The sequence below is a fragment of the Antechinus flavipes genome, chromosome 2 (assembly GCF_016432865.1).
Source record: "Antechinus flavipes isolate AdamAnt ecotype Samford, QLD, Australia chromosome 2, AdamAnt_v2, whole genome shotgun sequence".
Taxonomy (NCBI): Eukaryota; Metazoa; Chordata; class Mammalia; order Dasyuromorphia; family Dasyuridae; genus Antechinus; species Antechinus flavipes.
In genome coordinates this window covers 140,870,366-141,014,544 of record NC_067399.1, presented here as the reverse complement: position 1 = coordinate 141,014,544, position 144,179 = coordinate 140,870,366, and the positions used below count along the sequence as shown (strand labels likewise).

The following is a 144,179-nucleotide window of genomic DNA, read 5'->3' as shown; positions in this document are numbered from 1 at the left end:
CCTGCTTGGACCTGGAGAGCTGTATCACCCAGGGTATACCCTAGCTGAGCGTTTGTATTTAGTAAAAAGGTTTGAAACAATTGCCTCATCAATTCAATCTCTTCAAGATCTGAACTTGCATTTGGGTCAGTATGTATCTGACCTAAGACAGCATAAAAGCATCCCTAAATGGAACACTCTATTATCAAATGCCAATACATGGAATACAGAAGTTTCCTTCCCTCATGGGCTTGTTGTAAGGAAAAGTACTTTGTAAACCTCAATACACTGTATAAATGTGAGCTCTTTTTATTATTATGGCTGTCATAGCTGTTACGGTTGTTATAATAGACAATAAAAACACATTGGAAAAAGACTGATGGTCATTAGAGTTAGAGCACAAAGGCCTCATGATGAGAGTTGGATTAATGAAAGGCCTTGTAGTAGTACAGTTAAAACATGAACAGATGAGGGACGGGAGGAAGAAGGAAGGGAATTTAGGATGGGCAAGAGGAACAATATGAATGAAAATGCAGAAGCAGGGATTGTTCTGGTATATACAGGGGGTGATGTAGGCACCTGTATCTGGGGACCATATGAAGAAGACCATGAGATAAGATTGTGGAAAGCCTTGAATGACAGGCTGAAGAATTTTGGCTTGAACCAATAAACTTGGGGTTCATAACATTTTTTGTTTATATTAGGGATATTGTGTATATTAGTGAACTTTATGGGCAACTTCTCAGAATCATATTTTTAAATGCACAAAATAAAATACACGGGATTAGAAAGAAAGCTAATATAAAACTGAAATGTTCAAAATAGTTTTTAAAAAGTCTCCAAATTTTAGGTTTAAAAGGAAGGAAGTTTGGGAAGCGTTGGGAAACATTGGAAACTCTTGAGTAGAAGGAGATTCTAAAGAGTAATTGTGGGAAAAAAATTGTAAAACTGCCCTTTGATAAGGGATACAGTGGCAAGTATGGGGTTGTGAATTTTCTCATTCTTTTCAAATGTTCGTTGTATCATTTTCATTCCTAGTTCAGACCCATTTTGTACCCTTACCCCTCCCTCATTTCTAAAGATATAGTTTAAAATATTAGAGAGAATAGAGAAGGTGTTAGACAGCAAGGAGGGAATGGCAGCAGAAAATGACTCTTATCTTAGAAAGGGAGATTGGTATTATCCTTTCCATATGTGATTTAGAATCCTGGGCTTCTATTCATCATAGTTATCATCTTTCCCCATTGAGTGTGTAGGCAAGCCTCACATGGAAAACTTCTTCCATTTGTAGATCTGCAATTTATAATCTTACAGAGTTGCCTGGAGCATTAAGATGTTAAATAACTCTCCCAGTGTTACACAATTAGTATGAGTGAGAGAGACCTTGAATTTAGGTCCTCTTGCCTCCAAAGACTGATGTCTTTCTATTGTTGTATACTGCCTAACCTGTAAGTTGTTACAGGATTACAAAGACCTCTATGGATATTCTGTCAGAGTCCTTACTCCCATCTTCCATATCCCATAATCCATGGGACTAGAAGGAGGGGACATAGGTAAATAAGACTTTTACTTGACTTAGAACTAATGGAATTACTAATTGATTAAATGTGGGAGATCAGAAAAAGGGGAAATCAGAGATGATTCTTGGGACTTATACCAAGAAACTTGCTATGAATACAGTCTTTTGGGGAAAATGGTTATTATAATTCTGTGGAAATTTTTCCAGAATATTTGGATGTAAGAATCACATATAGTGTATGTTCTACTCCCACATTTATCCAGATGAAATCTAATTAAAATAGGAAAGATTAAAGGCAGCTTTAGAGTGGAAAAGAGGACAACAAATCGGAGCCTGGGAAAAAAGAATAAAATGGAAATTAATTGTTTTACCCCATTTGCTTTTTGGAATGGGGGATGGGAATTTAAAGGATTGTTCATTTAATGACAAAATTTTTGAAGTTGGAAGTGACTTCAGAGGTCATCTAGGCAGTTAGATGGTCCAGTGGATCGAGGATGGGCTTGGAATGAGGACTATTCATCTACATGAGTTCAAATCTGCCTTCAGACAGTAGATTTCTAACCTTGGCCCAATCACTTTAATTCCATTTGCTTCAGTTCTTCAACTGTAAAATGAGCTGGAAAAGGGATTCACAAACCACTTTAGCAAATGGAAAGTCATGCCATGAAGAGTCAGTCATGATTGAGAGGCCATCTAGACCAACCTATACTAGGTAAGAATGACCCCTATATAAATCTGACAAGTTAACTAGCTTTTGACAACTTCCCATGAGTGGCCATCTGAGACCCTTCTTGTGGACATATAAAAAGAAGTGGGCAAGGGAAGGGACAGACTAGACAATTTTTTTAGCATTCTAGTGTAGAGGGCTAAGATAATAGGGGAACTCTGGGTAAGGTATAAGATCCTTCAGCCCAGAGGGAACCTGCTGACAATCTCCTCTAAGGGCTCTCAGCTTTCCTGAGAAGTCAGGGGGTGATGACAACTTGTGTTGTGATTGAAGCAGAGTTATACCAGGTGGAAGTGTGATACCAAATGGCAATCTACATACAACAGCAAGTTATTTATGTGGTCTCATGTGTGCAGTGTATACTTAGCACGCAGTGTTGCTTTGGTTATATAATGGTATGAGGATATATAAGAGTGAGAGAATTTGCAATAAATGAACTCCATATTTTAACCATCCTTGGGAGTCTCGCCTCATCATTCCTCCACTAAGATGGTATGTTTTTTCATCCCGGTGTGGTGGCTCTAGAAAGCACAGTACATTTTGTCACCCCAACTTGGGAGGCTTTAGAAAGCAGGACACAATATTATAGAATTTCGTATTTGAAAGGGATCTCAGAAATGATCTAATCTAACTCATCCTCCCCAAAGGAATGCCCCTTTGAATATATCTAACATATGGTCATCCAATCTTTTCTTGAAATCATTCAATGAAGCCATTACATTTTGGGAAATTCCATTACACTGTTGAGTATCTCTTTTTATTAGGACTTTTCCCCCCTCTTGATATCAAGCTTCAGTGAGCTGCTCTGTAATTTTCACTGATTGCTCCTACTTTTGTCTTCTCTAACCAAATAAAACCTAACTTCCATTTTACTTTCCTCTATGTAGATTTACTCATTTGCAAAATGTTTGACTCATACAATAGTGTTTAAATTTTTAGAACCATTTCTCTGCCACCATTCTCCCTTGATTCCATTTAAATCAACTGTCTCAGAGATGGAATAGAGAGAAGATACAGGCTATGGAAGTATTAAAGGGGCTTATTTCTTTATATTAGGCCACAAGCAAAATCCCTTCTCTTCCAGAACACAGACTGGAGAATAGTTGTCTGACAGATTCTCTTATGTTTTATACTTTCATAATGGAGGCAGCAGCATGTCACAGCCCAGCAGGAATAATCAAACCAGGGATCATAAACACAGACTTCCTAGTAGTCTGTCCACAGCTGGGAAACCAAGTAAGCAAGCCAGGTCAGTGATACAGAGACCTGGTAAGACAATTCAAAGTAATTAAGTCCTTAAACAGAGCACTGTGATTCTTAAAGAAAAAGGTAGTGAAGGAAGATCAGGACCCATGGGCCTTTGGTTAGATGCCACAAATCTTATATAACTGTCAGGGAATAAGTTAACTGAAGGTTCTGATGCCTTGTACAAACTTCAATTTTTTAAAATGGTATCTTATTTGGGTTTATTTTCCCAGTCTCATTTATGTTGGCATGTTTAGTCACCAGAAGGCAGCTAATGACCACTACTCTGCTCTGGGACCTCTAGAGGCACCTCTGGGATGCTGGGGTTTCTAACATTGTAGCAACCAAATCCCCATCAGTGTGTTCTCAACCAAGCAGTTTAATTCCATTAGCTTTTATAAATAGCATTTACTGAAAAGATATAGAAAGAATTGTTGGCACAAAAAAGACCCCCAAACTAGGACACACTCTTCCCCTTGAACATATATATATATATAGTCTTGGAAAAGTAGAATCAAATTAAAGTACAAAGTCAGTCAGACAAATTTGTAGAGAGCCTTTAGATCCATGGTGGAGTAATATCTCAAGATTTGGGGCTCTAGGAGTCCTTTTTTCTCTCTGTTGAGCCCTCATGAAATTTTCCTTTTATGTAGCCCTCTGCTATGCTCTGAGAATTGGTGTCTTTCTATATTCTGTAGCTGGTGCTTCTGCCTGAAATTGTACCAATTCTCAGGTCCATCTCTTCATATCCAGCTACAATACTTTTTCTCTTTGTCCACTACCATTCTGATGTAAAGTAGAGCGGCCTGGTGATAAATGAAGAGATGTCTAACATGAACTCTTTTCCTAAAAGGGTCATTTGGTCCAACTCCCCGATTTTATACATAAGACATCTGAGGTTCAGACTGAAGAAGTGGCTTGTCTGTCGCACACACAGAGGCCATGTGCTCATTTTCTTAGAACAGTGCCTGACACGTCGTAGGAATTTAATGAATATTTATTGATTGGTCAATTGATGGACAAATGGCCATATCAGTGATGGTTAGGGTAGCCACCTTTTCTCCATCTTGAAAGCTCACAGAAATTCTTGCCTTATTGACTCCCAGGAAGGGAAAGAGATTGAGAACTTAGAGATCAGTAATTTATCTCTTTTGTAGGAGAATTCAGATCTAGTTAAGTTAATTAGAAGACTTTTCTTCATTACACAGTGACATGTCCTCAGTGATACATGGCTGAAAATAAGTTTCCAAAGATCCACTTGGTTGGAGTAGAATCAGTTGGGAATATCTGTGCAAGGTTCATATAAACTACCAGGAAAGGTAAATCTAAATTGTGGAGGGCAGAACTCTGAAAAGGTATACTTAAATCTAAGTCATCAAGGTATTTATAGTTAAGTAGCTATTCAATATGAAATAATGGTTCTCTATGGTGATGTAATGGTTGCCCAGGCTCAGTGTGTTATAGTGATGTAATCATACTGAGGTATTTAAGGGAGCCTAGAAACAGAATTCTCTCTCAGCCAGAGCTCTCAGCCACAGGCATTAGAGAAGATGCCAGATTCCAGACTCCATCTTTGACCAGCCATGTGGCCCTCCTGCCTACTTTACTCCTCCACTAAGATTAAGGACTTGGGCTAATCCCGAGGTCCTCCAGAGAGCTAGTCTGGACATTACACTAAGCCTTTTCTAAGGACCCAGAACCTCATTTCCCATTCCTCTCTTTATATTATATTTTTAATTTCCTTAATTTCTGAATATAAACCTATATTCTTTACTAACTGACAGGTCATCTATTGTAATGAAGTTTTTTTTTTTTTTTATTTTTTAAGAGGTCCATAGGTTTGTCTGTATGTAATAGTCTATATCCATGATGCTTGTCCTACTCCTGTTAAAAAGGATGGGAGGTACATTTTCTGATCTCTTCTTGCACACATTGTTTCTTTTTGTGGTTGTTCTTTCCTTTAGCATTATTATATTAATTGTGTGTATTATCTTCTAGGTTCTGCTTAATCTACTCTGTATCAGTTCATATGTCTTCCAAATTCTTTATAGTAATCAACTTTTATAGCTCAGTAATATCCCCTAGCATTTATGTACCCAAATTTGTTTATCCATGTCAATGGGAATCTACTTGGTTTCTATCTTTTTACTAACATAAAAAGTATTACTATTAATATTTTGATATGTTTGGGCCTCTTCTTTCTGTCTCTTACTTCTGGTTTATATGACTAACAGTGAGATTCTTTGATCAAGGATATGGGCATTTTAGTTTAAAAAATTCCATATTGTTTTCCAGAATGTTCAATCAGACTAATTCATAGCTCCATCAACTGTACATGAGTGTTCTGATATTTTTTGCATCATTTTCAACAATGACCATTTCTAGCTTTTGTTATGTTTGCCAATTTGCTGAGTGTTAAACACACTAACTATTCATCTTAGCTTTTGTTATATAGTGCTTGGACTGAGTGGAAAATTACCTACATTGTGGCCTCTTGGAAAGAGCACTGAACTATGAGTTAGGAGACTTTTGGACTATTGGAGCTAAGAGGAACCTTAAATCAATCAATCAATTAATCTATTAATAAGTATTCATTAATTGTGTGCTTTATACCAGGCACTATACTGAGTCTTGGGGGTACAAATATAGAGAAAAAAAGCTGGGGAAAGAGAGAGGGAGGGTATCTGATGTAAAGTAGAGCTTCCTGGTGATAAGTGAAGAGATGTCTAACATGAACTCTTTTCCTAAAAGGGTCATTTGGTCCAACTTCCCGATTTTATACATAAGACATCTGAGGTTCAGACTGAAGAAGTGGCTTGTCTGTCGCACACACAGAGTTATTGACTGAAAACTCAGTCTTCTGCCTCCTGATAGCATCCTCTGTCAACTCCAACACCCTGAATCTAAGGTTTTTTTCCTGGTTCTGTTGCTAGTCAGGTATTGACCTCTGTGAACCTCTATTTTCTCTCCTGTTGTAACAGGATTATTGTGAACATAAAGTGAGGGGAAAAAAGATGTGAAGGTTTTGTGAAACATTAATGGTACTACAGATACAAAGTATTACTATAAGAGGAGAGCCCAGAATCTTTCTTTAAGTGTGCTCTGGATACAAGTATCATATTTAAGGCTGATGGAAAGTTTGCCGCTGACTTTATCAAGGGCAAGTCAGGAAACATTTCTGAGAGTGGTTCAACCCACCCACATGATGCAGGGAGGAAACTGTCCACATAGCTAAGGAACCATGTTCCCCCAAGAACCTCCTGCTCTTCTCTCTTCCTATTTCCCCCAGTAAAACAATGTACCTTGTTGAGTCAGCTGGTTCCTGGGTTGCAGGAAGTTTTGGCTTCCAAGTTGAAGCCCAAGAAAGAAGGTCTTGCTTAGATGGGAAGCCTCTGTGGTTTCTAGTTCCAAAGTACAATGGTTCCCATTCTTTCTCCGATGGAGGGGTGAGGGGCTCCATCCAGCAGAAAGATAACTAGTATAGTGTTCCAGCTCTGAATGCTCTCATCCCCTGGGGCTCTCTATGCTCTTTCTCCTTGACCTTATGAAATTATCCATAGAGGCTTATATACGGGAGAGAAATGATGATTGGAAGAAGAACTGCCAGTAATTTTTCCCTTTGTGAAGACTCCATTTTACCAGGGATTAATTCATACTTCCCTAATCCTCAGCAATCTCTGTGGCTACCTGGCTTTAGATATGCCTTTTCTTGCCTCCTTTTTTAGTATCATATAATCAGTATCAGATATCAGGGTCAGTATCATGTGCCCAATATCTTGCATTTCTCCACCATTCCCTCTAATAGAAAGGACAGGGAAAGAATATAATCAGTTGGAATCACTTCTGAATGGCATAGCCCTTTTTGGAACTTCTCAAACTGCACTTCCTATTTCACCACCTTTATATAGGTGTTGCAATGAACTGATGTTTTTTCTGCATCTGGGGAATAAATGAAGAGAATGAGCTCTGTATTTACAGGTAAGGGTCAGAATAGATGGTGGATGCCAAGGAATATCCCTCTAGAATTCACATATGGTGTCTTTCTTCTCCCATATGTTTATCCCAATGAAATCACATTAAAATAATAAAGATTAAAGACACCCTGAGAGAGGGAAGGAAGATACCAAATGGAAGCCTAGCAAAAAGAAGGTGTAAAATGGAAATGGATTCTTTTAATCTTTTGCTTTTTGGGATGGGGAAGTGGAATTTTTTTCCTCAATAGTATTTTATTTTTCCAAATACATGTAAAGACAGTTTTCAACATCCATTTTAATAAGATTTTGTGTTTCAATTTTCTTTTCTTCTGCCTTCCCTTATCTCACTTCTCCCCAGGAAACAAACAATCTGATATAGGTTAAATATGTGCAATCATTTAAAACATATTTCCACATTTGTCATGGTGTACAGGAAAAATCAGACCAAAAGGGAAAAAGAACCACAAGAATAAAAAGTAAAAACCAACAAAAAAGGTTAAAATACAATAATTCAATGCATATTCAGTTTCCATAGTTCTCTGTCTGGAAATGTATGGCATTTTGCATCTTTTGGAATTGTCTTGAATCACAACATTGCTGAGAAAAACTATCATAATTAATCTTAACTTCTTGTTACTTATACAGTGTTCTCTAGGTTCTGCTAATTTTACTTAGCATCAGTTCATGTAAGTTTCCCCAGGCTTTTTTGAAATTAGCCTGCTTACCATTTCTTCATATACCATAACTTATTCATCCATTCCCTAAGTGATGGATATGTGAGTGGGAATTTTTAAAGATTGTTCATTTAATCACAAATTGTTTTGAGTTGGAAGTGCCTTTAGAAGTCATCTAGGCAACTGGGTGGTACAATGGATAGAGCACTGGGCTTGGAATAAAGAAGACTCATCTTCATGAGCTCAAATCTGGTTTCAGTCAGTAGATTTGTGAACCTGGGTAAATCACTTTAACCCTATTTGCCTCAGTTCCTCAACTACAAAATGAGCTGAAAAAGGAAATGGTAAACTACTTTGTGCCAAGAGAGACTTCAAATGGGGTCATAAAGAATCAGACTTGACTGAAATGACTTGATAACAATGGTCAGAGGACATCTAGCTCCCAAGGGCTACTCTGTGAGTAGAAATTGTTTCATTCATTGTATTTAATCCCCAAATGCCTGTTGCTATCATTGTTTAGTTGCTTTTTCAACTGTGTCTGACTCTATTTCATGTTTTTTTTTTTTAATATATAAAGATACTAAAGTGGCTTTCCATTTATTTTTCTAGTTCATGTTATTTATGAGGAAACTGAGGCAAACAGCATTAAGGGATTTACTCAGGGTCACATAGTAAGTGCCTGAAGCCAGATTTGAACTCAAAGTGATGAGATATATATGAGGAAACTGAGGGAAACAGCATTATGTAATTTGCTCAGGATCACATAGTAAGTGCCTGAGGCCAGATTTGAACTCAAGATAATGAGTCTTCTTGACTCCATCTATTCCATCTACATTAGATAGTCCTGACATGTACATTAACCATTGATTGATTGATTTAAAGTCTTTTCTTACTCTAAATATATAATTTTTGTGAGGGCTTTTAATAATGCACAGGGCAGTTTGGACTTTGTTAATTTGGCCAGGGGAAAACATTGAAGGGATCTGAACCAAAAAGTGGTGTGCTCTGTAGGATGGATTGGAAGGCAGAAAAGGTGTAGAGAATATGTAGAAAGAGTTTATTATATTAGCTTAGAATTCAGGGATCCTTAAACTATGGCCGCAGGCCAGATGCAGCAGCTGAGGATGTTTATCCCCCTCACCCAAGGCTATGAAGTTTCTTTATTAAAAGACCCACAAAACAAAGTTTTTGATTTTACTATAGTCTGGCCCTCCAACAGTCTGAGGGACAGTGAACTGGCCCCCTATTTTAAAAGTTTGAGGACCCCTGTAAGATGAATAGGTTCTTTATTCTTCTTAATACTTTCTTCTTTAGGTTGGTGGCAGTGGGAACAGGAAGAGTGATGTGAATGTGAAAGGTATTTCAAAGGGAAAATCAAAAGGATGTTACAAATATTGGATATGGAAAGTGACATAGAAGTAAGAGTCATATTTGGTTGTTAGGGGAATAGACGCTCATAGAAATGGGGAAATAAGAGGAAGAATTAGTTTTGAAGGTAAGTTCATTGATCTGGTTTTGGACATAATGAATTTGAAGTGCATATGATAAAATTAGGTGGAGATATGGATCTGGAACCTAGAAGAGGAATAAGGGCAGGAAATATAGAGTTGGGAATTGGTCACATGGAGGTAATAATTGAAACTATGGAGATGAGGGGAAGAATATAGAGAAGAAGAGCATCAAGGATAACTATAAGAAACCTGAAGGTATTAGAAAGAAGCAGAGAAGCTACTGAAGGAGATAGAAACAGAACAGTTAGAGAAATAAGAGGATAAGCAGGAGAGTTTTTTGTCTCTGAAGCCAGGGGAAGGAGAAGTGTCAAGGAGGTCATTTGATCAACAATATCATAAGAAGTTAAGGAGAATGAAAGCCAAAAGACTACCACTAAGGAAGTAGCTTCAGTTTCAGTCAGGTAGTAATAGTCAATAGATTTAAAGGATCAAGAAGTGAGTGAGTAATGAACAAGTGGAGATATTGTGATTTGCCTAAGATGACATGTAGAATTAATGACAGAGTTCCAACAAGACCCCAGTTATCCTGGCTCTTGATCCACTGGTCTTTCCATTTCAAGGAAGTCTTCATGCAGGAGGTAGGAAATCATGAGAATTGTTCTTCCCACCCATTTATAAATGTTAATGGATGAGTTCAAATAACCTCTGTGATTCTGGCCAGGCAAAATGGTAAGTCATTTTCTATTTTTTTGGGGGTGTCTCCCTCTTTCTCTCTTTCTATTCTCAATCTGGCAACTGAGCTATACTCATTATTTCTTTTTGCTTTTCAATATTTTGTGGGATAAAAGGGGTCCTTGCTACTTCCTTTGTCTTAAGTGCTTGCCCAGAAAGTCATAAGAAGGAATTCTGGCATCTGGGGTAAATTCACTTGGGGGAGAGAGCAGACTTAGAGAGACATCTTAGAATTTGGGACACAAGACTTGATGAGGGTGAAGAAGAAATTTGAGGAGGTGCTTTTTGGGCCAGAAAAAAGCCTGAAGAGAATGAAAGAGTTGAGTCAGAAAAAAATATTGCTTAGAGTGTGGGGAAGGGTCAGAATTCCACTTCAACCTACATATTTTAACATAATTGTTGATCTCTCATGTGCCTTATGAAAGGTATGGAGGGGTCAGAGGAAAATCCTCATTGGTTTAGTGCTGGGAGAAGGCAGCCCATTCATCAACTCTGGATAGGAGCTAAGGGATATGAGAGGTAGGTAGGTCATGCAATCATGGTAGAAAACAGAACTAGTAATAGGATATCAGAGGAATAGAAGCAGAATAGTCCCATTTGGGAGGAATGACTAGGCAACAAGAAGTGTGCAGTTCCCCATCAGTGTCCTAGAATAGAATTCTGTTTGACTCACACTCATTAGTGTGATTAGTCTATTCAAAATTTGTTCGCCCAACAGACCACTAGGCCAAATCCTAAGTGACATTAGGAACTGGTTCTTCTCCTTTGACTCTTAAATTATAAATGTCACATATAGTATGATTTATTATTGCAAAACTAGCTTAATTTTAAGGTGAAGTCAGTCAATCAACATTTTTAAGCTCTTAATAAGTACTAGACACTCTGCTAAGCACTATGAAGGGAAGTGATAAAAACATTGCTTTTCTGTTTGTACTTTACTTTTGACAATTCAAAGGTAACACTAGGCTGTCAGTTTCTAAACACAGGGTTGGAGTCCTTCAACTCGGGATTTTTTCATTTTTACATCCATTGGTTTAGGCTGACATTCTTTGCCACCCTGGTACTCTGTCTGTTTGTTGATTCCCTAGATTTTCCCAGAATTCCCAAATTTACTCACTCTTTTCTTTTGCTGAGGGTCAATATCTAAACCACTGCTATTTAATTTCAAGCAAAGGGAGCTCTCAAGGAGATGCAGTCTGACCTTTTCTGTATATGTATATATAGATAGAGATATATGTACATTGGAATATATTTCCCTGGGGAGATTGAGCAGGGCTTCTTGCTGCCAGCTGGCTGAGGCTGCATGTAGAGCTATGTTTGTATACACTGATATGGGTAATGTATTTCCCTGGGGAAGATCAGCTAAGATGCTGCATCCCATTTCTTACAAAGTTTCTCTTTCATTTTATTTACTAAATAATAAACAAGCAAAAAACAAAACAAAAAATACCTACACTGATGATTACTCCCACGAACCCCCAAGCAACTCAGCAGTTTAATTCCCCCTCACCTTGCCTCATTTGGTGGTCACCCAGTAAGTCAGTGGAGGAATTAGAATCTAGGATCCTGTTTGAATTTATCCTTCCTCCACCTTTCATTTAGCCTTGTCCTTTTCTCACCTGAAATCTGGGAAGGGTTGCAGATAGAGTTACAGTATAATACAGTATATTTTTGGTGACTCTGACTCCCACTGTCTTCCAACCTGAGGGGAGAAATGAAATGGCTTCTCTGGGACTTGCCTGTTCCACATCTAGAACTGACATTGGCCCAGTGTGGTCAAAGCATGCTACCTCTGTCTCCACTCTGAGAGTGGGTTAATGATCCAGCTCTTCAGACAAACTAAACAAGCAAGTGAATACATACACAGAAACACAGATAGACAAACAGATAAGTAAATGTATGAATAAACAAGGGCTCTAGCTGCTCACAGGAAACCAGGATGAGTGATGGCTAAGAGATCAGACATATTTGGAAGGCATTATTAATTAGTTAGTCAACATGAAGAAAGCTTTCTTTAATTGTGTAAGTTCAAGAAGCAGGAGAGCCCACCCACACAATTCCAGTTGCCATAACAACTTTAATTCATTTGTAATCTCTGCTGAAGGCGTGTGTGTGTGTGTGTGTGTGTGTGTGCGCACACTCGTGTTTTGTTTAATGTCTCCCTCCTGCCATCCTTTCTTCTGGACATCTCTTTCCCCTGTTGCCTCTGCCTCTCTTTTATTTTTCTTCTTCTTCTTCTCTGGAAAGTTTCCTTCTTTCTCTTCTCCTCTCTTTTTATTATGGATTGACAGTTGGTTTGAACTTCCTCTCTCCTTTCTGTCCTGGCTTTGAGCATGTTACATAGACTCTCTCATCTGCTCTTAGCCATAGGAGGTACAGATTTGTAGCAGCTGGAACACCTGTATCACACATGCTTGCCCAGAAAAGCTACCCCCAGCTTTGAGGCACACAGTAAGTAGGCTAGCATCTACTTTAAACCACATCTCACTATCCCCTATAGATATGTTTACTTTACCAGGTAGACCAGGTAGATGAGCTCTTTTCTAGAGGTAGTTCAAAAAATAAAAAGACATTTAATCAAAATGCACAGGACATAAAGGGTAAAAAGATCCCCTTATGTACTCATGGAGAACATTCTCCATATACCACAAACAAGTAATGAGAGGGAGAGATATAAGTGAGGATACCCATATGGAGATACACATGTTGACAACAAATTCCTATCTTTATTATGTTCTATCTGCCAGTAACAAAAAAAAATTGACTTTTGTCATGTATTCTGATTAGTGCAAAACTTAAATTTTTTCCCTAGGGGCCTGAGATATGATTTGAGGTCATCAATGAACTTTTTTTCTCATTCAACAATGTCCTTCATCCTTATTCCTTTCATAGAGTTTGAACCTCCCTTTATAAGTCATTCTTTTAGTCCCTTTCCTTTAAAATCCTCCTTTAAAGTGGAAATACTTTTGGAAAAACCAACATATTCAACTAATTCAGAGACAGATAATCAGATCAACTTTTTTCCTAATAAGGGGGAGATGAGGAGGTGAGTAGGAAACAGAGCACTTTGGAGTATGGTAAGACGCTAGAATGGAGTAGTTAGGTGGCATAATATAAAATAGAATAATATAGATAAAATGCTGGGCTGAAGTCAAGAAGTCAAGAGCTCATCCTTCTGAATTCAAAGCCATCTTCAGACTCTTAACTTAGCTGGACAAGTCACTTAACCCTATTTGCCTTAGTTTCATCTATAAAATTAGATGAAGAGAAATAAGCAAACTATTCAAGTATCTTTGCCCCAAAAAATACCCCAAATGGGGTCATCTGCAAAATGAGCCAGAAAAAGAAGTGGGAATCCACTCCAATATCTTTGCCAAGAAAATTCCAAATGTAGTCATGAAGAGTCAGACATGATTTAAAAATGACTCAACAACAAAGGAGATGATAATAGGAAAGAACACTGACAGAAAGATGGGAAACACACAGCTAAAACTTTATGGTTTTGCCAAGGTTCTTTAAGTCATTTCTTCTGTTCTTCAGAAGGTGAGTGAGAGATTTGAGCATTGTTACTGGAATTTCAGTAGGTTCAGGGTCTATATGTAATTCTGTTTCATTATTTCTCATCTGGCATTAGAGCAATGATTTATCCTGTTGGTGAAAGGTCTTTCTGCCAAGGCAGGAGAGACCATCTGTCTATATATTCTATGCTCTAGCCAAAATGGACTACTTACCATCCTCTATTCATGTCCTGTCTGTCTTGTCTTTGTTATTCATTTCTGGAATGTTCTCTCATCTTTCACTACTCATAAAAAGGGGTTGGAGAACAACTAGGAATTTACTGCAGAAATCTTACAAAAAACTTAGCTTAAATACTGCCTCCTCAAGGAAGTCTTTCCTAATTCTCATATCATTAATGATCCTCCTTACGTCCAACCTTTTTTTTTTTTTTTAATTATAACTTTTTATTGACAGAGCCCATGCCTGGGTAATTTTTTACAACATTATCCCTTGCATTCACTTCTGTTCGGACTTTCCCCCCCCCCTTTCCCTTCACCCCCTCCCCCAGATGGCAAGCAGTCCTATACAAGTTAAATATGTCATAGTGTATCCTAGACACAATATATGTGTGCAGAACTGAACAGTTCTCTTGTTGCACAGGAAGAGTTGGATTCAGAAGATAAAAATAACCTGGGAAGAAAAACAAAAATGCAAGCAGTTTACATTCATTTCCCAGTGTTCTTTCTTTGGGTGTAGCTGCTTCTGTCTATCCTTGATCAACTGAAACTGAGTTGATCTCTTTGTCGAAGAAATATACTTCCATCAGAATACATCCTCATACAGTATCATTGTTGAGGTATATAATGATTTCCTGGTTCTGCTCATTTCATTTAGCATCAGTTCATGTAAGTCTCGCCAATCCTCTCTGTATTCATTCTGCTGCTTACCTCCAATCTTGAAAAATATTTGGTTTGTATCTCTTTGTCCATTTTCTTTTCTTTTTCTATACTATTTTACTTGATGATCTCAGAAGTTGTCATGGATTCAAATTTCATTTCTTGTAACAATTCTCAAATCTGTTTATTTGGTTTTAATCTCTTTCCTGACTTCCAGTTTTACATCTTAAATTGCATATTGGACAAACAAAACTAGATGTCCTATGGACATCTTAAACTCAACATACCCCAAACAGAATCCCTTTTTTCCCCCACTAAACCTTCCCTCTTTATAATTTCCCTATCACTATTAAGGATACCAAAAGCCTCCCAGTAATGTAGACTTGCAATCTAGATATGAACCTTAACTCTTCTTTTTCTCTTATTTCCCATATTCAATATGTTCCCAAAGTTTGTTGACTTTTACCTTTGACATTTCTATCATATATGTCTCATTCTTTCTTCTGACACTACCATCACTTGGATTCAGGCCCTTATTACCTCACATTTAGACTATTGCAATAGCTTGCAAATTAATCTGCTTGCCACAAATCTTTACTCATTCTAGTCCAAAGTGATTTTTCTAGAGCATAGATCTTACCGAATCATACCCATCTCCCATTTGATTAACTCCATTGTCTCCCGTGACCTTTAGGGTCAAATATAAAACATTCTGTTTGGTTTTTAATGCTTTCATAGCCACCTTATCCCAACACACACTAGAGTGTATTGTCTTTTACTCCTTTTTTTTTGTGTTCCTAAAGTTTAGCACAGTACTTGGCATATAGTAGGTGTTAAAATATTTATTAGTTGAATTATCTATGTAACATAACATTTTATATTGGAAGTATTTGTATATATGTCTATCTCTTTACTATGTTATGAATTTCATGAGATTAAGAAACCATGTCTTGTCTGAATTTTGTATTTCCTCCTAGGAACAAACAGAGTTCTCTACACACAGCAGGTTCTTAATCAAGATTTGTTGAAGCTGAGGTCAGGTAAGTGATATCTAGTCTTAAGTATTCTCCAGTAGGAGCTCTTTGAGTAACTCAGACAGCTGCTAAGGTAAATATCTGCTAAGCTCCTGGAAGTGGATGGCCTTTTTTTCCTGATAAAAGAAGTCCTCCTTTTTATCATATATGACCTTAGGCCTCCCTTTTTTACTGTAGTGATTCAAAAAGGTGGGAACATTTATGTCTAGTCATCACCCAACTCTCACAATAGTTTTTTGCTCCCATTTGAAATCAGTTTAACCCTGGAAGGATCATATCTATCTGTTTTTAGCAAATATGCCAATTTATCTCAAAGTCAGAGAGTTTTCACTATTCCCTCCTCCTCTCCAATTCCCAGTTCCAGCCCCCAATTTTTTTCTTCTACCCAACTTCTAAATTAAAAGGCAGAAAATGACAAGCCATATTAAACCCAGCAGTTTTTTCTTTCTCTCTTTACCTAGTACCTTGGACAGGGACATAGGCAATTTTTATCCTAGTCTATAATCTCCTTTGGGAAAATACTTTATTCTTTCCTTTGAATGCATTGGCAAGGGTTTTAGATAGACAGGGCAGCTGAATGAAATCAGATGTAGATAATTTGTGTCTTCAAACAGGTTTTGTAAAAACATTCAGGCAACTCCTTCTCTCCACCCTCCCTGCCCACTCTCCTTTCCTTTCCATTCCCAGGGAACATTAGAAGCAAAAGATTAGATTACAGTCTGTTTTGTTTTTTTGCTGATGTGAAGCAAGAGGTATATTCAATTCCAGCAAGTCTCTAATTTGTAGACCCCTCAGGTAAAGTGATAGCACACCTAGAGAACTAGGGCCTCTGAGTCAAGAATCCAACACAGTATACTTCCTAGGCTATTTCTAATCCAAAGGTCCCAATCCCAGTTAATATTAGTAATAAGTGGTTATATACTTTTATAATTTGAAAGGAAATTTATGGAAAGGTCCCTTTTCTCAAAACATCTCTGACTGCCACTGATGTAAAAAATTCAACTTAGACCTTACGTAATCTTAGGTCCCAGTTCTGATACATTTTAATCTGTGAACTTAGAAGAGCCACATAATAATTTATAATAAAGATTAACGGAGAGGCAAAGTTTATGCTCACAAGGAACTTATACTTCCATGAAAATATAACTCTATCAATATGATTAATGCTTCTATCAGTGCTAATCCCAACCCATCAATGCAGATGGCATGTCTGTCCATGGTAACCCTAACCCATCCAAACCTTCTCAATTTGTACAATTCTTGTCCACATTTTATCACAAATTACCTATGAAAGATCTAAACAATATGCTGAAAGTCTCTTCTAAATCTAAAAGATAAGTAGAGTGCAGCATTAAGTGTTTGCACCTGGCTTCCCTCATTCCCAAAACCAGTTCCCTTTCTTTTTTGGTCAGACATTTTCTCAATCGTATTCCTCACTCCACTTTTCAGCATATGCCACAGTCTATTCATATCTATCCTAGGCCTCTTTTTTTTCCTCATACTTTGTGGTAAGACCTATGGATTCATCAAAGAGGCAATAAATGTGTAAGGGAAAAAATACTAGGATTGGAGTCTCTCCTCTTCTCTCTTAAGCTTCAGTTCTACCTCTAACGCTAGCTATGTGACCTCAAAATCACCTTGAGTTTCAATATCTTCATATGTAAAGCGCTACTCACATCACAGGATTGTTATGAAGGCCAGAGAATTCTTGCAAGTTTTGAAAACTTTAAAGCATTATGTAAATGTTAGTTGTAATTGTTATCAGTTGCTTTGACAATTTCTGTAGATGGGCCCCTCCTCTTATCTAAAGAACAGGGATTTTTAATCTGATGGATTTTAGGGTGGTGGTGGGGAAACTGAATTTGTAAAAGAAAAAAAAATTAAAATTTACTATTTTCTAACTGAAATTTAGCATTTTCTCCAACTACTAAAAAACAGAAGGGATTCTTAATTTTTGTCCAAATGCCAAAAGGGTTCATGATATCCTGTCCTCTCTTCCCCCCAAAAAGGTGGAGAACTTCTATGCTAGGGAAAGGTGATTAGTCTTGACATACTGCATCATCAAATTTCTCAGATTCTCGGTTATCTCATCTGTAAAATATTATTTCCACTCCCTATTTCACAAGATTGTGAGAGAGAATGTGTTTTTTAAGACTTAAAATTATAAAAAAGTGAAATATTATTATTTATTCTTATTATGGAATAATAGAGGTGGTAGAATAATACATTATGACTATGATTTCTAAGTGTAAATAAGTTTCAAATAGTTCTTCCAGAATGAATCAGGAAAGTGTTTGAGGAAGTGGGAAGATTGGAGAAGAGAGAAGATAAGTGAATGTGAACAAACTGAAGGCTCCTACTTTGCCATTTTGTCCAGTATTCACTTTGTAAATATTAGCAGTAAATCAGTTGAGATCCCTGAAGAAGGAAATGGTCACCTTCCTCCTTTTCCTTGAATGGATTGAGTCAAAATGAAGCTGAGCAATGGATGTTCCTTCAAACTATTAAGAAGTATTTCCTCAGCTTCAGGCATAGAATTCCTTGTGACTAATTTCCCAGGAGGGATATATTCCATCATGCCCCAGTGTTGCTGTAACTGTGGCAATTGGGGGTGTCTTCCATATTTATTCTGTCTGCTTGCTATCTGGCTTACAGTGGATGTAGTCTAGTGGCAGAATCATCTACCCAGATGTCGCCAAGTGCTAAAGATAATGTCACCAGGCTTGGAAATGACAATTTTGAGACTTTCATTGGAGTCATGAATCATAACCAAAAAACTATTGCATTTGATGTTAGATAAAGTAGATTTGGATGTCAGGTATGTAACTTATGAAATCTTGGTTAAGTTTCTTAATTTATCTGAGAGTCAGGGTAGCTTTTTTTTTCCATATGAAAAAAATGAGATGCTAATTCAAAAGGAACAGGGAAAAAAAGCAGATTATCATTGTATGTCAACAACATACACAGCTGTGCAGAAATATATGACTTAGAATGAGGAAGTATGATGGAGAACATTTGGTTAAGGAACAATATGTGTGAGGGGGACGGGAGAAATGAAGTGATATTGAGATGACTACATAGAAGCATCAGTTGGAAGGTGAGTTCTGGAAATGAATCATAAAGCTATTCCTGGTAATATAATAATGATGAGGAGGGGACTTCTAATTCTTTAGATATCTGACTGGATTTCTCTCTCTCTATGAAAAGTAGAGCAGCTGATAAATTCTTCACAAGACCATAGTTCTGCATACAAAAGGGACTTAGAAGATCATGAAGTCCAATGATCTCAAAAACTGAGGCAAAGAAAAATGAAGTGATTTGTTCAAGTTCACACCAGTAGTAAATATGTGAATCTAATTCAGGTTTTGGACATTAAAATTGCTCATTCTTCCCACTATATATGCTGTCTTTTTTGGTCAGACATTTTCTCAATCGTATTCCTCACTCCACTTTTCAGCATATGCCACAATCTATTCATATCTATCCTAGGCCTCTTTTTTTTCTCATACTTTGTGGTAAGACCTATGGATTCATCAAAGAGGCAATAAATGTGTAAGGGAAAAAAATACTAGGATTGGAGTCTCTCCTCTTCTCTCTTAAGCTTCAGTTCTACCTCTAACGCTAGCCATGTGACCTCAAAATCACCTTGAGTTTCAATATCTTCATATGTAAAGCACTACTCACATCACACTTTCTTTGATGATAACTTAATATACCCCCAAAGCACTTATTAAATGCTTTCTATGTGCAAGGTATTACACTATAGACCGAGAAAACAAAAACAAAATGGAAAACACTCCAAGAACCTTCCTGTTCTCAAATAGCTTATGTTCTATAGTGAGAATACCAAACTTTAGTAACAGCTACATTAATATATGATGATTTGAGGAGGGAGAATACACTCAACAAAGGGATAAGAGGAATTGCATCAATTCAGATTGATAAAAGAATGACTGACTGCCAAAATAAAAATGATGAGAATCTTGGGAGAAGAAAGTATTCTGGGAAGATGGTGGATCAGGTCAGAAAAGTTTGGACTCTTCAAATTTACTCCACAAAAATAGACAGAACATTATCTCAAAGTATCAAAAATAAATATGGAGTAAAACTATTGTCCTCCTAAGACAATTTGAGAAGACCCCAAGAAAGATCAGTCCTCCAGAGGTGGAGGTTTGTTCTGAGCGCTGTGTAAATACTTTCAAGCCAATTCTGAAGAATCAACAAACAGCAAGCCCTGGGGGCAGCTGGATGGAAAGATAGTTTTAGCCTTAGAAACTTTCATCTTACTTTTAGTGTAAGGGTTTGATAGCAAAGAGGAGAAGATTGAAATGCCTTCTACTATTGAAGGTTGCCAAGCATATTTGTATTCACCAGACTCATCCTGTGTTGGAATTATGAGGAAAAGGAGCTAGCACATGACTGTAGTAGTAGAAAGGCACAGAATCCTGTTGACTGTGGGCACTTGCAAGAGAGCAGGATTTTTATTTTCAGTTCCAGGGAAGAAAGAATAGCTGAAATTTGCATTCACTGGAAGGACTGAAGGAAGCAGTATCATTTGTGGGACAGTGTAGTTGGGGGCCATAGCTGTGGGTTAGGAGTTGAGAGGAGAGGCCAAGATTGGGCCCTAAGACATATTTTAGAAAATAATAATAAGAAGCTTGTCTTGGGGCATCATTTCCTATACCTCCCAACTACAACTTAATTGCACTGAATATGTGCTAAAAACAAAACAAACAACAAAGAATAAATAAAAGAAGTAAGCAAAGGAGAAAAATCCCAACCAAGTTACTACAGGGATAGAGAAGTTCTGGGTTTATATTTAGAGGAAGATAATAGAGTTAAAATAGCTATTCTCTTTTCAATGAGCATTGTCAAATGGTCCCAGGCATAAAAAGAGTTCCTGGAAGAAATTTAAAAAGGATTTAAAATATCAAATAAGAGAGATTGAGGCAAAATTTGAAAAAAAATAAGAGCTATTCAAGAAAATCAAGAAAATTGTGAAAAGAAAGTCAATCAAATAGAAATAGAGAATCAAATACTTAAGAAAATGATTTCTTGAAAACTAGAATTGGGCAAGGGAAAGCTAATGATGTTCAAGAAGTTATAAGACAAAAATCAAAAGAATGGAAAATTAGAGGAGAAAATAAAATATCTCATCAGAAAAAAACAACTGATCCAGAGAACAGATTGAGGAGAAATAATATAAGGTTAGACTACTGGAAAATTGTGATAAAAAAAGAATCTTGATACAAGATTACAAGAAATTATAAAGAAAAATTGTCCTAGAGTTCTAGAACAAGAAAGAAAAGTAGAAATAGAAAAAAAAATCCACCATTTACCACTTGAAAGTGATCCCAGGAGGAAAACTTATAAGGCTATCATAGCCAGGTTTCAGAGATCCCAGGTTAAGGAGAAAATATTGGAATCAACAAGAAAAAAAGCAATTCAAATATCATGAAGCTACAATAACTGTTATACAAGGACTACTAGCTAATATATTATAGAAGTGTAGGTCTTGGAAATCAGAGCTGAGTAAAGGTAACTTACCTAACAAAGTTAAGATAATCCTGAATGGAAAAAAAGGGAATATTAACAAACTCAAAGACTTTCAGGTTTTTGTAATAAAATCCCAAGAACTAAAGGAAAATTCAACATATAACATCCAGGAGAAATATAAGGTAAGCATTAAACACCAATTATAGTAATTACACAATAAGGTCAAATTATTTCCTTTGTATATGTGAAAATATTAGAGTACTATTATGATTTTCATCATTATTTGGGTAGTTTGAAAGAATTGCTTAGATTGATCTGAGTATGATGGGATGATTCTTTAAAAAATAAAACTGTGTAGGGGGAGATAAAAAGGAACAATTTTCTCATATAAATGAGTCATAAAAAAGAAAAATTGATATAGAAGAAGCTAGTTGGGGGGAGGGTAGATAATGCTCTCTCATCAGGAATGGGTTAAAAAAGGAAGAGTACACATTTAAATACACACACACACAGACATACATATTCCTGAATTTGGAAAGAAATAAGAGGGCAAGGCAATAGGGTGATGGGAGAAGATAAGGGAGGAACTCTTAGAGGGATGAGTAGATTAATGAAAAGGAGGGCAAAGTAATGGGTAGAAGTAAAGTAGAGGAGTAAAGAGGAATAGGGAAACAGGGTGAGACACAGTGAAGAAAAATAGGAAGGAGGAAAATAAACAACAAATAATTATAGCTTAGATGGAATGGGACAAATTTATCAATAAAACAGAAATGGATAGCAGAGGAAAAATTTGAATTCAACAATATGTTGTTTTCAGGAAACATTATAAAAATGAGAGATATACACAAAGATAAAATAAAGGACAGGAGTAGAATTTAGTATGTTAAAAAAAGCGGGGATAGTAATCATGATCTCAGACAAAATTACAGTTAAAGTAGATTTAATCAAAAGTGAAAAATAGAGAAAGTATATCATGTGGTAGCTATATTATTCAATATTCTTTTAGACCACTTAAAATACCTAGACAGTAAAACACCTGAGCATATATCTGCCAAAAGAGATGCAGGAACTATATGAACATAAACATAAAACACTTTTTATATAAACTCAGATCTAAATAACTGAAGTAATATTTATTTTTTGTGGGTAGGTAAAGCCAATATAATTTTTAAAATGACAATTTTATCTAACTAATCTATTTATTCAATGTCATCTCAATTAAATTATTAAAAATTATTTTACTGAATTAGAAAAAATAATAACAAAGTTCATTTGGAAGAAAAACAAGTCAGGAACTTCAAAGAAACCAGGGGAAAAGATAAAAGGAAAGCAGATTTCAGTAGGATCAAACTTTAAACTATATTATAAGGTAAGAGCATTGTTAAAGTGCAAAAAGGATAATTTCAATTATTTTACATTAACATTTTCTTTTATAAATAAAGCATATGTGGCTAAGAACAGAAGAAATTCAGAAAATTGTGGGTCAGGGACTTTCAAAGAGTCTCTCAGATGGGATGTGATTGAATTGGAATACTGCTATGATATAATGAAATAATGAGCTGGTTAATTTGGAAAAATATGGAAAGACTTGAACTTATGAAGGAAGATGCTATCTATACACCATAAGAGAAATAGATGTTAGGAGGAAATAAGCATCACACAATGTTATGTATACATATACATTTACGTGTTTATAGATGTCTGCATGTGTCTGTGTATGTATGTATACACATATCCATATTTAACTGTAGCCTTCTTTAGGATGGTGGTGGGAAGGAGGAGAAAAAACAAAGTATAAAAAGTCCATATCAGAGAACAAAAGAAAACCAACAAGGAAGCAAAGAAAAGCTAGGCAGTTTAGAAAACGATGTGTAGTATTTATTATATAGGTTTTCTTGAAATGGAAATTTATTGTTTTATATTGAATCCTTTCTTATGGTCTTTTGTGCACATGGCATTTTTTTTTCTTTTTGCATTTTGCATCTAAGTTTAAAATAAAAATAATTACCCAAAATAAAATAAAATAAAACTAAGAGTCTTTGGAAAAAGTGACAGTAACATCTTAGATCTTGTGATAGCTAAGGAAAGGCATATCAAGTTTAGTCTCATGATACTCTGAGCACAGATTTCTATAGGTTCAGAGATGATTGGTAGAAGCCCATGGTATAATATTCTACCGAGGAAATAAGCCCTAGAGAATTTTCAGAAATGAAATTGCAATGACACAAATACAGATGATTATGATGAGGAAGAAAAAATAAATCAAAAGAAAATGATATAGTTGCACAAAGAACTCATTAACAAGCTCAATTTAAAAAAAATGCAGGTAGCAAAGATAGACAATGGATCAGGGGACTAAGGAATCAGTCTTGTAAAAACAGAGAATATTATATTCTAGAAAAAAATGAAAACTTGCAATGCATTATTAAAAAAATGTTAAATGGAAGATTAGAAGGGAAACAGAACTATTGATTTGGGGCAGATGGGACAATTAAATTGTTCCTTAAACTAATTGAGCTTCTGTTTTCTATTTTAAGGAAAATCTTCAGATGTGAAACTATCTGTATAGAACTGAACTCCAAGATAAATGAAGTCATGGTAGGAGAACAGCTAAGTTCACTTTATGATTTCAAATAACAAGGATCAAACAAAATATATCCCAAATATGAAAAGAGCTTGTACAAGAGATTGATGGGATGCCACCAGTGTTCTTTGAAAAATCATTTGGAGGGAAGAGGTGTAGCAGGATTGTACACATGGAAATGTCCTAATTTTCAAAATGGAGAAGACAATTGTCAAAATTTAGGCTTTCAAATTGGAATTCAATTTCTAGTAAAATTCCGAAATGTAGTATTAAGGGATGTCAGAACTAGAGAATGATGAATGTGTCAATCAGTGTGAACTAAAAGAGCAACAGAAGTTTTCTCTTATCTTTGGCCTGATATTCATTATTTTTTAATAAATGATTTGGATAAAGGTAGGAAGAACATATTTATCACATTTATTGATTTGTGGGGCAGCTAGGTAGTGTAGTGAATAGAGCACTAGCCCTGAAGTCAGGAGAACCTGAGTTCAGATCTAGTCTCAAACACTTAACACTTCCTAGCTGTGTGACCCTGGGCAAGTCACAACCCCAATTGCCTCAGCAAAAAAAAAAAAAATTAAAAAAATTTATTGATTTGTTATATGAAGCTAGGAGAAATAGCTATCATGTTAGATGAAAGAATCAATTCTAATGTTTCTAACAGGTTAAAACCACAGATTAATTCACTAAGATAAATGTAATAGGTTGTAAATGTGAAGGCTTCCAGAAGGTCCAAAAAATCAACATCAAAAAGATACAATATGTGGGACCTATGGCGATAGGATGTGAAAAACATTTGGAGATTTTTATGTATTTTAATATAAACTCAGTTCCAGTAAACAATGAAACATAGCAGCCCAAGAGGCCTACATGAATGGTTACATTAATAATAACAACACATGTCCAGAGCACTTTAACGTCTATCAAAAGCTTTATCATGACAACTTTATAAAATTGGAAAGAGATTATAATCTCCATTTTGCAGGGGAGGAAACTAAACCTTAGAGATATATACCTTGGATCATATAGCTAGTATATATCAGGGACAAGATTTGAATTCAGGTCTTTTTTGACAACAAATACAAGATTCTTCCCATAACATCAGCCTTCTCTTTCAGGAAATATTGTGTCCTTTTCTAGCAAAGTAACATTGTTGTGCATTGTATCATGCAAATTACATCTGATGATTGTCTTCAATTTTAGACATTGTTTTTGGAAAAAAATTGACAAGTTGGAGAATGTCCATAGAAGAATAACTGGAAAGAGTATTGGAAATCATGCCTTATGACAATTTCTTCAACTTGTAGTTGAAATAATTGGAAATATTTAGCCTGATAAAGAAAAGACAGTGGGAGAAAAAAAAAGACAAGACAGTGGGGGTATGAGTCTCATCTTCAGACACTTAAAGGGCTCCTACATTGCAGAGGGATATGACTTTTTCTACTGATTCTAGAACCAGTAGATTCAATAGTAGAACAGTAGAATCAATATTCGAGGAATATTGAGTGGAAATTAAAGTAAAGCACATTTTAGCTCAGTGTAAGGAAAACTTTGCTCATAATTATAACTGTCCCAGATGTGGAATGGAAGTGCATTCCTCATCACAGAAGATCCAAGTGAAGACTGGATAACTTGGTATTTGGGATGGTGTTCTTCTGCCTACTCAAAGATGGGTTGGAGTCGAAGATTTGAGTAGACTAGTCCCTTCCACCCCTGTGTTTCTGCATTTCTTCTGCTTGAATAGTCAAAAGCAGTCATCTTAAGGCAGTGAAATTTCTCTTTTGCAGCAAAACCTCTGGTCTGTGTTTTTTAGTTCAAAGACAAATGTTTGCCTCTAAGTTTCTCCTTGGAACTAGACTATTTTTTAGATGAACTCTAAGAGTACTCACCTCTTTGATTTTCTAACTCTATTATTCCATGACTCCTTCCTTTATCTTTTGCTACATGTGACTTCTGCTGTACAAGATTTAAGAGGAAGGGTTAATCGATGAGAACTAGAGTAGTTAGAAAAGACTTTGTGGAGGTACATAGTACAGTGGATAGAGTGCTAGAATAACTATAATAAGACCTGGTTTCAGGTCCTGTCACATAATTAATGTTTCTAAGTTTCAATGGTCTCATCTATAAAGTGGGAGTACCAGGCTCAAAGATCTCTGTGTTCTCATTTAGCTTTAAATCTATGATCCTAAGACATTTTAGCTATTTGGTGGTGAGGGACTACAATGAACTGGAAGTGAGAAATGAACTGGGAATGCAAAGTTGATTCATTTAGTGGAGTCAAGAGTATACTGGGGAATAGTGAGGACACAACTAAATTATGAATAACTGAGTTGATGAATTTGGATTTAGCCAAAGGAAAATGGGAATCATGGTAAAAGTTGCATTTCGGTGAACTTTAAAGGTACACTAGCATTTTTCTTATAATAGTCATGTGAGCCAGGACGTGCATGTATAATTGCCCTCTGTTTTAAAGATGAGAAAACTGAAGTTTAGGAGGGATCTTCAGTGCCTCAGAGTCACAATACTTTTAAATGTTAAATCTGGACCTCAATCTCCCAGTCTCCCAGTGTTAGATGCAAGGGTCAATCCTTCCATCACTAAGCCCTCTTTCATAAGGTCAGCAGCGTTTTGGAAGGTCAGGCTGTGTGTGTGTGTGTGTGTGTGTGTGTGTGTGTGTGTGTGTTCAGTAGACAGAGTTCTTTGAGGTTTCTCTTTTCTGAGAAATGTTTGGAAAATTGTTCCTTCCTCAGAGTACTGACTGGTTTGAGAATGGATAGACTTGTGTCTGTGAGGTCCAATTAGATCACTATATGAAAGTAAAGTACAATATAACTTCCCTTGTGTGGGCATGAATGGATATAAATAACTATCTTTTCTCTCTATATATGTTTGAATGGAACAATGTGTATCATAGCAGAGTTATGCAAAGTAGCATTCTAAGTCTATTTGACACCAGCCAGCATCTGCCTCACAGATCCATCAACCTGTACAGCTCTCACAACAGAAAGAACATTGCATGTTGTGGATGTTCAACATGCTTTATGTTGAAACAGAGAAATCAATAGGAGGAAAATGTGGAGTTGTCCTTTGGGGAAGGTGTGAGTAGGCTGGAGAGAGTGGTGCAAAGGAAAGGAGAAGAAGGCAGTGATGAGGAGAACGGGAAGAAAAAAAGTGGAGGCAGCAAGGAAACAGACAGATTCTTTTATTGCCTATTACTCCAAGTCATGCAATTTTGTATATATTTCTCTGGACTGAAAACTTTGGAGCAGGATTAAATACTCAGGAAAATTTAGGGCTTTTCTTTCTTTGTAGAGATCCCTGTCTTATTTTCCCCTCCCCTCCCTCTGCTTTTCTAGCCCTCTTTTTTTGTAGAAGGCCAGAACTCTGAAGGAGTATACTTGAAACAAGGATACTTACAACAAGGTGTTAACTCAGTGGAATTGATGAAATGATGATTCTCTAGTTTGCATATACTTAGTACTTAGTATGGTGATGTAATAGTTCTCTAGTTCACATATATTCAGTATGCTGTAATGATGTAATTGTAATAGGGTACTTAAGGGCTGAGAGGACTGGAAATGAGCCATTCCATCTTTGACCATCCTCCTGGTGGCTCTCCTGCCTCTTGCACACCTCCACTAAGACAAGACTGGGTCAGAATGTGACAGACACAGACTGTGAAGGAGACAATAAAAGACTTTAGACTCTCTTCCTGACTATCCTCGTGGTGTCTATCCTGCTGAGACAAAGACCTTTCTGAAGGTCCCCCAGAAAGCTAGCTTGGACATTACACTTTCTATCCCCCCAAGGTTGTCAGAACAGGTACCACTTTCATAAACCAAATTCTCTAGCAGGGCACAGTCATCAGTTCACTTGCCAACTGATACATGTGTAGATTAATCCTGTAGGGAGAAGCAGTAACTGGGGGACATGGATGACACATGTATCTAAATCTTTAAGTGCCTAGCCTATAGAGTCTAGTGGAAAGGAGTTAGGGTGATGGAGACATATTGAGGAGAGCCCTAAAAAGGGCCAGAACAGGAAAAATCTCGAATATGTCTGAATACCTGAATATGTGATTGCAGAATTAATCAGGAGGAACATATTGAAAAATCATAGAAATCAGGGCATTATGACCAATAAGAAAGTGAGTTTGTCATTAGGAATCATGGGGATGTATGTACTGGCATGGGAACTAGATCTTTGTATTCTAATTCTATTCCTGAGTTTCTGTTTTTCCCCTGTGTGGAACAAAAAGAAAACCTTACTTGGATAGAGGCAATGAAATGAAGTGAGATTTTTTGAGGTCCTTGAAAGGGAATAAGTAAATCCCTTATAGAGATCTAGTTTGGCTCAGTACTGGGCTGATGATTTGCCACCAACTTCAAGAAGCTGATGGATTTATCTTTTATTTAAGCAAGACCTTGCTCTGAGGAGCTTAGCACAGTTTCCCAAAGAGTTGGAAAATTTCTGGTATTCTTAATCTTCATCACACACAAGTAAGGAGAAAGAAAGAGTAAACATAGGTCCAGATGAGGAATAGGGCAATGGACGTAAATAGGTTGAACTGATTTGGGAACAGATGGCTCTCCCAATTTATCCCAGACAGGGATAATAAGCATTTATTAAGTACCTACTACATGCTGGGCACTATGCTTAGAACTTCACAGATATCTCACTTGATCTTTACAATAATCCTGTGAGATAGGTGCATTTTACATTTGCAGAAACTGAGGCAGAAAGAGGTTTAGTGACATACACATAGCTAGGAGGTATCTGAGGCTGAAATTGAACTCAGTTCTTGATTTCAGGCTCAGAGATCTATTCACTCTACCGTTTAGATGCTAAATCCACAGGAGAGTGGATTTAAAAAACCTGGGACTGGGAATCAAGAAGCTTGGGTTTCAGTCCCTGCTGTTACTAACTACCTGTGAAACCCTAGTTATGTAATCCTTGTACCTCAGTTTGTTTATCTCTTAAATAGGTATTAAAAATACTTATTTTGCTCCTCTCACAGGCTTGTTGCAAGAGTAAAATTAAGTAATAAAGTACTCTGACATGTTAAAAAATGTATAAATATGAGGTATTATTTCTTTTTATCTTGGTAAATGAATCACTGGAATTGCAGCCTAACAGAAGGCAACCCTTTCATATACTTTAATTCTTTAAAATTAAAATGCCTTTTTCTAATATATAACTCTGATAATATCAATCTTCTGCTCAAATAACCTCCATTGGCCCCTACTTCTTACTAAAGAAAGTATAACTTCCATTTCCTATCATTCAAGTCCATCACTATATGGACCTAGCAGTGAACTTTCCTCATCAGTCACCTCATTCTCTTATTCACCTTTCTTCTAAGATTACCTTTCATTTATATATTTTGCATATATATAGTTGTTTACTCATCTCCTCCATTAGAATATAAACTTTCTGAGGGCAGGGAGCAGTCATGACTTGTCTCTCTTGTATTCTCAGTGCTTTAAATAGTTCCTGACACATAATAAGTGCTTAATAAGTGCTTTCTGACTGAATCAGTCTTGTTTTTAAGGACTTTTAAATAAAGATTTTTTTATTTTGCTGTTTTGCTCAAGGCATAGCATAGGAAGATGGGAACTAGCTTAGTCCCTATCCAACCCCAACATCATCTCCTAATCTAGTCTGGCTCATTTCTAAGCTCTGCAATTTAGCTACTCTGCATTTACCCAAATATCCTCAGTCTGACTCTGTCCTCAGGGACCCTGGCTTGTGTTTTTCAATTTTTTTGTTTGTGTATCTCTTCTTTCTGCTATTGGAAACCAAATATCAATTATTATATCATGATTATATTTGTCTTCCATTAAATAATTCATGTCATAGTGAAGAAACAAAGAGGTACTAAGGGTGCCTCTTTTGTGGAGTAGTGGGGGATGGTTAGAGGGGATGCTGGGAGAGAGGAGATAGGCTGTCTGGAGAAGAGAGGAAGACTTTGGGCAACAGAACAGAGATAGGAAGACTTTTCAGCTGTCTAGAATGCTGCATGAAAACTGCATGATCTATTTGTAGATGATCTGGGTAGAGCCTTCTGTTTGTATTGGTTTGATCACCCATAGTTGGACACACTGTATCTCAACCCAGACATAATGATGTAATTTTGGTTCTCTTGGAGCATGAAGCACAACAACTAATCAACCAAATGGGAGTGGAAACTGTATCCAGCCCCAAGACCATCTACTACCATGATTAGGAGATATTCTTCTCTCTCATTTTCCTTCTCTACTTTCTTTTTTCTCTTTTCTTACTCTCTTCTTTTCTCATTGTTTTCTTTTTATTGTCTATATTACCATTATTATTGTGCTTATCTCTTTCTCTGTTCCTTTTTTCTTTCTCTCCTCCTGACCTCTTACTCCTTTCCCATTCAGTCCCCAAGAACTAATAATAGAGAAAGGAATGGGATTAGTCTTCTGAATATAGAGAATTCCCAAGTGAGGAAATTACATCTACTAATACAGGTTATATCAGTGACTCTGCAAATAATTTTGAGAATAGTGATTGTTAAGTTTTTTGTGTCTTAGACTCTTTTTTTTTAATAGCTTTTTTTTTTTACAAGATACATGCATAGATAATTTTTCAGCATTGACAGTTGCAAATCCTTTTGTTCCAACTTTTTCCCTCCTTCCCCCCACCCCTTCCCCCAGATGGCAGGTTGACCAATACATGTTAAATATGTTAAAAGTATAAGTTAAAAACTATATATATATATATGTTTATATATATATATATATATATATATATATATATATATATATATATATATATCCAAACAGTTAATTTGCTGCATAAAAAGAGTAGAACTTTGAAATAGTGTATAATTAGCCTGCAAAGGAAATCAAAAATGCAGGTGGACAAAAATAGAAGGATTGGGAATTCTATGTAGTGGTTCATAGTCATCTCCCAGAGTTCTTTCCCAGAGTAGCTGGTTCAGTTCATTACTGCTCTATTGGAGCTGATTTGGTTCATCTTATTGTTGAAGAAGGCCACGTCCATCAGAATTGATCATCATATAGTATTGTTGTTGAAGTACATAATGATCTCCTGGTCCTGCTCATTTCACTCAACAGACTCTTTAGGCAGGCTAAAAAAACCTGTGGATCCCTTCTCAGAACAATGTTTCTTAAATATATTAAATACATTGGATTACAAAAGAAACCAATTTTATTGAAATGTAGTTATCATTTTTTTAAAAGGTCACAAACAGTAGGTTAAGAATCCTTGAAGATTCTATTAGATGAGAGGTGTCAAACACAGGGACTATTGTGGCCACATTCCTAAGTGCTGTCCCAATAAGATTAAAATGTAATTGGGAAATATTTAACAAAACAAATAAAAATAATAGGACATAGATAAATAACATAGAAAGATAAAAATAATAGAACATAGATGTAATAAAAATAGATCATGGATGTTTACTATGTGCTTTCTAAATCAATATACTTCTAGCGATCCTTACGTATATTGTTTTTTTGGTTGTTGAATTATTTTCAGTCATGTCCAACTCTTTGTGACTCCATTTGGGGTTTTCTTTTCTTCTTCTTCTTCTTCTTCTTCTTCTTCTTCTTCTTCTTCTTCTTCTTCTTCTTCTTCTTCTTCTTCTTCTTCTTCTTCTTCCTTCTTCTTCTTCCTTCTTCTTCTTCCTGAGGCAATCGGGGTTAAGTGACTTGCCCAGGGTCACACAGCTAGGAAGTGCTAAGTGTCTGAGGCAAGATTTGAATTCAGGTCCTCCTGACTTCAGGGCTGGTGCTTTATCTACTGCACCATGAGGCTGTCCCCATTTGGGGTTTTCTTGACAAAGATGCTAAAATATTTGTTGTTTCCTTCTCCAGCTCCTTTTACAGATGAGGAAGCTGAGGCAAAAAGAATTAAACAACTTGCCTAGGATTACACAGCTAGTAAATATCTAAAGTCAGATTTTAACTTAGAGCTTTCTGACTGAGTCTGGTGGTCTGTCCATTGGGTCACTAAGCTCCCTTTTCCTACATTAACTATTTCCAAAATCATGTCTCATTCTGCATCCCAAGCCAAAAAGATTTCAGCTCAGGAAGATGAATGTTCCTGATTCCAAGCCTGGCTCTCTATCCACTATGCCACTTAGCTGTCTCTATGTATAGTTTAGTGATTTCCATTTCCATTTGATTTTCTTGGTTTAGGACATTGAAAGGTTGTGACTTTCCCAGACTCACAGCCATTATATATCAGATAGAGGACTTGGGCACAGTTTTTCCTAGAGTAGAGGCTAGCCCTTATCATCCCATATTAGAGAAACCAAGAAATTCCTAAAAAGGCCAGGGAAGGAGAATGAACATAAGGTATTCTTCAAAAGCTGATTTTCCCTCTCTGCCTCTTAGTTTAACTTTGTCCCCTAACATATACCATCCTCCTTATGTCCCTCCCCCACAAAAAGCTACCAACAAGCTGGTCCTGATTGTTGTTTTTCTCTACCAGGGTCTTGAAAAGCTTCCACTTAGAGTTTTCAGTTTCTTTTAGGGAAAATTGTTATTCAGTGAAGAAAGCTTTTGTATAGCCTCCTCAAGCACACACTCAGGGGAATCTAAATCGTACTAATTCAGCAAAATATTTTGAAATCTTTTAAGACCAGCCCTGGTGAATGATTCTATCCTCATGTAGCCTATGGGATTTCAAGCAGGTCAGATTGAATTTTGGTTTATATGGTTTATATAACCATATAGGTTACTGGTACTATGGGCAATTAGGTAGTACAGTGGATCAAGTACAAGACCTGGAGTCAGGAAGCCCTGAGTTCAAATCCAGCATCAGACACTGGGTGACTTTGGGAAAGTCACGTAACCCTGTTTGTCCCAGTTTCTTCAACTATAAAATGAGTTGGAAAAGGAAAAGGCAAATCATTCCAGTATCTTTGCCAAGAAAAGCCCAAATGGGATCATGGATATTTGGACATGACTGAAACAAATGAACAACACTACTACTGTATTAGATGGTGACCAGCCTTTATTCCATGTGTAGCAGTTTGTTTTTTGTCCAAACCACTGAATCCATTATTCAAAACCCTCCTCAGTAGTTTGATTATAACTGGTCTATTCAATTTGAGCTTTTACTTTTCTTTGATCAGATCCTGATTAACATAGAATGAATGCAATTAGTAATTGTTTCTGTTTTGGTCAGAAACCCTGAGGATTATCTCCCAGACTGATTTTTTTTTGACTAGGTAAAAAAGATCATTATTAGCCTTATTTTTTACCTACCCTTAATCACTGATTAGGCATTGGCTCAGTCAAACTGAGATCTGTTAGCTTAAAAAGGCCAACGGCCATCTCCAGGCATCCCGATCTTTATCTGGCCACTGGACACAGATATCTCTGGAGGGGAAAGTGAGGCAGGTGATCTTACTCTGCCCTCCCTCACTTAAATCTAATTCACTTGCATGTCAGAGCATTACTCCCTGATGTCATGGTATTCTTTGAGAACTAAGGACAAACATCAACCATATAATATCTCTGTTCCAATCAAACCAGCTTCTTCTCTGCAAGATCTACTTTTGATTGGCTTTTGCCTCTGTAACTAGAATATCATCCTACCATACAAAACATACTTAACTTCCTAGACAAAATCAGAGCTTTGTCTTTTCCAACTACATGGGCCACAATTCTCAGATGAAGAAATTGAAACTATATCTAGCCATATGAAAAGATGCTCCAAGTCATTATTAATCAGAGAAATGCAAATTAAGACATCTCTGAGATACCACTACACACCTCTCAGACTGGCTAGAATGACAGGGAAAAATAATGTGGAATGTTAGAGGGGATATGGGAAAACAGGGACACTAATATATTGTTGGTGGAATTGTGAATACATCCAGCCATTCTGGAGAGCGATTTGGCACTATGCTCAAAAAGTTATCAAACTGTGCATAACCTTTGACCCAGCAGTGTTTCTACTGGGCTTATACCCCAAAGAGATCTTAAAAAAGGGAAAGGGACCTGTATGTGTCAAAATGTTTGTGGCAGCCCTCTTTTTTCTTTTCCAGAAACTGGAAACTGAGTTGGTGCCCCTCAATTGGAGAATGGCTGAATAAATTGTGGTATATGAATAATATGGAATATTATTGTTCAGTAAGAAATGACCAACAGGATGATTTCAGAAAGGCCTGGAGAGACTTACACGAACTGATGCTGAGTGAAATGAGCAGGACCAGGAGATCATGATATACTTCAACAACAATACTAAGATGATAATCAATTCTGGTGGACCTGGCCATCTTCAACAATGAGATGAACCAAATCAGTTCCAGTGGAGCAATAATGAACTGAATCAGCTACACCCAGCGAAAGAACTCTGGGAGATGACTAAGAACCATTACATCGAATTCCAATCCCTATATTTTTGCCCATCTGTATTTTTGATTTCCTTCACAGGCTAACTGTATAATATTTCAGAGTCCGATTCTTTTTGTACAGCAAAATAATGGTTTGGACATGTATACTTATTTTGTATTTAATTTATACTTATATATTTAACATGTATTGGTTATATTTATGTTATATTTATGTTATATTTAACATGTATTGGTCATCCTGCCATCTAGGGGAGGGGGTGGGGGGAAGGAGGGGAAAAATTGGAACAAAAGGTTTTGCAATTGTCAATGCTGTAAAATTACCCAGGCATATAAATTGTAAATAAAAAAGCTATTAAAATTAAAAAAAAGAGTGGATGTAGAAAACTATCTTTGTATATATTTCAAAAAATAAAAAGGTACTATTATGAAAAATGAAAAATGTAAAGCACAGTGGGTAATTTTTTGGGAAGGATTTTCCAGAATCTCATTAAAATGCAAATAGCATATTAAAAACAATTAATACCCTAATGATCAGTTAACACTTTACTTGACAATGAGAGAAACAAAAATACTAAGATATCTGAAGAGAAAATCCTTTGGTAAAGGAAAGGGGTGTCAAAAGGGGTCAATGATTCAATGTTAAAGACATTTTGCTGCCTTCATAATCCTATGCAAGATTAGCCAAGTGGCTTGATAGATTGAGTACTTGTGCAATGGGCTCTGGGGTGCAGTTCATTTTAAGAACTGCTGGGGTTGCCTTATTTCTGCCAAAATCCAGAGTTGACCAGCATCCCAGAGGTCTTGTGGTTGGCAGGACCAGGGGGAGATGGGCTTGATCATCTCTAGTTGGATCTTCCCAGATGTCAGTTTCCATCTCTCATTGACTATAAATGTATAAATAGTCAATGAATACACACTTCTCCCCTGTGAACTGCACCCCCTCCCTAGTAACACTAGCAAAAAAACCAATGAACCTTATAGTGTTCAAATTGATTGTTTTAAGTTTCTAACTAAAAAGACCTTTTAGACTTTGATCATTTTCTGCAAGGTTATAAGGCTGCCTATAAACTTTCCTCTAGTCATTAGTCACTTCGGTAGGTTAATTATTAGCCATTAATTTTTGTGAGCATTTTTTGAAAATGATGCTTTCAAAGAATCTGTTTTTGCTACATTACATCTGAAGCCCTAACTCCTTTTGCATGTACCTAGTATTAAATATGCCATGTTCTTTTTTCTTTTCTTAAAGCAAACATGACCTGTAAAAGACCCCCTTCCTCCAGTTTCAAAACAACTCTTGTGTTCTGGAAGTTATGGAAATGGGCTTCCTTTCATGCTAGAGTCCTCCTTTAGAAAGGCTTCTGGGCCCATGCACTAGGGTATTAATTGCCACAACCCAGGCTGTTAAGCTGTCACATAATGGATATATTTAGCAAGAATGACAAGGCTGGTAATTATGCACAAGGAGGCCTAAGAAAAGGAATTGTTTACTTTGATGTTTAATTTCAGCAGACTTCTTCAGTTTGTTAAACTTAATCAAAAGCAATCAAAATAATGCTGGTGTGAATTAGAGCAAATTAATTTCAAACCAATGGAAAACATTACAGTTTCTAACCGTGAAAGTTGGATGAGGAGTTTGGAATGAAATGCTTGAAAGAAGGAACCCACGATTAAAAAATAGTACAAGTACACCTAAAATCTACTATGTAGTAATATTAAGGGGCTGTTGGAATATTAGACTGGGAGCCTTTTCTAATCTATTACTTCATTACTTCAAACCATTTGACTCTCTGAGTGTTAATTTGTCAAATAAGAAAATGCCTGTCCTATTTGGTCACTGGATTGTTGTAACATTCTCAAGGAGGGAGAAAGGAAGAGATGGAAGGAGAGAATTTGGGATTCAAAATTTTTAAAAGATGAATGTTAAAAAAATTTTTAGAGGTAATTGGAAAAAATAAAATAAAATATAAGAAAAAAAAAGATCAAATGCAAGAATGGGAATGAAAACCCTTTAAAAAACACTCCAAAAATGTAAGGGATTGAATGTGAGAGAGTTGTCTAGTATCCTACACATTAATAAACATTCAAACAAAAAGTATATACATAATTCTTCTTTCTTATAAATCTTATTTTGTGATCTTCATAATACAGTGGAAACTCTTTATAGTCTCAATGTCTTAGGGACAGCTAGAATCCAATTTTTATGGAAATTTTACAGAAATTACGGAAGTCATAATCTGATCCAGAACATATCTAAATCAGGGATAGTGATGGTATAATGGATAGAGTACTGGGTTTGGAATCAAAGAGACCTGAGTTCAAAGCTCATTTCTGATACTTACAAGTCTAGTGACACTGTATAAGTCAGTGAACTTCTATGTTCAATAAATGTTTCATTCAGGTGTGAACTATATGGACACAGCCAAATATCCTTCACATATTTTTTATAGCCTGATCCATGGAATAATGTCACCTCTTACTATTTACCTTCTTCATATTCAAGTGGCTTTGAGATCTCTCTGTCTTTATGCTTCTCTTTGTCTCTGTCTCTGTCACCATCTCTCTCTCTCTCTCTCTCTCTCTCTCTCTCTCTCTCTCTCTCTCTCTCTCTCTCTCTCTCTCTCTCTCTCTCTCTCTCTCTCCTTTGCTATTATTAGCGTAACAGAGAGTTTTCCTTTCTTCATGTTCAGATTACCTAATATGAACACACCTTGTGGAAAATGACTAGTACCACCTTCTGGGAGAAGCATTCTGAATTCCCCTGATAAGTAGGTGGCCCTTCCCACTCCTCCTTGCTCTTCCTTCTTCTCCTCCTTTTCCCTCCCCTCTTCTCTCTGTAAGCCTATTGGAGAATCCTAGAAGAGAGATGAAATGTGACTTAGATAACTTCCTAGGCAATGGGGACCACAAAAGTCACTGTTATACTAATGTAGATTTTAGATACAGAGATATATCTAAGTGGAACAGAAATGTTTCTCATTTCATCAGTGTCATTTCCCAATTTAGGCTTCCCTGTTTTTGTCATTGTTGCCATCATTCTTCTAGTTATCCACACTCAAATTCCTGCAATGAAAGTCCCATTCTAGTGTAATGGGGGGGGGGGAATTGTTGTAGAATCTGGTTTCGAAATATGGCTCTGACATTTCCAGGTTTGGTGAGGTTGAGCAAATCCCTTAATACCTTCGAAAGGTAGGTATCTTTCTGAATAAAAATCTGAATCATGAAGACCTTGTTGCTATGGAATCCATTCCTTTGCCATGCCTATGACTCACTCCACGTCAGTCCCTCCTTTACCCCCTGCTTTGTTGTTCAGAAAGTCCAACTCTTTGTTAACCCATTTGGGGTTTTCTTGGCAAAGATATTGATGTAGTTTACCATTTCCTTCTCCAGCTCATTTGACAGATGAAGAAACTGAGGCACACAGAGTTAAATGATGTGCCCAAGGTCACACAGCCAGTACATGTCCAAGTCTGGATTTATACTCAGAAAGATAAGTCTTCCTGATTCCCAATCCACCTAACTGCCTGAGGTACCTCTTACTTGGACTATTATAAAACCCTCTTAATCTCTTTGACTTCTCTCTCCCCCTCCAACCCATTGCTTAAATGCTACCAAATTAATTTTATCCAAATGTTTGTCCTTTATTCTTGAAGAGTACCATGGAATCAGTGAGATGATGCCATTATATGCAAATGAATGAAATACTATTTTGGATAGCACCCTATTTCTTATAGGATAAAGTCTAAACTCTTTAGCTTGGCTTTTGCCTCCCACTATATCACTTACATGAACCAGCTAAGCTGGTTTACTCATGTTCTCTAAAAATAGCTTTCATATTTTTGTCTTGGTACCTCTTAAAAATTATTATAAGCTCAATGCCCTGAACAAATACTAACAAAAAATAATAAAATATGAAGTCAATCTTAAAATAAAATAAAGTCCCCAAATGTCAACTGTTTATATTTGATTTTAAATTTGCATAATAAAATTGTAATGAAATGAAAACCATGCTAATACATTTGCTCCATGTTCCCTTCTGAATCCATCTGTACACTTATAAAGTTCTATTGCCTTTGTTTTTAATGTCATTGTAGCTGATGTATATGTTGTACTTATTCTACTGACTTTGCTTTCTATTGCCCCACATAGCTCTTTGCATGGTCTCTGAATTCTTCCTATTTATCATTTTTATGGCACCATAACATCCCATGTTACTATACACAACTCCATATGTTGTTCAGTCATTCAGACATGTCTGACTTTTTGTGACCTCATGGGCCATAGCAGGAAAATACTGTCAAGTGGGGTTTTCTTGGCAAAGATACTGGAGTGTTTTGCTATTTCCTTCTCCAGTGGATTAAGGCAAACAGGGTTATGTGACTTTCCCAGGATCACACAGCTAATAAGTGTCTGAGACTATATTTGAACTCAGATCTTCCTGACTTCAGGCTTGATGCTTTATCCACTGAGCCATCTAGTGACTTCTGCACAACTATACATACTAATATTAAATTCACATTAAATATAAGACATTAGAGATGTCAAGACAAAAACCCAGACAATCCCTGCTTTCAGGGAGAATGTTATATTCTATTGGTTAATAGTAGTGGATATTCATATTAAATTTTGCAAAGTTCTTACATTATCTTATAGAGTCTCATAATAACTCTGCGAGATAGATACTTGAGAAGTATTTTCATTCTCATTTCACAAACTAAATGTACCAGCCTTGGAATCAGGAGGATCTGAATTCAAATCCAACCTCAGATACTTGACATTTACTAGTGGTGTGATGCTAGGCAAGTCAACTAAGTAACTCCAAATACTTTGTCAAAAAAGGAGGGGAGTGAAAATTGAGGTTTTAGATAAGTTAAGTGACTTGCTCACACAATCTTAAATAAGTATGGGATTTGAACCCAAGTTTCCATGATTTCAGGTCTAATACTTCTCTTAATACTTAGCCCACATTTGCTTCTCCAACTACTCCTTCTTGTCTTTTGTGACTACAAATAAAGAAGCTCTGAGTATTTTGTTACAGCTAGATTTGTGACTGGAATGCCCTTTCTTTTTTCTTTCTTCTTATTTAAGCCTGACCTTTTCTTCTAGACTTAGTTCAAATCCTACCCCCCCTGACTGAACCTTCTCTGACTATTGGAGCCCAGGATTAAATCTTTCCCCTCCAAACCATAGCAGCTCCTACAGTTTGTTCCTCTAATTGGCCCTCAGCACTCTTACCCTGTGCACTTAGTATTTTTTTTTTGTGAATGTGAATATGTACCATCTTCACAACTAGTCCCAAAAAGCATTGAGCTGTGCTTAATACCAGCTTTTCCACCCTGCATCAATCACTGTGCTCTGCTTAAGTAGCCAGTCATTAGTATGGTTGTTGCTGTATTTGGTGATGATGAAGAAAAAGGTATGGATACGTGCTATTGGTCAGCAATAATAATTTAAGTTTTTGTTATACCTTGCTTTGAAGGGAATCCAAACACAGTGATTTGGAAATCCACATATTTCTGGTGACTTAGATCATGGTTGGTAGAATTTTCTCTTTAGGGGAATACTAATTGCTAGCATTTTGTATAGCATTTTAATATTTGCTATAAATAAAATATTTGCAATAAATATGAATATAGTGTCCACCTATGAGTACTTGCTGACCTGTTTTCAGGGCTACTCATTCACTTTGGATATCCACTTTTCACCCAGTTCTCACCTGCGACTCCAAGAAGCTATAGTATGCACAGTGGCCACAACCCAATAAAACTATCTCAACAGATGGGTTAAACCAGGTGGAAAATAATAGGCCTCAGACCTGTCAGTGAGTTAAGGGGACATCTACCCCAAGCATGGGAAGACTTCCCCTGTGAGAATGGGCAGATGAGAACAATTTGGTTCAGAAGCTATGAAGGTAGCCAAAGTAGTTGTTGTGGAACACTTGGTCAGACATGGAAAACACCAATGTCATTCACTGCATCCTGAGCCATCAATAGTTGTCCTGATTGTGGAAAACACCAAGGTGATTCGTTGCATCCTGAGCCATCACTAGTGGTCCTGACTTCTGCTTGCTATTGGACTTTGGAAGAGAAAATAAGGTTGATAACCTTGTGTAACTCTGCCCCTCTTAAATCCAATTCACTCCCAAGTCAAGACATAAGCCATGATGTCATTGGCTTTTTGAAAATGAAGGATTAACAGCAATAATGTTTGCAAGGAATTTTACAAATATCATCTTAGTACTTATCATAGTCCTCTGAGCTAAGTGCTATTACATCTTATTTTATGGACAATGGAAGAGTTTAAATGATTTGAACACAAAGCTAGAAAATATCTCAGATGATAAGTTATGGTATATGAATATTATGGAATATTATTGTTCTATAAGAAATGATGAGCAGGATGATTTCAAAGAGGCCTGGCGAGACTTACATGAACTGACGCTAAATGAAATGATCAGAATCAGGAAACCATTATACATACACAGCAATAAAATTATGTGATGGTCAATTCCGATGGATGAGGCTCTTTTCAATGTGAGGTGATTCAGGCCAGTTCCAATGGTCTTGTGATAGAAAAAGCCCTCTTCACCGAGAGAGAGGACTGTGGGAACTGAGTATGGATCACAATATAGCATTTTCACTTTTTGATTGTTTGCTTGCATTTTGTTGTCTTTCTCATTTTTTCCTTTTTAATTTTATTTTTCTTGTGTAGCATGAAAAATGTGGAAATATGTATAAAAGAATTGAACATGTTTGGTTCTAGAGGAGAGGATAAGAGGAGGAGAGGGGAAAAATTTTGAAACACAGGCTTTTGAAAACTATATATGCACATATTTTGAAAATAAAAACTTCAAAATAAAAATGAAATGCATCCTAAAAAAGAAAGGAAGGAAGGAAAGAAAAGAAAGAAACAAAGGAAGGAAGGTAGCAAAGAAGGAAGGAAGGAAAGAAAAATGGATGGAAGGAAGGAAGGAAGGAAGGAAGAAAGAAGGCTATGATCCCAGTCTTTCCTACTCTAAGACCAATACAAAAGTGGAGGCAGAGAAAAATTAAATGATTGAGGTAAGAATGTGCAAAGAGCCAATGGAAGAACTGAGTGTTAAACCCAGCTAGATTCCTAATGGTCTTCATTTGCTGAGCCATATTGCTTTCATGAGAGGGAGATGAATAGCTTTAGACATAAATGCTGTTCCATCAGAGTACTTTCGATATTGCCAGAGAACCCAACTAGAGTGATGTTTGTAATTCACCTCATAAATATCCATTATTGTTATGCATATATCAGAAGACATGAAGTTGAGTTGGCAAGAAAAGGCTGGGGGGTTAAGGCCGGGACTAAAGGGAATTAGAAACTTTGGGCAGTGTGAGTCTTGGTATTATACTTTGTGAACCTGACATGCGGTCAGTCCATCTAGCTACAGTGACTCAGACTGAGATGTAACGGAAGGACTTCATGATTGCACAGGTGAATGAAGCAAGAGGTGGTCTAGATTGGTGGAATGGTGAAAAACGAACAGCCCTGTAATCACTCATTTCTTGTGAACAGATTAGGTTCTAGATTGTGCCACGAACAGAGCCTGATCAAAGATTCCGGGCTAGAAGCCAAGGCTGAGAAGTACAGGCAGGAGGTCACAAATGAACCTTAGCATCCTGACCAGCAGTTAGAAAGCAGGGAGGAGAGAAGCTGTAAAAGTCAGTGGTCAGAGGCAGAACATGTCAAGTTCCAATGAACTCTCAAGGACCAGCAGGAGAGCTGCCTTTTAAGAACTAAAGGGGACAGAATGGGGCTATCCCAAGGTGTCTATTCCGCCAACATTGGTCAGTTTGTAAGTCACTGCTATTTGACTGGTTTCTTTGCAACTTTGGTATCATGCGCAACTCCTCTCTCACATTCACCCCATATTTCTAATCAGTTGCCAAATCTTATTTTTCTCCACAGCATTTCTCACAAAAAATCCCTTTCCCTCCCCTCCCCTCCCTGTAGTTACCATTCCAGTTCAGCTGGACTCCTGAAATACCTTCCTATTTCATTCCCCTTTCTCAAGCCTCTCCCTTCTTCAATCCATTCTCCACATAGATATCAGACCAATTGTCCTAGTATGAGTCTGATTATGCCATCCTCTCTCCTCTACTCAATAAACTCCAATGGCTCCCTATTGTTTCAAGATCAAATGCAAATTCTGATTATCTTGACTTTCTTGCTACTGGGCCATCTGGAGGAGAGAGTGAGACTGATGGCTTTGCACAGCTCAGTCTCACTTAAATCCAATTCATTCGCAAGGCAAAATGTTCTCCTCTTGATCATTCAAGAAGGTGATTGATGATGATGAAGAACAACAATAAAAGCAACAATATCAATAACAGTGCAGCTTTTTACAACGGGCCAGCACTCCAGCACTAAGACGAACATCATATGGAGGTGGAGAAAAATGAAGTGATTGAGATAAGAACATGAAATGAGACAGTGGAAGAGCTGGATTTTGAATCCCATTGGATTCTTAAGTTTGTCAGGACATGTTCCTTCGAACAACTAGATAGCTCGGAGGGTAGAGTGATGGGTTTGAAACCACAAAGACTGTCTTCCTGAGTTCAAATCTGGACTCAGACATAGACTGTGTGACCCTGGGAAAGTCACTGAATCCTATTTGCCTCAGTTTCCTCATCTGTAAAATGAGCTGGAGAAGGAAATGGCAAAGCACTTCAGTATCTCTTCCAGAAAAACCCCAAATGGGATCACAAAAACAAGATTGAGCAACAACAGTAAGCTCCTTTCTTTGCAGTGTTCTCATGCCTGTCTTCCTTAACCTCTACAATTTTGCTGCCAAAATCTATTGATGGTTTTGCACATACATTGCGCCCTTCCCTGTCTCATCCTTTGTACTGGCTGTTCCCTCAGCCTGGAACGCACTAACTTCTTCCCTACATCTGTCTTTTGAAAGTTCTGGTTTTCTTCAAGGCTCACGTGCCAGATTCCACATGAGGATTTTCCTGATTCTGCCAGCTGCTAGTGCCCTCTTTCCCACACTGCTTAGTATTCATTTTGTATACGTCACAGTACACATAGAGCACCAGACTGTGTCTATTAGGATGTCAGCTTGTGCGAGTGGTAACTCCAACCCAGGGTTTGCTCCTCAGTCTTGCCCGATTGCCTCCTAAGAAAGTTCTCTTATTGTCTCTGGTCCCTGGTGCTAGGGAGGTTAGGTTAGAGAGAGTGATCCAGCCAACTGGGAGGAGAGGGACACACATAGTCTATATATATTTATATATACATTTTATATTTTATCTACATACATACCTATACACATATTTAATATATATATATATAATATGCATATATATGATATATATTTATATATAAACATATTCATATTTTATAATATATACATAATATATATGTTTATATATTTATACATACATATATAATAATGTTTTATGTATACATACACATTTTATATTTTATCTATGTGCACACATACAAATTTTATATATAGCACACATATTTTATGTCACACATATATACATGTTTATATTTGTTACTTTATAATATTTAATACACATATACCTTTACATATATGTACACACACATGTAGCAGTACATGGTTTATCTATACATACATATACATTTTATATTTTATCTACATACATACCTATACACATATTTAATATATATAAAATATGCATATATATGATATATGCATATTTATATTTATTATTTTACTATATATATAATACATATATGCCTTTACATATATTTATACATATCTATATAACACATACAAATATAAGGATACATGTTTAATACATACATACACACATATGCATTTTGTATTTTATCTATATATACACATATTTTATATATAACACATACATATATTTTATGTATACACATATACATACCTATTTGTGTTTATTAGTTTTTGTATACACATATGTATATGCACATGTATTTGATAAATTTATACACAAATATTTGTATATACATACATATACACATTTATTCACAACACAGATTTTATATATACATACACCCACATATATAATATACATACAGATATATTCAATATATACATTTATGTATGTATATACACACATTTTAATATTTTACATACATATGTTTTATATACACACATATATTTGACATCTGTATTTACATATACACACACATATATATATATCTACATATGTATACATATATATTAACACATACGTGTATACACATTTTATATTATATATACTATATATACATATGCATGTATTTTACACACACATATATTTAGATATGTTTATATATATTTAGGATCAATACAGAATGTATTTGTGTTTTTTATATATCCATCCATCCATATATTTTTAATTTTTTATATATGTACATATATGTACAATCTCTCCAGTAATATGTTCAATGGGGAAAGGAGAGGAGAAATAAGGAGACCTTCTCTTTCCTTCAAGAGTGATTTCATTCCGGGATCCTGAAATTTTCAGCTCCCCGGATGTGGAAGTCTCTCTTGCTCACCTGATTTGTCCTGAATTAGCTTGCTCTTAAAAATATGTTACCAATGAGGAAAGATTTGATGTTCTTCAACCAATCACATTTTATGTTTGGTGTTACCTGCTTTATCCAGTTATCCAAAGCCCCTCTCATGCTTTCAAAGTGATGAAGGCCTTCTTCCTCTCTAGTTTTTTTTTTTTTTTTCATTGATTCAGTGAGAAATCTGACTTTTGGTGACTGATCAGAATGGGTAGGGGGGAGGGAAGTTGTCAGTCCTCCTTCCTTGCACCTGCATGTCACAGAGTTCTGGTTATGGGAAGTGTTCCAAAGTTAAAATGGAAGGGGTAGGTGTATGTGTGTGTGGACAGGTGGGGAAGTAAGGTGGAGTTACCTGATCATAGGATGGGGGAATCCAATCTATTCCTGCCATCAGGAGAGTAGGAACAGGTGCATATCTAAAGTAGGATTTGGTAACCATTTGTGCATTTGTTCTCATGCCATGGTTATGCAATGGACCCCTTTAGCAATGTGTGTGACCTAAACAAGTTTGTCTGGCTCAGTTTCCTCATCTGCTAAATGGGTATAATAATAGCATCTCCCTCCCATAGTTGTTGTGAGAGTCAAATGAGACAATATTTGTAAAAAAAAACATTTAGCACACTGTCTGGCACACAGCAGGCCCCTCTCACCCTTTCCCACTTCTTGTTGGAGCAGTAGCCATGACATGGCTCGGCACCCTTCGAGTCACCGACTGCAGCTGGCAATTGCTCAAGGCTGCTTTGCTCTTTGCTGAATGCGCAGGAGGCACTGGAGCAGCTGGTCTAAGGAGCACATCTCTGCTTATCCTTGTACTGTCTCTTTTTGCATCCCCATCGTCAGGTAAAGGATGCTCTGGGTCCAACACTGGATATCACGCCAGTCTGGTAGTTTCCTAGCTCTCTCCATCATTGTTGCGTCTTTAGGAAATCCTTCTGCTGAAAGGCTTAGGGAGCTGGAAGTAGCGACGGGGGGGGGGAGGCAAATGGCTCTAGCAATGTCCGCCCAGGAGAGAAAGGGCCTCCACGACCACAGGAGCCTGCGTTCTCATTGGGATTCCCTGTGCCTTTGATGCCTCTTCTGTGATTCCCTATGTTTACTCCTTACACCATTCCCAGTGGTAAATGGGACACTTACTTGCTATTTTTCTCCACAGCACTTTGAATGTTTAATAAATTCTTAATTAAAAGCTGGCCACCTAATCTGTTTCTATCAATTGGTTCTTGGTTGTGAAGAAGAGAGCGACTGGCAGAAGGAAAATGCCATTCTTGCACCCTGCCTCTCTCCCTTGCAGTCAGAACGGCACACACATACATGCACATGCGTGCACAGGGGTGCTCATGCACACACGCACATACACGGGCTCAGAGTATTAGAGTCTGGTGTTATATTTACATAATTCTATTGACATTTTGAGGTTAAAGTTATGTATGCTACTTTAATTCGATGTTAAATTAAATTATGAATGTTTGGAATGTAGTCATTTCTTTTGTTCTATGAACAGATTGTTTTATATATCTGCCTATATTACCAAGTTATTAATTTAATGATTTCATAATAGCAGCTTGTTCCTCTGGGTAATATAAAGACTGAAGCGCACACTCTGTACAGCTCAGGCAGACAGTACTTGCCCTACGTGGATTGAAGGTTTTAGGAATAAAGATATTAATTTTGGCAGAATGTTTAAATGCAGAAAGGGGGGGAAGGGAGGGATGTGTCAGGTCATTGACTGTTCTCCCACTTCCTTCTCTTATTTTTATTTTATAAAGCTAGGGCATAGTCTATTGCCCATGAGGATGAATGTAAAATGGTTCTGTTAAATAAAAGGCAAGGACCTACATGAATTTGGCATGCCTGGCCCGTTGCCCTCCATCTGCGCTGGGCATGGAATGGAGGTCTGGTCAGATTCTCTCAGCTGGCTGCTCTGTGAGGCTCTCAGCTCTTGGTCCACATCGGACATTTGCTATAGATGGGGCTGCCATGGCAACGTGGCACTTGGCTGCAGCCTTTCTTGTCTTTGCACACTTGCTAATGGCCATTGGCAAATTGGGGGTAAGAAATTCAACAAATTCAATCCAGTTTAACAAATATTTATTAAACACCTATTGTGTGTAGAGCTGTATGCTAGGGGAGATACAGAATTTAAATATGGAATTGGTTGATGCCCTCATGAATCTTACTGTCTCAAATAACCAGAGTATAAATCCACACATGATTACAGAGGTAAAATCAAGGGGCTGTGTGAGTTGGTAGTGATAGTGAGAAGGAGCAGAGAAAGAAAGAGAAGCAGTGACAGAGAGAGAGAGAGAGAAGAGAGAGAGAGAGAGAGAGAGAGAGAGAGAGAGAGAGAGAGAGAATCAGAAAGAAAGGCACAGAGAGACAGAGAGACAGAGACAGAGACAGAGGGGGGAAGGGACAGAGACAAAAAAAAGAGACACAGACACATAGACACACAGAAAGACACACACACACACACAGAGACAGAGATAGAGAGAGAGACAAAGGGGAGAAAAGGAGGAAGACAGAAAAGGAACAAGACAGAGAAACACATATATACAGAAAGATAGACATACCAGAGAGAGAAAGAGTGAGAGAGAGAGAAAGAGACAAAGAGAGATAGAGAGAGACAAAGAGACAGAGGGGAGAAGGGAGGGGGAAAGAGACAGATAAACATACACACAGAAAGAAAGAGAAAGAATATGTGTGTGTATGAGAGAGAGAGAGAGAGAGAGAGAGAGAGAGAGAGAGACAGAGATACAGAGACATGGAGAAAGAGAGAGACAGATAGGGAAAAGGAGGGAGACAGAGAAAGAAAGAGACAGAGAGACACATACACATAAAGACAGACACAGAGAGAGACAGAGAAAGGGAGAGAGACAGTGACAGAGAGAGAAACAGAGACAGAGAGACAGAGAAAGAGAGAGAAGAGAGACAGAGACAGAGATACAGAGACATGGAGAAAGAGAGAGACAGATAGGGAAAAGGAGGGAGACAGAGAAAGAAAGAGACAGAGAGACACATACACATAAAGACAGACACAGAGAGAGACAGAGAAAGGGAGAGAGACAGTGACAGAGAGAGAAACAGAGACAGAGAGGGATAGAGACAGAGAGAGAGAGAGAGAGAGAGAGAGAGAAGAAGGGAGGAAGGGTGGGAGGAAGGAGAGAATGAAGATATTACATTGCAAGAAGGTCCATTAGATTCCTTGTTAGACACTCAATTGAAGCTAGATGTCTTTACTGCTTGAGTTTTTGATCTTTGAGACAGACCTTGTTTCTCTGAAGCTATTGGCTGGATTCTTCTTTGTCCACTATTCTTTACCTAAGGAAGTGAGACATTAGGAAGCCTGAAAGTCAATTATTTGAGGAAAGAGGGTACAATTAGAAAATAGATTTAGAACTGGAAGGGAACTTTAGAAGCCAATTGGTACAACAACCTCATTTTTATAGATAAGGAGACTGAAGTCCCCAGATATTGTGATTTGTCAAGATTACTCAAGCAAGCTTGAATCCAGATCTTCTGACTCAAAAGTCCTTCACTGCTTCTCTTTCCTAATAGGTCCCTAGATTTAGACTCTAATTATGGATAGCCACAGTACAACTACCAGCCAGATGTGGCAACTGAGCCCCTAGAGATGGAAGGGACTGGTCCAATTTCATACAGAATTGAAACCCAGGTGTTCTAACTTCCAGCCCTGGACACCCTGGTTCTTTCCTAGAGGAAGAGAGCTTGGTCCTGGTTGGGCAAGGGGCAGAGAAATATAGAAATAAGGAGATTTCTAGGAACAGGACAAGAAAAATAAAAGAATTTTGGGTTAATAAAGGTCGAGATCTGGAAAAAATATATCAGGGTGTGGAACCTGACTTAAAAGAGCTGCTTAGGGATGAGTCTAATTCAAGATGTCTGGAACATGAGATTCAGGGAAGAGAGAGAGAGAGAGGTTAAGTTGAGGTTTCAGGGAGCTGTGTGGAAAGCAGCTCTAGTCTTACTTTGGGATTATCTTGGAAATGGATAAATGAGTGTGCTTTCTTCATGGGCCAGAGAAGCTGGCCAGATTTGTGAATTAAAATGGATAGTTTTCCTCTGTAACTGTGATGTGTACCTGTATTTAGATAATAATATGGGAAAATATATAGCTATATTTATCTATTTCTAATATTATTAATTACATTTTCAATAATATTTTATTTTTCCAAATACATGTAAAGATAGTTTTCCACATCCATTTTTGTAAGACTTTTGTGTTCCAGATTTTTTTCCTTCCCTACCTTCCCTCCCCCTCCCCGAGATAGCAAGTAATCTGATATAGATTAAATATGTGCAATTTCTTTGCACATATTTTAAACATATTTCCATATTAATAAATATATTAAGCATCTTTTAAATATATTTCCATATCTGTCATGTTGTGCAAGAAAAATCAGACTAAAAGGGAAAAATATGAAAAAGAAAAAAACAAACAAAGATGAAAATATTATGCTTTGAACTGCATTCAGGCTCCATGGTTCACTCTAGTTACAGATGGCATTTTCCATCCCAAGTTTATTGGCATTGGTTTGAATCACTGCATTTTTGTATATCTATTTTTATTTATCCATCTCTATTGTTTATCTGTATCTATTATTATGTATCCATCTATCTCTATGTGTTTATTGATCATCTATCAAATGAGATAATTGTAAGGTACTTAGCACAGTGGCTGGCACACAGTACATGCTTAATAAATGCTTCTTGTTTCCTTCCTCCATCTGTCCATCTTTCTGTTTCCCTATCTTAGTTTGTATCTCACAATCCCTCACTCTGCAGGAGAGTACTTGCACTTTAAAAATAGGACTGAGCATGGTGATTTGGGTATCTAACTATCAAGGAAAGTTTCCAACCAAGATTGAGGCCATAGCCCCAAGGTCTCTGAGGAAATAGTCTTCTATCACTTGGTGGGTGGCAGTGGAAATAACCAGTGGCAAATAGATGCAGGGAACATTTATTCTGTTTTAATAATACAAGGTCCTTTGTCCATCCTGCTCCTCATAGGAAGACCATGCTCATGGTGGAAGGGGCTGGGAGAGGGGGAGGAAACGGAGCTGAATGTGGGGAGGAGGAGTGGGGAGAAAGCCTTTCTTTCAAAACAGAAAAGGCTTGAAGGCTGTTGTGAGAGGCCATTTGGAGTAATTCAAAATCTGAAGCTCTGGGTTATTTAATGTTTTCCGCAGTGAACTACATGATGGAATAGAAACCACGCTCATTAATTTCATAGATGACACCAAACTGAGGTTGGAAGAGGCACCTTGGAGAATAGGATTAGAATTAAAAATGACCGTGATAGGCTGCAGAGGTTGTAAGAAACCCATCAAACAAGATTCAGGAGGGACAAACTCACCCTGCTGAGTCAACCAGGCAAACACAAGTTGGCAGCCTTGACTGGCCCGGCTCAAATCCCCTTTGAAGCCTTTGCTAACTGTTACCTCAGTTAGAAGATGGATGTTTCTAAAGAAAGATTTAAAAATACATATTTTGAAGGGATCTCCAAGGTCACAAATGTTGACCACTAGCTAAATTCCTACCAAGGCACTTTTGGGGGAAGGATCTTCCATATAAGTTACTATTCACAGGTTGCCTCTTTTATTAGAATATAAGCTTACTGAGGACAGGAAATGTATTTTGTCTTTCTTTTTTGTATTTTTTTGTGCTTTGCACAGTGCCTGGACCACCTAATAAATATATGGACTAACTGAGAATGAGGATTATCATAATGAGGTTTCCATTTGTCATAAAACCTTCATTCCTCTTCCATCTCTGCCTCTGCCTCTTTGGACTTTGCCATCATGTCTTTGTGGGAGTCCTTCCCCCACTTTCCCATCTTTTTAGCTCCCTCTTCTGTATTGTCAACCCCTTGAGAGCAGGCACTGTCATTTTTTGTTCTTATATTTGAAGCTTCACTTGGTTTTGAGTAAATCATTAATAAATTTGTTGATTTTTTGAGACAATTCTAAGACAAATTTGAGACAATTAGGGTTATCAAATGAGATAACATATGCAAAGTACTTTGCAAACCTTAAGATATAAAAGGAAACTTATTATTAAAACAATGTTTAAGTGGTACAGATTACATATGTAATTGCATAAGATATATAAATGAGAACTCACACAGGGCAAGCCTTCATAAGATGGTCAGAAAAAGTGATCAAGGGCACTCTCAAGGTATCTCAAGAACTCTGGAATTGATTGCCTGACATGGGAGACACTGGCTCAGTACCACTCAGCATGATGAGCCCTCATCAGAGAAGGTGCTATGCTCTATCAGCAAAGCAGAATTGAATTGGCCCAGAAAAAATGCAAGATGCACAAAGTTACAGAAGCCACCCCAAATTTTCTTATGGACTATTTGTGTCCAACTTGTGGCAGTTATTTGAGTTAGTATCGGTCTGACTAATCACAATCGGACCCACTGTAGTAACTCAGTTCTAACATAGTGATGCCATTTTTGTCTTCTTGAGAACAAAAAACAACAACCAACCCACCAACTAAAAAAATAGATAGTAACATAGACTGACATTACTTAGAGCCATAATAGCTCACATTTTCATAAAAAGTATCCACTAAAGTTGCAAGAGATCTTGCCTTATAACCCGAGACAGATAGGGTAAGAATTATTATCTCATTTGTCAGATAAGTAAACTGAGGCTCCAAGAGTTTTAGTGACTTGACTAAGGATTGTAGAATCATTGATTCCAGAAGCCAGTTAGTCCAACTCCATATTTCCACAGATGAGAAAATTAAGGACTAAGGAGATTAAATAATTTGCTCTCAATTTTCTAAGACAGGATTTGAACTCAAGTCCTATTGAGCTTATGCCATTTCCATTGTTACATGAAACAGCTAGTAAAGTGAGATTTGAACTCAGTTCTTTCCTGATTAAAAATACAGTTTGTGCTTGTTTGCACTAACCTGCTTCTTTGACCATTTGTTTTTTGGTTGTGTCCTACTCTTCCTAATTGCATTTGGTGCTTTCTTGGAAAAGATACTGGAGTGGTTTGCCATTTCCTCTTCCAGATCATTTTGTAGATGAAGAAACTGAACTAAACAGGGTTAAGTGACCTGCCCAGTGTCACACAGCTAGTAAGTATCTGAGGTCAAATTTGAACTCAGGAATATGAATCTTTCTGTCTTACACTCCATCACCATCATCAGCACTCCATCCACCAAACTTCCCCAAGTTGCTTCTAGGGAAAAGGCAGATACCTATGAATATGATTTAAGAGTCCTGGAAAAGGTCTCTCTAAACCTTAAGTATCTTCTCTCCACATCTAAACATCCTCAGTTTTCTTTTGTCATGGGCCAGATTCCTACCAATTAGGGATTCATTTAGTTTAGCTTGCTTTTAAAGTAAAGATTCCTCTGGGAAGACAATCAGTAATTCACACCTCATTGTGAATTAGTATAATCATTGCTTTTCTGCTAATAGCTGAGGGGAGAGAGGGCAGAACCTAGAGAGGACTTAAACAAATCTCTGGGGAGGATGAAAATTTTGGTGGGGATTGGGCAGAAAAGAAGAGAATCAGAGGAACAGGTAATTTTGAAGCATGTGTGACATCTAAGGAAGTGCTTCCTTGGAGGGCTTTGGGGGATGACATTTGAGGAGGTGGCAAGGAAGAAAAGGGGGCATCAGGAAGTAGAAAGACCATCAAAAGACCACCTTTTTCTACTCTGTCATTTTATTTAGGGTTTTTTGGTGCCAAAATGTATCAAAGAAGGGAGGGTACACTGTGGACTGGAGTAGTCAAGCCAGCTTCATGAAGGAGGGACTTGGAGGATGGAGTAGGTTGAAAGATGAGTTCTAGTTTCCCAAGAATGTGGAAAGAAATTTTTAAAAATGAGGAAAGCATCTTAAGGAGAAAAGTATTAATTGGTTTTATTACCCAGGGCAAGGACCTTCCCATTTCTGAGTCTTTGTTTGTTCATCTGTAAAGTGAGAGATTGGAATGGGTAATCCATTAAATTCTTTCCAGGGCTGACTTTCTGACATTGAGTCTCTCATTGGCAGTTCCAGGAAGGGGGGGTGAATACCCCACTGGGGGCAGATCTGTGACTGCCATCACCATCACCAACAATAAACTGTGACTGCCTGCTGTTAGGAAGCGTGGTATTGCCCAAGGCCACCAATAGCCCCCCATTACTTGGGTTTGAAACCATGCTATGCCAGGGCCTGGCAGATTTGTCATTTTCTATGTTAACCTGGTGGGAATGAAGACATTGAAGGAGTTAACTCCTCCTAACGACCTTCCACAGGGAACCCAAGTTAGCTTTCAAGGCTGCCATGTCCCTCACCCTTCTTGGTAATGATTCAGCTCCGTAGTTCTGAGAGCTGAACTGCCTCCACCTCCACCCCCTCCCTGATAGTGATGTTATGTTGAACAAGAATTTTGAAAGGAGGCTGATGAGTAATTGCTGGCAGAGAAGGCCCAGTCTTAGGGTGAACACGTGGTTGAAGAACAGCTCTTGTGTTTCTTTAATCACTTGGGAACGGTTCTTACCAGGGATGGGAGGGAGCTGGCTCCAAGAATACCCTCCAGAGACCATCAGACCCTGGAGGATAAACGCTGATGACATCCTGAAGACAGGACATTCTCCTGATCATTATTCCCCTAGGAGATAGCCCGGAGAAGTACCAATTATTTCATCCTTCTTAGAATCTGAGAGGGTCCTGGAGTTAACTCCTTCCTGGCTGTCTCCTGATCTGCTTGCTCAGTTGTAGGCCTTTTGCATCACAGAGAGGCCCATGGGTAGGGACCCTCTTGGACAGTTGGGTACTGGGTGTTTGGTCACTGTTCCCTCAGGGCCTCTGTGGGCATTGTTTTCTGCCTTCCAGTAGCACAAAGGCAACCTTGGATAATCAGGGGCTGATGAGAAGCCTGGTAAGGAGGTCTCAGAGGAGAAAACCTATTTTGAGTCAGTGACACTAATCAGAAATGCACAGCTCAGACACTCTCATGTCCTACTTACAGCCTGTTCCTTAGGTATCCTGGGCCCCCACGTGTTCAAGCTCCCTTTTTTTCTCTTATTCTCTCTCTATCTCTGTCTCTCTTTGTCCCTTTGCCTCTGGTTTTATTTCTTCCTCTCCTTTTGTCTTCTCTTATCTCTTTCTGTTCCTCCATTTTTCTTTTTCTCTTTCATGTCTATCTCTCTGTCTCTCTTTCTCTTTTTTTGTTCCTCTCCGTGTCTCTGTCTCCTTTTCTCTTTCATTCTTCCCATCCTCCATCTAGACTGACAAGCATTTATTTCTTGCAGGCTGTTCTTGGATTCTTAAGTGTTCTGTCTATCTCTGACTTTCTCTGTCTTTTGTATCTTTCTTTCACCTTTCCTAATCCCTAATGCCCCAGATCCAAGTTCCATTGATATTAAATCTTTTTAGGAAGCTCATAATTTTTACCTCTTCCTCAAAGTTCTGGATAGGCTTATACTTCAGGTATAATATTGTATAGAGAAGAGAGGGAACTCAAGTTGTTGTAGAGTTATTTTTGGGAGACATAATATCTCAATTATAGGATTTTGGGGAGGGTAGGGAAAGGTAATATGAATCATTAACACTACAATCTATGAACAGTCTATGGTGAACCAAAGAATTCGTAGTGTATAAAAAGTATAATTAATAATCTCATAAAACAAGGAGTGAATGGGTTTCCATCTACACTGCTTGAGGAGATGCCCATATAATTGAGAGTGCAGATCCTTGGGAATGTTCAATCACAGAAAAAAGACAAAGAAGTCCACGTGTCCTTGAGTTGGGGCCAAGTTGTCCCAGGGAGCAGATGGAGGTTCCCCTCGCATCTGAGGGTGCTTTGGTACGATTAGTGGGAGTGGAAGAGGAAAGAATAGCAGTCTGGTACCCCGGACCCTCTATCTGGTGGCCTGTCATCCTGGGAATTTGGCCAGTATGCTTAATGGGGGCTGCTCTCTCCTGGCTGCCTAAGATGCTGGCAGTCGGGGTATTCTAAAGGCCCAGAATGGCTGGTGAGGCTATTCCCAGGAAGGCATTTTCCAGATGGCCCTGAGTCATCTCTTCAGTTGGCACTTTGTTCTGTCTTGCTCAGCTTCATATCCTTGTTGCCCTCACACTTGACTTCCCCCACAGCCCCAGAAGGGATTTTGAATGGCTCTTTTATCTCCTCTGCATTCGCTTGTTTGCTGTGGAGATCTCCCTTTTGGGTCTGCTTGGACCTGGATGACCTAAATCAGAGCTAGAGTTCCATGTATCCCAGGAGGGTCTGGACTAATCCTCTGCCAGTGTGGACGAGTTGGCTCTTGAAGTTGTCCTTGCTTTTTCATTTGGATGGGAAGCTCAACAAAGGGCAGCCCATATGGACACAAGCATGTGTGTACACATACACACAGTATAATTGGCCACAAAAACAACCAAATCAATGACCTGGTGACAAATCTTAGTGAATTGCTGAGCCTTGAACAATTTCTAGCCTGACTGATGAAGATCCCAAATAATTTCCATTCTAATCTATGTTGCTTGACTTCTAAGAAGGTAATTGCTCCTGTGGTGACGGTCGTCCTTTCTGCATGCAATTTATGACTGTGGTGAGGCTTCCTAAAAAGTATGAAATAAAAAAAGCCCTTGAATTATTGCCCATCCATTCTTCCTTGAGGTCCCGTGCAACTGGCATCCAGCTCCAGAAAGAATATAGTGGCTTCTGTTGTGCTGGGGAGCTGGCTTGGGTGATGGGGGACGCAGAGAGAGCGAGGAGACTCTCAAGTCAGAGCCTCTTCTCCAGAAAGTAATCTCTGAACACTTTAGACCCCGCAAGCCAGAGCAAAGCCTACTCTACCCCTTCAAACAAGGGATACAGTCGGAGTGGGCTGGATCTGGAGTGGGAGGTCCCAGCCTCAAATTCTGGCCCCTCTGCCTATGACATAAGACTTAGAACAAATCACTTAACCTTCTTTCTTGGTGTCTGCATTGATGAAATGGGAAGATTGGACTAAATGACATTCGAAGGAGAAGCTTTAATGCTATGATCCTTAAGAGTGGCTTGTGACCTCAGTAGGTCTGAATTGAGGATTAAGGAGATGGCTTTGATGCTTAAAACAAAGCTCCGAGGTTAAGAAACTTTCCAGTCATAGCCTACATGCAGACCAGTGACCTAACTTTACAGTGCTCCAGTCCCATCGTGTTCTAGATCCACAGAATCACAAAACCTTTTTTTTTAAACCTATACTTGATCAAAATCTTTTTCATTTTATAATGGCACATTTTACACACACACACACACACACACACACACACACACACACAAACACACACACGTGCATATATATATATATTATACATTTGTATATATTACATAACATATTGAAGGTTTTCAAAAAGCATTATTTAACTTGATATGACAACCCCGTGGGGGTAGGAGCTATTATTTGTCTCCTCTTGCAAATGAAGGTGAAAACCAGGGCTGAGAGAGATCAAATAATTTGTCTAGGGCCACACACATGAGGAAGAATTCAAATACAGTTAGTTTTGTAAACAGGCATTTATTTAGTCCCACTATTTGTCTGGCACTGTTCTAAATTCTGGGAATATGAAAAAAGGTATTCTAAAGTTCTGCTCTCAAATTGCTCACAGTCAAATGGGGAGAAAACATGAAAACAAATACATACAAACAAGATATATACAAGACCAATTGAAGACAGTCAGCAGAGAAAGGCACTGGGAAAGAGCTGGGCGGGGGAAGATGAGGAAAAGCTTCTTGTAGAAGATGGGATTTTAGCTGGGACTTGAAGGAAGCCAAGGAAAACAGGAAATAGAGATGAGGAGGGAGGAAATTCCAGGCATGGGGAGCAGCTTGTGAAAAATGTCTAGAACCAAGGGAGCGGCTTATGGAAGGAACAGAAAGGAAGCCAGTGTCCTTGGATCACAGCGTATGTTTGAGGGTGGGAAGTGGAGTAAAGTGTAAGAAGCTCAAAAAGGTAGGAGGGGACCGGGTTCTGAGGGCCCTGGAATACCAAGCAGAGGGTTTGTATCTGATCTTGGAGGTTAAGGAGTCACTGGATTCTACTGAGTAAAGGTGGGATATATATATACCCTATAAAATAGTGTGTGTAATATGTATGTGATGGGGTCAGTCCTGTGCTTTAGGAAGATGTCTTTGACAGCTGAATAAAGAATGGACTGGAATAAGGGGAGGGTGGGGCAGAGACCCACCAGCAGGCTATTGTACTCTCCAGGTATGAGAGGACAACAGGGTGTAATGATAGATTAGATATGGGGGGGAATAGGGAGTTGATATGATCCCCTGGTTTAAAGTCTAGGTGACTGGGAGGTGGTACCTTAATTAATAGGGAAGTTAGGAAGAAGGGAAGGGAAGGAGTTCAGTTTTGGACAAGCTGAGTTTAAGCTGCTCTTGGATTTTCAGTTTCTGATGTCCAGTAGACAGAAATGCAAGTCTAGAGATTAAGAGAGAAATTATGGAAGGATAAATAGAAGCATCAACATAAGAGTTGATCCATGGGAATTAATGAGCAGGAGAAAAGGGGGCCTTATTAAAAAGCTCTGGGGAATACACATCATTATCAGGTATCACAGAAGGAAAGGAGACTTTGTAAGGTCTTATTCCATGTCCAATGGGAAAATCAACAAGAGATGATCTAGCTTTTACTTGAAGGCCTGTAGTGAGGAAGCAGCTATGTGGTGCTGTGGAGAGAGTGACAGCTCTGGAGTCAGCAAGACCTGGATTCAAAAGTGACCTCAGATACTTGGTCTCCTGTTCCTCATCTATAAAAATGAACTGGAGAATTAAGTGACAAATCACTCTGTTTCTGCCGAGAAAACCCAAAATTGGGAGATGAAAAGTCAGACACAACTATAACAACTGAGCAGGAATCTGTATATCTAAAGATGGCTCATTCCACTGGGGTGACACTAATTGTTACTAGGAAGCTTTTCTTTACAAACAGCCTGAGTTTTCCTTGGTAATTTCTACCTATTGCTTCTGGTTCTGTCCTCCAGGGATAGATCTGATCCCTCTACTACATAATAGTCCTTCAAATGCGTGGATACAGCTATCAGGTACCCATTAGTAGTTTTCTTCCTCAAGTGAGACAATTCCTTCAAACATTTCTCCATGCATTGGTCTCAAGGACTTTCACCATCTGAATTTCCTTGTCCTGGATTCTCAGGGTGGTCCTTGAAACATAATCCCCAGGATTGAGCACAATACTTCAGATGTGGATTAACTGTATACAGGCTAAGACTGGACAAGTATTTGGTGTTAAACTATCACACATTGGACTCAAACTGAGCTTGCTAACCATTCTTTCTCCCTCCCTCCTTTTTAATTAAGTATATTGCCTTTGACTTGTTTATTTTTTGATCTCTTATAAGATTTTGCATTTATCCCTTTAAAATTTTATCATATTAGATTTAGTCCGGTGTTCCATCCTATTAAGATACTTTTGGATTAGCACTGTTGTTGGATGAGAGTGTCATCCCTCCTAGTTTTGTGTTAGCCATAGAGTTGTAAGTAGCCTGGTCTTTGACCTGGAGTACTAATATGGGGAGTGGGATACAGCCTCCTTATGGAGACTGTCATACACATGCCTTGTAGTTTTCTGGAATGCCATTCTAAGGTTTCAAACACTGTAATTTCCTCCTTCCACAGTTTTTTCCTCCCTTCAGCCCCCCATGGTTATAAGCCCCAAGACTTTAGACTGAACGGCCTTCCTTCACAACTATAAAATTTGTTCTCTTCATGATAGCTATTTCTCCCCCAACTCCTCCTTTCATTAAATTTGCTCCAAAAGTAGTTTCAGCTCTGTCCCTCTCCAAATTTGGTATGGCTGACATTTATCTCTTTACAACCAAGTCATCAGTGAGCAGATTATGTAGCATGAGGATAAACACAGATCCCTGGGATACTCCACTAGAGACCTCTTGGCTAACTATCTCATAAATGTGATGTTATGGATGGGGAATTTAGATAAATTAGTGGGAACTTCTCCCCAGTGATTAATAGAGCACCAGCATATTCATATCATAAGGAGGGCTCATTATAGAATGCTGGGTCAGCTTAACCAAATCTTAAGATATTAGAAATATTCTCCATTCCTCAAACAAGCACACATACACATGTACATGTCCATCTTGGAAGCAGAGCAAATTTATAGAATTCAAGATTTCCAGAAAATATAAATGGCTTTAAAAACACTACAGAAAAACTTATGAAAAACCTATTTCTATTAGATTATTTTCAATGTGATTGTCTCATCCATATCTGGAGAAGTCTGAAGTAACCTATAAGGTGCTCTCAAAAATATGCTTTTTCCCTAATTCATGGCCATTCACAAGGGATTGTTGCTTCTAGTCAGGTTAGTGTAGATCACATGGCAGGACAGGCTCAGATTTTAGGACTATTCCTTGAGAAACCCCAGGGAAGTGCTAAACCACCACCATTTGTATTGAAAAAAAGAAAAATATTTATGCTCAGTAATGCAGCTTACAGAAGCTAATCTACTTTATTAATCATAATTAAACAAATCCAATAATACCCAAATCTCTTGACTACTGGGCTGGAACAAATAGTCCCTTTGAGTTGCTTCCAAAAGTGAGTCTCTTCTTTTGGGTCTTTCTTGGCCCATATTCTTTACAATTTCCATTCACACCGAAGCTGGTGAAAAACTTGAGAGTTGTCTTTCTAAAAACCTAACTTCATTTTTATATCAAACCAAAACATTTTTGTAACAAATGAGATATTTGTCAAACATGAGCAAAATAATTCTTCCCTCTAAAAGACTAAATAAAGGAAGGTATTTTATGGTTAAGGTCAGCAAGGACAAATATACTTTTGTGACTTAGTCATGAGAAGCAATAGTAGAGGGGGAGGACAAGAAGTGTCAAGAAATTGGGGCAGAGAGATATTTCTGTGAAATTTCACAGACAAAGGTTGATTGATATGGGGGATTTATGGGGACCTGATTCTAATGGGTAGGGTAATCCAGAGATTACAGTAATGTACAGCTTGAAGTAAGTGAATTGAGTTTGGTTTCCAGAAATCCAGAATGGTCAGTAGAACTTTGGCAGTACCAGAGAACAATCGAATAGGCAGGAGTAAAGTGCAAAGTTGAGAACTGGAAGAAGCAGCTTTGGGGATAGATCAGTGAGTTTTGGTTTCATGGATCCCTTTGGCAGTCTTCTTTCTCAGAAGAATGTTTTTAAATGTTTAAAATAAATTAAGTAAAATAATTACAAAGGAATACATATTGAATTATTTTAAAAATCAAGTTCAAGGACAAATATATCCATGAAACCCTTGGAGTCTCTAGACCCCAATTTTCATACCTTGATTTTATAAATGAGGGAACCAAGATTGAGAGAAATAAAGTAAAAAGCCCTTGGTTACACAGCTGATAAATAGCAGAGCTGAAATTTGAATTCAGATACTCTCAACTTCAAATTCAGCGTTCTTTTTAGAATGCTACACTGAACCACGCCTCAGTCACTATTCAGAGATCTAGAATCAAACTACAGGGGTCCTCAAACTAGGGCCCATGGGCCAGATGCGGCAGCTGAGGATGTTTATTCCCCTCATCCAGGGCTATGAAGTTACTTTATTTGAAGGCTCACAAAACAAAGTTTTTGTTTTTACTACAGTCCGGCCCTCCTACAGTCTGAGGGACAGTGAACTGGCCCCCTATTTAAAAAGTTTGAGGACCCTTGTAGTAGGTGGGGGTGTAGATTCAGTATTCAAATCAAATATAAGCACCTAGAAAGGGAGACAAAGGACAAAGGGATAAGGTGGTACAATGGGCAAGTCCACATGGCAGCACCAAGTAATCTGGGGACAGGAATAATTTTTCTCTGCTCTGGTTTTGAGCAGCTTTCTTACTGATCCACAGGTTCTGGTGGCTTCTTACAGGACAGGAAGAGGGTCAAGGTCCCCTGGAGAAGTCTCACAGTTCTAATCCAGGTCCTTCCACATCACCTTCCTTGATCCTGCTATCAGGAACAGAACACTGGGCTTGGGTCAGCCACAGTGTAGTGAAACTCAGGTTCTTATGTTCTTAGGAGAAAAGCTTGATTGTGAGAAGTGAAACTTTGGGGAAAACAATCAATCTGTCATCCTTAATTACATTCTTCAGGCATCACATCAAGTAACTGAGCTGCATCTGGAATGCTAAAGTTTTATCAACGGGCCAGGGGAGCAGCAAACTCTCTACTTATATATTTTAGTATCTTTCCTTGAAGACTAAGAGAGACATCTCTCTTCTTTCCAGGTGACTTGATTTCATATAGATTATATTGAAATCTATTATCATCATTTCTGTTCCCTTCTGTTTTCCTGTGGGAGTTTCAAGGGATGTTTCCAATAAGAATAGTCATTATTCTTTGCTGTTTACAGAAATGGATATGTCAGATGATGAAGTAGCTGGCCCAAGGTCATGCTGTTAAGCCAGTACTGGGACAGAGAACAGAACCCAAGAGTCTGTTTTCTATTTCTTGTTACACATCGAATCTCCCCATTTCCCTTTCTGTGAAAAGAATGTACTTACCTCTTCCAGATTTACCTATACATGGAATTGTTTATACTGTATATTTCAGAGGTATTGGAAATCTAGAAAAAAGCAGAACCTTAAATTTCCCAAACAACTCAATAATGTTAATTAACTCTGCCAATGGTACCACTCTTTTTGGTGTCTCTGAACATTGTCTGTAGCTAATGGAACATACTCCCTTCTCATTTCTGCCTCCTGGTCTCTTAGATTCCTTCAAATCTCAGCTAAAGGCTCACCTTCTATAAGAATTGTTTCCCAGTCTTCCTTAATCTTAGGGACACCCCGGCCAGTTGGCTTCCCAGTGGGGCAGCTATTATTACTCCCAGGTTGTTGTTTGTCCTCCATTTTTGAAGTAGGTGCTTATAAATGTTTTTTGGCTGACTGATTAATTATGAATGGGAACTGGAAGCAAACTCTCTGACACACCTAGATGATACAGTGGATAGAATGCCAGGATATTAGGAAGATCTTAATTCAAATTATACTTGACAAGTTATTTAACCTTCATTTGCCTCAGTTTTCTTATTTGTAAAATTTTAAAAATAATAATAATAATAATAGCATTTACCTCCTCAGATTGTTTGTGAAGCTCAAATGAGGTAAATTTGTAAAGCATTTTGTGAACCTTAAAGCATTATATAAATGTTTTCTATCTATATTTCTATCTATTTATCTATCTATCTATAAAGCATCATTCCAATTATTAAGGTCTTAATTTCCTGTCTAGGTCATATTCATTTCTATTTATTTTGTATCCCTCTATTTATATATGTACTTGCTTTCTCCCCGGTAGAATAGATGATCTTTAAGATTAGGGATTGTTCCTTTTTTTTTTTTTTTTTGTATTTTTAGTCCCAGTGCCTAAAACACAGTAGGCACTTAATAAATATTTGTTGATTGATCAATATGTGAAGCCTTTTGGACATTCTCTTGGGAGAATGTTTATTCTTTGATGACCTTTCCTTAAAGAATTCTGTAATGTCTGCTATACCCTGGGACCACTGATACCCCAGACCAAATTACCTGTGAATTTGCATTTGAAAAACAGGTCCTGTGTATGTGCCAAAATGTTTGTAGCAGCCCTATTTGTAGTGGCTAGAAACTGGAAAATGAATGGATGCCCATCAATTGAAGAATGGCTGGGTAAATTGTGGTATATGAATGTTATGGAATATTATTGTTCTGTAAGAAATGACCAGCAGGATGAATACTGGCGAGACTTACATGAACTGATGCTAAGTGAAATGAGCAGAACCAGGAGATCATTATACACTTCGACAACGATATTGTATGAAGACATATTTTGATGGAAGTGGATTTCTTTGACAAAGAGATCTGAGTTTCAATTGATAAATGACGGACATAAGCAGCTACACCCAAAGAAAGAACACTGGGAAACGAATGTGAACTATCTGCATTTTTGTTTTTCTTCCCGGGTTATTTTTACCTTCTGAATCCAATTCTCCCTACGCAACAAGAGAACTGTTCGGTTCTGCAAACATATATTGTATCTAGGATATACTGCAACATATCCAACATATAAAGGACTGCTTGCCATCTAGGGGAGGGGGTGGAGGAAGGGAGGGGAAAAATCGGAACAGAAACGAGTGCAAGGGATAATGTTGTAAAAAAAATTACCCTGGCATGGATTCTGTCAATATAAAGTAATTATTAAATAAAAATTAAAAAAAAAGAAAAACAGGTCCTGGAATTGTGGACATTGCAAACCCTGTGAAGCCTGTGGTTGTTAGCTGACCTTTAGCTTCTTAGTTCAGGATTTTCACAGCTTTCGGTTGACATGTTTCACTGACTTTGGTCCCAAGTTCACTGACATTTTTGGAGAGCTAGTGTTAAGCATGTCCATTAATTCTATTAACTTGTTGAAAAAGAAGGGAGGAGGTTGTACTAAGTGGTCTTAAAAGTCTTTAATTAAACATTGTTTCCTAACCCAATATGACTTTTAACCCGTGGAATTTATCCATATATTCAAATAGGATTTCACATTCCATCTAACATTTCATATTGATGCTGGCACATCTGTGGTTTATGTAGCTAACTAAATACTGAATGGGATTTTTCTTCAAAATTTTGGTAGGTTTCTAATAATAGATTTCTCCCCTAAATTAAAGGCACTGCCCAGGCAGGAAAATTTTTCCAACTTTTCAAAGGCTATTCATGTCTGATTGTTGAAAACACACCCTAAACACCAGCTGTCACTACTATAGAAGGAAGACATAGTCAGTGAAAAAAATTACTGGATTTTGGACTCCAAAGACCTGCATTCAAATCTTAACTCTATCATTGATTACCTGTTTGATCTTGATCAAATAATTTCATTTATATGATTCTTAATTTCTTTATCTATAAAATGAGAATGTGAGACTAAATGGCCTCAAGTTCTTTCTCACTCTAAATCTGTGACTGACTCTATGATCATTCCAGTGGTCCAGTGGTTAGAGAACTGGGCTTAGAATCAATGAGATCTAGGTTCAAATATAGCTTCAGCTATTTCCTAGCTATGTGATCCTAGGCAAGTCACTTAACCTCTGATTGCTTGACAGAATAGATCCATTAGAGAAGGAAATGGCAAACCACTCTAAGGAAGCTCCAAATATTGAAATGATCAAACATTCAATATCTCTGAAAAAAAAAACCCCACTTTGGAGCAACTAGTATGGGTCAGTCAATTAGTATCACTTCCATTGAGTCATCTTGCTGAACAATAATACTTACAGTGAGTGCTCATAGGAACTCTAACTAATCCTGTGGCATTTGTACCTCTTCCATCTCCCCATTCAAGGTGACAAAAAGTCAGAGAGCTTTTGCTTTGCTAATGTAACTGTTGGGTTGCTCAGTCAACCCACTGTAGAGATTTCCTTCTCAGTGCAAAGGAATTGGGGAGAAATTTAACAAATGCTGGGAAGTGTGGTGGAATGAGTGTTGTATTTGAACTCAAAGCACTTTGTTTGAATTTTGAAGGCCAGGGCTACTATGTATTATCTGTAGGTTCTCAGGCAAGTCACATCACAATTTTGGGACTTCAGATACCTGTTTCTAAAATGAAAGGGTTGAATTGGCAATTTCTAATGTCCTTGCCAGCTCTAAATCTATAATCCCTTGATATGATTCAGATAATAATATTGGATGCTGATTTAGTGTCATCATCTTCCCTGCAATGCATTCTTATATTTTTCTCTGAATGAGTGTACATGCATCTTCCTTCTGCTCTTCTTCCTCCTCCTTTTTCTTCTTTCTTTCCTCCTTTTCCCCTTCTCCTCCTCCTTTTCTTCATTCTTTTCAATCTCCTTCTCTTCCCCCTCCTCCTTTTTCCTACTTCCCCACCTCCTCCTATTTTTCATTCTCTTTCTCCTACAGTGGAGGAAAAAGGAAGGTCAAAGAAAGACTAGTACCACTGTTTGGAATGGGTGAGTCATTATAATATGACAGAGAGAAGACAGAAATACTCTATCTTTAATTTCCTTCTATTTTCTTTGTTGAGGAGAAATATTTTTGGACTGGGAAAAAAAAAGAATAAAAAAGAGTAAAAAAAAGGTGGCACCGTGGAGAGAGTGCTGGCTCTGGAGTCAGAAAGACCTGAATTAGGATCCTGTCTCACACAGAAACTAGTTGTGTGATCCTGGGTAAATCATTTAACCTCTGTCTGTTTCATTTTCCTTAGTTATAAAATGCCCCTATTAATGTGCCATCTAGCACTAATGGAAGAGCTAACTGCTCTTAAGAAGCTCAACTTGCCTGGTCAATATAAAATACATCTAGAGTGGAATACAATGGAAGAACTTTGACTTTAGAGTTACAGGATCTGAGTTTGAATCCTGGCTCTCAGATTTGCTACTTTATGATTCTGAACAAAGTATAATCTCCCTGGGCCCAGTTTTCCCCATCTATAAAATGAGGTGGGGGAGACTGCACTAGAAAACAAACCCCTTTCAGCTCTAAAGTCATCATTCTTTGTACCTCCTTTTTTGGACTGGCAGAATTAGCTTGCTTGAGCCCCGCTCAGTTGCCTTTGAAATGGAGTAGATCCTGCAGGGCTGGAGGAGGGCAAATGTTCCAGTTTTCAAAAGAAGGAAAAGAATGGGTTTTGTAGAGGAGAGATCAGTGCACTTGACTTCAAACCCTGTCAAAATCATGGAACATATTATTAAAATGATGGTTCGTGAACATCTAGAAGAGGAAGCAGTGATCATAATGCCAGCATGGCTTCATAGAAACAGGCAGTGTTATCCTCATCTTATTTCCTATTTTGACAGATTTACTTAAATGCGTAGACCTGGGTAATGCTGTAGACAGAGTGTTCCCAGATTTTTAACAAAGCATTTAGTCGCTTGCTCATTCTTTCTTGTGATGAGATGGAGAGATATGGTCTATATGGATTCAGGACTGGCTGATCGGACAGACCCAAAGAGAAATCATTTATGGCTCAAAGAAGCAGTGGATAGAATGCTGGATCTGGTATCAGGAAGTCCTGAGTTCAAATTCCAGCTCAGATAATAGCTGTGTAATCTTGGGCAAGGTCCTTAACATTTTTTTTTTTTGCCTCAATTTTCTTATCAGTAGGATGGAGATAAAATAGCACCTACTTCCTAAGTTTGATGTGAGGGAAAAATAAAAACATTTATAAAGCAGTTTGTAAATTTTAAAACACGACCTAAGTGTTAGCTATTAATTGTAAGGAGGTCTTCAGAAGATTGCCTTGGGGAATCTGTGCTGGCCCCTAATTCTACTGTGCAATCATTCAGATTAACCAGAATCCAAATAGAGAGACAGGAGCTTTAGTTAATTGGACATAAACTGGAACGGACTCCAGGGTATATCCAGTCTATCCTTTTGGATTATGAATGAGGAAATTGAAGCCCAGAGAAATAAAATGACCTTGTCTAACGTCACACAAGCTGTAAGCAGCAGAGCTAAACTTTGTACTCAGGTTCTCTCACTCTGAATCTAGTACTATTTCTTTTATATAATGTTTCTATTAACATGCCTCTTGCAAATGATGTGCTTGGAAAATACTCAGGTGATAGAAAGTTGGAAATAATTAACATATTGCACGGCACAGTCAAGATGCCCAAGGATCTTACCATGCTGGAATGTTGGAGTTTTGGGTCAGGCCTAACTCAGTCCATTCCAGTCACTCAGGCTCAGGATTCAAACACAATGAAAAACTTGGAGAACATAAAATGCAATTTAAAAAGTCAGCTTTCCATAAACTAAAACTAAAATTGATATAATTTCTCATTAATAATCAGAATAAAGTGACTTTTCTGTTTCTGCTCGACAAAAGCAATAGCAACAATATCAGAAGCATAGCTCAGAAAGTTTTAACTGCACAACAGTGTGAATTCTAAGAAGTCCCTGGAGCATCAATGTCTCATGGCCTAAACTTTTTTTGCCTCTAACAACAAGAAAATTGAAATAGTAATTAAAGTATTTAGTTCCCAAACCAGTCAAAACCCAAGGATGGCTTCTTTGCCACATTCAAGGAAAATCAACCCAATCTATACAAAATAGGTGCTGCTTTTATCACAACTAGGTTTCATCAAATAGGATGAAATAGTAATATACATAAAGGAAAAGTTTACATTTTTACATTTAAAAAAATGTAATATGTGAGATCCAAAGCTCAACATGAATCAACCATGCAATATGGTGAGCAAGAAAGCTAAGGTATTCTTGTGGTGTTCAGTCATTTAACTGTGTTTGACTCTTCATATCTCCTTGATATTTCTGTCTCTAGTAAGAATAAGGCAAACAGAGATCAAGTAATTTGTTTAGTCACCTAAAAGTACCTGAAATCTAGATTTGAACTCAGATCCAGTCCATCTAGCTGTCTCAGGGAATCCTCAGGCTGTGTTTAAAAAAGGGTGATTTAATGCAATGTTCTCCTATATTCTGCCTTGGTTCAACTATATATGGAGAATTTGTTCAGTGTTGGGCATCTGATCTTAGAAATGATCTTGAAAAGGCAGAGAAAACACAGAGAAGAAAGATAATGATGAAGAGCCTTGAGTCTGGGCCAGATGATGATCAGTAGAGATTTTTAACCTAGGGAAAAGCAGATTTGGGGAAATATAATTACTGTTTTCAAGTATTAGTGGGGCTTTCACAGGGATTCAATTTACATTCAATTTACAATAGGGATTCAACTCAATTTACATTTCTTAGCCCCCATAAGGCGGAATTAATAGCGTTGGTGTTGCTGAATAAAAGAGGAAGTTAAGTGGCTCAGCAGATAGAGCACCGGAACTGGGGTTAGGAAAACCTGGGTTCAAATAAGGGATTGATCAACTTTAGTCTTCTTGTCAGATGGGTTTGCAGGGATGTGCCCATCGCCATGTCTGGCAAGGTTTATGGGTAGGTTGTATTGGAGAGCTTCTGAGATCATCTAATTCAAACTATAGCAGAAGGTAATTTTCTAGACAACATCATTGACAAATCAACGTCCAAACTCTGTTTGAACATCTCCCCTTAGGGGGAAAGCACTACTTCCTAAGGGATTTTCTGAATGGCTCTCCTTCTTAGGAACTTTTTCCTTATAGTGAACTGAAATCTATTTCTTTCTAACTTCTATTTCTTCTCCAGACTAAAATTCCCTAATTCCTTATATCGGATCATTCTCAGCTCCTTTAAATGTGGCTCCTAGGACCAAGACTAGTGCCCTGGATGTGGTCTATTCAGCAAGTAAATGTCCAAAGTCAAACTTGCATTCAAGTGTTACTGACACCAGGCCAGCTGCTCTGACTACCGTGCCAACTAGCCTCCGTAGGAATGGGCAGCTCGTTCCAAGGTTCTGTATTCAGAGATAAAAGCCTAGAACTGATGAGAAAAGACACAGAGGGATGCCAAAGAGATGCAAGGAGCTTGGAGGGGGGATGGTTGGGATAGTCTCAGGCCTGGAGCCAAAGGTGTAAGTTTGGCAAACTTCTTTGCTGGGATTCCATGATTTCATTCATCCTTTTCTCACAATAAAAGTCTCTGGTGAGAACTAGATCAAGTAGTAGTTGAAAAAGCACTTTGAAAAATATAAATTGCCTCCTACATGCAAGGCAGTCTCTTGTTACATCATATTGTTTGTTGTTCTTATTTGTGACTTCACTTGGGATTTTCTTGGCAGAGATACTGAGTGGTTTGCCATTTCCTTCTTCAGATCATTTTGCAGATGAAGAAACTGAGGTACATAGGATGTAGTGACTTGCTCAGGGTCATATAGCTAATAAGTGTTTCTTGAGGCCAGATTTGAACTCAGGAAGAGGAGTGTTTCTGAAATAGTGAGATTTAGTGCAAGAACACAATATATATTTATAAATTTATGTGTATCTATGGGTATATATGTATATTTATGCCTATGCAAATCACTGAACTTCAGTGCCCCAGGCAGAAAATCTGCTTTACATTGTGGAAGAAATTTTCTCATATGGGAGTTCTCTGTGATATTGAAATCACAGATCCAGTTTCCCCATTTATACACGTTGTCTCCCTCATTGAAATGTAAGCTTCTTGAAGGTAGGTATTATTTTACCTTTGCCTTTTATCCCAAGCTCTTAGTACAGTATCTGGCCTGAGTTTAGCTCCTACTTTAGACACTTATTAGCTATGTGACCCTGGGAAAGTACCTTCTGATCGGGGTATTCCTCCTCTTTAAATAAAGTTAACCAAAAAACATCTACCTCCCAAGGCTATGCTGAAACGCAATGAGATAATTTGTAAAACTCTTTACAAAACTTAAAAGCAGCAGGCATATTCTCTTTCTTCTTCCCCTTCCCTTTCCTTTTCCCTTTCCCCTTTCCCTTCCCTTTCTCCTTCTCCTTATTCTTCTCCTTTTCCTCCTCCTCTTTCTCCTTCTCCCCCTCCTCCTTTTTTCCCTTCTCTTTCTTTTCCTCCTCATTTTTCTCCTCCTCCTTTTCCACACTGTGATTGTTTGATCATAGAAGCAAGCTCTTATCTCTTGTTTGTGGATTTCCAACAGCACATTCCCCAAATGTAATGCTAGATGCATGGATAACCCTAAGTCTAGGTCAAAAAGCCAAAAGTTTTGATGAAGGGATATATAAGTGGAGTTAGGTAATGTGAAATCCATCTAACATCAGCACACAGAGACTGAAAATGGAGGATTTCATTGTAAGCCCCTGTTAAAGGATTTAGCATAATGTTTATTATTAATAAAGACACTGAAGAGTTTCATTATCCATATTTGCTATTTTATACTTTGGTAGATCTTAATATAATAGAAAATAGGAACAAAGAAACAATTCATTGATCTTATAACTCACCTCATCCACTCCTCTGAGGCAGAAAATCAGCCTGAAGAGGGCCTGGTGGGATTATTCTACTAGAGCTGATTATAATTCCCCAAGGGAGACAAGGCCTAGGTGTAGAGGCAACCAGGGTTGTCATGGAGAAAGAGCTTCAGAATTCTCAAAGCACTATATTAACATGAACTGCTAATATTTTTGTGTCTTCTGGGAAACGGCTCACAACACAATATAACCATCATACTCTGGGGAGAGAGACATTGTTTTGTAGACTGGTTTTCTCTTCGGTGTCTTTTCCTCACCTTCCCTGCTCTTTTCACTCAGGGATTTGTGATTGTTTTTGCTTCCTTTGGTATGTTTTCATTCTCATATCTCAAATCTCTCCCAAAGAAAGTTGCATTGCTTTGATGGAGAGATGGGTAGGAGGCAGTTACCACTGGTTTCCTGATTAATTGCATGGTTCTTCTCATTCTACTTTTTAGCACTAATATAATTCCACAAGAATTTATCTATCATGGTGGTCCTTGGCTGGAGCTATGTTCCAGGCGGAAGGTATCAATCAGTCCTACAGTTTGGTCCATCAAAGCTACCTCATTCTATGTGATAACCTGACTGAGAACTGGGAAAATCTTGGCTCTTGTGTATCCCCCTCTCTGCCCCATTGTAGCACCTTTTGTTCTAAGGGAGGTGGTAAATACCTATAACGTTGTGTACTGGGGGAAAAAAAAGGTCTTAGATCAAAACTTAGAGGATCTAGATTTGAGTCTTAGTTCTCCTACTTTGTAGCTATGTGACTTTGGCTTATTTGATTTCCCTTGATCTCAGTTTTCTCATTTATAAAATGGGAGGCGGTTGGATTATATGGCCCTTAAGATCTCTTAAGATATTCAATCTATCTATCTATACATATGTCTACATGTTTATATGTGTGCATGTATGTATATATATGTGTGTGTGTAATTTTCAGCCAATTAACACACTTATTAAGAGCTTATTCTATGTTAGTTTTCAAGTTAAGTGCTAGGAATATAAGGAACTAAATAAAGTCTCTGTTTTCAAGGATCTTACATTCTACTCTCTTAAGTAGCAGGGAATTATTATATATCACCTGGGTCTACAAAGGCAATTAGGAGATAGGAAATCTACATTTTTACTTCCTTTTCAGTCATATTTAACTGTTGGTGACCCTTATTTGGTGTTTTCTTGGCAAAGGCACTGGAATGGTTTGTCATTTCCTTATCCAGTCCATTTTACAGATGGAGAAATAGGACAAACAGGATCAAGTGACTAGGCCAGAATCATACAGCAATTCAGCATCTCAGGCTGGATTTGAACTCAGAAAGATGAGTCTCCCTGACTCCAGGCCCAATATTCTGTGCACTGTGGTACCACCTAGCAGCCCTCTTACTTTCTTGCTTTTCTTCAATTGCTGTGTCTATGAAATTTGGGCAGCACTTGCACCACCCACCTCCCAAGTTCTCTGTGACCAAAGCATTTTGTAAACCGTGCAGGGGTCCTCAACCTTTTTAAATAGGGGGCCAGTTCACTGTCCCTCAGACTGTTGGAGGGCCAGACTAGAGTAAAAACAAAACCTTTGTTTTGTGGGCCTTTAAATAAAGAAACTTCATAGCCCTGGGTGAGGGGGATAAACATCCTAGCTGCTGCATCTGGCCCGCGGGCCGTAGTTTGAGGACCCCTGCATAATACAGTCCTGACTGATTATTATTCCTTCCTCACAGGACTCACATTCTCTAGCAGCAGTTCTGCTAGGCTTTGATTCTACTGAATAACATTTCACAGCCCAAGTTGGATAACTCCAGATGACCTTCTCTCCCTTTGAGCTTCCTCTTCCCTGTTAGATTGTAAGCTCCTTGAGGGCAGGGACTGTGTCTTTTTCTTATACTTCATCTCAGCCATAAAACCTGGCAATATTGTTGGCACTTAATAAATCTTTATTTGACTATTTCAGGGATCCACTGTATATGTGAATGCTTTGAAAATTATTGAAGAATAGTGTTATGCTGGGCTGATACCTGTAGTTTGTACATCCGTGCATTCTTTAAATGAGTCCCATTCTTTCCCTCTCTAGTTTGACCGCTGCTCTATCTAAGTGTGGTGTTCCCATGGATCTGTGTTGGAAGCCAGAGAAGAAGGGCATCTGGGTAGAATTGGAAAAGCTGAAAGAATGAGGAAGGCTGAATGAATCCAGCGATGTACTGGATAGAGGAACCTTCCCCAGAGTTTTCCACCCCCCCCCCTCCCTTAATGAGAATTGAACAACAAAAGAGCAGCTATAAAAATATCCTCAGGACCTCTTTACTGGGGTGATTTGCAACCCAATTCAGGAAACCCCATGTAGCCTAACATTTCTATCCATCTATACTGAACTCTTTTCTAACCTCAGCAAGCTGTACCCAGGGGAGGTTCCCGGCTGCACAACCACAAGATGCCTGATTTTTCCATAAGCCAACCTGCCCTCCAAATAAATCAATAAGTGGACAGATGAGCCAACTCTGGCATTAGAATATTTGCAAAGGGTGGGATCTCAAGACAATGGACACATGGAATAATCTGTTTCGGCACAGGGTGAAAGTGTTCCCACGAAAGGGCCATCACTAGTGTCAAAAACAGTTAGTATCATCCTGCTCAAGTATCTATTTCTCGTTAGCTTCCCAACATTGAACAGTAAACACATTTCACCATTTTGCAATGTTCTCTAAAAAATATTCTGACAGCTCCTTTAGCCCCCCCTTCTCTCTCCTCTCTCTTTCTTTCTCTCTTTCCTTCCCCCCTCTCTTTCTCTCTCTCCTTCCCCCCTCTCTTTCCTTCCCCCCACTCTTTCCTTCCCCCCTCTCCACTCTCTCTCTTTCTCTTTATCTGTCGCTCTCTTTCTCTCTCTTTCTCTCTCTCTCCCCCTTTCCTCTCCTTTCCTCTCCTCTTCTCTTTTCTTTTTTCTCTTCTCTTTTCTTTTTTCTCTTCTCTTCTCTTTTCTCTTCTCTCTCTCTCTTTCTCTGTCAGTCTGTTTCTTCCTCCATCTTCCTCTCTCTCCTTTCCCCATCTCTCCTCTCTCTCCCTCTCCTCCCTCCCTCTCTCCTTTCTCTCCCTCTCCTCCTTCTCTCTTTCCTTCTCCCTCTCTCTCCCCCTGCATATCTCTCTCTCTGACTCTCTCTGTCTCTCTCCTTCCTATTACAAAACTTTTCACTTTCGAGACCCCAAGCATCCTGCTGAGATAGAAAAGGGAGAGGAGGAAAGTTCTGTCAGAAATTTCTTTCTCCTGTTCTCCTTTCTCCTCGCTTCAGCTAAAAATACTGATTTCTCCACCATGCCTTGTCATCTTCCCTGTAATTAAAAGGCCTGCCATTTTCTTACCTGCCACATCTCTTAGCCCAGGGTGGAACTTTATGAGCAGGTGAAAGAAGGGTATGCTTCCCCACAGGCTATGATAGGCAACAATAATTGAGGGGGTAGAGGGGTATTAGAAGTTATTTTCCAGCAGATGGTCTGGTTGCCATCAAATTGGAACATTGTTGATGGATTTTATCCATATGATTTCTCCGTTCATTTAGGCTGACATTCAAGGCTCTCCTTGATGTGGTTTCCCACCTATTTTTCCAGTATTATCTTCTATCTCTTCTTATAGCTATAGGAACGACTGCAGGGACCCTTAGCAACAATCAAAGAGTGCTTAGGGGCATTCTTATAGGATTTTAGTAGGAAGGGTTTTTAAGAGGAATGAACAACTTATGAGCTGTACCACCTTGGGTTAGCTCATCAGCTTACCAATAGCATCTCAAAGTTACCAATTTTAGCATTTATTAGCATACTGTTTCTATAGTTTTATTGCTCCTGCAGACTGAAGGGGCTATTACTGGGGCCTACAGAGCTTCTCCTAATTTAGTATATAGTTTCTAGATTAGGAGGCAGGTTTTTTTTTTTATTTTTACAAGTGACTTCTATGTTGAATTGTTCACTTTTAGGTCCTATTTCCTATTTATCATTTCTTTACACTGGCTACTTATGTACCTACCTAATTATATGCCTGTCTGTTATACTAACTGATGGAGTATTCAGGGGGACCATAACAAGATACATTTTCAACACAGGGGACAATAAAAGGCATGGAGGTGGATCATATTGCTTCATAGGTTGGTATGGCTAGTTATAATGGTTTCTTAGTGTTTAAGAGGGTAAAAAGCCTCAAGGTCATTGGCTAGCTTTGCAGGCCTTCTACAACCTGGCTTGGGTGGCCCAGTGAGTAGTACAGTGAACCTGGAGTAAGAAATACCTGAATTCAAATCCAGCTCCAGATACTTACTAGCTCTGTGATCTGGGCAAGTCATTTGACCTCTGCGTGCCTCAGTTTCCTCAACTGTAAATTGGGACTAACAATAATACCTGGTTATTGTGAGATTCAAATGAGATATTTGTAAATCACTTAACACAGTGCCTGTCACATAGTAGGTGCTTAATAAATGCTTACTTTTTCCTCTCATTCAATCTTCACAGTTTTTGCTCATATCACCTACAAAGGTGTTCCAGTAATGCAGGTAGCCTTAAAGTCCTTTGAAAAGGGTTTTGCTTGTTCTTTTTGTACCTTTGTTCATTTTGTTCTCCCCCATTCAACATTTTAGTAAGCATTTATTAAGTGCCTACTATATTTGTCTTCTGTTTTCAAAAAGGACCAGGGACATCACAGGTAATGACTTGGATTTAAATGAGGCAGAAATACACAAAATTATCTGCCTCCTTCCCTCTTTCAGAGTCATCAAAGTCCAGTGTCAGGAAAAAACTCAAGGTGGTTGGCCATGGCCTCGGGTGAAGTGGAGCTTCCTGGAGCCACAGGTGAGACCGGGGTAAAGGTGGACACCAAAGGGGGATGAGCAGCCCTAACACTAGAGGAGCTGGTCCTCCCTGAACACCCCAGAGAGCTTATATACTGCAGCTTATGTGGCTTAGTATATAAGCCTATATTAGGTATAGCTTAGTAGTCCAGTAGATATAGGCCTGAAGTGAGAAAGAGGTATCTTCAATATAGCATCTGATATAAACTTGTTGTATGAACTTGGGCAAATTACTTAATTTCTCTCTCTCTCTCTCTCTCTCTCTCTCTCTCAGCTTTGAAGGGCATAAACAAATGCTGTAAATACACCTATTTTATGCAAAGTATATGAATGGAGGGCATTGGACATGTACCCCAGTTGCTCTCTCTTCTTTCTCCCTTTTTACCCACTTGCTCTCTTCACCCTGTCCTCAGTTCTGTATTTGTTTTCTCTTTTCTATATCTGACTTTCTATGAATTTCTTTCTCTCTCTTCATTCTTTCCACGCCTCCATCTTTTACCCATATTTTCTCATTTCCTATTTCTCCGTGCCAAATCTTCAGACTAACAATGCAATTACTTTATAAGGCTTGACTTAAAAAAGAAAAAGAAAATCCCAGTGGTTTATCATCTAATTGTACTTTTAGGGAAATAATTATTCAAGTCATGATGATTAACTAATGAAGTTGTTCTCTGGGACTGGATTTTCTATGAGCTGCAGATGATGAATGTGATGGAAAGAATACTAGAACTGAGTATGAAGCTTACTCCTCACTATTTATGTGACCACTTTAATTCTCTGGATCTCAGTTTCTTTCTCTGTAAAGAAAGAGGATTGGATTAAATGAGTTTTCAGGTCCTTTCTGACCTGAAGTCTTTTGATCATCACTCCTGCTTAAACCAAGCCTATGAGGAAAGTTTATAGATACCACTGAGTTTTCAGTGGAAATCAGTCTGAGTCTCAGCTATGAAGGATTATGCCCTAAGAGTGAATGGAATGATGACTAGATAGATGGCAACCCAGAACTGAGACTGGTTAGCAGACCAACATCTGGCAAATGGGACAGGTGTGAAAAATGAACCTCATATAACCTTGTAGCTCCCCAGCTCCCAACTAAAACCCATTGTATTCTAAGGTTTGGGGATACTTTTCTGTTTCATGAATAACAGTCTTTATTCCTGATTGTTGGGAACAATTCTGACCCTTTTTCTTTCCACAAAGCATTATGGACATATTTCTTGCTAAACCACTGCTGCTCTGATATCTTTCCTCTATACCCTTTCGTTACATTTCTTTATTACCAAGGATTAATTCCCTTACATAGAATACAAGTCAATCTATTTTACTGGACTAGCCATTATACAGGAAGCTTGAGTTTAAGGGGATCTGTAAAAGAGCAAACCCCAAACTGGAGATAAGGACCTGTATAAGTAGAGATTCATTCTTTTTTTTTTTTTGTACTTGCATGCCTGATGCTTAGCACAGTGATAGGCACATAGTAGGTGCTCAAAAAATAAATACTGTTTAATTGATTTGCTTTTGGATCTATAGATTTGGCTATTGCCTTGGGTAATCTTTTACTAGGGTTGTTCAGATCATTGTTTAGAGAGGTCAATACTTCTTCAAATCAATTCAATCCTCCTTGGGAATGTGAGAAGCATCTCTCATCTACTGACCTCAAATCAATTATTTAGTACAAAGAGAATCAAAATAACTTTTATGAATCTAAAATCAGACACTACACCTGCATATGGGTCAGGACCTCTGCAATGCTTAGATCAGATATTAAACAGGAAGCAAAAAATTCAAATTAAGCAAAGAATGATCTGATGCAGTGAAAAGTGCTGGATTTGGAGTTGTGGGACTTGGGTTCAAATCCTGATGTTGCTACTTTCAGCTTTTGTGAGGTTGGACAAATTCTCTTTATTTTTTTGGGACTCATTTTTCTCGTCTGTGAAATAAGGAATTAGAAACCTCTAAGGCCCCTCCCAGATTAAAACTATTCTCCTATAATTCCATGAATAGTAAACCATAGGATTATAGATAAGTCATCAGCTCCAGTTGAGCTAACTCCAACACACTCCTGGTCTGGGGCTTTGTCGAAAGAGTAACATGAAGAAAGCAATCACATTCAGGAGCCAGAAACAAAACCCTAGTAATCTAGTTCTTTAACGGCTGCCAGGTGAGCTCAGCACCAGGTTATAAGGTTTCCAAGGGCAGCAGGGAGTTTATGGCAATGTCAAAATTTTTGAGAGAAGAGCCTAAAAAACCACACACAGTCACACACACTGGTGAGATTACAGCTTCCCTCAGGCAGAGGGTTTTGTAGAGACTAAATTGCCGAAACACATCAACCCTGGGATTGCTTCATTGCACTCTAATGGTGGCCGTAAGCTTCTAGCTCACTCACTGCTGGCAATATAATAAATGTTCACCAACATCGGCTTTCTTTCTCTGGGCTCCAGTCTCTGCCACTTGCTGCTTCTCAATTCACCTGCTCTCCAGACCTCCTGCTGGGGATGGTCGCTGCTCCTATAATGCCAGAGTGGGGGCCAAAAGCCAGAGCTCCATCTGGCAGGACCTGCCATGAAGGGTCATTGCAGGGGAGGAGGGACAAAGGAGGTTCTCATTGGTATTGGGGAATGTCACTTTACAGGCCCAAGGGATGGTTGTGGAAGCAAGGAGGTGAGATGGGGATAATGGATCATCTTGCCAGTAGAAGATAGAAAAAAGGTCCTGGAGTTTTAAAAATAAAGTTTAGTCCTTTTCTCCAAAGGGAAGCTATTCTCCATCTCCTCCTTTTAAGACCTAAGACCCTCTGGGCACATAGGTGATAATTAACCTCAAGAGTTGCTTAGAAAATGAGGGTCTGGTATTAATTCTAGGTATGGATTACTCTTACAACCAGGTTTTTACACCTGAAAGTTTTCTTGTTGCAGGAAAATTCAAGTCTTTTTTGTCTTTTGTCCTCTGTTACTATCCCATCACTGAAGGCTGTTATTAAATTGTCCTTCAGCCTTCTCAGTTCCAGGCCAGCTCCTTTAATTGTTTCTCACAGGAAGGAAAGGTGATCTTACACAGAATGTTATAGGGAAGAGATTGGGCTCCAAGAGCAGGAAAAAAAAGGGAATTCATAGTGGGTTTGACCTCTTCTGGTGTGAGCCTGTCTTATCAGAAGCTTGACTAAATGGGGACTTAGGGCTCAAAGTTATCTATTTTGCCATCCACTGGATGAACCCAGGGATCCTGCTTTGATATAAAGGGTTAAAAGACGTTCAAACACTTCATCGGGGTCATAGTCTGTCATCCTGATTTTGACTTCAATGATTCTGGAAGAGAGAGTGAGGCTGACAATTTATACAACTCTGTCTCATTTAAATCCTATTTATGAAAAAGTCAAGATATCACTCATTTCTCATTTGTGATGTTACTGGTTGTCATTGAAAAGGAAGGATGGACAATAACAAGAAAGGATTACAGGAGAAAAGATTTCTGTGATCATGCTATTCTATCCCAACCCATCCCATTTGATTATACATACACTTATTATACACCATGATGTAAGAGGCAATGTATTAGATGGAGGATATAAAGAAAAAATGAAAGAAAAAACTTCTACTGCCCTCAAGGAACTTGAAATCAATTTTGAGGATACACTCCCTAATAAGTGAATACAAAAAAAATTTAAAGAAAAAGAAACACATACACACACAGAGTGAGAGACACACAGAAATAGGGAAGAGAGAGAGAGAGAGAGAGAGAGAGAGAGAGAGGGAGGGAAGGAAGGAGTGAGGAAGGGTAGGTCAGATCTATTCAGTTTAGATTTAAAAATGCTTTCTCTAGCTTATCTAAGTTCATCATCAGAGTGATAGTGGAGGAGGAGGAGAGGGAGAATCCATGTTCATCCATAGCTGGATGCAGATTTCATGCCCTGAGGCATGAAGAAACTAGCCAAAAATAGAAAAGAAAGAGAAGGATTGATATCCTTTATGCCCCAAGGATCTTTAAGGGCTGGGGGGTGGGGGAAGAACTTGAAAGGAGTGACCTCAAGGTCAAGTGTTTGGAGAAAGAGGCTTTGAGAAATTCTGTGGTTGGGGTAGTGCCCAGGAGAGGGGTCCACACTGTTTCCTTTGTGTGTAGCTTAAATTGCGCAAGACTGGCAAGGAGGTGGCCCATGGATGGAGCGCTCTGCAGCAGGCACAAAAGGGGAAGGAGGGGGAGTTGCTTCTGGGGTCTCCTGTGTCATTCAGACTGGGTGGCTTGTATTTAGAAAGTCACCATATCATGCCTTAAAGGTTGTCCTCAGGGGAGACAGATGAAATAAGGAGACATACCAATTCTGAGTTTGGGAAGGGGTTGTGAAAGTCAATGATTGGTTGTGGGATCAAAAAATATTCAAAGACACAGTATAGTTCGAATCTCTTCTTGTCTCTCTAACCCACCTTCCTTAGTGGATTCTTTCATTGGTTTCTTCTTCATCTTCCTATTCTTTCAAGGTAGAGATTCCCTAGGAAACTTCTTGGTTCTCTTTTCTCCTCAGTTTTCACAATCAACATTGTTATTCTCTCTCATTGCTTTAACTGTCCCTTCTTTGCTGTTAACTCAAAAATTCAAATCTCCAGATTTTACTTCAGAAGAGCTCTGGGTCTAAAATTTTAATGCCCTACAATTCATCTCTATCTGAATGTCCCACTGCCATCTCAAATTCACCAAGTTAAAAATTGATCCCATGATCATTCCCCTAAACCATGGGGTCTCATTTTTTTTAATGTCATAGATATGTCTGGTACACTGGAGTCCCCCTTATAAGTATTTTTTAAGTAATTCATAATTGAAGGAAATGCTAGATTTCATTCAGAAGTTAGTAAAAACAAAGATATAATTTCTTTTTTTTCTTCCAAGCTCACAGTAATTCTGAATACATATGCACATATCCCTTGAAGTGGTTACAAAGCCTGCTTTAAACATACTCTTTTTTTTAGCTTCAGAATTTCTATCTGTGATGCTAGCATTCATTAAGTTATCCATGTCAGAAACCTTGGGATAATCTTTGAGTTTTTTCCAAGCCTTTATTTCTCATATCCACTCAACTACCAAATCTGATTCAGCTTTTATCTTTGGCATCTGTCCCTTCCTTTGTGCTTCCAGTCAGTCAATTAATCAATAAACATTTCTTATAAATTTACTCTATTTTATTTACTTTGTTTATTTGCTAAATGCTAGAGATATAAAGAAAAAAGTATCTCACTGAATTTTTGTTTTAATATAGAAGACAAGCAAACTTGTAAGTTATATATACATATATATGTAATACATGTCATACACACACACACACACATATACATATACAAGGTGGTTTGTGTGTAGGAGGTCTAGACTAGCACCTGGAAGGCACTGGAGCTGAGTCCAGATGAAAACCATGAATCCTAAGAAGCAGAAGTAAGGGGGAAGATGAGGAAGGAGGGCATTATAGTTATGAAGTACTATTAGTGCAAAAGCATGATGATGGGATTTAGAATGCCTTATGCATAGAATAATTAATATGTCAATATGACTGAAAGTTAGAGTGTGGGGAGAGGAGTAATGTATAGGAAGACTGGAAAAATAGGAAGAAGCAAGGCTGGAAAATGCTTTGATTGTAAATAGAAGCAATAGGGAATCACTGGATTTTGTTGACTGGGAACTTTGCATGATTATGATTTTCTTCAATTATGAATTAAAAAAAATTACTCAGAAGGGGGACTCCAGTTTACCAGTTTATTAATAAAAAAGTTAAGAACCCCTGGTTTAGGGGATCAGTTTTTAATTTGGTGAATTTGAGATGCTATCAAGGATGGATTGGAGGATGGATTGATAAGATTTAACAACTTATTGAACATGTGGAAGGAGTGAGAGTGAATTGCTGATGATCACACCAAGGTTGTGAACCTGAATTATGGACGGTGGTACCTTCAGCAGTAAGGGAGATTCAGAAAAAGATTGGGTTTGGGAAGAATGTTTGTGGATTCGGTGTGGGATGTGTTGATTTTGAGGCACTATTGGAACATATACTTTGAACATCTAATAGGTAGATAAAGTGCTATAGAACTCAGTATGGTAATTAGGACTGGTTATACAGATCTTGTGGTCATCCGTCTAGAGAAGATCATAGAAATCAAAAAATTTTAGAGAAAAAAGAGAAGAGGGCCCAGGACAACCTTTGAGAGATGCCCACAGTTAGAGAGATAATATGGATGATGAGTTAGCAAAAGAAGCTAAAGGGGAGTGGTCAGATAGATAAACCAGAGAGTTTTATAGTAAACCAGAGAAAAGAGAGTATTTAGGAAAGGAAAGAAGTCAACGTTTTAAAAAAATTGCAGGTAGGTCAGGAAGGATGAGAATGGAAAGGGAGTCAGACTTGGCAATTATATTACTTTTCAGAGAGCAATTCAGCTGAGTGATAAGTTTGGAAGCTTATCTACTTGCTTAAACTACTTTGAGTTCCTATGAACAGATTGTTCCTATTCCATTCCCTCTCTGTTCTGATCTGCACTTTGAATTCCTACAAGATTAATTCTTGGACATAGATTTGGTGATGTAGTGACATGCTAAAAAAAATGCTCTGCTCAGAATTTTTCAGGGGCTTCTTATTTTCTCCTGAGTAAAGGTCAAACTTCATTGCCTCCAAATGAAGGTGCTCCACAGTTTGGCACGATCCTGCTTTTTAGTTTTATTTGGTACTGTTTTCTGTGGGCTTGTAGGCTCCCCAAACTTGCTCTCACTTCCCACCTCCATGCCTTTATTCTATTTCTTATGCTTATCTTTAATGTCCTCTCTCTTTTGGTTCATCCTTATCCTTTAGAATAAACCTTGAAGGCTCCTTTGAAAAATAAAAAAAATATATTTTGACCTCACAGAGTGATAGTTGTACTAATGGAATCCATCAATAGTGAAAATATAAAATGGCAAAATGGTAATGTTTTTGGGTTAGAGGACCCTAAAGGGTATGAGTCCATTGTTTGGAAAGCATTACTCCAAAATTTACCTCAATTGTTTTCCCTGCCCACTCCAATCTTATATGACATAGACAATCTGAGGACTTAATATCACTATTTCTGCATCTATATTTCTCTGTATAAAATTCAGAGCTGATATTTTCCAATTTACAATGGAATAAGAAGCAAGGAAGATTTTTCAGACATGGGAAGTATATAGAGATTTGTTGTGCTTGATGATACATATTTGATACAAGGATTTCATTTTTTTTTCTTTCAGTTAGAGGAGAGTGCTGAAGAAAAGCAAGAAAAAAAATTCATTGACACATTTTAGAAAATGCACAGGAGAGGACAGAAGAAAGACTGATAGGTAACATGGGTACAATAGTTCTGGCCAAAGCTGAGCACTAGTGGAAAGGCCCATTGGGCCCAAGTGGAAGAAAGAATAGTGATTAAATGGAGAAGAGAATGGAGATTACATTCTGATGTCTGCATGTCCCTGAAACATCTCAAATTCATCTTGTCTAAAACTGAACTCATAGTTACCCTTATCCACTCCCAGCTTGTTTCTCTCCCTATCAAATATTTTTATGGTGTGGGTTATACCTTCCCTAATGCATATTTCAACCCTCCCATGACTAGCAGATAGGACTAAAAAATTCATAAGTTTATCACCTGGGTGAATAGTCCATCAAACATAGGAGGTCTGGTCCTAGGAAAGACAGGAAGTTTGTCACCAGGACCACTCTCAAGGCTTATTAGAACCTGCCAGAGCTTGTGCTCTCCTGTTATAACTTTAAGAATCAAGATAATTTCCATGACATGAGGAGCTATGAAGATCAGACTTTAATGGGGATCCCTCCCCTAAATTCTTTGCTTCTCTTGAGGCTCCTCCTTGATACTCAGGCTGGAAACTTGAGAGTCAATCATTTTTGAATTCCCTCTTCCATCATTCTTACATAAATTCAATTTTTAAGTTCTAGAGATTCTACCATAGCAAGATATCTTGTATCTATCTCCTCTTTTCCAATCCCGTGGTAATCATGCAAGTTCTACCTCATTACTTTACTTTAGGACTATTTTAACGGCCTCCTAGCTGATTTTTTTATTTCCAGTCTTTCCCTTCTTCCAATCTCTCTTTCTTAATACTATTCTAGTAGTCTTTATAATACTGTGCTCTGATCATATTGCTTCTCTATTTGAAAGTTGTCAGTGTCTCCACTCTACTGATTCATGGTAGAATTCATTATTCTGTTTTTCAAGACCATCCACAGTCTGGCTCTAACCTTGTTTCTCCTTCTAGTACTCTAGCCAAACTGGATTACTTTCCATACTTTTAAAGTTCATTTTATTTATTTAATTTAAAAAATTCTGAACTTAGCCTAAGATGGATTTTCCATATATGAAGCAGAACAAAAACCAGAGAATTGCTCATGTTGCCAAAAACCCACTTACTTTTTTTCTTCAGGTACACAATGAATTATTTTCAAAGCTGTTGGCAAAGCTGCATTTCCTACTGACCCTCCTTTTGTACTCTTCTGTGGATTTAAAAAAAATGCTTCAATGGCCTTCTTTTCTTCCTCTTTTTCTCCTTCTTCTTTTTCTCCTCCTCTTCTTCTAATCTACCAATGTTTTTTTCTCACTACACTCCTTCAACTCAAAGAAAGAAATCAAAACACTTATTTCAATTATGGATCATCAAACAAGCCATTAAGATTGGAGGTCCTTAAGAACTGGGATTAATTTTTTTTGCCTTTTTTTGGTATTCTGTATCACTTAACACAGTGCCTGGCACAACGTAGTCACTTAGTTAAATGCTGATTGATAAAGTCCTATGTTTTGGTCTTGTTTGAAAATATATACTTCTTCTTTAGGTGATGATCGCCCATCCTTTGTCACTATTTCAGGAATAAGAATTCCTAATTCTTTCTTCACTCATCTTCCATACTTTACAAAAATTTTTTGGTAGATACTGTTTTTACAGAAGTCACTTTCTATCTTTCTCATAACTTCTGTTTATGATTTTCCCCCAAACAGTTTGTTTATTTATGTATATTTATGTTTATGTATATTTAACTATTTAACAGTAAAATAGTTACTGACTGATATAGTTATATAGAACATTTAACATTTTGTACTTGTAGTTTATCATTTTGTAACAGAGTGAAAGTAAGTGTGCTTTAGCATCAGTCATCTGGAACCAACATTGATCATTGTACTTGATTTGAATTGTGTTATCTTCATTTACATCACCATAATCATCATATATCTTCTTCTCTTCAGTCTGCTTCTTTTGATTCACCTCACTTCCAATATGCTTCTTGGAATTCTTCATACTCATTCCTCTCTGCACAATAACATCCCATTATGTGCCTAGATCACAATTTATTTGGTTAGTTTGAATCACTGGGCATTGATGTATACTCTAATCCAGAATTTCACATGCAAAAAGTATTGCTATTTTGTATTTTGGTAGTTCTTTATTCTTATCCTGCTCATGTCATGTCTCTGAGACTTCATTTCCATACATCCTTATCCCTGGCTTGGGTGTCTTCCCTCCACATCACTTGTTCACCAGGTTCATGCATCTTTTTAAATGGCCAACATAGGGACTACCTCCTCCATGAAAACTTGTCTCATTTTCTTTTTCTCAAAGTGAAATAAATATTCCTCTCCTCAATTCTTCAGAGCCCTTTGTCTGGAACTCTTGGCTATTTGTATATACATCTTGCCAATCCAGCCCACCCTCATTAGCTCATAAGCAATTTGAAGGCAAACCCTTTGTATTCTTTGCATCGTGCTAGACATAGAACATATGGTTAATAAGAGCTTAACGAAATTGCCATGAATTAAGGAAAGATTGCCTTCCTTAGCAGCTAGGAAGGAGGTTTCTTCTGAGGAAGTTAGGAAACTGTTGAATACGAACTGAGGAAGACTTGAAGAAGCAACTAAAAAAAACTGAAAGTCTGTAGGAACCTGGGCTTGAAATGCAGCATGGGGATCAGGACTTCAGTAAGTCAACAAGTAATTACCATGTGCCAAACACTGTGTTAAGTGATTTGGCTACACAAAGGCAAAAACATAGTCCCTGCACACAAGGAGCTCACATTCCAAGTGAGAGAGAGCATGTGAATAGCTATGTACATAAAACACACATATATGAGAGACAAAGAGAAACATAAACACAGACAGACAGACAGACAGATTAGGTGGAAAGTAACCTTCCAAAAGAAGGGCCTGGGGAAGGACCCTGAAGGAGGGGACCAGGGAAGGTCTCTTGCAGAAGGTGAGCTTTGACCTGAGTCTTTTAAGAAGACAGGAAAGCTAGAAGGCAGAGGTGAAAAGGGTCTACATTCCAGGAAAGGGCAGCAATCCCCCAAAAATACAGGGTCAGGAGATTGTGTTTGGTTGGTGGACCAACATGGTGATCAATCTGGATCAAGGAATGTAGGGAGGAATAAGAAGAGTGAAAAGGTAGGAAAATGTTCAAGTAATGAAGGCCATTAAATGACAAACAGGGGACTTTATAATTGATCAGTCCTGAGTTTTGGAAATTCTCTTTTCCAGCTGAGTGGAGGATGGATGGAATGGAGAGAAACTTGGGGCAAGGAGACCATTTAGAAGGCTGTTGTTTCAGTCCAGGTGAGAGAGCTCTGCCAGGGTGGAGGAACATGTGAATGGGGAGAAGAGGGCTGATGTAAAAGATGCTGTGCAAGTAGAATTATCAGGATTAAATGACAATGATACATGGTATGAACAAGAGTGAGGATTTGAGAATGATGCAGAGATGATAAGCTCTATTGACTGGTAGGATAATGGTGTCCTCTATAATAATTTAAATCTTGGGAAGAAGATAATGAATTCTATTTTAGATATGGTGCGTTTGAGAGGCTTACAGAATATCCAGTTTGAGATGTCCATAAAGCAATTGGTTAGATGTGAGACCAGAGCTTGGGAGAGAGACAAAAGCTGGATGTAAGCAGCATAGAAGTAAGGGGAGTACACAGACTTAATGAATAACCAAAGAAAGAAGGTTTGGGATAGGAAAGACTAGACGGCAGCAGCCTTCCTGTTCTATTTATATGCTTCTTGTTCATGGAAGATATCCTCAGTTGAATACAACTATCTGGGAGAAAGAACTGTATTGGGATATTTTAGCAGGTCTGTGAAAAAATATGGTGGATTATAGAGATCAGGAACCAACACATATTTTTAACTGTTATAGAGTTTCCCCTTGTCAGGATGCATTCCACCTACTTGGGTTCTACCTAGTAATTGATTAATAATATGCTTCTCCCTCTTGTTTGACTGGCACTCCTTTGGTATCTTTTAGAGATGGTCCTTACAGGGGTGGGCTAGGAATGTACGGCCTAATTGATTATATTACATGGGGTCTGGGGATCAAAATAGCAATCTATTAGGTCTTAGAAGAAGGACACTGGAAAAACATGAAGATAATAATAATATACTGAAATTGCCTATAGCATTTCTGGGAAAAAATGACTTTCCCTCTGTCCTTCCTATAAATGCAGTCTAAGTTATATGTCCTCTGGAGATCCAGCTTGGTGAAGATCATGACTTCTTCTGGAGTTGGTACAGAGTTGGAATAAAAAATAATGACTATTGGTTCCAAATTGTGATTGCGCTGATGACTGGTAACCCCAGCATCACCAGAGCTGTCCTGCTTAACCCTCTAGATAACCTATTTGATAGTCAGTGGAAAGAATATGTTATCTAATATCTGCTGGGTCTCCTGGAAGATGCCCTCAAAGTCTCCTCATAGCAAGCTATTCCATAAAATGGATAAAATTAGCCAGCTGTAAAAATAACCCAGCCTAAGCAATGGTTTGTAAATGGGTTGCGACTAAGGTGTCTCTCCAGTCTAATCAAGGAGACTGGAATGTAACTAATGTAAGATAAGCTGTGATGCAATTAATTGTAACATGTCTAAGGTAATGTTGTCAAGACAAAACGGTGACATTCCGCATCTTACTTAGCGAAAAAACACCAAAGAAATGGCCAGTGTTTCTTCAGCAATGTTCTGGGGAAAGTGGGTTCTCATTGTTCTGGCCCTCCCAAGGCAGAAGGCAATCTCCTTGGAACAAGGGAACTGGCTCAGGTTTCACAGTCAGAGACATAATCATTTACTGAATGAGAAATATGGGTCATTACATAGGCAGTGAAATAACAGTGTAACAGACTGATAAAATCCCGGGGAAATACAGATACTACACTCCCCTGACTACTATTCTGAGAAGGTAGGATGGCCAGCAGAACCTATAATCACTGATGGGAGGAACAGATACAGAAAGACTCAGATCTGCCCATCTATACAGTTGCTCCTTAACGGATTCCTTGTCTACATTTTGGTTAGGTCAGCAAGACAGTAGAGAAAATACTAGCAATATTCTAACTAGTCTTCTTAGGAACCTTGGAAAATGCAGCCCAGGACAGAAATGTTAGTGCATGATCCACTCTCCACTGAGCATTCCAGGACCCTGGTCAGAAGGTCTTGATAGTGGAGATAAATTAGTGACATTCTTTTTCTTTTGTTTTTTTCTTTTAATTTCCATTTTGAACTGAATAACCCCAAACAAAATGAACACATATATGTATTTATATAATAGAACTGAAATAAAGATTATACACGAAACTATGAATTACTATTTTGAACAACTTTCATTTCCTTTTAAAAATATAATAAATTCAACATGTAACTTTCAAAGATGTCTTACTAGTGTATTTTCTTCTGATTTCCTTTCTATACTTTTTTTGTGCATTTAAAAAATCCTTCAATGACTGATTTTCCCTTTTTCTTTTACTTTTTATTTTTTGGTTCAACTAACTCTAGCCTCCTTACTCTTCTTCCCTAACTCCTCCTCCCATTTCATTTAAAACAAACAAATCAACTCCCAAATAAAAAATAAAACCATTGGAATAAACGTTGTATTAGTCAAGCAAAAAATTTTAAAAAGATTCCCACATTGATTGTGAATGACATTACTAATTAAGATTATCCAGCCTCCTCTACCCTGATTCGGCTCACCAAGCTACCTTCTGATATTGATTTAATTTCTCAAGTAGACCTTCCTCCTGGGAAGAGAAAATGCTTTGTAGTTGACATGAACATTCTGGGTTTCTTGACACCCAGTGTCAATTAATGAATTGGTATCTGGTTTATACATCTCTTCTTCGTTTGATCAGTGTGAATCAAGCCCTTGGGATCCAGTTATATTGACTGAACTAATAAAATCAAGTTCTTTTGAGTGGAGGACCAGTTTTTGAGCCTGCCCAGGCTTATATACAGACATTCTATGAGGCTGGGCTTAAGTAGCTAGCCAGTTTCTTCTTCTTCTTCTTTTTTTTTCTATGAGTATGTCAATAGAAATAAGAAGAATCCCTGTCTCCAATATCCCTATTTATCAGAGGGTGAAGGTGAAGAGAGACTCTAGCTAGACAAGAAAGGTCCCTTTTGCATAAGTTAACCCCAACATCATAGAATTATTTGAGAAGAGGAAAGCCACCAGCCTAATGCTCTATTAAAATCTGTGCTACAGATCAGTGATCATCTGTGGTCTATTCCCTGAGAAACTCCAAGTTTCTATCTATTTCCATCCATCTTCTTCATGATCTTCCAGGAAGAATGAAAGTTAGAAGGAGGCTGGAAAACTCAATGACACAGATGAGCAATGTCTGTAGGAGTTGGGGTTATCTATTGCAGGGAGTTTTAACCTTTGTGACTCGGAGGGCATGCCAGGAATTATTATCTCTACCCTTATCTCCCTAAACTTGATAATCTAGGAAATCCGTTAGAATAACTGGAACGTCAGTGGAATCCTTGGTTATCCACTTAGAAACCTTTCTCTGAACACACTGCATTACAGTATAAAATTTATCATATTAAGGATTTACTTTTTCTGAAGAGTGAGTAGTTAGGAAGATATCCTAGGGAGATAATATATTAATTGGCCATCAGTCATTTATTTCTTGGTATTAATTAGTTTTTGAGGAAGTGGACCATAATGGATGGATGGTCTTGCCTTTGACACATGCTAGCTGTGTGACCATGGATGGACCAGTACCTTAACTACTTGGTGTCCAGACATATAGCTCTCTAAGACCACAAGCTACTGGTATTTATTGAGCTTCATTCATGCAAGAAGTTCTTTTTCTTGGAAATATGAGGGTTCTCTGCCTTGATTAAATCAGAGATGTAAGCAAAGAAGAAAAATGAACTAGTTTATTAGATTAGTAGTGTGTTCCTTCAGAAATAAGAAAGTAGACTAGAGTCTACAAGTCAGATTTCTTCTCATGGGGAAAAGGAGAAGGCATATGTGAAGAATGGAACACAATTTGGGAACAGTAAGAAAGGCTGGGGAAGCCTAACAGAATATGATCACAGAATCACAGAACTGCAAAGTTGGGAATGCCCTCAGAGAGCATCTGATCTGATTGGTATTTGGACTGGATTCTTTTTTCTTATATCTGTAGGAAGTGATCATCCGGCTTCTACTTGAAGACTGAAGTATGACAGCTACAGAAAACTCACTGTCTTTTGAAGTAAACCTTAAATAATTCATATTTAAGACCATATTAATCATAGTGTGAAAGAAAATACTGACCAAACCCAAACAAAACATAAAAACCCAAACCTATTAAATATAAATTAAAAAAAAACACCCAACAATAACAAAGTATGTTTCACTCTGTATCCACAATCTGTCAGTTCTTTCTTTGGAGATAAATAGCATTTTTCATGAATCCTTTGGAATTGTTTTGGGTCACTATATTGCTGAGAATAGCTAAGGCACAATATTGTTATTATTACAATAAACAATTATATTATTAAAACATCATATACTGTTCTGGTTCTGTTCATTTCACTTTGCATCAGTTCATGTAAGTCTGGGCTTTTCTGAAAGTTTTTCCTACAGCCTAGTAATATGATATCAAAGCAGTCCTTTTCAATTTAAGACAGCTCTAATTGATAGGAAAGAGGGAAGCAAACAAGAATTTATTAAACATTTATTATTTACTAGACATTGTGTTACAAATATCTTATTTGATCCTCATAACCCTATGAGGTAGATGATAAGATTATGTATCACTTCCCTATGTTCTACCAAATCTTTCTCTTTGTAGCTCTATAAATGCTTTTAGCTAGACTCTCAGAGGGCAAGAAGAATCACTGTCTCCCTTCTTTTCTTCCATATGATGGCCCCTTAAATATTTAAAGGTTCATAGAATTCTAAGATTGGAACAAAATGACATATTTCAAACCTAAGTCCTTCCCTTCCTTCCTTCCTTCTTTCCTTCCTTCCTTCCTTCCTTCCTTCCTTCCTTCCTTCCTTCCTTCCTTCCTTCCTTCCTTCAAGTATACATGACCAAACTGTTTTTTTGCTGCACAAAAAGAATCGGACCCTGAAATATTGTACTAGTAGCCTGTGAGGGAAATCCAAAATGTGGGCTGGCAAGAATATAGGGATTGGCAATTCAATGTGATGGTTCTTAGTCATCTCCCAGAGTTCTTTCTCTGGGTTTTGCTGGTTCAGTTCATTACTGCTCTATTGAAATGGATTTGGTTCATCTCATTGCTGAGGATGGCCAAGTCCATCAGAATTGATCATCATACAGTATTGTTGTTGAAGTATATAATGATCTCCTGGCCCTGCTCGTTTTCACTCAGCATCAGTTGGTGTAAGTCTCTTCAGGCCTTTCTGAAATCATCCTGCTGGTCATTTATTACTGAACAATAATATTCCATAACATTCATATACCACAATTTACTCAGCCATTCTCTAACTGATGGGCATCCACTCAGTCTCTAGTTTTGCTGCCACAAACATTTGTGTACATACAGGTCCCTTTCCCTTCTTTATGATCTTTTTGGGATATAATCATGCATCATTTCTAAGGAAGTTGGCAGAGACTGACCCTTCCTTTCTCCATTAAACTTTGTAATGTAAATTGTCTTTCCCATCCCCACTGAATTTCTGATCAGCAGAGAAATGGGGAAGTAGAGCTTCAGCAAGGATGTATCTGAACTTTGGACTCAGGACAGGGAAAACTTGAGAAATTTTAGTGTTGTTGGAAGGTCCAAAGCAAAACTTGTCCTGAGATACAGGCATCCCGTGCCCTCCAAATCCTTAATGTTTGGGAGCTAATTTTAAGAAGGTTTCACTGTTCAAGTAATAAAACAAGGCTGGATATTTACCTGAGGCTTTTCTCTTATAATTCTTCTAGCTGTGTAAATACGGAATGTTATTGGTCTCATTGTGAAAATGAAAATAAAATGAAACTCCACTTGTCTTTCCCTCACTCCTTCCATCATCCCCCTTCCACATACCTCTTATAGAAATTAGATTATTTTGGTGGAAAGAACATTAGGCAGAGTTAAGTCTGAATTCTAGTCCAGGATTTGTTGTGTGACCACTTTAAATATATGAACTTCATTAAAAAAATTCTGTAAAATGAGTATAATAATAATATGTGTCCTATTTATCTTATGGGTTGATTGAGAGAAAATCAATTTATAAAAGGTAAGGTAAAGGGTTATAGAAATGGGAATTACTGTTACTACTAACAACACTGCTACTTGTCTTAAAGTTTGTGTGTTTTGAGGGGAAGGGCACCAGGGAAAGAAAAATGGGACTAGCTTCCAGCTCTAACATTCTTGGATGCTCTGACAGGCTCAAAACTCACCCTCTGCCCTCTGGCCTAAGCCTTAATGACAAAGGCCAACTCCCTGGCCAGGCTCAAACCCAGATGTCCTCTTGTTTACGTACTCTTCTTGAAACAGAAGCCTTGCTCACAGTCTCAGAAGATGGACTGATGAAATCAGAAATGGCTACGGGGGCCTGCAGCTATATTTCATGAATGGTTCTTTTAGTGGCAGAAGGCAGCAAAGGAATGTAAAGGCCCTGAGACAGCCCAGCTGCTGGACAGAAGAGAAGAAGGGGATGATGGTTTGGGACCTTTGGAGCCCTGGACCTGGAGAATGAGAGGTCATCCAGAATAATCTCTTCATGTGTCTTTTAGGGAGCATTGAGTTTTAAATGGGTGTGAGTCACTCTGTCTTTGCATTTTCCCAATGAAAATCTCTTGAAAGGAAATTCTAATAGTGTAAATAATTGCCTAATTGTAGCTCTGTTCTCTAGTAGGCTCAGCTAGCTTGTTGCTGGTTCTTCCTCCCTCCCCTGCCCCTTCTTCTCTATTTACCTGTTTGCTGTTCAGTGCACATTGTTCAGTAAAATGTAGCAGGAAAAACATGACCAAGAAATATCATTTCCAGGAAAGAAGAAGAATAAAACCCTCATCCAGTCAGTCCTTTCCACTTACTGACACTCACAGAAAGAATGATTTGCAACAGCGTTCTCTTGAGCTGGGATACCGATCCAGCTAATTAGTTAACCCCAGACCTCTGGGCAAAACTCAACGAGAGCCCTTTGCTCTCAAACCTCTCCTTTCACCCCCCAGCTCCCCCCTCCTCTCCTAGGTCTGGGTGTTAACCTGTGGCAGAGCCACATGGCTACAAATGTGCTCCCCATCGCCTGGCATTCCCCAGCTGCTATTTGTCAAGCCAAGGTTACCTTGAAAAAACTGTAAGGGGTGGGGTGGGGTCAGGTGGGCTGGTTGTGGGCCTGGGTGAGGAAACCTATCCATCTTTCTATTTATGAGTCACCAATGTGATGTCATCTGAATCTCAGACCTATTTCCATTAATTCTGTCTGCGAGAGCACATAAAATACTGGCTGAGAATTAAACACATGCGAGCGCCAGCACAGCCTAATATGCCCAGACTACAAGTGGAATGTCCTGTTAGTGGAACCACCAGACACAGAGAGTGATGGCTTTTTGCTGTCGTTAATTAGGTTGACCTTCAGTAGGGGATATGCAGGCTGCGTAGATCTGAAGAGAACAGACCTTCACTTCCCTCCCTCCTTTCTTGAAGACACGGCAAGACTTAACACAATTAGCTGTAATTATGACCCTGTTCTGCCTTTATCTAATATGCTCCATCTGGCTGAAGTTTCTTCTTCTCTTTCCTTGTTGATATGTCTCCTTCCACCTCACCCACTATGACAATGACCCCTGAGCTTCACTAGCTATGGGGCTTTTGGAGATTAAGCTGTGAAGAGTCTCTTTGTGAGTGACTGCTTATCTCCCCCTCTCACTCTGGTTCTGTGTTTCAGTTACCCCACACTCCTCACTCCCCTTGAGCAGTTTCTCTGTAGCCTCAGACAATGTCTATCACCCTTTTCTCCTTGATTCTCCTCTCTAGGCTTTTTGTGATATTGTTCTCTCCTGGTTCTCCTCCTACCTGTCTGACTGCTCCTTCTCAATTTTATTTGTTGGATCTTGATCTAGATCCTGCTTGGATATTTTCCAATTCTTTTCTCTTCTTCCTTTATACTATTTCACTTAATGTTATCATCAGCTCCCAGGATTCAATTGTCATCTCTATGCAGATCTATTTGCTTAGCCCTTACCTTTCTATTGATCTCTAGTCTTGCATCTTCAATGGCCTATTGGGCATCTTAAACCAGATGTCTCATAGATGTCTTAAACTCAACTCCAAAAGTGAACTCACCCTTCCTCCCCAAACCCTCTTCCCTTTCTCTTAATGTTGAGGGTACCATTATCTTCCTAGATTTGCAACATAGCTGTCATCCTCAACTCCTGATACTATATGCAATGGCTAACATTTTCATAGCATCGTAAGAACTGCGAAGTGCTTTATATATGTTATCTCATTTGTTCCTCCATATTCAATCAGTTTCCAAGTCCTGACATTTCTACCTTCATACTCTCTCTCACTCACGGCCTTTCCTGTGTTCTTACTCTGCTACCATTCTGGTCCAGGTCCTCATCCCCTCACACCTGACTATTGCAATAGTCCGCTGACTGGTATTCTTGCTGTACATCATTCCCTACTACAATCCATCTTCTGTTCAGTGTCTAACTGATCTTCACACAAAACTCACTGTCACATCACTATTCAATAAATTCCAGTGCCAACCTATTAATTCCAGATCAAATATAAAATCCTCTGGCTTTTAAAGCCCTTCCTACTTTTCCAGCCTACTCATACTTTACTCCCCCTCTTTGTTCTCTGTGATTCAGTGACACTGGTCTTCTTGCTGTCTCCCAAGTAAGACACCTGGACATTTTTGCTGGCTGTATTCCATGCCTCTCATGTCATCTTTATTTCCTGGATTCCTTCAAGTCTCAGCTAAGATTCCACTTTCCACAAAAAAATGCTATTCCTAGTACTCTCTTTGAGAGTACCCCAGTTCTTATCTTCTTTGTGTATTGCTGCTTGCATTTTTCATCTCCCTTCTTCCCCTCCAATAAATTGTGAACTTACTGAGAACAAGTGGTGTTTTTTGCTTTCTTTATATCCCTAGCACATAATGAAGGGCCTGGCATACAGTGGTACTTCATAAATTCAGTCCTTCCAACCTGTTTCCTTTGAGGACTTCATGACGAGCCCTTCTGATATGGCATGTGAAATATTTCCAGTGCACTGAAGAAGCCATCACTTTGTGTGGGACAAACTGAGGTTTGGTATCCAAGTGATTGACTTCCCTTGGATCAAGTCCAATGGGACCTTATCTTAAATTGTTCAAGAGGGGCCAGGGAACTTCTAATATTAAATGCCTCATAAGGTAATTAGCTGGCTCTCAGAATAGAATAAGATCCTATTCCTGATGGTCTATTTGGATTGACAAAGATGAAGAGGGTATATAGGAGTATATTGGAGAAAGACTAGAGTGTTTGTGGTCAATCAATACTTGCCTTGTCTACATCACCCCCTAAATCTTCTAATCATGTTTGTCTCCTTGTCTGGACATCTAAGCTCATCATTGCCCATGATTGTCTCTGGTCCTAAATGGGAAGACCTAAGAAGCCCATATCTCAGAGAAAAAGCTCAATTCTTTCTTTGGGCACCTGTGATTGTCAATCCAATCTCTTGCCTAGACCCTGACATCTGGTTACGCAGAGTCTTTTTTGGTTGTCCCTCATACTTTGTGCCCCAGACTCCCAGGCTGGGTTCTCAAGTTCCTGCTGTTCATCCTCCTTTTTGTACTTTTCCTTTTTTCCCCCTCTTTTGACTTTTCTGTCTGCCTGTACCTCTCCTGAACTTCCTAGACTTTCCTAATTAATTACATGTACATCTATATATGTAAATATATAGAACATGATGTAAAATGTTGGCATTCAATGCCATTTATGAATGTACTCCATCTATGGTCACCATACAATCCCAAGTATAACCTCTTCTCCCATTAAGCTGGAGCCATCATGTTAACTGGAGGATTTCTCCAGAGGAAACCTCATCACTGCATCTAACTGGTTTGAAGGGCCTGGCAAATCCACTGTTGTTAATTGTGGTTTCCATGTGTTATGGGTGAGAACCTTTAGGTTGGTCTGCAGGCTCATTTCTGGGCTTATGCTTGTCTCGGCTGACTACCTGTATCCCCATCTCCTAATGAATCAGCTTCTATAGGTAACCTCCAATTTCTTGATGCTTCCTTCAGAGCTATAATCCAAGGCAGGGAAGGATGACCTCTAGAATAAGCCTTCCACCTGTCCAAGTTGAGGTTCCCCCAAGCAAATCCATTATCACACACACACACACACACACACACACACACACACACACACACACAGACACTCATATGGCCCCTTGATCTTGACCTTCTCCAGCAACTACTCCAACCTTGTCAGAATAACAGTTATTTTATGCTTTCTAGTGAGAGACAGATAGGCACTTTAAATAGGTGTCTTCAGTGCTCCTAATTCTAACAAATTGGCTCTGCTAACATTTCAACCCATGATCTGGGTCCTGCATCTTCATATATATCAAGGGTGGGTCCCCTGAGGCTCTCTAGTAATCACCTACATGTTTCCATATTGGTTCCTTGCCATTTTTGTATGTTGTCTGTGGCCTGTACTAGACAAATATCAAAGATTTCTTCTCTAGTAATTGGACATATTCCCCTGAGAATAACCTTAATTGTCTATACTGCTGTCCCTTCTCCACAGCTCCTTGCTTCCCTCAGGCTTAAAGAAGAGCATTTCCTAAATATGATCCAGTGCTTATCTTGTCAGTGGATAAATGCCCAAGAGGAAAATTTTGCTCCTGGGTCACTGACTGGGGCAGCTGGCACAGTGAACGGAGTGCTGAACTGGCATCAGGAAGAACTAAGTTTAAGTACAGTCTCAGATACTGTGTGATTCTGGGCAAGTCACTTAACTGTTTGCCTCAGTTTCCTCATCTGGCAAATGAACTGGAGAAGGAAATGGCAAAACACTGCAGAATCTTTGCTAAACAAACCCCAAATAGGGGTCACAAAGAGTCAGCCACGACTGAAATAACTGAACAAAAACAACACTATCAGGCAGAGTGATAGCAATGGATCCAATGGAGAAGGATGGGTGACCCTCCCTTTAAAAAGTCTTTTATGTTTTGTTCAACCTATTGTGCTTTCATCATAAGGAGTTCAATCTGGGGAACTTATCTTTTCTTCTTTTTCTTTTTCTTCTTCTTCTTCCTCCTCCTTCCTCCTCCTCCTCCTCCTTCTCCTTCTCCTCTTACCCAGGATCATGTATCTAGAAAGTGTCAAATGTCAGATTTGAACTCAGGTTCTCCTGATTCCAAGGCTGATCCTCTATCCACTGTGCCATTTAGCTGCCCCCATCATATTTTTTTCTTGCATGTTTAGCCTAGTATTTTACTTTTTCCTCAGATTCCATGGCATGACATAACCTTCCTTCAATATCTTTGTCACATAGAGCAGTGAGTCCTTCCTCCCTCCACTCCAAACCAATAATCTTTTTCAATAATCTAATATTACCACTTATTGGAAGTCTCCAATGCTGGAGTGGCAATAGCATTTATTCATTTCAGCAAATATATACCTAATGTCACTTTTATACAATTAAACAAGAATCAGATATGACTGGGCTATTAGCAAGTTTTCTGCTAAATACAAAGCTACTAAAACCAGCAGCCTAAACTCAAAACAATAAAAAAATGACATAGAACACACTGAAGAAGGGTAACAATGTTTAACCAATTTACATTTTGGATGGCAATAAATCTAAATTTTCAGAGCCCCCAAATGTTGTCCATGTGCTATACTATACTAGTCTTTCACATATATGATATGTATTTCCTAGTGAGTGTATCTGCATGGTTGAGTCCCAGTGTGAAATCCATAAAGTCAATTTAGGATAAAATGCTTAGTTGTTATTCTACTAATATAAAGTGAGACCAAAACAAATTAAGGATACTATGACTAAAAACATTTAATTAGAATAGAAAATAACCAAAAAAACAAAAAACAAAAAGAAACATTCTCAGCCATATTTCCCAAATGAATTCATTCCTACTTTCTTCTTCAATATAGTCTTAAAAGGAAGCTCTTTTGAGCTCTAGGATTCTAACTTTCAAGGGTGGAAAACTACAATATCTTGGCAGATTTGAATACACACTGCACGAAGCTTTTGGTCTGTAATTCTTTAGAGCCTCTACATGCCAGTGCCCAACCATACCAGTGAGACAGCTATCTAAATGTCTTCCCATCCCCTATTCCCTGCTCCCTTTATGGCTCAACTGTCAATCTGTTCATCTAGCCAGATCTCTCCATTTCTTGTTGGCTCTGTCTCAGGACCCCTACCTGTTTTTTCTTTTCCTTTTTCCCTCTATATTCATCCCATACTGGCATTTTTCTTTCTTTCTTTCTTTCTTTCTTTCTTTCTTTCTTTCTTTCTTTCTTTCTTTCTTTCTTTCTTTTCTTTGTTTCTTTCTTTCTTTCTTTCTTTCTTTCTTTCTTTCTTTCTTTCTTTCTTTCTTTCTTTCTTTCTTTCTTTCTTTCTTTCTTTCTTTCTTTCTTTCTTTCTTTCTTTCTTTCTTCCTTCTTCCTTCCTTCCTTCCTTCCTTCCTTCCTTCCTTTCTTTTCTTTCTTTCTTCCTTCTTCCTTCCTTCCTTCCTTCCTTCCTTCCTTCCTTCCTTCCTTCCTTCCTTCCTTCCTTCCTTCCTTCCTTCCTTCTTTTCTTCCTTCCTTTCTTCCTTCTTTCCACCTTTCTTCTCTCCCTTCCTTCTTTCTTTTTTTAATGCATCCATTCATTTGTTCATTTTTTTTCTTCCTCCCAGAAAGAAACAGAAATAGGGACAAAGACAGAGAAACACAGAAAGACATACAAAAAGACAAATAATGAGAAACAGAGAACAAGAGACATATAGAAAGAGATAAAAGAAAGAGACAGAAAGACAGGAAGAACCATGTTTGGGTACCCAGAAGAGAAACTGCTATGAGTTGCTGCTCCATCATGAAGAAAGGGGAAATGAGAAATAATGCCTTTAAGGTTTTTGTTTCTTATCCACTTGAACTCTTTTGGCTTACTAGTTTTTCTTATTGTCAGCTGTGAAACATAGAGGGAAGACCCTTAGACGTGGGTTTTAGGGCTTGGATTTTCCACTGACCTTTGAACTTAAGTTTCCTCATCTATAAAACTGAGGTAATTTGACTGTATGATTTCCATTGTCCTTTCTATCTCTTAATCTTGTGAACTTCCATGACTGCTTATGTGATTTCCCCTCTGTGCCATGGGGTAATATATATTAGATAAGCTCATCTTTGTATTCTTTGGGAACAGGGGCATTTGGGGAGGGAAAGAGAATCTTATAATTTTATGGTGCAAATCCTTTTTATCTCTTTTCGCATACAGTGGAGGCATGGTAGAAACTAGTTTTTAAAAAAGGATATATGAAAGGAGAACCAAAAGCTGCTATCTGTATCATCCTATTTAACCCTGTAGAGGTAACAGAGATCTAGTAAAACTTCAAAAGGGAATGCAGGCTTTGAAACTGAAAGAAACTGAGCACCTAGAAGGCTTCTGGATGGTAAGAGATTTGATGTAATGGTTTCAATCATTACATGGGGCTGATAACAAGAAAAATAACAATACTAATGGACATTTATACAATTATTTTGTTTTTTATTTAGTATTTGATTTTTCTCAATTACATATAAAAATAATTTTTAGCATTCATTTAAAAAACTTTAAATTTCAAATTCTCTCCCTTTCTCCTGCTATCTCTCTCACTGAAAAGGAAAGCAATTCAATACATGTGATCATGCAAAACATATTTCCATATTAGTCATGTTGTGAAAGAAAACATATACAAAAAACCCTCAAGAAAAATAAAATGAAAAAGTATGCTTCAATTTGTATTCAGACACCATCAGTTCTTTCTCTGGGGATGGATAGCATTTTTTCACCATAAGTCCAGTAGAGTTGTTTTAGATCATTGTATTGAGGAGAATAGCTGTCATCTTAGCTGATCATCTTGCAATATTGCTGCTACTGGGTACACAATATATTTCATTGTGCATCAGCTCATGGAAGACTTTCCTGGTTTTTTTAAGAGCATCCTGCTCATAATTTCTTATAGCATATTAGTATACTATCACAATCACAATTTGTTCAGTCATTCATTAATTGATAGACGTCCCCTCAATTTCTGATTATTTGTAACCAGAAAAGAGCTGCCACAAATATTTTTGTATATATGGGTCCTTTTCCTTTTTAAAAAAAAATCTCTTTTTTGGATAGGGACCAAGTAGTGATATTGCTAGATGAAAGGATATACATAGTTTTATAACTCTTTGTGCTTAGTTCCAAATTGCTGTACAAAATGGTTGAATCCGTTCACAACTCCACCAATAGTGCATTAATATCTCATTTTCTCCACATGCCCTCCAATACTTGTCATTTTCCTTTTCTGTCCTGTTAGCCAATATAATAAGTATGGGTAGTACTCAGAATTGTTTTAATTTGTATTTCTGCAATGAATAATGATTTAGGACATGTTTTCACATGACTATAAATAACATTGATTACTGTATCTGAAAACTGTTCATATCTTTTGATCATTTATCCATTGAGGGATGGCTCTTATTTTTTTTTTTAAATAAATTTGACTCATTTCTTTATATATTTGAGAAATGAGGCCTTTATCAGATATACTTGATTCAACTTTTCCCCCCACAGTTATCAGTACTAATTGTATTTTTCTCCATTGTATTTCCCCCTCCCTCATTTATTCTATTCTCTCTCTCTCTCCTTTCACTCTGTCCCTTCTCAAAAATGTTTTGCTTCTGACTATCCTATCCCAATCTGACCTCCCTTCTATTAGCTCTCCTCTTATCCTTTTTCCCTCCTATCTTTCTGAACAGTAACATAAATTTCTATATCCAATTAAGTATGTTAATCCCTCTTTGGGCTAATTCTGATGAGAATAAAGTTCACTCACCCCCATCCACAACTCTCGTATTTTCCCCTTCACTGTAAAAACTTATTCTTGTTTCTTTTATGTGTGATAATTTATCCCATTTTACTTCTCCCTTTCCCTTTCCCCCCAATATATTTCTTTCTCATCCCTTAATTTCATTCTTTTAGATAACATCTTTTCATCTTCAACTCATACCTGTGCCTTTTATCTACATATATATTCTTCTGTTCTAATAATGAGAATGTTTTTATAAATTATAAGTATCATCTTCCCATGAAAGAATGTATATTGTTTAACATTATTATGTCCTTTATAATTTCCCTTTCCTGTTTACCATTTTATGCTTCTCTTGAGTCTTGTATTTGAAAGTCAAATTTTCTATTCACCTCAGATCTTTTCATAAAAAAATTCTTGGAAGTCCTTTACTTCAGTGACTATCCACCTTTTCCCTGAAGGGTTATACTCAATTCTGCTGGATAGGTGATTCTTCATTATAATGCTAGCTCCTTTGCTGTTTGGAATATCATATTCCAACCCCATTAGTCCTTTAACATAGAAGCTGCTAAATCTTAAATCATTCCGATGGTGGCTTGATGATAATTTATTTCTTTCCATCTGATTGCAATATTTTCTCCTTGATCTGGGAGGTCTAAAATTTGGCCATACTACTCTTAGGAGTTTTTATATTGGGATCTCTTTCAGGAAGTGGTGAAAGGATTCTTTCAAAATCTATTCTACCTCATTGTTCTAGAATATTAGGGCAGATTTCCTTTATAATTTCTTATAAGTTTTCTAGATTTTTTTTTATCATGGCTTTCAGATAGTCCAATAATTCTTAAATTATTTCTCCTGGATCTATTTTCCAGGTTTTTTTTTTCCAATGAAATAACTTACATTATCTTCCATTTTTTCATTCTTTTGGCTTTGTGTTATTGTGATTTCTCACAAAGTCAGTAGCTTCCATTTGCTTAATTGTAATTTTTATGAATCATTTTCTTCAATAAGCTTTTGAATCTCCTTTTAAATCTGGCCAATTCTACTTTTTAAGGAGTTTTTTCCCTAAGTAAATTTTTGTGTCTTTTTTCCTATTTGATTAATTCTACTTTTTTAAGACATTCTTCTGCTGATTGGCTTGTTGTACCTCTTTTTACCATTTGGCTTATTTTGTTTTTTAAGGTGTTATTTTCTTCAGTATTTTTTGTGTCTCCTTTACCAAGCTATCAATTCTTCTTTTCCTCCATGCTTTTCTCACATAACTTTCATTTCTCTTTCCAATTTTCTTTTACCTTTTTTACTTGATTTTCAAAATCTTTTTTGGGCTATTTCATGGCCTGAGACCAATTCATATTTTTCTTAAAGGCTTTGGATGTAGAAGATTTGACTTTGTTATTTTCTTCTGAGTATATGTTTTGATCTTCCTTGTCACTAGAGTCAGTCTATTTCTTGACTTTTAACTCTTTGTTAAAGTGGGACTCTGCTTACAGGATAAAAGGAGAACTCCTCTAAATCTTCAGAGATTTTGTGCAGCTGTTTTCTTTCAGCTGTAAGCTTTCATTTCTTCTAAGGTGGTATGACTTAAGGAGAGTCTGGGCTCTGGTCTTAGAATGACCACAAGCACTCTTTTTCTGCCCTGGAACTAGGGTGAGAGTCCTCTCTTCTCTGTGGGGGGCAAGTTCTGATGTGCTAGTGCTCCACCTTGACCTGGGATTGCCACTTAGGACCGAACAAGATCCATGTATGGGCAAAGAGGTTCTTGTAATCTTCTGATCGGGTGTTCAAATCTCTTTCCTCTGTGGTCTGAGAGCTCTGGAAGCAGTAGCTGCTGCTGATTTAGTGGCTCCCAAGATCTGTTCCTGGTTTTCTGGGGCTGGAGTTGTGCTGGTGCAGCCTGAACTGGACTGTGCTCTCCTCTCACTCAGGTATGACCAACTTTTCCTACCAATCTTCTATGTTGTCTTGAGCTGCATACCCTGTTCTTTTGTAGGTTCTGCCAATCCATAGTTTTATGGCATTATTTAAAGGTATTTGGAGGGGTTACTTGGAGAGGTCAGGTGAGTCCTTGCCTTATCTTTGCTGTTTTGGCTCTAACTCTGTACAAAGTGTTTTTAGGTTTGCAAGGCTCTTTGTGTCCATATGTCTTTGGATCTTTACAACAACCTTGTGGCTCAAAATAGTGGCAAAAGGCTGAAAATCTTTACAACTTAGGGAGGCTGAGGCTGATGGATCTTTCGAACTCAGGAATACTTAGCTACAGATGTTTTGGATATCCTTATTAAATCTAGGATCAACACAGTGACTTCCAGGAGGGGCAAACCACCAGACTGCCTATTGAGAGGTCAATTGGTCTATTTGGAAACAGAACAGATTAAAGCACCCAAGCTTATCAGTTGAAGCACTGAGTGTGTGAGTGGCCATTGTACTTTTGGCCTGGGCAAGATGGGGAGAGTCAGTCTCAAAAAAGAATAAAACTCACAACAATAAATCTGTGGACAAAACATGTACTACAGATATATTCTCATTTTGAAGATAAGGATACTGAGTTTCAAAGAAATAAAATGTTTTGGATATGGTTACAATTAGTAAGGATCAGAAGTTGAATTTGGACTTAAGATTTTCTAGATACAAATATATACTTTGCTGAAAGATGTCCCAGATGTTAGGAGCACAAGTGAAGAAGCCCTTTAGGTAAAAACAAGCTTGAGAATGTGAACTAGGAAAATAGAATTGTATCTAGAGGAAGAAGAAAGCTGGATGAAGGGGAGGATTTCCAGGGGCGGATATCATAGATATTTTCCTAAGGAATAAAGGAGACAATTACAAAGTATTTATGAAACCCAAGAGAAGAGTATTTGGGATTAGGAAGAAAGGTGACTTATATTTGAAGAAAGGACACAAAAATAGGACTTGTAGATGTTATGGGTGAAAGACTAGTAAAAGTATAATGTTGTTAGGGTCAGAAGGGCCCACAGTGAGAAAGAGAATTTGGAAAGATGTTCTGAGAGGTACTGAAATTAAATTCCACTTAATAGCATCTTAAATATTTATGAAGAATTTATTCTTTGAAAGGTACTGCAGAGTAAGCCATAGGAAAAATAAGAAATGAGACGCAGGCCCTGTCTTCAATAAGTTCACAATTGAACAGAGACTTGTTATCTTGTTGATAGTGATGCTAATCAAAGAACTAATTAATCAACCAATTTATCCTTTTATTTCACTTATTGATTGATTCATCTACTAACTTCTATCTTTCTGTCTCTCTCTGTATTTCTCTCTCAGTTTCTCTGTCTGTTTCCTCCTCTCTGTCTCTCTTTCTCTGCTTCTCTCTCTCTCTCTCTCACTCTTCCTGTTTCTGTCTCTGTCTCTGTCTCTTTTTCTTCTCTCTGTCTCTATCTGTCTCTCTCTCTTTACTTGCAATGTGCTAACATTCTAATGGGGAGATAAGCATATACATACATACATACCAACATAAATATAAAGTTATCAAATAGAGATTGGCTAAGGAAAAAATAATGTTTATAAAATCTAAGTATAAGATTTTTGATTCTGTGACCTTACTCTACAACAAGAACAAAAAGAAAACAACACACTATTAGCATTAGAGAGAAACTCAGAAGTCATCTAGTCCAATGATTTCTTGAATGAGAATTCCCTCTCCAGCATTCCTGACAAATGCTCATTCAACTTGTCTGATGACCTCTAGAGATAGGGAGCTCCTGAGGCAGCCCATTCAACTTGGGGACAGCTTCAATTATTACCAAGGTTTTCCTTATGTCCAGCCCAGATATGCTTTTTTCTAACCTCTACCCATTGCTCTGTGTGTCCAATTCTATTATATGGGATCAAGCAAAACAAATCTAATCTCTCTTTCCCATGATAGTCCTTCAAGTATTTGAAAAGAGCTATTATAAGACCTCCTAAATCTTTTCCTCCCCAGTATAATTATCTTTACCAATTCTTTTATAGTGTGGTTTCTAGTTTCTTCCTTCACCATCTGTTATGTCCTCCTCTGGACACATTCCAGCTTATTAATGTTCTTTCTAAAATGTGGTAACCAGAACTGAACACAATATTCTAGATGTGATCTGACCGGGGCAGAAGACAGAGGGACAGTTTCCTCCTTTGATTGGAAAACAAGGTAAAACATGCTTTTAATAAGAAACATCTATATATTTGCTCTAAGGATGTGTTTTGAAAAGAAAAAAAGCAAACCCTGCAATTTCTGAAAGTAATATTACAGAAAAGTTTCAGATATATTGATTGAACTATATGATGTGGTAAAAATAACTCACAGATGTTTTTGTCAACGTGAGCAAGTCTTTTGCTTTCTCTTGCTTCAATGTTCTGAATAATGAAAGGAATAAGCTAGGCAAGCCTCACCACAATAAGACATGGACATACACATGTGTAAGGCAGAGCAGAATATGATCAATGCCCAGAGAATGTTGCTATGGAAAGAGATGTTGAGCAAATGCAGGAGAAAGTGGAATGTAATGTGGGCCTTGATTAAGAGGTAGCATTTTGAGTAGAAAGTTAGGATTAGAGCTTAAGTTCTGTGACTCGAAATTCTGTACTAAATCCATGGCACCATCCACACTACCTCTTGGGTGTGAGACTTGCGATTCCCTTAGAGTTAATTTGTCTTGTTTATGGGTTGTGGGAGTAAACTGGGCAAGAGACTAAGTTTGTCACTATCACACAGATGACCATTTATGCTAAAGGAATAGATTTTATGTTGGATTCTGTAACATCTAACTGACTAGTTTTCTTTCAACCATTTCCTTCTTTCAACCTGAAGAGATAAATAATGAGAAGATAGTACAATGTTTAGGAATTTGTGGTTTTGTTTAGGAGAAATCCTCCCTTCTCCCCTCTCCCCCCCACAACTTGAATCACTAAGAAAAAATGAAGCTCACCTGAGGGTTAGGTATGGTGGTGGCAGAAAATGGACCAGCTCTAAAAACTCAAGGAAATTATTTGAGGAAGACAGAGAATGATGACTCAGGGACAGAGTTGGAGCTATATCTGGAAGTGTGAAGGTTTTTCCTTCCTGGACAAATTTTATAACAGCTTTCTAGAAGGTAATACACTGATCTGAAGGAAAAAGAAAGACTCTCAGCTGGTAGTAAAAAGGTCCAGGTTAGAAGATCTGGTCTGAGCACATACTTAGTTCTTTATAGCTACCTTGGCCTTTATTGTTGATTCCTCTCTTCAACTTCTAACCAGTTCTCCCCACTTATTTGTCCCTTGGGTTCCTTGAGACTGCTAGAGGAAATGGTAAAGAATGGAGATGTATATGAAAAATACCCTCTTGCCCCAGGAGAGATGTAGGGATTAATTAGCTGGTTTCCACATGATGTTCTCAAAATGAGAAATGCCTGGGATTATTATCTATCAAATGTACACATATAAATATGCTCCTGTTCCCATTATTGATGTATGTGTTGCAAACTTGCTCAGCAGAGTGTGGCCTGTTTGGTAGTTTTAATTACAAATATCAATAAAATTGGACGATATTTATGGGCATGGAGCTTTCAGATCAGGAGGAAGGAAGCTAATTGTGTAAGACAGCTCTGTGATTGAACTCCAAGGGAGGCATGGGCTCCTGCTATCCAAGCCCAGTGATGAGACAGCACCAGTCTCCTTGTGTTAATTAAATGTGATGAAGTGAATATTAACTTGTAAAAAGAGTCGGAGACAAAGAATAGAGTTTTATTAGGTGATTGAGGGTGAGGTGAAGAGGAGCAGGAGGCAGGGGCTAATGTTATTCTTATGCTCTATTAAAGCCCTCCTCTGGATTCCTTATTTTAACACGTAGGTCATTTCAGTGCATGTTCTTCAGCACAAGCTCTGAAGGTCCCATGTAAGTTGGGCAGGCTGTGAATATATAGGCTTAGCAATGGTCTATCTAAGATCATCTACTCACATTTGATCTTTTGATGCAATGGCTTCATCACCAAGGTGCTGGAAAACAAGCTAGTAAGCTCATAAGTGTCTGAGTTTAGAGTTGAACTCAGGTTTTCCTGACAGCAGGCTCAGTGCTCTATCCACTCACCATCTAACTGACTATCAAAGATAGGGACTTTAACTATCAATGATTCATCTATATCTGAAATATTGTATTCAATTTCTGACAACACATTCCAGAAGAGATACTTTCAGGTTGAGAGAATTCATAGAAAAAAGGGCCAGGATGCCAAGGAATTGTTAACTATCTTATGGGGATTAGATGAAGGGATTTAGGAAAATAGAGATGGTTTGTAGCTGTTGAGATATTTCTGTTGTGTATGAGCCTTTGTGACCCCACTTGGGGTTTTCTTGGCAAAAATACTGGAGTGGTTTGCCATTTCTTTCTCCTGTTCATTTTACAGATGAGGAAACTGAGGTAAACAGAATTATGTGACTTGCCCAGGATCACATAGCTAGTGAATTAAAACTCAGGTCTTTTTGACTCCAGGTACTTTATCCATTGTACCACCTAAACGTCTTCAGATGAGATCACTTTAGCTCATGTTTCTATGGAATTTTATCATTTCAAAGAACTTTCTCACAATATACCTTTAAGTTAGGCAGTGCAAATATTAATATCCCCATTTTACAGATGAGGAAATTGGATTTAAAAAACCCTAAATCACTTGTTTCATGATACAGCAAAATAGGTGCAGTGGTTAGATCACTTAATAAAAGCTTGCTACCTTCCCTTTCACCCTTTGTACATGAGTCATCAGCTAGTAAGTAATAGGGCTTGGGTTTGAATACAGCTTTTCAGAATCAAAGGTGCTTTTTACTACTTCTGATTTTTTTATTTTATTTTTGAACAGAATTTATTTAGATTTGTTCTGTTTGACCCCCAAAGGAATATACTAGGACCAATGGGTGACAGTTCAAAAAGCCAAATTTGAGCTCAATATAACTGAGCTATTTTACAAAGGAATAGGGTATCTGAGGTTGGAATGGGTGAAGAAAAAGACAAGCAAAGTGAGTTACTTATCACAAGAGATGTTCAAAGGGGTGGTTAAAGCAGAAACATATCCTCATAAAGTAAAAAAACAAAACAAAACAAAACCAAAAAACTCATTAAATTTAAAGTGAGATTTGGATTAAAATCCTTGCTTTATTATTTACTATCTGGGTGAACTCAGACAAGTCAATTAATTTTCCCTGGACCTTAGATTTCTCATCTGAGAAATAAGGGTGTTGGATGATGTGATTTCAAAGATACATGCCTTACAAACATGTAGACAATATTTACTCATTGGGATGTCACAATTATAGTTCTTGCTTTATTATATGCTGGTTTGTGTAATTCTTGACCTGGGCATTTTGGGTGTCTGGTCTCCATACCAAGCCTTCTGCTCTTGGGCCATGATCCTCATTGGCCCTTTTTACCAGAACTTGGGATGCTGCCCCTAAGTCCACCGGCTTTGATAGGTGACATCTTATTTTATCTTGTTGGGATTCAGGTCTCCATGTCCTGTGATCTCTTTCCCTCCTTCTTAGGGGAATAATCTTTATATTTCCTCTATTAGAATGTAAGCTTCTTGACAGTATGAGCCATCCTGCTGGCTTGTATTTATATCTTCAGCATTTAGCACAGTACCTGTCATACATTAACCACTTAATAAACTATCATCTACTTAACTGTCTACTTAGTGAATCACAGTGAAGCCTAAAGGAGTCAAAACAGTTTAATATGTTATTTTGGATTGTGATTCCATTGGCATTGGAGATTCCCAATGAAGAAACTCCATTTAACAAGGAGGTACCTGTTCCGCAATCTGTAATCTTAGGCAGTTTCTTGGGCACTTTAGAGTTAAGTGATTTGTTCAAAGTCACACAGCTAGTATGTTTCCTAGATTTGAATCCAAATTTTGCTGACTTTGAGGCCAGCCCGCTACCCATGATGCTATACTGTTACTCAATGTGTTTATCTTTCTCAAAAGATACTCATATTTTTTGAAAGAATGAATTTTTAGATAATACTTTCTAGGCTTGAAGGAATGAATCTTTTTTGGTAAAATTTCAGGAAAGTTGAAGTGTAGGAGAAGAAGATGAATTAGACCATGTTGACTGTAAAGTAATAAGATGGATTTTTATCAGATTTTGTAGATTTAAATGAGGATCTTCCTTCACAGTAGTACCTTTGGGAGAAGCTAGTCCCAGTGACTTTGCCTCTCCTTTACTCTTCTGAAATTCGTTTATGAGAATCAGACTACTCCTTTATAGTTATGTGGGACTACAAATATCACCATTTAGCCTGGGCATTTCCTTTGGCTTCAGAAGACTTTAGATTGCTTTCAAAGACCACATTTAGCCTCAGAGACTTCATACTGACCATCCCTGAGGGAATACAAAAGAATGTGCCATAAGCTCTGAAGACAATTTCTAATTTTATACTAGAATAGTCCATGTCCTTCTTAACTGCTCAAATGGATGAGAACAGAGGATGTTCCTTATTCATCTTGGTATGCACAGCATAGCTTAGCACATATTCAGAACTCAAGAAATGGTATGAAGGTGAATGTTCAAATGAATGAATGAAATGAAAATGAATGAATGAAAATAGCTTTGAATAGTGACACAACACTGGAATCGACATATAGCCTCCTAAATTTATACCTTTGAATGGCAGCCCAGGCCTATAATCCCTGCTCTAAGGGAGGCTGAAGCTGATGAATTTCTTGAGGTCAAGAATTCTATATTTTAGTGGGATGAGCCCATCAATTATCCATACCGATTCTGGAAGCAATATGGTGAGTACCAGGGAGCAGTGGAGGAACTTGGAGGGAACACCAGGCTGTTTAAAAAGGGGATATTTGATCATTGTTACAGATAGCTCAGGTCAACATTCCTGTACTGAGAAATACTAGGACTGGGTCTATAATTGAGTGTTGGGCTCCAGCTTGGACAAGATAGGAAGATTCAGTAAGTAACAATTAAAAAAAAAAGATAATAATCATTTAGTGGTCCTGGTATATTTATTTACCCCCACCCCCCTCCAAGAATTAGCACAGCAAGGTAAATAGAACTCTAGCCCTGAAGTCAAGAAGACCTGAATTTAAATCCCAGCCTCAGATACTTATGAGCTATGTGACCCTGAAATCAGTTAATCCTCCTTGCCTCAGTTTACTCACTTGTAAAATGAGCTGGAGAAGGAAATGCCAGATCACTCCAGTATCTTTGCTGAGAAAACCCCAAAAGGGGCACAAAGAGTTGGATGTGACTGAAAACTACCGAGAAATCACCACCACCAAGACTTGGCATATCATGCTTTTTTAAGGTCCAGGTAGGTATTATCCGGCACTCTGGAATCACACTGAGTGGGCAATGTTTTCAAAATAAGACCTTTGGGCAGGCCTATTTCATGCATCAAATCCAATGTAGCATAGTTGAAAGAATATTACATGTAGAATCAGAAGACCTAGTTTGGAATCTCAAGTCTTCCACTGCTAGCTGTGTGACTTTGAGAAAAATCACTTATTCACCCTTAAATTCATTTTTTGTCATCTGTGAAATGAGGGGTTTGGACTAGAAAGATCCCTGAAGTCCCTTCTGGCTCTAGCTCTAAGAACCTATGATCTCTCCCAGCTTGAAATTACATCATACAATTCACCTGTGATCACACCTTCACAAAACCAGTATTGTTCGATGGGACACCTGAATCTTATTTTTCTGACTTTCCTTTAGCTTATTGTGAACAACCATTAAATTTCATTCCCCTCTTTTATCACCTAGAATGGGACTTTCCTCTTCTCCCAGCCTCCCTCCCCACTACCTTTATCCCCTGCTGATCTGCTCTCATTTGTCATCTTTATTAGCTTTTAATCTCCCATCAATTCAGTACTGGGATTTAAAAATGGGATTAAGGAGGAAGTTTAATTGGATGGTCCTCAATGGCCCTCTGAACATCAGATTCAATAAAAGTTTATGAAAAGATAAAATCGCAAAGGGTTTTATAGCCCTGGACAGAACAAGAGACTTGTGTGAGGAACAAGGTAACTGTTTTTCAACCTCATATAATCCATGTTTCAACTTGATTAAATGAGGAAGTTAGTTTTCCATTTCTCCCTCTCCCTTTCTTTTTCCTCGGGTAACATTATCCTTTTCTGCCTGGTGTAAGCAAGAAGCTGCTTTCTTTGAGGCTTTCTCACCCGCCCTCTTTGATTCCCTCTGACAGGAAGACTAATGAAGCCCCAGTGCACCAGAAAATAACATTTATTTCCCATGGAAATATGCTGAACCACCACCAAAGGTGGATGGGGTGATACCCTGGCTGCGAGAAAGGCAGATTTTCAGAGTGGTGGCTGCAGGGAAGGAAGAGTAGAAGGGACAGCTCAACCCCCAAACTACAGAATTGAAAACTTCACACCCAGAAAGTATCTTAGAAATTATTTAGGAGGCACAGCACACTTCTGCTGACTGGGAACTCACTAAAGGATGGCTCTTTTGTTTGGTGGCTCTGATCAACAGGAAGGTAGATTTTAGACTACCTCATTTTGGCTTCTACTCATTGATCTATTAATTTCCTAGTTCTGCTCTCTAGAACCCAGAAGAATATACCTATTACGCCTTCTACATATCATTTCTTCAAATATTCAAACACAGAGATGATTTCCCCATTTAGACTTCTTGACCAAAGTGACAAAGAATATTAGAAAGAAAACTAGAATCTAGTGATCTTTTCTGGAAACTTTTGCTCCTTTTTTCTTCTACTGGTGCTTATATAACAACTTCAAGTTGTTTCAATGTCCCTAAAAACAAATGACTCCTAGAACCAAAATGAACAGTATATACATTATGTCTGATGTACTCAGATCAGTACAGAGAATTCCAGAGCTATTTTTCCCTTTTGTTCTGGAAGCTTTCTATCAATGCAGGCTAAGATCTCATTGAGAGGCAGGTTAGAGTAATGCAGAGGTTCTTAACCTTTTTTTGTGTCAGGGACAGGTGAATCCTAATGATCTCATCTCAGAATAACATTTTAAGAGGCATAAAATAAAATACATGATTACCAAGGAAACCAATTATGTGAATAATAATAGCTAATATTTGTATATTCCTTTAACGTTTGCAAAGCATTTTGCAAATATTAACTTGTTTTTATCCTTTACAGCAACCTTGGGAGGTAGATGTTATTTTTATTATCCCTATTTTATAGATGAAAAAACTGAGATGGAAGTGAAATGATTTTCCCAGGATGACACATCTAATAAGTGTTTGAGATCTGACATGCTCTATCAATTATACCACCTGGCTACTGAATGAAGTTATAAAAATATGGAAAAAAAAAAGCTCACAGACTACAGGTTAAGATTCCTTGGCATGGATAGATAATACACCCTGAAGCCAGCAAAGATCTGAGTTTCAGTTCTGCTTCTCACCCAAACTGTGACTTTGAGCAAGTTATTTCATCATACCTTGCTCCAGACCAGAAAGTTCATATATGCAGCCCAGAAGCTGAATGTGACCTGCAACATTCTTGAGGAGTGTCTGAACTTGATTAAAATATAACTGGGAAGTATTTTTAAAAAATATTTAAATGGAATGAAACATAAATAATATTACATTTTAAAACTAAGTTCATACATGACATGTACAAATCCTTCTATATAGATTAATGGTTCCCATTTCTATTTAAGATTGACCCTATCAATCTAGAAAACTCTCTAGGATAATAAACTGCTGAGAATTCTGGTACTGACCTGTATTGGTAAAGGGAGTCTCCTTATCTGGAAGTTTTATGCACCAATGAAATCACAGGTACAGATCTTTTCCTTGAGCTTCTTTTAGTGTTTAGGGCTCCCATGCTGCTCTATTCAATTATGTTACATTTGATATACCGTAAAACTCCAGGTCTTTATTCCATGAACTGTCATCTATCTTGGACCTGAGCAATTGAAATTTTGAAACTTTCTCTGTCTCTGTCTCTGCCTCTCTGTCTGTCTCTTCCTCATTCTTTCCTTTCTCCCTTTCTTTTTGAATTTGTCTCTTTTCCTCCTACTCCCCCCCCATTTTTATTTCCCTTCTCTTTTTTCCATCTCTTTGTCTTTGTCACTTTCTCCCTCCCTCCCTCCCTATCTCTGTCTCTCTTCCTCCCTCCTTTTTCTGTCTCTGTCTCTGTCTTTCTCCTCCCCTCCTCCCCACTGCTAAATAATTCTATCTTCTAGAGAGAGAAACTTCTAGAGACAAAAGAGGAGGAAGAATGCATCTCACAGATCATTATCATTTCCATTAGAATAATAACATGTGTGCATACCAATGAAAGCTGATCATTAGCAGCAGGATCATAAACAGGGCATTGATTTTTAAAATCTCACCAAAGGAAAGAAATCAAAGAAAGAGGTAAAGGACCCATATATACAAATATATAATAGCTCTTCTTGTAGTAGCAAAGAACTTGAAACTAGAGGGATGGTTATTGATTGGAAAGCAAATTATGGTATATTAATGTAATGGAATACTGTTTTGCTGTAAGAAATGACAAAAAGGATGACTTTAGACAAACCTGGAAAGACTCACATGAACTTATATACAGAGAAGTAAGCAGAACTAGAACAATTTATACAATAACAAGGATGAAGACAACTTTGGAAACCTTAAGTACTCTGACCAACCCAAGGATCAAACAGGATTCTAAAAGATCACTGATGAACTCTGCAACCCACCTCCTGATAGAAAGATGATGGGGTTGGTATGAGGAATGAGATATTTTTCAGTGGGAAAGGCAGTGTGGTGGCACAGTGGATAGATTACCAGGCTTGGTGTAAGAAAGAGCCAAGTTCAAGTCTAACCTCTAATACTTATTAGTTGTGTAACCCTGAGCAAGTCACTTATTATGTTTGCCTCAGTTTCCTCATCTGTAAAATGACCTGGAGAAGGAAATATCAAACTAGTATCTTTGCCAAGAAAACTCCAAATGAGATCGTGGAAAGTTAGATAGGACAGCAAGTGACTGAACAACACAACAACAAATGGGGGAAACCAGGATTTGATTTTTTTTCTTTTTTTTAGGGGATGAAAAGATGGGAGAGAAAAAAAATCTGTTTTTGTTAATTGGAAAAAAAATTGAAATGAGAAAGATGTTTAAATATGTTTTGGAAGGAGCTCTCCTTCTTGTCTATGTCTCAAGACTCCTGGCGGTGGGGCAGGGGCGCAGAGAAAGGCAGCACAAAAGATAGATTCTAACCTTCTTGGTGGAAAAAGAAAGGGGTGAGGGGATAGGAATAGAGATAGTGCCATTTTCATTCTAACTTAGTAGCAGAATTGTGGCTAAGAAGGGCAGGCGATAAGAGTGCTTACACAGCTTTTTTGTCCTCCCTTCTTTCCTGGTGGGGGCAGGGTTTTCCTAGGAGGGAGGTGAAAGCCTGACACTACCTAGCTTTAAGACAGACAATGAGAAAAGTGATTAGGAACTATTAGAGCCTGGAGCAGACATTACAGTTTGGTAAATGAGATTTTTATCTAAGCTTAGTTTATCCTACTCTTCTTTTTCCTTTGTCCCTCCTCTTAAGGGTGGGCTATAGAAAATTCAGACCCAGGTATTTTGATTTTGCAGGTCCAGTTTGAAAAAGTAATTTTTTTTTTTTAATACCTTTCCCTTGGGGATGTTGGGTTGGTTAAATTTAGTGTTCTGGGAAATCCAAATCCTTCGATTTATTCCAGGACTGTGAATCTAAATGTCACCCTCATTGCACAATTACTAACACATCTTGCTGACAGGAGTTGTTCACATGCTTCATAGATGTGCTTGGTGGGAGGAAGGGAAGGGAAAAGGAAAAGGAGAGATGTCTTAGGAAGGGAAGAATAGGAAAAAGAGAAAGATGTTTAGAACGATTTGGTTCTTTCTTAATTCCTGAGAAATAAGGGGTAAAGGGCATTATATTTGAAGTCAGATGACATAGGTTTGAAAGAATGAGTGAAATAGCATTTTTAAATAGCTTTTATTTTCAAAATATATGCAAAGATAGTTTTCAACATTCACTCTTGTAAAATCTTGTGTTCCAAATTTTTCTCTCTCCCTTCCATTCATCCCCTAGACAGCAAATAATTCAATATGTATTAAACATGTGCAATTATTCCATACATACTTCCACATTTATCATGAAGCACAAGAAAAATCAGATCAAAAAGAAAAAAAATGAGAAAGAAAAAAAAAGCAAGCAAACAACAACAAAAAGGTGAAAATGCTATATTTTGATCCACATTCAGTCTCCATAGTCCTCTCTCTGGATTCAGATGCTCTCTCCATCACAAGTCTATTGGAATTGGCTTGAATCACCTCATTGTTGAAAAAAGCCACATCCATCAGAGTTGATCATCATATAATCTTGAATAAAATGTACCTAATGTACAATGTACTCTTAGTTCTACTCACTTCACTTAGCATCAGTTCATATAAATCTCTTCAGGCCTCTCTGAAATCATCATTTCTTATATAACAATAATATTCCATAACATTCTATGATAACTTATTCATCCATTCTCCAACTGATGGGCATCCACTCATTTTCTAAGTCCTTGCCACTACAAACATGAAACAGAATTTCTTAAATATTTACAATGTGCCAAAGCATTGTGTTAGATAATGAGGTCGCAAATAGAAAAATAAGATAACCTGTGCCCTCAAAGAGTCTGCATACTAATAAAAGGAAACAATCCATTTAGAGGAGTGGTACACAGAAAGGATCATTTTGGTTAGGAGAATTACAAAATGGCAAATGCAGGCACTGGGGAGTAAATTAAACCAATCAGGCAATCAATAAACATTTGTGTTCCAGGCACAAGAATTAAGGCTATAAATGCAAAGAAATGCAACAATATCTTACTTCACCGAGGAATTCACATTCTAATGGGTGAGACAAATATGGCTTATGGAAGGTTTTCATGAAAGGAAAGAAAAGGTTGGGATTTGGGGTAGGGAATGACATTAAGGAAAACCATTTTGTTTAAGTTGGGATTTCAATTGAGGAAAGCAAGTCAAGACATCACCACTATGATGTCACTGGTTCTCATCATCATTATCAACAACAATAAAAACAACAAGCTAGTGATTGCAAGAATTATTGATGAGTAAGAGTATGGTAACAGGCATTACAAAAACAGAATTTGGGGATGGAGTCACTGGTGTGAAGAACAGCAAACACGCCAGTTTTAGTTAGATCATAGAGTGCATGAAGGGGAATAAAGTGTAAAAGGACTAGAAAAGTAGGTAGGGTCTAGATTGTGAAGATTTAAATGTCAGAGAACTTGATATTTGAAACTGTATTTAATAAAGAGTCACTAAACTAATTTATTGAGTAGGGTAAGTGTGTGATATCGTCAGACATACTATAGGAACATCCTTTTGGCAGCTTTGTGGAGAATGGATTGGAGTGAAGAGAGACTTGAGGTTCATCCAGGGTGAAAAATATTGCCAGCTAGACATGATGGTACAAACTTTTAATTCCTGCTGCTGGATAAGCTGAGGATGGTGGGTTACCTGAGAATTGAATTTCTGAGTTATAGTAAAGCTAAAGCAGATGGGTATTTGCACCATATCTATGATTAATTTGCTGCGTCTTTTAGGGAGAAGGGTGTGTGTGTGTGTGTGTGTGTGTGTGTGTGTGTGTGTGTGTGTGTGTGTGTATGTGCTATCAGACTTCCAAAAAGAGATGAATAGGTCTAGGTTGAAAAAATATCAAATCAGTATTAGGATACGAACCAATACTGATGTGGCTGCTGCTTTTCAGTCTGGGTGAGATAGGGAGATGGTAAAAAAAAAAATTGCTATTACAATAGACCTGGTGAGAGTTGATGAAAATCTGTACCAGGGTATTGGTTATGTAGTGGAGAAAAGGTAATGTACATGAGAGATATTGTGAAGGTAAAAATGACAAGGTTTGATAACAGATTGGATATATGGGATGGGTAAAAGTAAAGAAATAAAGGATGTCACAGTTTTTGAGGCTTGGTGATTGGAAAGATGGTGTTGTCCTCAATAATAAAAAAAGTGGGAAAGAGTAGATTTTTTGCGGGGGGAGGAGGGTAGGTAATGAGTTTTGTGTTAGGCATGTTGAGTTTGAACTATCTATAGGTTTCTAGTTTAAAATGTTCAGTAGGTGATATTAGACTGGAATCCAGAAGAGAGACTAGAACTGCTTATGTAGATCTGGAAGTCATCTGCACAGAGATTATCAATTGAGCCCAAGGAGACAGACATTAATCCAGAAGCTATGAAAGGAGAAGAGAGCCTTGAGGGGCAACTACAGTAAGCAAGCATGATATAGATGTAGATCCTATCATAGTAGCTTTGGGAGCCTTTAGACAGGTAGGGGTATCAGGAAAGAATTCAACCATGAAAACAAAGGGGAAAAGTATCAAGGGATGCAAAGGGGTCAAGAAAACAGAGGATTCAGAAAAGATCAATAGGTTTGGTAATTAAGAGATTGTTAGTGACCTTGGAGAGGGAAGCTTCTGTTGAATGATGAAAGGCAGAGATATTTGCAGAAGGATTAGAAGCAACCAAGAGGTAAAGTGGAAGTACTAAGTGTAGACAGCTTCTCAAGATGTTAAACCAACAAAAGGAGGATGTATATAAGATGACAGCAAGAAATAGTCATGGAGATGAAGTGGAGATTTTTAAAGAACCAGAAAAGACATGGACATTTTTGTAGATAACAAGGAAAAGGTCTGCAGTTAGGAAGACATTGAAGATTAGAAAAAATAAGAATGATGGGGGAAAGGAAAGGGAAATAGGCGGACAATCTCATAGGGAAGATAAGAGGGCATGCGATCTAAGGTATATGTAGAGTGGTTAACCTGGTCAGAGAGAAGGGCCACCTCTTCATTAGAGATAGGATTGAAGGAGAATAAAGAGGAGAAAGAGGTTTGAATGATTTGAGGTGAGATAATTTTCAGCAGATGGCTCCATTTTTTTCAGTCTTTGTTGCACTAAGCCCTCACTGCTGCCCATATCATGCAAGCTGCAGAAAGCTTCTCCTGACTTTGTGATTGGGTTTACTATATGTTTATCTATGACTGGAGATCTAATAGAAAGAGCACGGACATGAGCATCAAGAGACCTGGGTATTCAATCTGGTTCTGTCAACTGAGATACTTTTATTGTGCCTTATGACTTCAATGGACCTGTTTCTTCACATGTTGAATGAACATAATAATTATCCTTGTGCTTCATAGGAATGATGTGAGGATCAGATGAGACTAGAGAATTTAGAGCTAGTTTAGAGGACATCTCTTTCAATGGCTCACTTTACAGGTGAAGAAATGGAGGCACAAAAATGAGATGATTTCAACAAGGTCACATGGGAAGAAATGAGATTCAAACTCTGATTCTCTCACTCCCAATCCAATTCTTTTTCTGCTCCACTAAACTGCTTAATACCTGTGACAGTGATTAGAAAAATCCATTTTTTGTCCTTTAAACAAAAAGGATTCATGATTACCTTGAATTCAGCTACCTCTGATGGAGTAGAAATTTCCAAGGCTATTCTTTAACTCCGGAGATGTGTCCTGCTTTTTTGATTGGGCTCTGACAGCACTGTCAGGAAAGTTTTCTTAAGGTGATTCAATATTTCCATTCTCATTAGAGTGTGAACTCTTTGAGAGAAGAAAGCACTTTTTTTTAACATTTTCTTTATAGCTACAGCCTATAACACATGGCATACAGTAGGCATACAGTAGGTATTTAATTAATGTTTGTTGACTTGTCTTGACTTTTAGATTGTGTATGTGTGTGTGTGTGTGTGTGTGTGTGTGTGTGTGTGTGTGTGTGTGTATTCCTCTAGATTCTGGTTAGGGTCCAACTCACATTAATTCCTTATATCTTAGGCCCTACTTAGAGGGTTTTCAGCATGTCTATTTAGAATTTGATGAGGAAGAAGCATGAAAAAACATAAACTGCATGAATCTGACTATGACAACCCCCTACCCTGTTCCAGTGACTGGATACCTGGCTATTTTATTTCTTTTCTTTTCACTCTCCTTAAGTGTTTATGTCATTTCTGAGAATCCAATAAACTGCATTATTGGGAGGGAAAACACACACAGGCAAAAATCTTCTTTTTTCACATGAATGCTTTAGGCAGTCAGCCATGATGGGAAATGAAATGTGTGGAAAAATACAGGGTGGATAAAGAGGGCTTTAGCAAAATAATGAGTCTCTTAACACTTCTATCTGCACGTGATGTAATGCCTATCCATTAGCTTAGGAGAAATATTGCATTCTGGCTTTGCTTTGGTTCATATATGGTAATTCTAGGTCCCCTCAATTGGCTCCATTTTTTTTTCCAGGTCAAGGAACTGCGGGACACACACAGGTTCCTAGAGATCCTTTGGAGAAGGGGGCAGCACAGAGCACTATTGGGCCATCAAACTGCTTAGTTGGTCCCTGACTAGATCACATCCTGAAGTCTTTTTTAAAAGCCCTGGACAATCTGTGTTTATCACAACCTAGTCAAATGATTTGATTTACAAGATTAAGACCAACAAGGTAGGAGAACCACTTGTTCTCATAACGGGATCATTATTCAGAGGTGAATCATGCTCTTTTCTTAGGTTCTTACTTCTATTCCTGTTCAGTCCAGACAGTAAACCAGGCAGTATCTTATTTATAAAAGGTCAGTGTGTGGTACTGTGGAAAGAACCCCAGATTAGATAGAATTCAGGAAATCAAGCTCTTACCTCTGCCTTGGTTACTAGTCAGCTGTCTGGCCAAAGTCAAGGTATTTCCTCTTTTAGGATCTTAGTTTATTCCTAAAATGATTGGATTGGATTAGTTAACTTTTCAAATTCCTTAATTTTGAAACAAATTATACAGGACAACCATAAAGGGCATGAGACTTGCAAAGATCAGCAGCAATATTATGCCCCTCCTCCCTCTAGTGTTGTTAAATTGCATCTTGAAGCAAATTGAAATTTGGGGTAATTTTCCTGATTTAGACCCTAAATATCTGGAGTGATTGGATATTAAAAGAATAAGATGGAGATAAATAATGTTCAGGAAAAAAAAATTCTAGTAAGTATCCTTTCATGTATTGATAGTATATCCTTATAAATAAATGTGTGTGGTGGGTATATGTTGATTAGCACTAGGCATATTGACTCGGTAGTCTCATCAAAAAGCAATAACATTCCCTTTGAAGACAAAGAAACCAGAAATGGAAGACTGTTTAAGCAGATTAAATAAAGTAGCAGCACTCTGGAAGAAACAAATGGCACCTTTTTAGGTGGGAGCAGCAGCTGTGGAGGTGTATTGGAGCAACAATGAGCCATAGAGTCATTGAATGTATTCTAATCAAGATAGAACTTTAGGAGTGTGATCATTCTCAAGAGCTCTCCAATCTTTTGGTGAATCAAGATGAGGGGAAAAATCTTGGGGGTTTTCTTCCTCTAGGGAGTCACCACCTTCCTCTTATTGGCATTTTTTTACTTTTTTCTATGCCCTTTACATCTGCACTAGTTACCAGTGCCATGTATCATCATTTATTACATTAAATTGACACAGACAGAATTTTGCAGTTGGAAGGGATCTCAGAAGCCATCTAATCTAGTAGCTATCTGAACAAAAATCCTCTCTACAATATTCTCAGTAAATGGGCATCCAGTTTGTGCTCAAACACTAGTAGGACACTACCTCCAGAGACAACCTCCCCTATTTTTGCATTGTTTAAATTTTTGGAAAACTTTCCCTTGTGTATCTCTTATAAAAAGGAAATAACATAAGATTGAAAAACAGATGACCTCGCTTCAGGTTCATCCTGTGATAGTTACCAACTGTGTGACCTTGGGCAAACCCTTCCTGGACCATAAATTTCTTATCTGTAAAATCAGAAGTGTGGATTAGCTGTTCTCTGAGTTTTTTTTTTCCAGCTTTATATCTATGATCCTATAATAAACATAGAGCATGCCCCAAATAGGAATTCAAAATCTGGATTTCCTATGGTACATATTCTATCTTTGAGCAAAGGCTAGAGAGCTCTTAATTTCTACCATATTGGCTGAAGGTATTGTAGGAAGGGTTGATGTAGGTCTAAGCATGAAGAGAGAGATGGGAAAAAAAGAGAGAACTGTTTCAGTCTAAATATCTATCTTCTTTGTATCTCTACCACTATATACTACTTCCTGTGTTTTCCAATGTTTCTCCACTGACCTTTAAAGGACTGGGAAAACCAGATCCTTTGAAAAAGATATTTTGAAAAAATTCTATAAAAAATCAGGTCTGGAGCATATAAGTAGAGAAACAGCATCTGAGAACAAATTCTTGTTTGAGGAAGCAGAGTTCACAGAAACCAAATGAGGAGAAAGACAAAATGCTAACCAGAATAAAATGAGCAGGCAGAGCACAATACAAAGGGGGAAGTAACCTAAAATGGGAGAGGTAAAATGTGAAACTTTCCAAGGTGGTGGTGGGCAGTTATTTGTGGTTGAAAGTTCTGGAGTTGGTATTCCCAAAGGGTTAAAACTGTGTCTACCATTTGATCTAGCAGTGTCACTACTGGGAATATATCCCAAAAAAATTATAAAAGAGTTGGCCCCACATGTGAAAAAATGTTGGACCCACATGTGAAAAAATATAGCAGATCTTTTTGTAGTGGCAAAGAATTGGAAAACGAGTAGATGCCTATCAATTGGGGAATGGCTGAATAAATTATGGTCTATGAATGTAATGGAATAGTATTATTCTTTAAGAAATGATGAACAGGTGATTTTAGAAAAGCCTAGAAATATTTACATAATGCTGAATGAAATAAACAAAACCAAGAAAACATTGTAAACAGCAACAAGATTGTGTGATGATCAACTATGATAGATTTGGTTCTTCTCAGTAATTCAGTGATCCAAGGCAATCCCAATAAATTTTGGATGAAAAATGTCATCTATATCAAAAGAGAGAACTATGGGGACTGAATGTGGCTCAATGCATACTATTTTTACCTTTTTTTCCTTCTGTTTTTTTCATGGTTTTCTTCTTTTGTTCTGATTTTTCTTTCCCAACAGGAATCATATGGAAAAATATAAAAATGAATATACATGCATAAGCTAAAAAAAAGATAAATAAATAAGGAAAAAAAGAAATTGTGTGCGTGCGCGTGCATACACACACACACACACACACACAAAAACACACACACACTAAAATTTTGGAGTTGGGAAAGCTAGGTTTGAATTCTAGCTCTGACACAAGCTAAGTGACCTATGTCAAATCACCTCTGAGCCTCAGTCCAGCCATCTGCAAAATGGAAACAATAATGCCCCAACCTCCCTTACCCCACAACTCACCAGGTTTTGGTGAGAAAAGGTATCTATCTCTTCTTCTCCTTTCAGCCTCTTCTAAATTCCTGCCCTTTGACTTCCCTTTCATCTGACTTTTTTCATTCAGTTGAAAGTGTTGTCTCCAAGATTACCAACAATCACTTAATTGCCAAATCTTTTAAAACCAATCTCTTAAATTATTTTTTCTTAATCCTTATTCTTCTTGACTTCTCTCCAGCATTTGACACTATTGAACATCTACTCCTCCTTCATCTTCTCTTCTCTCTAGGTTTTTGTGATGCTTCTGTTTCTTGGTTCTCCTTCTATCTATAGGACCATTCTTCTCAGTTATTTTTTGTATGTCTAAGATCACTGGTTCTACAGTCAGAAGTTTAAATTCCATCTCTGATATTTCCTATGTAACCATTTACTTCCATGTCTCTCAGTTTCTTCATCTGTTAAAAAAAGATTTAGATTAAATGGTCTCTTAGTTCTCTTAAAACTCTAAAGCTATGAGCTCATTATCTTCTTTTTATAAACATGAATTATGGGTGTCTCCAAAGATCTTGTCTCTGGATTTTTTTTTCCTCATCTCTCTATTCTGGCACACTTAGTCATCTCATCAGCTTTGATGGTTTCAAATGATCATTTCTATGCTAATGATTCTTAGATCTATATATCCATCCCCAGACTCTCTTCAAAGCTGCAGTCCCTTATTACCAACTGTCCCTTAGACATTTTGAACTGGATCTACTACAAGCATTTTAAACTCAACATGTCTTAGAACAGAACACATTATTTCCCCCTTCTTTCAGGTCTCTCCCTTTCAAACTTTCCCGTTATTATTGAAGACTTTTCCATCCTCCCATTTACCTAGTTTCATAAACTTGGTGTCATCTTCACCCCTTGTGTTCAAGCAGCTTCCAACTCCTATTATCTCTATGCAATCTTTCTGGTGTACATTCCTTTTTATCTACTCATACAGAGGTAACTCTAGGTTAGCCCTCTTGCCTGGACTATTGGAATCTATTCTAAATTGTCTCTCAGCCTCAAGTCTCTCCTTCACTGAATTCATCCTCCTCATATCCACCAAAGTGATTTTCTTAAGGCATGGTCTGATCATCGCCTTACTTAATAAATTGCAGTGGCTCCCTATTACCTCTAGGATCACATAGGAACTCCTCTGCTTGTCATTCAAAGCTCTTCATAACCTGACCCTGTCTTTTCTTTCTAGCTTTCTTACAAATTGTTTCATTTTATGCATTATACAATACAACCATATTAGCTTGCTTACCTTTCTTCACACAGAAGACTCCATTTTCCATCTCTGTGCCTTTGTGTTGGATGTCTCTTATGCCATGTTCTATCTCCTTACCTATTTTTGTAGTCATTGGCATCTTTAAAATTCAACTCAGATTCTCCTTTCTGCCTTTCCTATTATTCCTCTTTTCCTACCTCTGGCTACTAGAGGTTACCCTCTACCTGCTCTGTATGTATTTTGACTATGCACATTGCACTCCCTGTTAGAATATGAGCCTTTTTTTAAAAATTGTATTTATTTTTTTTTAATTATAGCTTTTTATTTACAAGTTATATGCATGGGTAATTTTACAGCATTGACAAATGCCAAACCTTTTGTTCCAGTTTTTCCCTTCCTTCCCCTCATCCTCTCCTGCCATGGCAGGTTGACCAATACATGTTAAATATGTTAAAGTATAAATTAAATACAATATAAGTATACATGTCCAAACAGTTATTTTGCTGTACAAAAGAATCGGACTTTGAAATAGTGTACTATTAGCCTGTGAAGGAAATCAAAAATGCAGGCAGACAAAAATATAGGGATTGGGAATTCTATGTAATGGTTCATAGTCATCTCCCAGACTTCTTTTGCTGGGCATAGCTGGTTCAATTCATTTCATTCAGCATCAGTTCATGTAAGTCTCTCCAGGCCTTTCTGAAATCATCTTGCTGGTCATTTCTTACCGAACAAGAATATAAGCATATTGAGAACAAGGACTGTTATTGCATTTCCTTTGTGCCCCTAAAGTTTAGCATAGTCCCTGGCATATAGTAAATGTTTAATAAATATTTATTGATGGATTAAAGTATATATATGTACCTATATATAAAAATATCTATCATCTGTATATCTACATTTCTATTGATAGATAGATAGTGGAAGACACAGAAAAAAACTGAATCTCCCATTCTTACCCACAGTCCCTATACAATTGTTTATTGGCATGGAAATTTTGACTTTGTCCATTTCTGAGTTCAGTTAGTTTTCCAATCCTTAGGCAGCTTAGTGGCTCTCTGATTTCCCTCTACCCTTTCTCCCATGGGACTCATTATATTGATGCCAGACTTAGTGTGGACACTTAATTGGCTTTATTTCTTCTGAAGTTCAGAACTCTTCATGCTCAAATGATCCACAGGCCTCATCTATCAATTACTAGGGATTATAGGCATGCCCAATTACTCCCTATAGTATTCGAATATTTCAATGACTCTAGAACCTCAAGATTATAAGTCCTCCCTCCAAAAGTATAGCTCACCACTCATCCATCCAGGCTTCATTTTCTTCTGTTCCTTTTATCTAGATCCCCAAATAGATTTTCCTCAGAGGATAATACTGTCAATGTGCCAGGTGTTTCCCTCTGGATCTCTTGACATAATGCTGTTAATGATATAGGGAGTAGGCCATACATCTGTGATCCCTTTTTCTTTCAACAGGTTCTCTTCCCTTTTTAGACATATGTTCCTTCAATGTGGTCTTTTATTCTACTTTGAGCTTATAATTCATTGTTTTAAATATGTTATACCTTTTTTTTAGATCCATAATGTATCTCTCTATTGCTCTTTGGGTGAACCATAATTGATTCCTTAGAGACTGTGCAATTTCTTAAGTTGTTTCTATATAGCATCATTTGAAGAATCTTAGCATCAAAACATTGAATTTTGTTTTAGGTCATTAAAAGTGCTTTGCAATTTCTCAAGGGCAATCTAGCCTATCCTCTTTAATTCTGAATCCGGCTTTCTGTTCATTCACAGTGTCTGATACATACGCAACAAGTGACCAAATGTTATCTGTCCATCCACATAACAATTTCCAGAGCCAGCATCCACTTGATTTTTCCTGTATTGATGGTCCTATTGATCTCTTTTGAATGATTTTAGATCTCATTTAGAAGACTCTACACGACTGCAGAGATTCATGTAACTTGCATAAAATCATCCACAAAAAATCATTTTGACATACCTTCTTTTCTATAGAGAATTTTCCCCTTAATAATAACAGCTAACACTCACATATATATCATTGTATGTTATTTAAAGTTTACAAATTGCCTGAAACCATATTTGAATTTGGTTCTTCTTGATTCCAGATCTAATGTTTTATCTTATTTGCTTCTTATAAAAATCTTGTGTTGTTATTGGTTCTATTTTACAGATGGGAAAATTGAGATTGAAAAAGGCTCAATGACTTGCTCATGGTCACTCATCTTGTAAGTGACTGAGTCAGAATTTGAACTCAGATCTTCTTGATTTTAGGACTCTTTACTGGACATTCACCATGATAATGGAAAGTACCTTAGATTTTTGTTTCCTTGTTTTGTGTCTCACGTTATTTAAATAACCAGAGGATTGTGAAAGTTATTTTTGTTGTATCTATCAATTAATCCTGCATAATCTTTACATATATATATATATGTAGGCTAAACATGGAAGATACTTTCTTGTAGAAAAACTTAGAAGAATTTTGATGTGCTGAACCTGCTTTCTGTACATCAACACATCATAAGCACAATGGTATTTCTTCATCTTTTAGTCAACTGTGCAGCTACAAAATTTTGATCTATCTTACATCTTTCGAATACTAAGGGGATATAATTATTATTATGTTCTTGTCTGACAGCCTGTAAATTTCAAAGGTAGCAAATAATCAAATTTGCAAATATTATATGGAAAAAAAAGACAAATAAGCAAAGAGTCAAGCCCATTCTCATTTTACAAATAGGGGAAATTGAGGCATAATTTTTTAGATTGCCCAAATTCACACAAATGGTAAGCAGGAATAGCTTACATTTCTCCAATACGTCATAGTTTCCAAAGAACTTTCCTCACAGTGATTCTGTGAAATAAGTAGTGCAAGTATTACTATTGCAATTTGAAGAAATAAGCCTCAGAGATATTAAATTAGATGGGTGAGGGCAGAGACTGTCACATTGTTGCATTTGTATCCTGCTCAATGTTTAGTAAATAGTAGGTGAAGGAAAGAAAGAGAAACGCTACATAAGTGTTTATTTTGTATTAGACATTTTATAATTTATTTCATTTGATCTTTAGAAGAGTACTGGGAAGTAAGTGTTATTATTATCCCCATTTATAAATTGAGGAAACTGAGACAGACAGAAATAAGTGACTTGATTGCAGGTCTAATGTGCCTCTTGCTAAATGATTGTAGTATTTATGGTCATGCAGCTATTCTAGAGACAGGACTCAAACCCATATCTCCTGCCTTTGTAAGTTATGCTCTTTCCCCTTTATTTTGCAGCTGGGATTCCTCCTCCTTCATCTCTTAGTGAGACAAAAGGAAAGATGAGGAAAACATCACAAACTCTGATACATTGATTAGTTAGGTATTGCTTCATTGTTTAGTGGGAGGTACCACCTCTCAGGACTCTCATCCTGAGGATGGAGCATGGAAAGGAAGGAGTTTGGATCAAGGTCCAGTTCCTGAGTTCTTAAATTGCCACCTTTAATCTATTTCTCCCATCTTTGAGCAATTCCTTAGTCATGCTAAGGTCCCAGTTACAAGACCAAGATCTGCTCAAGATGGAGGGAGGTTTACAAAGTACCCATAGGCGTGCTGAACCCAATAATGAAGAAAAGGAAAGCAGAATCTTTCAGCTAAAGGGCATGGGAACAGCTGGTATGTAACAAACACCATCAGAGTTGTTACAAAGAATAACGTTTGCCCCATTACATCCCGCCTGCTGCCTTATCTCCCCCAACAAATGCAATCTCCCCACAATGTCGGAGGGAGATTATGAAACTAGCTTGAAGGCCGAGTCACTTTCCTAGATTAAGAGTTGTGTTTAAGAACAGGAAAAAGTCTGGGAAAACGTGGAGATGCTTATCAGGGTTTTGTGTGCTCATGATCTCCACTTTCTAAGCTGAGTGGTTTGGTAATGGCTTTCTTCATGGTGGAATGAGATATTTTCCCCTGCTTTGACCCTGAAAACTTCCTGTGAGCACTGCCTTGGGCCCTATCAGGAGATATTTTTATTAGTAGCAGGAGAAAGACTTTAGATAAAAGATTGACTGCATTGTGGCTCTCAGACTTGAAGGTTTGGAAAGTTCAGGCAACTAACATCTCCTGTAGGCCCCCTGAGGGGGTCTCACCTCTGTCAGTTTTGATGCCCTTGGGATATAACTGGAAACTACAACAAAATGGCTACTTGTTTGATTTGGTACTTTTTTACTCCTCCATGCAGAGAATTAATCATAGCCAGTTAAGTCTGGGAAGCAAACAATGTGATATAGTGGACTTGGGAAGGAGAGACCTTGGGTTCTGGTTCTGGTACCAATTATCTGGATGATTATCTGTATGACTACCAATGACCACTGGCTAAATCTCCAACCTTTACTTTTTCTTGCTTAAAGTTATGCTTAATTAGTATAGTTCCTTCCAGTTCTAAATCCTATGAAGAGATTTTAGAAATCATCTAATTTCATTCTATCACTTAATATTGTACTATGCACAAGACTCTGTCAGGATTGTAAGGTTGGTGTGAAGGAGTAGTGGGAAACAAAATTATACTGTACACACATACAAAGATTATATACACACACACTATATATCTATCTATCTATATCTCTATCTATCTATATATCACACACACTATATATATGTATATATATACACACATATATTATATATATAAATATATATATATTAAAAAGGTACAGTTGAAAGAGAACTGGATATGTTATGTAAGAAGATCTTAGTTCAAAACTTGGCTTTGTAATTTGCAGCCTGTGTGACTTTGCAGAAATGACATATTTGGCCTAGATGACCTACAAAATTCTTTCCAACTTGAAATCTATGATCTTTGGATGGTTTCCATCCTAATAGCTATTATCTGTACCTATAATCTAATGAATAATAAAACAAGCACAATTATCACTAATAAGTAGAGCAGACTCCATAGAAAAGGTCTGAATAAGATGTTCATACCTTGGGGGTAGGAGAGGAAAGATCATAGTCTATGAGGGGGCATAAGGGAATCGTGGTAGATGTAGCATTTATTCAGTACCTTGAAAAAAACAGGTTTCAGCATGGATCAGAGAAGATAACTGATAATTCCTGACACAAACTGACAATTCTTCCTCTTCTCCTTAACTATCATTGTAGTACTACCATGGAGGATATGAGCCATATCTTTGGTCTATGTTGGGTCATACTATGAAAGCTAAATCAGTGATGAGTAAATAGTACCTGGGGATGGTTCAGAGGAAAGAGCTACCTGCATATTGATGGTCCCTCAGATAACTAACTAACTACTTTTCATTCTACTCACTTTTCTTGATCTATAATCCCACTCCACTTCAGGCAAATAAAGGGATGGTTACATCCTTGATTTTGCCCTCACCCACTAGTTTTCTGTTTTCATGTTCAAGAACTTGTAATTTTCTTTTCCGTTCCTAATCTTTTATATTTGCAACTCTCCTTGTGTTTTTTTCCTCCAAGACCTGTTCTTCATCATCATCTTCAAATTTAATTTCTCCATCTCTTAGTACTCTCTTACTCCATTAACATTGTTCTGGCTCCATTCTTCTTTCTTACAAATCCACTTTGGAAACCAGTTTCACTTTATATGATCTTCTACTCTTGAACTTTCATCTTTTGTCCTATTGCTAATTATATATTGTCAAATCTCATCTTTGGCTCACTTCAACCACCTGCTTCCTTCACTCCTACAGAATTCATAAACAATAGAAGAGAATTTAAGAGAATCACAAACCCTAAAATGTTGAGTAGGTCTATGATAAATTTATGCTTGCTATTCTCAACTGGGTTCCCATTGTGTGAGGCAATCCTATTACATTTTCCTAATTGATTCCCTATCCCACTCAGTTCAGTGATTATTCCAAACATTCTCTCTTCAAACTTTTCATGCCATCTGTCCATCTTCTCAATTGAAGATCACCTCAGACTTCATTTAAAATATTGTGACCATTTTCTGGGCACTTATTTCCTCTTCCTTAGCTCTTACATTCTGCTGACATAATCATGAACAAGCTCCTTTTTCACTAACGTTTCTGATGATAGTTGTTTTTTGGTTTGTTTGCAAAGGTCAAACCCTTTACATGTACCTTTGTCCCTATCTCCTATTGTCTTTGCCAGAAATTTTCATTCTAATTCTCTAATTTCCAATCCCTCCTTATCCCTTTTACTCCTTAAGAAAGCCTCCATTTAGGGAAGCTTTTATATTCATATTTCATATTCTTGGCAAGTGGCTGTAGAAGTGGTAGAGTAGTACCATAGTACCAAGTAAAGAAGTTCATTTCTGGGGAGCACTAACATTTGAAAGTAGAGTTTTTTGGTATTTTTGAGGTTTGGTTTCAGAAAAAGGTGTGCTGAAATACTGGTATGAGGCATATAGCAAGGAAAGAGGCCATTGATTATAAAATAATAGTATTTGATATAGAGTTGGGTTATCTCCTTGCATGGTGACCTCCAGAAAATCTACACCAGGTTCAAGGTACTTGATGGTTTAGTACTGTTTTGAAATCATAGTTGGTATATCTATCTGCAATGATGTATTAACTTTTATCAGAGCCAGAGGACACATTTTAAAAAGATATTTCATCAAACAATATAACAAAATACAATCCCCCCAAAACCCTCCTCTTTCCCATGTATACTTCCCTATCAATCACATTTTCTCATAAGTTACCATACTACCAGTGTGGGGAGAGTACATAAATGTAGAACAAACATGACAAGGAAACAAATATGACAAGGATATTCATATGGAGAGAGGGACACACACAGGAGGAAGCATTGTGCTCAGTATATATATGTGGAAAAAAAACTCATGAAGAAACATGGCACAACTCACATTTCTGGCACTTTTGGCTCCTGATAGCTTTGGTGAGATTGTCATATGGATCTTTTCCCTGCTATACATTTTCTCATTTCTGCTAAATATCATATCTTATCTTCATCCTTTCTATTTTCTCTGCTGAATAGCTCTACTGGTTTCCTGGTTTCTGGACTGTGATCTGTTACCATCTGCTAAATTTCAGCTTTTTAGGACCACCTGAGAATCTCTGTTCCCATTTGTTAAGATGAAATGGCTGGAACCCTGACAAAGTCAAACTAATTCTTTTTTCAAAGGATAGTGAGTAATACAAGCCACAGCCCCAAGCCAAGCAGCTAACAAAGGTATGTATCAAGATAGATTGTCTATGCTTTTGACAGTCTTTGTGTTTGCTGATTCAAGGTCCTTGATCCAAGACAACTCTGACTTGGGATTAGAAAATTCCCAATAGCCCTCATTACATATCTGATTATGAAACAGTGTCCCTTAGGTTCATTTTGAAAATTCTTTATCCCTAAACCCTGTTAAAGCTGTGTGGAAACTGGGATATAAAGACAAATCTTTCTCCCAAGATCCTTTTTGATTGGCATACAAATTAAGTTAGATGAAGCAGGCAGAGTTTATATTATTGTCTTTAATATGCTACCACAAAATTCCTGACTTGTGTACTATGCTTAGCCTAATTCTTCTCAGCTCAGAACCATAGTTGCAATGACTGAAAAATCCTCCAAATCGAGGAGAGAGCAGGAGAAGAGAGTATACAAGTCCATTGAGACTTGGAGGCTTTCACAAAAGAGGCAGATGGGCCAATGGTGTTAACAGTAATAGACCTTTATTATGAGTGTATTTAAACTCATACAAGAACAGGCATAAAATCCAAAATAAGGTACTTGGATTTCAACAGGAACAATCAAGCATAACCAAAGGCAAGGACAAACAATGATATGATGTTAAGGTTCAGGCGCTCTCAGAGATACAACCAGAGATGTTGTAAGGTATCACGGGTACTATCTATGGTCTTAAAGCCATATCAAGAAAAGAAAGACACTTTTTGTGGTTCTTCAAGGAGCCTCTCTTTGGATCAGGCACATGTATAGTCAAACTCTTATAGGTCTTCCTAATTTAATTGGTGGGACATCTGGATCCTTTGTCAGCTTTACAACATGGATAAAGTATGGGTCTTATGAGGATGGAGAGGATCTTATTCAGGTACATGTGATTGGTTTCCTATCTCTGGTATCATGGACAAGGAGATACTGGTGAGTGGCCAGAGAATGGTGTCCCCTGCTACCCATTATGGGGCATAGAAGATTCCAGCATAGATATTTCTAGTTAGAGAAACTCTACAGAAAGGCCAGGGGAAAGGGGGGCATGTTTAGAGCTGAAGCAGCCTGTTCAATGAATTTCAAAGAGATCTCCAAAATAATTATTTTTAAATTTTTGTTTAATATATGTACACATGTGTATGAATATATTAATATATGTATATGTGTATATAAACATATATATGTATGTTCCTGTAAATATATGCATACACATATATTTCTATCTATCTATCTATTTTTCCCCCTATACAGTTTCAGTGAAGTAGGGGAAGGCTTGTTGTCTCAATCCATAGTCAAAGTTGTGATACCTCTTTTGTCCTAATCACATAGCTGGATTTGGGAGATGAAATGCTGAATGCCAGTGCAAAGGTTCATGAACTTACATGGTGAAAAGAGCTTCCTGTCTCTTCTAGTGATTTTGCTATGTGACCTCCAACTACTTCTGGCCCACTCAGTTCTTTAGATAACACTTGAGACTCGGTTCTTTCCAGGTGTATTTGCATTTTAACAAAGATCTGTTAGAGATGCTCTTGCCAGGCTCCATCTTGCTTGAGGAAAGAAGAAAAGAAAGGGAGGTGGGAATTTAAAGAAACAGCTGGGGAATCCAAAGAGCCAGGTGGTCCCTGCTCTTGGATTAGTATCATCCAGATGTTTAAACTGTCATGTTGTAGTGAGGCCTGGAAACAGCATTGGCTGTTCTCTCCAAATCATAGGGGCTGAAGGGATGGACGATGCATCAGAAGGGAAGAAAGGATGTGGGGGCAGGTCGGTGCTCCTCCCTATATAATAGTATGCTTCTGACAAGGAGCCTCTTTCTCCTTTTCACTCTTTTCTTTCCATTGTAAAGCTTTTAAAACCACTGAAAAGGACAGGCAATTACAGGGAGGTTAGGTGCGCCTGATTGGATGTTGTTACAAATCACTCATTGTCATACAAGGCCTTTGGAAAGGAAGCCGTTGGGGACTGATTTCCATTTAGGGTAAGTGATTTCTGTTTAGAGCAAGTGAGCAGATGAAGGCTTGGGTACCATTAACATCCCTTTTTCCTTGTTGTAATCCTCTTGCAGGGCTTTATTTGTAGAGAAGAATCCTCTCCATAGGGACGTTCTTCTCACTTCACCCCAAATCGAAGGCTCTGATTTAACTTATCTGGTCAAGAAAATGGCCAAAGAGCACTCTCTTTTTAGGAGTACTCTTGCACTTTTTTTCAGATGGAATTTCATTTGACCACATAATATCCTGAGGAAGCCTAAAACACAAGCAGAGAAAGCAGAAATGTGATTTAAAGGATCTTTGGCAAAGAAATACCTCTGCTGCCATAGTTGCTGAAATTTCTCCAAAAGAACTTCCTTGTTTTTGCTCTTAAAGACCTTTTCCATCTTCCAGAGTCCCACATTAAAATACAAACACCCTCAAGAGGGATTCTACTTTAAGCCATTAATTTGCTCAGGTTGAAATTAGTTGGCAATGAACTCATGACAGGCAGGGCTATAACTAGCTCCTTTTGTGCCTGGGGCACTTGTCTTGAAATGTGAAAAAATGTTGTGAAGCTATTGTTGGGGAAGCCTCAGAGGCCAGGAAAGGGATGTGGGAACTCATTTAGAGTATAACTATTAGTAGAGAGCAAGCACTGTCAGCTGATGGCTTCCAATTTTAGTGAATGATTCTTATTTAACTGGGTGCTAAGATCAGTTGGCTTCTATATTCCTGAAGTAAGTGTGATCAGATTCTTCTAAACTTTGGCAGCATGGTGCAAACTCAGATCTTGTCCTTGTTACAGGTGGCAAGGGAAAATCACAGAATGGACAAGGAGCATCCATAGTGAGGAATCCACCAGAAATAAACTGTACCTCCACTTTACAGTGTGGCTCAGGGCTAGTATGAAGAACAAAGCAAATGTTTATTCTGTCCCTTTCATTTTTTTTCTTATCAATGAGGAAGCTGACAGAGGAAAATGAGGAAAGGACTGGCATATGAACATAGGTATAATGATCAGTAGGTAGAATGAGTTTCAGACTTTTTAACCTGTCAGTTTTAAAGGAATATAGTTTATATATATATGGTTTTCAAACTTTTGTTCTCAGTATCTTTATCCTGTTTATACTCTAAAAATTATAGAGGTTCTTTCTAAAGAGTTTTTGTTTATGGAAGTTACATTTATAGATATTTACCATATTAGAAATAAAAACTAATCTTTAATTTGTAGACCTTCTGAAAGGATATCTAGGACTCCAGGAATTTTCTAGACCATACTTTGAGAATTACTGCTATATATCTTATCATTCCTAGGGTTTCTGCTTCTTCCTCCACCACCTTCCTTTTTGTCTTCAGACTTTCAATCTACTTCTGGCTATAATCGTCACATGTGCTATCTAGGGCTACCCAATAAATAGTATAAAATAGGACAGATGTAAGTAAACTAGGACCAGATATGAATTCTGGTTTCTGAACTTTAGTTTCTTGGTCTTTGAGCTCTCCATACTCCTCTGCTTGAACCTATGACAACTACCTATTCTTTCCTATCTCACGTGGTTTCTTAAACTTTGACCTTCTTGACTTTAAACTGGACGTTTAACTGGACTTCTAGTCCTAACTTCTGTTCACTTCCGTCCCTTTATCTTCATGCCCTCATTTATTATTCCATCAGCACTTGGAATTGAAATCTAGTATTTATGACAAGGATTAGCATTATTGATGTTTATTTATCCATTCAATGAACATTTATTTATATATTTATTTATAGAACATATAAAATGAAGGCATTTATTAAGTGCCTTCTGTGTGTGCTGAATTTTGATAAAGGCGGTGGAAATTTCTACAAGATGTAATCTTTATAGAGCCCACCTTTTGGTAGAAAGCTAAGGAGTCACTCAGAGAGCTATAATATGCAATATTACATGATAAGTATATTAGCAAGTTCTGTGTGAATTCTAAGGAAGATCCTGTCAACAGTAAGGGTCAAAGAAGGTTTTATGAAAGAAGCAATATTCCCATTGAGCTTTACAAATGTGGGTATAAATTTAAGAAGAGGGAGGATTCTTAAGGCATAGGACATGGGGTAAAGATATAGAAAGAGGTAAATGTAAAACATATTTAGAGGGCAGAGTAAGTCTAGTTTGACTTAAGGTATCCTGAACATGGAAATGAGTAAGATCTGTGAAACTTTGAAAAAAATAGGGTGACCTCTGATAAGAAGAGTAACTTAAATGGCACAAAAAGGAATTAATTTTTTTTTTGCTTAGTAGGGTAAATTATATTTTAAAAGTTTCCAAACTTTATAAAAATCCCATTCCATCTTTTAAAAAATTTCTCCATTACTTTCCATAAAACAATTTAATTAAAATTTTATTAGCCCATTTATTAGAAATAATTAAAAATTTATTACAATTTTCTGATATAAGCAAATATTAAATAAAAATAAAATATCAAGATAATATAAATAGCTTGTATAGTACATTCAGCTCATAAGATCATAGATTTAATGATGGACAACAGTTCTGAGACTGCTCCTGAGGCTGGGAAAAGGTAAAGGACTTGCCCAGGTCACACAAATATTAAAATGGCAGTGGCAGATTTTGAGTCTTGCTCCAACTCCTATTCTCTTTTCATTATATCATGTTACCTCCCCAAAAGGTAAGGGAGAAACTGTGATGATGGCTAGTGGTCTTTTGGATATTTAAACATGCTATGGCTTTTTAGGTAATTGGGATTAGGGATAGGAGAAAAGCATTTAATTGTCTTCTTACTGTCAAGTTCTTGCTCGACTCAAGTGGGGCCTTTGTCTATGGACATTTTTGTTCAGCCAGGCACCAAGAACATTTTTTGCCAGATGGGAAGCCAGAATTTTGGCATGGTAAGCTGCAACCAGAAAGTCACTCTGGAACAACGGCATCCACAAACTTAAACTTTAGGGATCCTCTAAAGGCCTCATTTCTAGAATATATAGAGAACTGACTCAAATTTATGAGAATTTAAGCCATTCTCCAATTGATAAATGGTCAAAGGATGTGAACAGACAATTTTCAGATCAGAGAAATGCAAAGTAAGACAACTCTGAGATATCACTACACATTTGTCAGATTGCCTAAGATGACAGGAAAAGATACTGATGAACATTAAAGAGGATGTGGGAAAACTGGGACACTGATGCCTTGTTGCTCCATTCTGGAGAGCAATCTGTAACTATGATAAAAAAGTTATCAAACTGTGCATACCCTTTGATCCAGCAGTGCTACTACTGGGCTTATATCCCAAAGAGATATTAAAGAAGGGAAAGGGACCCATATGTGCAAGAATCTTTGTGGCAGCCCTTTTTGTAGTGACAAAAAACTGGAAACTGAGTGGATGCCCATCAGTTGGAGAATGGCTGAATAAATTATAGTATATGAATGTTATGGAATATTATTGTTCTATAAGAAATGATCAGCAGAATGATTTCAGAGACCTGGAGAGACTTACATGAACTGATACTAAGTGAAATGATCTGAACCAGGAGATCATTATATGGCAACAAGATTATGTGATGATCAATTCTAATGGATGTGATTCTTTCCAATAACGAGATAATTCAGGCCAGTTTCAATGCTCTCGTGATGAAGAGAGCCATCTACACCCAAAGAGAGCACTATGGGAACTGAGTGTGGATCATAAGATAACATTCCCACTCTTTTTGTTGTTGTTCGTTTATATTTTGTTTTCTTTCTCATTTTCTTTCCTTTTTGATAAGATTTTTCTTGTGCAGCAAGATAATTGTACAAATATATTTATATATATTGGATTTAACATATATTTTAACATGTGTAACATATTGGATTGCTTATTATCTAGGAGAGGGTAGGGGAAGGAGTAGACAATTTGAAACACAAAGCTATGTAAGGGTCAATGTTGAAAAATTATTGGTGCAAATCTTTTGAAAATAAAAAGCTTTAATAAAAAAATGAAAAAACATAGGGATTTCCCCTATCCTGTCTACAGCAGAGGCATCAATTTTGACCTCTTCTATTATGGGGCTAACAGAAGCATTCAATCAGCATTTATGGGTAATAATACTCCATAAGCAGCACCTTCCCCCATTCCAGTAGGGTAGGCCCATTCTTCTACTACAGACCAACACTGGAGTCTAAGGGACAAGTCACTTATGCTTGTAATCCCTTATAAACTCTAAAGCCTTATATACATATAAGTTGTTATTTTTTGTATCTCCTTCAGTACTAAATATGGTGGACAATACACAAAAGATATGAGAAAGAGTTGTTGTGGGGAATAGAAAAGGAAGGAAATAAACATTTATTAAACCAGCCTTTGTGTCAAACACTATTTTAAGAATTTTACAAATATGATCTCATTTTATAAGGGTACAAGAAATGTTATGGAGGAAAGATGAACAGAACTCAACACCTGGTTTATTATGAGAGACAAGGATCATGAAAAATAAAAGCTGATACCAAGATTTTAAATATGGAAGACTGGGTGAATGGATAGTGCCTTGAACAGAAATCAAAAAGTTGCTTCTGCTTTCCTCATTGCCTACTCTAATTCCTTTTATATCTTTCTCGACTCTTATTGCCGAGGCTAGTGTTTCTAATACGATATTAAATAATAATGGTGATAGTGGGCAACCTTGCTTCACTCCAGATCTTACTGGGAAAGGTTCCAGTTTTTCCCCATTGCATATGATGCTTACTGATGGTTTTAAATATATGCTCCTGACTATTTTAAGGAAAAGTCCATTTATTCCTATGCTCTCAAGTGTTTTTATTAGGAATGGATGTTGGATTTTATCAAATGCTTTTTCTGCATCTATTGAGATGATCATGTGGTTTTTGTTTGTTTGGTTATTGATATAGTCAATTATGTTAATAGTTTTCCTAATATTGAACCAGCCCTGCATTCCTGGTATAAATCCTACTTGGTCATAGTGTATTATCCTGGTGACAATTTTCTGTAATCTTTTTGCTAATATTTTATTTAAGATTTTAGCATCAATATTCATTAGGGAGATTGGTCTATAATTTTCTTTCTCTGTTTTCAGCCTACCTGGTTTAGGTATCAGTACCATATCTGTGTCATAAAAGGAGTTTGGTAGGACTCCTTCAATCCCTATTTTTTCAAATAGTTTATATAACATTGGAGTTAATTGTTCTTTAAATGTTTGGTAGAATTCACATGTAAATCCATCTGGTCCTGGGGATTTTTTCTTAGGGAGTTGATTGATAGTTTGTTCTATTTCTTTTTCTGAGATGGGACTGTTAAGGATATTTACTTCTTCCTCTGTTAGTTTGGGCAAGCTGTATTTTTGGAGGTATTTTTCTATTTCATTTAAGTTGTCGAATTTATTGGCATAAAGTTGGGCAAAGTAACTCCTAATTATTGCTCTAATTTCCTCTTCGTTAGTGGTGAGTTCTCCCTTTTCATTTTTAAGACTAACAATTTGATTTTCCTCTTTCCTTTTTTTAATCAGATTTACTAAGGGTTTGTCTATTTTGTTGGTTTTTTCATAGAACCAACTCTTAGTTTTATTAATCAATTCAATAGTTTTTTTACTTTCAATTTTATTGATCTCACCTTTTACTTTTAGAATTTCAAGTTTAGTGTTTGACTGGGGGTTTTTAATTTGTTCCTTTTCTAGCATTTTTAATTGCAAACCCAATTCATTGACCTTCTCTTTCTCTATTTTATACAAATAGGCCTCTAGAGATATGAAATTTCCCCTTATTACCGCTTTGGCTGCATCCCATACATTTTGGTATGATGTCTCATTATTATCGTTTTCTTGGGTGAAGTTATTAATTATGTCTATGATTTGCTGTTTTACCCAATCATTCTTTAGTATGAGATTATTTAGTTTCCAATTATTTTTTGGTCTACTTCCCCCTGCTTTTTTGTTGAATGTAATTTTCATTGCATCGTGGTCTGAAAAGGATGCATTTACTATTTCTGCCTTACTACATTTGAGTTTGAGGTTTTTATGTCCTAATATATGGTCAATTTTTGTATAGGTTCCATGAACTGCTGAAAAGAAAGTGTATTCCTTTCTGTCTCCATTACATTTTCTCCAGAGATCTATCATATCTAGCTTTTCTAGTATTCTGTTTACCTCTTTGACTTCTTTCTTATTTATTTTCTGGTTTGATTTATCTAATTCTGAGAGTGCAAGGTTAAGATCTCCCACTATTATAGTTTTACTGTCTATTTCTTCTTGCAGCTCTCTTAGTTTCTCTTTTAAGAATTTAGATGCTACCCCACTTGGTGCATATATGTTTAATATAGATAGTGCTTCATTATCCATGCTACCCTTTAGCAAGATATAGTGTCCTTCCTTATCTCTTTTAATTAGGTCAATTTTTGCTTTAGCTTGATCTGAGATCAGGATGGCTACCCCTGCTTTTTTGACTTCACCTGAAGCATAGTAGATTTTGCTCCAACCTTTTACCTTTAACCTGCATGTATCTCCCCGCTTCAGGTGTGTTTCCTGTAAGCAACATATTGTAGGATTCTGGCTTTTAATCCATTCTGCTAACCGCTTCCTCTTTATGGGGGAGTTTACCCCATTCACGTTTATGGTTAGAATGACCAATTCTGTATTACTTGCCATCTTGTTAACCCCGGTTTATGCTTTCCTCCCTTCTTTCCCCTTTCCCCCCCTTCCAAGTATTAAGCTTGTGAGCACCCCTTGCTTCTCACAGCCCTCCCTTTTTAGTGTCCCTCCCCCCGCCTTAGAGTTCCTCCCCCTATCTTACCCCTTTCCCTCCCAGTTCCCGTATTCCCTTCCGCTTAGCTTATTCCTTCCCTTTCCACTTTTCCCTTCTCACTTTTCAATGAGATGGGAGAAGTTTCACCATAGATTGAATATGTCTTAAGATTTTTCACTTACAGCCAATTCTGAAGGCAGTAAGATACCCACTATATTCATCCCCCTCCATTCTTTCTCTCAGATATAATAGGTTTCCTATGCCTCTTCATGAGATGTACTACCCCCACTTTACCCTTTTTCTGGTACAATGTCCTTTCCACATCAATTTCTAGAACAAGGTATACATGTATTCTTTATACATCTATATAGTCAAAATATAGTTCCCAAGATTAATCTTTACCTTTTTAGATTTCTCTTGAGTTCTATATTTGTAGATCAAACTTTTTGTTAAGTTCTGGTTTTTTCATCAGAAATAGATGAAATTCGCTTACTTCGTTGAATGTCCATCTTCTTCCCTGGAAAAAGATGCTCATTCTCGCTGGGTAAGTTATTTTTGGTTGCATACCAAGTTCCTTAGCCTTTCGGAATATCATATTCCAGGCCCTTCGATCTTTTAATGTGGATGCTGCCAGATCCTGGGTGATCCTTATTGTGGCTCCTTGATACTTGAATTGGGTTTTTCTAGCCGCTTGCAATATTTTTTCTTTCACCTGAGGGTTCTGGCATTTGGCTACTATATTCCTTGGTGTTTTGATTTTAGGATCCCTTTCAGTGGGTGATCGATGGATCCTTTCAATGTTTATTTTTTCCTCTGTTCCTCTCACGTGGTTTCTTAAACTTTGACCTTCTTGACTTTTAACTGGACGTTTAACTGGACTTCTAGTCCTAACTTCTGTTCACTTCCGTCCCTTTATCTTCATGCCCTCATTTATTATTCCATCAGCACTTGGAATTGAAATCTAGTATTTATGACAAGGATTAGCATTATTAATGTTTATTTATCCATTCAATGAACATTTATTTATATATTTATTTATAGAACATATAAAATGAAGGCATTTATTAAGTGCCTTCTGTGTGTGCTGAATTTTGATAAAGGCGGTGGAAATTTCTACAAGATGTAATCTTTATAGAGCCCACCTTTTGGTAGAAAGCTAAGGAGTCACTCAGAGAGCTATAATATGCAATATTACATGATACGTATATTAGCAAGTTCTGTGTGAATTCTAAGAAGGAAGATCCTGTCAACAGTAAGGGTCAAAGAAGATAGTTTTATGAAAGAAGCAATATTCCCATTGAGCTTTACAAATGTGGGTATAAATTTAAGAAGAGGGAGGATTCTTAAGGCATAGGACATGGGGTAAAGATATAGAAACAGGTAAATGTAAAACATATTTAGAGGGCAGAGTAAGTCTAGTTTGACTTAAGGTATCCTGAACATGGAAATGAGTAAGATCTGTGAAACTTTGAAAAAAATAGGGTGACCTCTGATAAGAAGAGTAACTTAAATGGCACAAAAAGGAATTCATTTTTTTTTGCTTAGTAGGATAAATTATATTTTAAAAGTTTCCAAACTTTATAAAAATCCCATTCCATCTTTTAAAAAATTTCTCCATTACTTTCCATAAAACAATTTAATTAAAATTTTATTAGCCCATTTATTAGAAATAATTAAGAATTTATTACAATTTTCTGATATAAGCAAATATTAAATAAAAATAAAATATCAAGATAATATAAATAGCTTGTATAGTACATTCAGCTCATAAGATCATAGATTTAATGATGGACAACAGTTCTGAGACTGCTCCTGAGGCTGGGAAAAGGTAAAGGACTTGCCCAGGTCACACAAATATTAAAATGGCAGTGGCAGATTTTGAGTCTTGCTCCAACTCCTATTCTCTTTTCATTATATCATGTTACCTCCCCAAAAGGTAAGGGAGAAACTGTGATGATGGCTAGTGGTCTTTTGGATATTTAAACATGCTATGGCTTTTTAGGTAATTGAAAAGGTAAGGGAGAAACTGTGATGATGGCTAGTGGTCTTTTGGATATTTAAACATGCTATGGCTTTTTAGGTAATTGGGAGAAAAGCATTTAATTGTCTTCTTACTGTCAAGTTCTTGCTCGACTCAAGTGGGGCCTTTGTCTATGGACATTTTTGTTCAGCCAGGCACCAAGAACATTTTTTGCCAGATGGGAAGCCAGAATTTTGGCATGGTAAGCTGCAACCAGAAAGTCACTCTGGAACAATGGCATCCACAAACTTAAACTTTAGGGATCCTCTAAAGGCCTCATTTCTAGAATATATAGAGAACTGACTCAAATTTATGAGAATTTAAGCCATTCTCCAATTGATAAATGGTCAAAGGATGTGAACAGACAATTTTCAGATCAGAGAAATGCAAAGTAAGACAACTTTGAGATATCACTACACATTTGTCAGATTGCCTAAGATGACAGGAAAAGATACTGATGAACATTAAAGAGGATGTGGGAAAACTGGGACACTGATGCCTTGTTGCTCCATTCTGGAGAGCAATCTGTAACTATGATAAAAAAGTTATCAAACTGTGCATACCCTTTGATCCAGCAGTGCTACTACTGGGCTTATATCCCAAAGAGATATTAAAGAAGGGAAAGGGACCCATATGTGCAAGAATCTTTGTGGCAGCCCTTTTTGTAGTGACAAAAAACTGGAAACTGAGTGGATGCCCATCAGTTGGAGAATGGCTGAATAAATTATAGTATATGAATGTTATGGAATATTATTGTTCTATAAGAAATGATCAGCAGAATGATTTCAGAGACCTGGAGAGACTTACATGAACTGATACTAAGTGAAATGATCTGAACCAGGAGATCATTATATGGCAACAAGATTATGTGATGATCAATTCTAATGGATGTGATTCTTTCCAATAACGAGATAATTCAGGCCAGTTTCAATGCTCTCGTGATGAAGAGAGCCATCTACACCCAAAGAGAGCACTATGGGAACTGAGTGTGGATCATAAGATAACATTCCCACTCTTTTTGTTGTTGTTCGTTTATATTTTGTTTTCTTTCTCATTTTCTTTCCTTTTTGATAAGATTTTTCTTGTGCAGCAAGATAATTGTACAAATATATTTATATATATTGGATTTAACATATATTTTAACATGTGTAACATATTGGATTGCTTATTATCTAGGAGAGGGTAGGGGAAGGAGTAGACAATTTGAAACACAAAGCTATGTAAGGGTCAATGTTGAAAAATTATTGGTGCAAATCTTTTGAAAATAAAAAGCTTTAATAAAAAAATGAAAAAACATAGGGATTTCCCCTATCCTGTCTACAGCAGAGGCATCAATTTTGACCTCTTCTATTATGGGGCTAACAGAAGCATTCAATCAGCATTTATGGGTAATAATACTCCATAAGCAGCACCTTCCCCCATTCCAGTAGGGTAGGCCCATTCTTCTACTACAGACCAACACTGGAGTCTAAGGGACAAGTCACTTATGCTTGTAATCCCTTATAAACTCTAAAGCCTTATATACATATAAGTTGTTATTTTTTGTATCTCCTTCAGTACTAAATATGGTGGACAATACACAAAAGATATGAGAAAGAGTTGTTGTGGGGGAATAGAAAAGGAAGGAAATAAACATTTATTAAACCAGCCTTTGTGTCAAACACTATTTTAAGAATTTTACAAATATGATCTCATTTTATAAGGGTACAAGAAATGTTATGGAGGAAAGATGAACAGAACTCAACACCTGGTTTATTATGAGAGACAAGGATCATGAAAAATAAAAGCTGATACCAAGATTTTAAATATGGAAGACTGGGTGAATGGATAGTGCCTTGAACAGAAATCAAAAAGTTGCTTCTGCTTTCCATTCAATGATCTTTTACTATGTTTACTATGTGTTGGGCTAGGCCCTGAAAATAAAATGAAAAAACAAAACAAGTCTTATCCTTGTGAAATTCTACTGGCGGTAATATAGTAAAAATAAAATAAGGTAAAGGGAGAGGGAGGGAGTTCTAGCAATTGAAGTATTTGTGTGTGTATATGTGTATATGCAGGTATTTCTCTTAATGGTTATTGGCCCATCAAAGAATTTCATTTAGAAACACTAAATGAATGAATTTAAAAAAATATGTAAAATCAAATTGTCTAAGTTATAAGAGAATTGATCTCCAATTTGCAGCCAGAGACTCAGTTAAACATCCTATTCTCTTTCTCAATTTTGTTTCTTCTCAAAGGAAAGTTTCTCTCTGAGTCTAATAGCATATTAGGAACCACACAAGATAGAGAAACTTTGCTAATTGAGGTCAGCTCTAAAGCCACTGTCCCCTCTGGCAGTGAAGGGAGCTATTGCTATTCATGAGCAGGAAACATTTGATGTTTAGAACTGCCTATATAGGCAAGGAAATTCTAGGGAGAATGAATATATTTAAAGGTAGTGTGTGTCTAGTGAGTATTACTAAGTATTTCTTCGAATGTATTGAGTTGATTAAATAGAAGAATAAACTTAGTCTGACTGTCAGTTATGAAAAGGAAACCAGGCAAAGGATCTGAGACAGCAGGCAGAGAAAGAAGCTGGAAAAGAAGCATAGAAGATTATAGAAGTCATTTAGAAAAATCCCTTTTGGGAGTAGATCCAAGACAATGGAGTCCAGACTAGGACCCAGCTGAACACTTCCAACATTACCCTCTAAAGGACTTTAAAATAACACCTTAAATCATATGTTGGATCAGCAGAGCCTACAAAAGGTGCGGAGGAAATATTTTTTCTGCCTAAGAAAACTTAGGAGGTCTATGGGACAGGTCTATAACACTGGGGTGGGCACAGGCCCAGAGTGGGCAGGAGCACCAACTGTGAGTCTTGGAGGTGACCCTCAGTGTGGTATAGCAAAGGTAGCAGTAGCAGTTCTCAGACAAGAGATTGAAAGGGGATAAGAAAGAGATCAAGAACCTTTTGCAATCAGTGATGATTAGCAACTCTATTGTCTATAAGTAATTCTGGGTTACAGTTTCAGGATGGAGAGAAAATACTTTGGTTCAGTCACAAGGGATCAAGGACATTGGTCCCACTTCCAGAGCCAACAGGAGCTCTAGTACTTATGCCTGCAGAGAAGCAGGGGCTCTTCCTTGGTAAAGATCAGAGTACAGACTAAGAGAGCATGGACCACGCTTCTCCCAGATCCCCAGAATTAGTTCTGAAAAATAAAAAGCCTGAAACTTGCCAAAATGCCTTCCACCTCTAGATGAGAGAACCCATCTTTTTTTAAATAGTATTTTTCCCAATTACATGTAAAGACAAATTTCAAGATGCATAAAATTTTGAGTTCTAAATTGTCTTCTTCCTTCCCCTTCCCCTCCCTAAAAAGGGGAGAATTTAAAATAGGTTATATATGTGCAACCATGTAAAAGATATTTCCATATTAGTCATGTTGTGAAAGAAGGAACAGTCCAAAAGGGGAAAAACATGCAGAAGATAAAGTAAAAATAATATTTTTTGATCTGCATTCAGACTCCATCAGTTCTTTCTCTAGATGTGGCTAGCATTTTCTACCATAAGTCCTTTGGAATCATATTATTGTATTTCTGAGAAAAGGTAAGTCATTCATAGTTGATCATCACACAATGTTGCTGTTACTGAGTAATGTTTTCTTAGTTCTACTCACTTCACTTTGCATCAGTTCATGCAAATCTTTCTAGGTTTTCTGAAATCTGCTTACTCATCATTCCCTTACATTTATATGCTACAATTTGTTCAGCCATTCCTCAAATATTCTAGATAATTTTTAAAAATCATGAATTTATAATAGAAGAGAAAAATAAAAAAAATAAAAACCAGCTCAACTTTAACTTAAAATTCAAAAATGAAGAAATAGACTTGGAAAGTAATTAAACAACAAGAAAGAACTTGGCCATAGGAAATTAATATGATAGCAGAGAAAAAAGACTAAGACACACTTAAGAAAGACAACAATATGAAAATAACTACAAACAAAGCCACAAAGAAAATTGCTAATTGAACCAAAGGTCAGCAGAAATTATGGAAGTGTTAACGAAGGTGCTAAGAGTGGTAAAAGAAAAACTAGGAAAAGAAATGAAGGATGCAAGAAAATTATGTAAAGAAAATTAGTAACTTAGTAAAAGAGACACAAAAAGCAGAGTGAAGAAAATATCACCTTAAAAAC

General features: G+C 37.6%; 1 long non-coding RNA gene across 3 annotated transcripts; it reads left to right on the top strand.

Annotated features, from left to right (window-relative positions):
* Nucleotides 1-74,263: 74,263 nt before the first annotated feature.
* On the top strand, nucleotides 74,264-141,918 carry LOC127552401 (uncharacterized). 3 transcript variants are annotated; one of them, XR_007951365.1, is made up of 4 exons: nucleotides 74,264-74,347; nucleotides 81,580-81,669; nucleotides 117,889-118,087; nucleotides 141,702-141,918. It is a non-coding gene; the product is annotated as an uncharacterized LOC127552401 (long non-coding RNA). The 3 variants fall into 3 exon arrangements; XR_007951363.1 differs by lacking the exon at nucleotides 141,702-141,918 and adding an exon at nucleotides 135,641-135,751; XR_007951364.1 differs by lacking the exons at nucleotides 117,889-118,087; nucleotides 141,702-141,918 and having other exon boundaries at nucleotides 81,580-81,772.
* Nucleotides 141,919-144,179: the final 2,261 nt, after the last annotated feature.